The sequence below is a fragment of the Acipenser ruthenus genome, chromosome 45 (genome assembly GCF_902713425.1).
Source record: "Acipenser ruthenus chromosome 45, fAciRut3.2 maternal haplotype, whole genome shotgun sequence".
Classification (NCBI taxonomy): domain Eukaryota; kingdom Metazoa; phylum Chordata; class Actinopteri; order Acipenseriformes; family Acipenseridae; genus Acipenser; species Acipenser ruthenus.
Genome location: NC_081233.1, coordinates 8073158 through 8215240, shown reverse-complemented (window position 1 = coordinate 8215240; position 142083 = coordinate 8073158). Strand labels below are relative to the sequence as shown.

General features: G+C 42.9%; 8 protein-coding genes across 17 annotated transcripts in view; 6 read left to right on the top strand and 2 right to left on the bottom strand.

Annotated features, from left to right (window-relative positions):
- LOC131720911 (LIM domain and actin-binding protein 1-like) overlaps positions 1-5001 on the bottom strand; it is a 27044-nt gene extending 22043 nt beyond the window's left edge. For both annotated transcript variants that reach the window (XM_059013356.1, XM_059013355.1), the window contains exon 1: positions 4724-5001. The gene's annotated coding sequence lies outside the window, so the exon portion shown is untranslated. The remainder of the gene's footprint in view (positions 1-4723) is intronic.
- A 3108-nt stretch (positions 5002-8109) lies between these two features.
- On the bottom strand, positions 8110-14605 carry LOC117966908 (tumor necrosis factor receptor superfamily member 14-like). Its single transcript, XM_034913796.2, has 9 exons — positions 14399-14605; positions 13020-13113; positions 12665-12790; positions 11825-11980; positions 11568-11625; positions 10152-10252; positions 9849-9947; positions 9532-9574; positions 8110-9436 (listed from the first exon to the last, which is right to left on the bottom strand). The coding sequence occupies exons 1-8, from the start codon at positions 14453-14455 to the stop codon at positions 9546-9548; spliced, it is 720 nt and encodes a 239-aa protein (XP_034769687.1). The 5' UTR covers positions 14456-14605; the 3' UTR covers positions 8110-9436; positions 9532-9545.
- A 10597-nt stretch (positions 14606-25202) lies between these two features.
- On the top strand, positions 25203-30671 carry LOC117400936 (uncharacterized). 4 transcript variants are annotated; one of them, XM_059013054.1, is made up of 5 exons: positions 25203-25457; positions 27119-27464; positions 27737-27805; positions 28462-28545; positions 29402-30671. In XM_059013054.1, exons 2-5 carry the CDS (start codon positions 27173-27175, stop codon positions 29683-29685), a joined length of 729 nt encoding a protein of 242 aa, XP_058869037.1. In that variant the 5' UTR covers positions 25203-25457; positions 27119-27172; the 3' UTR covers positions 29686-30671. The 4 variants fall into 4 exon arrangements, with proteins under 4 accessions (XP_058869037.1, XP_058869036.1, XP_058869034.1 ...); XM_059013053.1 differs by having other exon boundaries at positions 27097-27464; XM_059013051.1 differs by having other exon boundaries at positions 25204-25457; positions 27154-27464; positions 29402-30666.
- Positions 30672-31790: 1119 nt separating this feature from the next.
- Positions 31791-42053, top strand: LOC117967093 (cysteine sulfinic acid decarboxylase-like). 2 transcript variants are annotated; one of them, XM_059013050.1, is made up of 14 exons: positions 31791-32019; positions 34077-34231; positions 34483-34609; positions 35660-35750; positions 35857-36079; positions 36192-36271; positions 36550-36604; positions 37192-37308; positions 37728-37792; positions 38158-38239; positions 38513-38712; positions 39003-39054; positions 39450-39539; positions 40011-42053. In XM_059013050.1, exons 1-14 carry the CDS (start codon positions 31977-31979, stop codon positions 40182-40184), a joined length of 1554 nt encoding a protein of 517 aa, XP_058869033.1. In that variant the 5' UTR covers positions 31791-31976; the 3' UTR covers positions 40185-42053. The 2 variants fall into 2 exon arrangements, with proteins under 2 accessions (XP_058869033.1, XP_058869032.1); XM_059013049.1 differs by having other exon boundaries at positions 31791-32037.
- An 896-nt stretch (positions 42054-42949) lies between these two features.
- Positions 42950-48987, top strand: LOC117966896 (zinc finger protein 740-like). Of its 2 annotated transcripts, none has more exons than XM_034913769.2 (7): positions 42950-43077; positions 44791-44935; positions 45776-46003; positions 46306-46422; positions 46802-46925; positions 47682-47800; positions 48134-48987. In XM_034913769.2, exons 2-7 carry the CDS (start codon positions 44912-44914, stop codon positions 48305-48307), a joined length of 786 nt encoding a protein of 261 aa, XP_034769660.2. In that variant the 5' UTR covers positions 42950-43077; positions 44791-44911; the 3' UTR covers positions 48308-48987. The 2 variants fall into 2 exon arrangements, with proteins under 2 accessions (XP_034769660.2, XP_034769659.2); XM_034913768.2 differs by having other exon boundaries at positions 42951-43077; positions 44791-44956.
- Positions 48988-51094: 2107 nt separating this feature from the next.
- Positions 51095-55505, top strand: LOC117962543 (gametocyte-specific factor 1-like). Of its 3 annotated transcripts, none has more exons than XM_034913771.2 (8): positions 51095-51391; positions 51897-51983; positions 52690-52796; positions 53239-53365; positions 53998-54081; positions 54241-54307; positions 54841-54911; positions 55342-55505. In XM_034913771.2, coding segments are annotated over exons 2-8 (528 nt in total). In that variant the 5' UTR covers positions 51095-51391; positions 51897-51913; the 3' UTR covers positions 55344-55505. The 3 variants fall into 3 exon arrangements, with proteins under 3 accessions (XP_034769662.2, XP_034769661.2, XP_058869171.1); XM_034913770.2 differs by having other exon boundaries at positions 51095-51399; XM_059013188.1 differs by lacking the exon at positions 51095-51391 and adding an exon at positions 51441-51569.
- Positions 55506-55997: 492 nt separating this feature from the next.
- Positions 55998-62080, top strand: LOC117966936 (TRAF family member-associated NF-kappa-B activator-like). Of its 2 annotated transcripts, none has more exons than XM_059013180.1 (4): positions 55998-56488; positions 58123-58244; positions 59153-59658; positions 59876-62080. In XM_059013180.1, exons 2-4 carry the CDS (start codon positions 58133-58135, stop codon positions 60047-60049), a joined length of 792 nt encoding a protein of 263 aa, XP_058869163.1. In that variant the 5' UTR covers positions 55998-56488; positions 58123-58132; the 3' UTR covers positions 60050-62080. The 2 variants fall into 2 exon arrangements, with proteins under 2 accessions (XP_058869163.1, XP_058869162.1); XM_059013179.1 differs by having other exon boundaries at positions 57959-58244.
- A 320-nt stretch (positions 62081-62400) lies between these two features.
- Positions 62401-99251, top strand: LOC117400872 (electroneutral sodium bicarbonate exchanger 1). The gene is made up of 25 exons (XM_059013168.1): positions 62401-62840; positions 73768-73849; positions 76843-76977; positions 77410-77548; positions 78689-78849; positions 79450-79638; positions 81656-81744; positions 82648-82805; positions 83206-83293; positions 83601-83747; positions 84379-84479; positions 84737-84911; positions 85678-85811; positions 86374-86619; positions 87163-87268; positions 87603-87764; positions 88321-88434; positions 89311-89472; positions 89842-90093; positions 90524-90592; positions 91310-91483; positions 92136-92273; positions 93676-93779; positions 94605-94721; positions 96075-99251. The coding sequence occupies exons 1-25, from the start codon at positions 62796-62798 to the stop codon at positions 96082-96084; spliced, it is 3297 nt and encodes a 1098-aa protein (XP_058869151.1). The 5' UTR covers positions 62401-62795; the 3' UTR covers positions 96085-99251.
- Positions 99252-142083: the final 42832 nt, after the last annotated feature.

The window sequence follows — 142083 nt, the reverse complement described above, 5'->3', positions numbered from 1 at the left end:
TATTTTAAAAAAGAGTGGTTGGGAACAGATTGCCAACTACGATACATGTGGTAAAAGTTTTAAAACCAAATTAATCTTTACTGCAATTAATGTTCCATCTCTTAGCCATTTTATATATAGTGTGTGTTTTATTTTAGTCATAAAGACAGGCACATCAAAAACTGGCACAGGTTGTAAAATCTTGCCTCTGGTGAGAACAGTGTATTCATTCGTTCCCAATGATCCAGACCTCCCTGTTAATTTTTAACCAGCATTCACATGCCACAGTTGTGGTATTTTAACTGCATCCCTAGGAAACTCACACTAGTCCTAGATTTCAGAATTCCCCCAGGACTGGATGCAGGACTAGCAAGAGTTTCTAAAACCAACAAGTTTCAAGACACTGGAAGCACAAATCAAAGCACAGGACAGCAGCTACCCGACTGGGTAATGCGACATCAGTTTACAATCTACATCACAATGGAGCACGCAGAGCTCTGCATAGCACAGCAAGCTCCCTCCACCTCTCCCAGAGGAAACTCGTACACCGTTTATAGGGCTGAAGGAAACAAGCTCAAAGCAATCCTTGTGCAAATGTTACACAATACATTTTGAGGGAGGGAGAGTTTATTGTGATGCATATGTGGACTTGGGACCGGATTTAAAAGGGAAACGCTGCCTGTATCCCCTCACAGTTACACATTAAGGAACACCCTTTAGTCTCAAATCGAATACCAATTAAGGAAGGAAAATACACAAAAAGGCAAGTTGATACCAAATGAAGTCTACTTCTTCATTGCTAAAGAAGATGGTAGTTTCAATGGTAAACTGTTTACACAGCCGTTTCAAATGTTTAGTCTATTCAATTTCCAGCCTTATTTGTGTGGAGTTTGCAGGTTCGACTGCACATGCAAAGCTGTTGCATACAGATCCTTTGGTAAAATACACCCTAGCTTAAAGTCCTGACTAATCACAAGTAATAGAGGTTAATGTTTTACTCCAGAGCTTTGTAAGGGAGGCAAGCAGGGAAAAAAATATGACACAGAACCATTTCAGACTCAACCAAAAACCAATAGGAACAACCCAGCATGCCGAATTTTAAACCAAGAAATGAATGCTCCACATTCAACTCCAGGGCAGGATTGAGGCTCCTGTTTTTGTTGTTTACTGTAGGAGGAAGTATTTAGAAGACAGAGGCTTGTTTAAAGCTCAGGGGGAAGTTCAGGTCAGTGCTTGCCCAACTGCACCAGCCTGATTCATGCAGAGCACGCTGTACGCCATGCGTCACTGCGGAGGTACAGTCCCGCCTCCAGTTCTGTGCCATTGTGAGACAGGTGTCCCGACAGCGAGTCACAGTCCTGACAACAGAGACAGGCAGGCGAATCAGAGAGGGTGACATCACAATCGACAAGTGCAATCCGATTGGTCAATCTGCACAGCTGCTCCAGGGTCTTCATTAGTCACTGAGCAAACGCTTTTATCCAGAGGCTAGGGGGTGAACTATGCATCAACTTCTTCATTGACCTAATGTTCCTTACACAGATAAAGATCCCTACCCTTCTGACTGCTGGGTGAACTTGTGTCAGGTCTTGTGTTATGAAACCAGGCTTCCTGTAAATGCACCCTCCGATATAGCCAGGGGCTTATTATGATTTTATTTTGCAAAATTCCACAAAGATGACACCACTTCCTCCTTTAAAGCCAGAGAGATCTGTCCAAGCACGCAGGGAATGTTTTAAATAAATAACAGGGCTGTACCGATGTGTACCTGCACCGTGTGTGTTTATATCAGTCACTAGGACAAAGGCATCCCATCCTTCAAGACAGATTGCTAACAGAACAGAAAATGCACAGGAACTATACATTGTTCCCAAACCTGCTAGTCCACAATGACAAAATATTCAACTGAAAACATGTACGTGCTATAGACAATCACAGAGAAAAGGCAAAAATAATGTAGACTTTACTAAAGCCTTCAAATACAACAACATCGTTTTAATAAATTATCTATATCTATATCTGGCACCAACCAAGGCACCAAGTCAAATGATGAATGAATGGATTAACTCACAAAACTGCCATGCTGATCAACAGTCTTATCACTTTGTTGCATCTCTAGTAGGTAGATATTAGACCATTTCTCTGAAAGAAATGATGTCCTTTAAAGGATACGGATTCCCCTCCCTAGTGGGGAATATTAAGAAGTTATTCCAGGGAAGAATGGAGTTTCCCCCCACCACTGTTAAACAGAAAACTCACTTTCTGTTTCTGAAACAGGCTATAAACAAGGACGCCCGGTTTCTTGTAAGTCAGAGATTTCTCGTCAGCCAGAGTCAGTTTTATTTTCTCTCGTGTCAAAGGGGAGCAGGCAGGAGCAAAAACTAATATTTAACTGGGGGGGGGGGGGGGGGGGGGTCATTGTGAAGTGGTTTATTAAAAAGCATTGCCTTCATATTAGTACAAACAATTTCTGTACCATTCTGAAATGAAAACGGTCAGCTTTGAAAACACATGCATTCAAGTTTTTAAATCTGAATATTTACATGACTTGGAACAGTTATCCAAAAAAACAATATCTCCCCCAACATGCAACATGTTTTGAAATTGGATATCCATTCTGAAAAGTCCCCCCCCCCCCCCCCCCCCAGAGCTTTTCCAAATCAAGTTCCATCGTTATCTCCAAACAAGAAGACACACAGATCACAAACAGCAGCATTCCTCAATGTCTGAAGCATGCTGTTCTCAGAGAAACACCAACCCTTCTGTACGCAAACCACAACACAGGAGAGATGCTGATCATCCATTTAGGATAAGCATGCTACTTAACTAAAAAGGACAGCCCCCACCCAAAATAAAAATCCATTAAATTCAGGTTCCGTTTCCCCCCCAAGCCTAAACACTGACAGCTCACTGCATGTGCCGTTTCAAACAGTCTACTGAATTAAAACAAGAAGCGATCAGTTCAACCCTAAGCTACAGTCTAGACCAGGAACAGCTCCCATGAGAAAACAAATTGCACGTCTTGCATCTAAAAAGATACCCAAAGCTTTAAAACATAACCCAGCCCAATACACAACTATTAAACCATTTGGAAATACTAAATGTGACTTCAAATCAAAGTAACAAACGCTGACAGTATGCTTCTCCAGTGTGTTATACTGAAGTATTAGACTTTGGGAGATGGGTTTGATTCGTTTACTGGTCTGCAGTTTGGAATTATTTCCATATTTTTTTGCATGAGTGGGAGAGATTACTGGATGCCAAAGATGACAGACTGGATTAGTTTCATCAGGGATTTTTAGGGGAATTTCAGAATGAATCTGCCAAGACAGCACGCTAGCGTACACTGCCTGCCACCAGAATGATTGAGCCTGTGTATTCAAATCAGGAGTCGTTGCCATCTACTGACCGGTCAGGGGTGCCAATATTAAAAGAAATACAAGATCAAAAAGAGGAGGAAGTCACTTCTCTTGCTCCGAGTCCTGGATTAGGTTAATTATTGAGATGTTAAATCTACTCTAAATTTATCGCACTTCACACAGCATGAGTAAGTCTCACTCGAGTCGGTAGGTTTGTTATTAGGAGCGGTTCATACAGCTATAGGGGGAGGAAGAAATTATTCTACAGGAGTCCGATTGCAAAACGTCCTGGCTCCTGGTCATTGAATTAATATGCCTAATTGAGGGTCTGAAACTCAGGACTTGGGTGCAGCCCGTCTAGGGCAAGTTTCTAGTCACACTGCACCACTAGGAAGTGGAACAAATCAAATAGATTTCAAATAGATGGGCAGAGAGTCCATAGACTTGTGTGGTTCAATTTAACAATCAATGACATAGGGTTGGAAGAAAGACCAGGAATGGAACTACTGTACCAAGATTGCCACTGCACCTGTGTTAGCTTGTAGTGTATACACTATACTGTGTAATGTAATATTTATGGCCAAGGCTAGGACCATTCCAGCTAATGCCACTGCAGGTTTTTCTTCCAACCAGGTAGTCATTCAACCCAGTAGATCAACAAACTTCTGTTCAAGTCCATAAGCATTTAAACATTAGCTTCTTCATTTTAAACCTGAAGCAGACTAGTGAATGCCTTATGGCTGACTTCTTAAAGACTGGAGCCAACTGCATAAATTAGTCCAATTGTCAAATATAATAATTCACACGTACAATATGGTTCATATGTCACTTTAATTTATTGAAAGACTTGATTACATTTTTTAAATCTTTAAGTGCATGAGGTCACTTCAATTTCAAGCTAAGAAGTTGACCAGATAGAAACGAAGACATATAAATGTCGGAATGAATCGTCCCACTGTACCGTCGCTCAATCATGAGCCCACCCCACCTGCTCCTAAATTCTGGGCTCTTACTTTATAGCAAAAAAGACACAAAACTGCATCGGTCTATAATAATAATTCATCACACTGCCGAATTCAACATACGCCACTGGCTATTCAAAATGCTGAACAGATAAAATAATCAAGTCGTTTTGCACACCTGTTGCGATGAAGACTTCCACTCTGCATCAAATCGAATTTCTGCAGCAGCAAACAGAACCCACCTAGATCGTTTTCAAGTTTAAACAAGTCTAGGGAAAATGATTGGGAACCGCAGCAAGCAATTGTAGTTCTCCTAAGAATGCCAGCAATACTGGGTTTAATAAAAACGCACTACTAGCAGATGATATGTATTCAAATTAAAACGCGTGCACGCTTTTTTTAATGAATGCTATTTAAACTTACCTGCACAGCGATCGTTGCTAGTTCCAAACCAGCAAGAAGTGTAAACGTTGCAGTGTGTGTCTGATTCCCAATTTTTTTTTTAAAAAAAAACCCCGCTTAACAGCTTACAGCGTTGCTTCTCATGGTTAAAACGTCCCAGTTTTATCGGTCAGCCCGATGCTTCAATTTGGCCAAGGGGCGGGGCGTTCCAATGCCAGCGTGACGCAGCTGAGCGCAGCTTTAGTGACAGCGCCACCGGCGAATCAACTCGTCGGGATCCCCGGGGGGTATGGTTTACGAGACTGATCATTTATTAATACCCGAAATTAATTCTGCACACCGGGCGGTATAGGCTTCTGCCAGTACTGCTCGGGGTCCTCGGACAAAACAGCGCCTGCCATGGAAACAGCGTCTAAAGATGGAAGCATTCTACCTACCCTGCTTTCGATTTGAAATATACGTATATATAGTTTATTGTGTCTGTAGCACAATTTAATATGATATTATCTATGCAAATATTATCATTACTCACATTATTGTTATCATTGTTACTATAGCAAATACTGTCAACAGCATTTTTCCATTTCTTGTACAATTATTACGTCTGTAGCTATACATACAGTATAGCTAATTATTGTCTGGTCGCTGACCATGTCCGCATAGCATTTCAAATACTTTTCTTTTGGGGGGTGGGGGTCAACTAAGTAGCCCTGCAATGGAGCTTCCTGATTGGTGGATGATACTGTACCTCAATTTCACAAATACGTTGCGTGCATTCACGATGTGCTCTTGTCTTCAACTTGATCTTTTGGCTCCCTCTTGTGGCCGGAACTAACAGCTGCAGCTCTTTAGTAACGCGATGACTTTTTGTCTGCACTCAGCCCCATGTCAAATGTGCATGGTGATTTTGCAATCATTTTAACAAGGTTATACTATGAATTTAATGTACGCGTTACAGCTTTTAGCTCCCTGTAAATAGTCGGTAGTATTAGTACAGCCAGTCAACGTGTTCTATGCATGACGCATGTACAGCAAAACGTGTTATATCCGAACCTGTAAGATACCGATACCCTCTGTTAACCGATAGACCTCTGGGCACGTGTCATTTACACACGCTGCTATCAGCTGATCAATGCACATTTTATTATGGGTCTAAAACAGTCGATTCACTTCTGAGCAGGACAGAATGGATTTAGTTGCAGATTTTAGAAAGAAAAGACGGTGGGTATGGAGATTCGGTTTCACTTTTTACACGCTGTCACTTAAAATAAGTGCAACGTTTAACCGTCTTAAATAAAAGAAAACAAAAGAGCAAAGAGGTTAATATAATCACTCGACTGTTAGAAGCTCAAACAAGATTTGTGTCGACCTCCAAAGTCGGTTTGTGTTTGAATGCTATTTGCAAATTGCTAAATGCTGGATTTCAGTTCATTGCTTTGCAATCATTTGGACTGATTTTCTATCGTAAGTGCAGTAGGTAATTTGGTGTTTTCATTTAAAATGCCCCGGCGTTAATACAGCAGCGACAATGCAGTATAAAGACTCCCTCAGATATTTGTATAACTCGTTGGACGCCTGGAACCAATTCAATCGGATATGACAGGAATGTGGATTGTCAATGCTTTTCAATAAGCCTTGTGTGTTTCTTTTGAGTTTTAAGAGGTTCTGAGCACTAAAAGGCGAAATCCCTTGTACTTAAATTGGTTGTTACTATAGAAAACATGCGAAATACAAAAAGCATGTTCTCTGCATTGCAGTACTCTGAACTGCCCCAGCATTTCTAAGTGTTTTTTTTTTTAATTGTTTTATCACCTGTTAAATGCTCTGAAAACAAAATTGTATTAGTTTATGCGACTGGCTCCAAGCGGGAGCTCCACGTGACCTGTAGCGTGGACCAATCAGAGTGTAAAATGACAGTACAGGGACGAGGAGGATGGTGACTCGTGTTAGTGTTCGGGTGTGTTCGGATGTGTTCGGGTGTGTTCGGGTGTGTTCGCGGAGGTTCGGCGTTCGCCGGTGGTGCGAATCGCTGAGGATTTTAGCGGGAAGAAGCTGTGTTTAGTTTCGTGAAAGCTGACGTTTAAATGTGGAAAAAAATTCACGAAATGGTAACGAGTGCTCAAGGCAGTGACTTAAGGATTTTTTCCCTTAACGGAAAGTGAAGGTTATTTCGTTCTATATTGAGGTGTCGTTAGCGGGTTGCATAGTTAAACTTCGACGAGGTGAGTTTCACCCGCGCTAGTCTGTGGGCCCGATAGTCTCTATCCTGGATCCTACACAGCCCACAGGGTGTATATCATTTGCGAGTGGATATTTCTTCAGTTTCGAGAGGATTGGGTTTGGTGGTTGTCGGTTGGAGTGGGCTGCACTGGATATGAAAGGTCGGTAAGGCTACAACCGTTTCTGTTTACCGAATGCAAAACTCAACCGCGAAAACTAGGGGTGTTCGTGTTTACGGTGAGATTGAACACAGTGAAATGCATGATTTGGGCACAGGCCTGAATAAAAACATTATTTGGGCTACACTTTGTAGATAGACACGCTACATATTTCAACGTCTGAAACAGAAACACCTTTCTACAGCCAGGCTACCCTATTGATATATAAGAACATAAGAAAGTTTACAAACGAGAGGAGGCCCCATTTGGCCCATCTTGCTCCTTTGGTTGTTAGTAGCGTATTATTATTATTATTATTATTATTATTATTATTATTATTTCTTAGCAGACGCCCTTATCCAGGGCGACTTACAATCGTAAGCAAATACATTTCAAGTATCACAGTACAAGTAATAATACAATAAAGAGCAAGATAAATACAATGACTTTGGTTCAAGCAAGTACAAGTGTGACAAAATACAATTCAATAATACAGCAGATAACAGTGTCAGTGATAGTTACATCAGGATATGATTAAATACAAAATACTACAGGTTAAACACTTGGCATATTACAGTACTCTGAAGTACAGGATTAAATGCAGTAAAATAGTGGGGGTATTGATCCCAGAATCTCATCAAGCAGCTTCTTGAAGGATCCCAGGGTGTCAGCTTCAACAACATTACTGGGGAGTTGGTTCCAGACCCTCTCTGTGTAAAAAAAGTGCCTCCTATTTTCTGTCCCTGTCCCTTTATCTAATCCCCATTTGTGCCCCCTGGTCCTTGTTTCTTTCATATAAAACATCTCGTTGTTGTTACACTACCTTGCCAGGGTTGACCGTGGTCTTTTCTCTGGTTTCCACGCATGTGTGTGATTTACTCTGCTTACCTGGGCTGTAACTACACTTTCCTATGCTTTTACCACAGGGTCCCGCCGCGCTGCTTTTAGATACGAGGGTGTGCGGTAAAATAGTGCAGCCAAAAAAAAAAGAAAAGAAAAAAAAATACACAAAACACGTCCACGCCAAGATGTACTGAATAATGTTTTATTACAGTAAAACTACATTTATTAAACTGATTAACACACGTGCATTTTTAACAGTATTGATTGGTAAATTGGTATTACACAATCCATTTCAAGAGCCTAATAAACTTACAGAAACTATGCAGTGTTACAAAGAATGGGCACCCCTACTGTATCAAAGTGACTTACAGCTTGTGTTCTGAAACTCAGCAAGCTCCGTGTTTTAATGATCTAAAAGAGGAACGCAGTCTTTTTTGTTCTCTCCCTACAGATTTCAACAGAATTAACACAATAAATAAGAACATTCGATCTTTTAAAATTGAATATATACACAGTACCCATAGAAAGAGATCTGGACCATGCAAACAAAAAAGTCCTGTCTAATTCCTGAGCAGTGTTCTACAAAAAGTTTTTTTTTTTTTCTTTAACTTTTCAATGCAACACCTGACATTCTTTCTTTACACCCCCGTATTATTATTGCATATCATTACAGTACAGTACAGATAGTTAAATAATACACAAGACCTCTCCCTCCTTAACCCAGTTCCCAACACAAAACTTACATTAGCACAATCGCAGCTAGCCAGAAACTGGAGCTACTGCTGTAGTTCAAGATAGAAAGATCACATGAAAATTTTTTTTTTTTAATCAGGAATGCGTAGAAGTTTCATCACAGTCTAAAGAATATGAAAGTTTCCCTGGGTTAAAGATATGCATCATTCAATTCAAACACACTCTAAATAGCTCCCATCTCAGTTTCAATCAGTCCCCAACAGTGCTCGTGACACAGGGATTCCAGTACTATAAAAAATATATATACCACGGTCTCAATTTCTTCAAAACTTTAGGGAATTCATCAACACAAACTGCTTATTAACAGCATGCCCTGGCTGTCTCAGGTCAGCTTCAAACTCTCGTGAAGTCTTTACCGTCTTCACCCAGTTGTACATTATAAGACTAAGACAACTTACCCCCACTAAATGGGGCAAGTTTTTTTTTTTTTAGGTCCCAGATTTTACACCTCCAAGAAAAGCTCCCCACCACCCCCACTAACAGCTTTGCAATCCTGGGAGTGATGTAATTGACTTGCGGATTGTACGGAATCGCTGGGAACACCCTAGCCTAGCCCCAGGTGCTTTAAAACATTGTAAAACGTGCGACCGCCTCTCTCGCTTCTCCTTGTCTTTCCTGGGACGGTGAGCTTTGCTCCTCTGCCCGGATTTCTGCAGGTTTTCCCCCCTTCTTAAAGTGGGAAGTACACAGGGCCGCAGCAGCGTCAATAGCGATCCCTGCTGGGAGTTGAATCATTCAGCCACACACTCACACAGCGCAGCTGCAAGACAGAACCGGGACTTTAACAATGCCTGCACCCATTCCAGTTATCATGTTACAGGTGTGCAATAAATTCAGAAACATTTCGTTACTCACCAATAACATTCTCCTTATTGGCCCATTTGCCTTGTTGGAGTATCTGAAGAACATTAATAGACATGTTACTAATACATACATGATCAGGTCCCATAAAAGTATGTACTGATGGGTGGGGGTGCTGCATATTTAAAAACACACATGCAGTAGATACATACAGTTCTCTAAAATAGTGTACTGTATGTTTTCTAGGCTTGAGCTGAAAAGGTGCTCAACCACTGGGCCCTATATAGAAGTAATTCAAGAATAAAATCTGAAGACAGCAAACGGCTCTACGTCCAAGGAGAATCAGGATCCTCGATCACTCAAGTGCTTACCATTATAGGTGACGACGGTTACAAGGCTGTCTTGTTTCACGGTGCTCGCAGACAGTTGTTCATTGTGCTGCAAAGCTTTCTTGGACTTCTTAGCCTGGCCTGTAACAGAACAAATCAAAGCTCCTTATCAGAGAAGTCCCAGGAGATCAGCGTGGGGAAATGAGGAAGGTGGCGGCTGCAGAGGACTACCGAGGAAACCGTCAACCAACGCGGCGTGCAATATCTGCGTCTTTATTTCTCAAATATTTAAAAAGACCAAATGAAATTGAAAAAAATAAAAATAGTCCTTCTGCGACTAATTACCTTTGAGGCACAGAATCACACCGGCAGCGATGGCGATAGCAAAGCAAATCAAGGACCCCATGATAATCCACGGCATAGAATGCACGTTGCAGCCACACACCCTACCAAACAGAGAAGAGAGAATTCAATGACTTAGCTATGCTTCAGACACCACCACAACCTATCTGCTTTATACAACATAGAGCACACTGTACTGAATTAGAGAGAGTTGACAACTCAAGAGCTTCAGATACTGTTTTCTTCTTATTTTTTTTCGTTCTCTGACCTTTTTATGACCCCCCCCCCATCACCTAAATGGTTCATATTGTCTTTACTCAAATAGTGATTATTTTTTTTAACCCTTTCAGTCCTGGCGGGATCTCAAGGTCCTGCCTTATCTTCGCGCCGTATGTTAACACGTCGTCGGAAATCACGTTGGAACCTCACGGGACTCCTAGGTCCCAGTCTGAGGAGTGAAAGGGTTAAGGGGCTTCGCTTGACTGCAAGTTCAGGAGCTGCTCTGCCATAGACACATGGAATGTAGACTAGATCAGCCATTGTGTCTTTGCATTAGTGCCAGCACCATCTTGTGCACAGCTCATGTATTGCCAGCAAAACAGAAGCAACTAGAACTGAAGAGCAGCGCCTGAACTCACAGTCAAAGTGTAACGAACCAGCACCTCAGCCCATTGAATTGATTGCAAAGTCAAGGGCTGGACGGAAACCGCAAACCATGCGTTTCAAAGACGAACGCCTTACCATTCAGCAGAAGAGCAAGCTCTGTAATGGAGAGTCGAGCGTGTGTCGTATGCTGATCGGACGTTAGGGAGGAGCTTGATTACAAAAGCACAGTAACACAGCCAGAACCACTCGGAGTGATTAAGGACATCCTGGGACATTTTTTTGAAGACACTGATTTATAACAGTTCCCAGAATAAAAAAAAATGAAGGATTAAAATGTGCCACCACTAGATGGCGCCAAAGTCTATCCTTTTGGTGTAACTTTAAACGGTCTACCCAATGAACAGTAGCGATCCACTGTTTAACCCTTTCACGCATGAAATGCTGAAAATAGCTGAAAAAAGTAGTTGACACACTATAAGTATATTTTTAATTGATAATGTTTTTATTTTTTTTTCACCCATTGCTTTATATGGGGGAAAAAATGGCATCCAGCTCACATGAGGCTGTCATGCATTTGCATCTTCCATCCGTCCCCATATAAAGACTTTTTTTTTTTTTTTTTAATCCGTCCCCATATGGTATGAGCTTGCCATGCACAAAAGGTTTTAAAAAAAAAAAATCAAGATCAAACATGTTCTGAACAAGAGGCGTACACGGCCTCTAAAACGTTACTGATTAGTCGGGGGACTTTAACTAAAATTCTTTTTTTTTTTTTTAAAGTGTTAATAGCAGTTTATCAAAAAAAAGACTTACTCTGGTGGACACTGATTGTTAGGGCACTCCTCACACCACGTGTCTTTGCGGTATGTTCCTAAGAAACACAGGGAAAAAAAATAATAATCTCTTTACAGCTCGTGGAAGGTTGGGGGGGGTGGGTGGAAGGAAATGTTTTCCTGCACTGGGAAAACCCTTTTTATAAGGGAGAGTTCGTTCGTGGAGTATTCATCTGATATAACAACGTTTGGAAAACAAGTTGAAAAAGAACAGGAAACCCCTTTCTGTTCTTTTACCCGGCCGCTTGATGAAATACCCAGGTTGGCAAGCAGTGTGCTTCTCACAGCGGCTGCAGCCCTTCTCCGTCATGTTGAGGCAGTGGTACCCCTCCAAGCAGTCGCACACAGTGTCCGAGGTGGACATGCAGTCCTGCACGGTGTACAGACCCATCTCTGAAACAGGCAAAGGAGGTGTGAGCCGAGGCCCACCCAGCCAGAGGTGAGGCTTTCTGCCTGCTCTGTTCTACAGTGCATTGTTAAATATGAACACTCTTAACAGTATAGCCGATTTCAACGCTTTACCATACAAATCAAACCGATACAAACCATCTGCTACTCAGTATTTAAGATGTCTGTATCACATCAACATCAGGGTTTAATATATGCACCGTATATATGATGTGTGTTTTTGAATTCTCTGCATATACAGAGAGTGTTGTGGTGCTGTTTTTTTTTTTTTGTACGTACAATATTCACTGCTGTCACGAGGTAACACACTATAACTGCATGTGTAAACAGCCTAGCTTTGTCCTTGGTCTACACTCTAGTGCACGTAACAGCTACCTGCTCAAACTCCTTCCCTTTTGTAACATGCAAGTCCCTAGACACTTAGCAGCTTTAGATCTGTATATGGTGTATGTGTTACTACTTCCTGGAGTGTTGTTATTTGAGACTGAATGAAACCATGCCACAGGGTTGTTAAACTTGTGCAGGATTCAGCACGTTCATTAAGGGGCCGTCCATAATTATCGACAATTTATGAAAGTGTGTAAAGCAAAAACGAGAAAGGAAGACAACCCCTCATACGATTAAATGAAAATACATGGAAGCCTTGCAACGAAACGAAACAGAACTCACCCCTTAGGCATTGGGAGCAGTTCTGGCACTTGGTGTCCGAATTTCTTTGGCTGAAAAATGTCCCGCTGTCGCAGGGTTCACAGGTAGACCCGCGGTTCGGTCCACAGTGAGCTTTAACCTTAGTACCTGAAAAAGAACGCCACAGTTTCAGAAAGGGAGCCCGTCCGACAAGCTGTACCAAACGAGGGCCCATATTCCCAAAGCGTTTACTTGCATCTTTAGTTTGTTGAAAGATGAAAACTAAACCGTAAATGGACCAAACCGAGACTGGAGTAAGCATCACATAGCATTAAAAGGTAGGGGGGAAAAAACCCTTTGTTTTCAAGTATATTGACTGTAAGAGCATTTCACTCACCCGGGTCACAGCGTGTGCAGCACATCCCGTTATGTTTATACTGCATTACAGAGGTCTTGCAGGAGCTTGCACAGCCCAGGCAGGACAGAGTCATCTGAGAACGACAAGAAATACATTTATTAAAGGGGCCTATTCGCAAAACTTTAGGAAAGTTTAAAAAGATTTTTTTTTCTCTCTCTCTCTCTCTCTTGAATTAAACAGCGCTTTTGAAAACTGAGAATAACCCACTTTGTAGCACCGCTTACAAAATCGCTACATTACATTTCAAAAAGGTAAAAAAAAAAAAAAAAAAGTTACAAATAGAACAGCTTACTTACTTAAACCTCCTTCAAATGAATACCTGCCGTTTTTATTTTTAGGTTTGTAATTTGAACGTGTGTTATTTCAGCTTTGCTTGCTTGGCAACGTCAGCAATAACATTTAACAAACAGCCTTTCAAGAAGATCTACCGTAAGGGTATTATGCAAGCAGAGGCTTGAACTTTAGAAATCGTGACAAACAAAAAAAACATTTAAATCTGGATAACAGCCCAGAATTGAAGATTGCTCAGAGGCAGCCAAATGTACATTTGCATACGAACTGTTGTTCTGTCTTAAGCAACTCTGGTGTACAGAGACACTTTTTGCAAATACATTTCGCACCGCATTTTGGGTTGGCAACCTTATTAACAAATAGCAGATCTTCTCTCAGTTCTTCCTGTTGATCTGAATACGAGCCCAAATGACCATGGGGATGGTTTTAATAAAATGCTACTCCTTGGTGTATGTTTATCGGACTACACCCCCCCCCCGCCCCCTCCCAAAGTGTTCTGTGCATCAGAAAGAATGCAGGCTTTTATGACAGTGGGGTCTATATAAGGCTACTAAAACTCAACTGAAGCTGCTGAACTCAGAATGCACTCAAAGTGCCTTAACAAGGTTTCTTAACCCTGTGAAGTCCATTACCATATGATGCAATGCTTAGCTCTCTCTCTCTCTGGAGAGAGAATTACTCAAAACAGCCAAAAATCATTAAGCTAGGTGCTGGTTAACATTATAAACATCATATACCATGACGAATTCTATCTTTCTGTATTCACTTTTGAACTTGGAAAAAAACAAAAATAATTCTCACACATCCTCCAGGTATTGGGCATCTTGCATCGCTCCGTTTTAGAAGCGACTCTTTTGGCATGCTTCCCGAAAACAGATCATTGTTAAAATTTTAACCCAACATTAAGTTTACTATCCGGAGAGTTGATATTCTTACCAGACGAGCTGAAGCAGCAACTTGGAAAAGGAAAAAGGAACAAAAAAAAAAAGCCATAGCTGCCTGGCTGCACTTTCCACAGTTTTTGATCCTCTAAACGGTAGAAAGAGACAAAGGTATTAAAGACTTACCAGTAAGAGGATGATGGTTCTTGACATTGTTGGTCTGGTGCTCTTACAGTAGCTCATCGACGACTGCCTTTCCTTCCTTGCAGTAGTCTGCAGTGTGCGTGCTCTATGCCGGGGCACCAATGGATTTATAAGGCTGTCCCAGGCTGTGTTTCTCCTCCTTCTTTAGGTGGGGCATTCTCAGCTTGCCAAGTCTGTCACTCTTACTATCGGATAAAAAATGTGTAGCACCTTGTACAAATTGATCCCTCTGTCCCCTTCTTTAGTGACCATGTGTTAGGTTGCCACTCTATCCCGTTTTATAAAAGCATACCGTATATGTTTGTTTGTTTTTTTTCTTTTTTCAAGTTATGGCAGGGTCACTTCTCTGACTCCATAGAGTTCACACAAACTGTTTTAAGATATTGTAAAACATAAATAAAATTGTTACCTAAGGGGATACATAAAATAATTACTCAATTTATAAAATATATACATACATACACTATATATTATTATTATTATTATTTTTTATTTATTAGCAGACACCCTTATCCAGGGCGACTTACAATTGTTACAAGATATCACATTATTTTTACATACAATTACCCATTTATACAGTTGGGTTTTTACTGGAGCAATCTAGGTAAAGTACCTTGCTCAAGGGTACAGCAGCAGTGTCCCCCACCTGGGATTGAACCCACAACCCTCTGGTCAAGAGTCTGGAGCCCTGACCACTACACCACACTGCTGCCCTATGTATAGGCCACTGCAGTCCATCTATATATAGTAAATATGGACTGGAGCGAAGGGCTATAGAAAATTATTGACACGAGGGAAGACTACTGTTACCGACAGAGGGCTAGGGCAGCAGTGTGGAGTAGTGGTTAGGGCTCTGGACTGTTGACCAGAGGGTCATGGGTTCAAATCCCGGTGGGGACACTGCTGCTGTACCCTTGAGCAAGGTACTTTACCTAGATTGCTCCAGTAAAAACCCAACTGTATAAATGGGTAATTGTATGTATAAATAATGTGATATCTTGTAACAATTGTAAGTCGCCCTGGATAAGGGCATCAGCTAAGAAATAAATAATAATAATAATAAATAATAATAAAGGTTTTAACCAATCACAGGCCAGCATTTCCACCCAGCCATAAGTGGTTTAACTGCTTATAAAACGGCTTGGGGGAAGAAAAAAACAAGAATGAAACCTGTTTTTAATTTTTTTTTTTTTTTTACTCTGCCTACACAAGCGAGAGGTGTAGGCAGAGTTTCAAATGAAACTGAGATAGGTGAAGCAACTCCTCGTTATATGCGATATTCAAGTCCGTTTACATTCTTTTGCATCACAAAATCATTATTATCAGTCAGCAGAACACACTCGCACCCACGCCGTGCCAACTGGTTAAGCTGAAGTGCCAACCAGACCTTGCGTACCAATCCGACCGCGGTGTCCAGTGAAAGTGCTTCAGATTCTGGCAGGCGCTTCGAATCCAGGTCGGTAATGCGAGGGAGGCGTTTGGCCTAGTCTTAGCGGCTATTTTGTCAGAACTGACAGGAAGACATTATTAAGGTCATGGAAATACTTGAAAATGATAAAAAGAATGCATTATTGGCATGATTATATTATAGTACAGTATTGCCAAAGAAATTCATAACACAACACACTGTTTCCTCTGAGCTTTTCCGGCTCTCACTAAAAGCCAGGTGTTTCAAGTCTGAATTAAATATTTTAGGCGTGGTTTTGAAAAAAAAACAAAAAAAACAAAACAAGGAAGATCATCGGTTATGCGCACTGAAGGGATTTGACAAGCGAGCCACATTCACAACTAACACAGGTTAGGTTTGCCATTTGCGTTGTGTACATTTGTTTGTTTAAATATGAACTACTGCACCACTCGCTCGTTTGTATTATTGTGTTTACTTACTCATTAATACTATATGTAATAATAATAACGAGTCTTAACAAATCTTGTGTGGTATGTTATAGTGTTAGTTTGCATTACGTTTGCCTTTACAATATTATTTCGCTATATAGTAGGCAATCGCTATGTTATACAATTTCACTAGAAAAGTATTAGGAGCAGCTGCATTCATCCCATCCCTAATTATATATTATATATATACACAGACACACCTGTGTATTTATTATTTATATTTAAAAAAGCACGATATTTGACTACTAGGGTCATACCATCCGAATTCTGTTGTGATGCGTGTTTCACATCCACCTGCGAGAATGTATTCAAGTCTTGGAAGTAAACGGTAGTCATTTCCTACCTGTTAACGTGTTTCCCCCTTTCTTTACCTCTTTACCTCTTCTCCAAGACTGGTTCTATTATTATTATTATTATCGATTTGTTAAATACAACAGAACGCATTAAAAGCTGCTGTAGCGTCTTGGTACCTAATCACTTCCTGTGCTGTAGGTCATATTCAGTCCAGTGTTGTAGCTGCAGTCCCGTGACTGATGAGCTGAAAGCAGACACCTGCAGGGCTGGCCTTTGTCTTGCAGAGGTCAGTAGCTTGGGTGTGAAAAGGTAATTGGCTTGGTTGTGTGATCGGAGGACGCCTGCTCACCCAGTGGTGTAGACAAACCGCAAACTATATTCCAGTACTTTTTTCAATAGGCAGAACCTTGATTTAAGAGTTAAGAATAATTTCTATGCATGCGCACCAATGAAGCGATCTCTTTTCAGCGTGGAAATCTAAATAGTCTTTCTGTACCGTGCCATTGAATAGGCATTAGGAACCAGATTCCCTGCATGCCAGTACTGATGGTACACGAATTGGAGTCTCCGTCTCCGATAACCGGCACGTATTTTAAATGTGTGCAGTCACGTCACACACGTCTTCTGAATCCTGCACAATTGTACGATTCAGTCAGTCGTCCTTGTGATGCAATGAAGAGAACATTAGGAACTTCTATTACAAACTACAGTACTAAAACATTTTTTAGTAAAAATGCTGATGAAGAGGAAGTAGCCAATTTGTGTTTTTTAAAGCAGCCAGAAAACGTACTTACACTTAAGATTTAATATATATTACAATATATAATATATATTACAAAAGCATAAATAAGCGCTACACATTTATTTGAAGGGGCGGCACGGTGGCGTAGCGGTTACAGCTGCTGCCACACAGCACCAAGGTCCTGGGTTCAAATCCGGCCTAGGGTACTGTCTGTGTGGAGTTTGCATGTTCTCCCCATGTTCGCGTGGGTTTTCACCAGGTACTCCGGTTTCCTCCCACAGTCCAAAGACATGCTGTTTAGGTTGATTGGTCACTCTAAACTGCCCTCTGTGTGAGTGTGGTAATAAGTACAAAAAGCTAATCAAACTGGCGAGCGTTGCACCCCGTATAATACTGCAGGAATCTTTTCCTGGACCCTATTTCCTGTTCTCTTTTTGTTAAACTCAAGATCATTGTAAATTGTTTGCATTCTGTCTTGCAGACGTTATCCCCAAGGGTGCGTCAGCAACTCCCCTTTCAGGTTTCAACTTACAATGGAATACAAACTACACATTTATGATTTACACATGTATTTATTTGAAACAGGATAGAACCCTTGAGATAAACACAGTCCTGGCAACGAATAACATTATAAAAACAAACAAATGATTCAAACAGGACAAACGCCCGTGAAACAAGCATAACCACCATAATGCTAAATAAAAACGCAGGTCTTAGTCAGTATTTACAGGATTTGCAACCCTGGTCAGATTTAAAATGAATATTTGAGCAATTTAAAAAAAAGGCATTGTGAAGAGGCTGTTTTTTATGTTTTGAAGGCAATTCATTCCAAAGATGAGGTGCTTGATACACAAAAGCAAAGGGTTTTGAAAGCATCCACATCATTTGATCTCAGTGCCGAGGTAGAGTGTGTGACGAGATGGCTTTGTGGTGACGTCAGACCCGGAAGAAGTAACACACACAGACAGCACCGGTGTATGAATGAATGCGCTGGGTGCGCAGATTTATTGAAAAATAAAAAAAAAGGTTTAAACAAGACCGAAACAAACACTGGACTCAAAACAAAACGGCACGGTGGCCAAAACAAAACAGGCATGAAAGGAAACAAAACAAGTATTGTATAATTGTATCCAGGGAGCTTTTTATCATAATGGGTGTGAATATAACTTTGTATTGCTGTTTATATTGTGCTGTTATTGCATCATTGTGTTTTTATTTTACTACGTTTTATTTTTATCATGTAAAAATGTATATATGTATGTCTATGTTGGCACTAGAGAGTGACACAGGAATGAAACTTCAGTTCTGTCCCATCCTGTCCTATCAAAAATGTTCCTGTCCAATCCCATCCCATGAAAAAATCATCATTTCCAATCCTGTCCCACCCTGTCCAAATTTTTATTGTCCCGTCCTGTCCTGTAACCTTTTTTTTTTTTTAATTCCTGTCACATCCTGTCCTGGCAGATAAAAATCCTGTCCCATCCCATCCTATGACATACAGAGATCAACTATTATTTTGGAGGTACAGATATTTTTGTATTCATGTATATAAGATACTTGAAATGTAGTTGCTTACGATTGTAAGTCGCCCTGGATAAGGGCATCTGCTAAGAAATAAATAATAATAATAATAATAATAAAATTAGGGTTTATAGGGTTTTGTATTAAACACTACCGGTATACTACAAGTAATTTGTTTTTAGTTTTTTTTTTTTTTTCAGAAAATACAGTGGAAGCACAGGGTCTTTATAATATAATGATGTAATATATATAATTTCGGTAATATAAAAACAACTGTTTAGAGTTTTGTGGGGCAGTTTCAGTTTCTAAACCGGTTACTAAGCAACCCGGCTCAGAGATTTTAGTATGTCAATGCCACAATAAACTGTCAGTGAAATACAGTATTACGAGCCATTAATTCATTAATAAATAAATAAATAAATAAAATAAAAAAACACGTGATGTTGATATTTCATCAACGTTCAGGGAGTAGCCACCATGTATTTTTTTTTATTAAAAATCATAGTATTATACATACCCGTTCAACGTAGTGCTGTTGCAGAACCTCCAAAATAGTACGGCCAAAATCGTAGCCTTCGACATCTCTGCATTATGATTAGGGGTGATAATCATAAAAACCGAAAAAGTGCACATCCTTAATATACTGTACATATGTATATAGAGAGAGATATGTTAAATACATGCCAGTAGCAATCCACCGAGTTTGGTTATTCTGCTACAGTTACAGAATTTCTAGTAAAATGTATGAAGAAATTGTATAGCTTTCAACAGTCCCGCTATAAAAAAAAATGGGATGAAGTCATACTAGCTTTGTGAAGTGAAGACAGTCATAAAATGACAAGTAAAGTGTGTTTGTGCCCTGGGTATAAAGCAAAGGCAAGCATGGTAAAGCCACATTGTCTATCGGCAAAAAAATAAGTAAAGCATTGTAAATGCATAGTATAAATGATGGGAAAGGGACGATAAACTGTATAAATACTGTGCAAATTTATGTAACTAATAAATAGCAACCACACCTAAAATGTCAGCTGTGCAAACATTACTAACGTTGCTGGAATGTAGGTTGCCATGCCCCCTCCGGATGGTACATGGAAATACAAATCTGTGGAGACATAAAATGACTAACAACTCACAAAACTAACTCTCTGTTTACACTGCTACAGTAACTACAAATTTACCCGGGCCTCGCAATGGGACAGGGCCCGAAATACTCGGGCTCGGCCCTGAGGTCATTGTTCTGGGGCCCAAAATATTCGGGCTCGGCCTTCAAAGGGTTAATTATTATTATTTATTTATTAGCAGACGGCCTTATCCAGGGCAACTTACAATAATGACTTTAAAGAGCAAAAAACCCTCCTCCTGTCTGCTGATGTTAGAGTTGTCTCCTGCCTTCCTATTCCTGGAAGCTTAATGTTCTTGCCAGTTCGGAGAACTTTATTTCATTTCCCAGTCCCGCCCCTTCCTGTGAGCTTCACTCCTGTACTGTCCCATCCCGCAAAATTTAACACCATTTTTTTCCCCTATTCCGTGGGTCCGGTAGGAGTCCCATCTTCAAGTCACTGTCTAATTGCCACCTATAGTGATATGTATTTATTTATTTTATGCTGTTTCAGTGTTAGTCCATCTTATCTGACAGTGGTAGATGTGTATGTGTTATGTTATATTAATGTACCATTCTCTTTGCTGTGTTTCGTACAGTGCTTTGAGATACTCCTGTGTAAAAGCACCGTAAAAATTTAAGTAAATAAATACATTGTTGAGTTAAAGCTTTTCGTTTGTTTCACTCACATCTCGTTCCGCCTCTGAACACACTTAAGCTTCAGCCAAAGGAGGCTGTGTGGTCCAGTAGTTAAAGAAAAGGGCTTGGAACCAGGAAGTCATCGGTTCAAATCCCACCTCAGCCACTGACTCATTGTGTGACCCTGAGCAAGTCACTTAACCTCCTTGTGCTCCGTCTTTCGGGTGAGACGTAGTTGTAAGTGACACTGCAGTTGATGCATAGTTCACACACCCTAGTCTCTGTAAGTCGCCTTGGATAAAAGTGTCTGCTAAATAAACAAATAATAATGTTGTGGGGTTTTATATTGTGGCAGAGGGATTAACTGGCTATTAATTTTCTAGTTTATCCCTCTGCCACATTTGGCACATTCGGCTTTGAAGCTCAACACATAGAAAATTGAGCTTTATAGGAAAACACCAAGAAATGTATCACTGCTCAGTCTCTTATTTTATATCGCAGCATCATGAAATCAATCAATCTTTATTTTATATAGCGCCTTTCATAGTGGACCACCATCACAAAGCGCTTCACAAGATGCAATAACAACAGCATCGGAAGGTCTATAAACAGTTAGATTTAGACTTAACTAAATGACAGTACCTTAAGTTATCAAAACTGGCCGTGTTTTTGTTAAGATTTTTTGTCATGAGATCCTGAAAGTTCATACTATTGGTTGGAGTTGTATACAAACTCACTGAAGACACACATGCAGGAGTTTCAATTCCCTTACACTTAAATGGACAGGGCTGGCCAAAGCGGGCTCGTCCACTCCGGGTCTTTGTTCCAACCCTGTTCTAAACTGTTTAATTGAACCAGTTAACCCTCCATCCAGACCCTGAAGTCGTTCATGATCTCGTTTTATCTGTTAAACCCGGAGTGGAATACCCTCCAGGACTGTGATTGGACACCCCAAGAACTGGCATCTCAGCCCATTGAATTGAATGGAAAGGCGAGGGGCTGGACTCGAACCGCAAACCATACGGTCCAAAGAGCTTAGTGGAGAGGTAAGGGTTTTATGCTGAGGTCAGCATTATTGACTCATCAGTCCCTAAGAGGAGATCCATTACATTTTGTGAATGTTTTGTTTTTTTTTTATCTGCATGACAAGCCCATTTTAAAGCGTGCTTTTAAGAGAGGTGTGTTCCTCATCTCTATGGCAACAGAAATGCAAAACAATGTGCCTTAGTCGGCCGGAGCACTCTGTCACAAAACTATTCCAGTCTCTTTGAAAAGGAGTGAAGGGGTCTGTAGAAAAATGAGCTTGATGAACAATAGCCAGTTACGTAATATGTGACTCGGAGGATTCCAAATCCCATCCTATGTGACAGGAAACCTGCATGGTTGTGCCAATGTGTGTGCAGGTTCACTGTCCTGAATAACCCCTGATGAAAGATTCCCCGAGTAAAACCGAGGCACAGTAAGAAAGGCATATCCAAAGCATGCAGGAAGTAGGCATTGTAAAGTCCAGAAGGGAAAGCATATTTAAAAAAGATAACATTGCAAATCGTGGTAAGTGCACAGTATAACCACTAGGGGCATTCGTGGGACAAACTTCCCATGGCAAAACTTTTATAAGGTAAATTACACTGTACAGTATTTGGAAACACACATATAAATCTCATGCATACCAGCAGTTCTCAAACTTGGGTCCCTCTCCGCCACTCCCCTAATACCCCCTCAGTAACCCAGTATTTTAATGATTAGCTATTTTTTTTTATTATTAATTTTTGTTTTAGTTAATCAGTACCGTTGGATTGGTAGAAGATATTTTTGAGCTGATTTCAGATTTGAATAGCAGAGAAGTAGAGGAAGATTCCATATGCTCTAACTTTTTGTCTTACTTGTTGGGAAAGTGGTCAAAGTAGCTGATTTGTGTCAAAAGTCACATCGTTTACAGTAAATAGAATGTTGGAAGTCTGGGAGTTTTTAAACAATGGGGAGCTTTAGAATGTTGCAAGAAGTCCCATTAAAGTGAATGAAGATGGACAAAAAAGGACAAAAAGCTTAATAGTTTAACGGCGTTTCTATCTTAAACGGAGTAAGAGGAGTAGCGTGCCAAAGAAGAAGAAGAAGAAGAAGGAGTATGTTGAAGATTTAAAGTGGGGACTCTTACTTCGCAAGCCAAAGAGGCACTCCGTGGAGAATGTGTAAAATCAAGCCGTAGGTCGTTGTAGCAGACGCGATTAAACAATGGGTTAGCATGTTGGCAGGATTCGAGTGATTCTTGTGGCTGAGCAAAAGACAGACAAAGAAATGTGACATAGACAGTATCTGTCAGAGGCTAAAACGCGTTTGTTGCGTGCTGAGTTTCTGTCTTATCTAGATCCAGCTTGTTGTATTTTGGTAACATAATCATGACAGTTACTAGCTTTACGCTGACATGCTTAAAATATTTGAATGCATGCGGGTATTGCAGAAGCGATCGCCGCTTTTTGCAGCGTACGTGACGGTATACACATCCTCCTGCTACCACACACGGTGGAGATGCTACCAGGGCGGTTAAGACGTGGGCGCTTACATTATATATATATATATATATATATATATATATATATATATATATATATATATATATATATATATATCGAGGGCCGCAATATAGCGAGAGACCCATAGAGAAACAAAAAGGCTAATAACAAATACTGTACTACCACTCCCTCGTTTTATCGGGGGCGTCAGGGTCGCCCCCTTTTTTCGTATAAGAAAGTAGCACACTTTTTTTAATTCGTACAGCGGATGGGTAATTGCTTCTCATCAATTCCAGTCTTCGTCTCCTTTCTCAAATGCACAAACCGGCTGCACTGAAAGAATCTGTAAACTACCTTTGTAAGCTACACGTTCCTATGCTTTCAATCTGCAGTCGCAATTGCTTCGCTTTTATTATTTGTTTATTTAGCAGACGCCTTTATCCAAGGCGACTTACAGAGACTAGGGTGTGTGAACTATGCATCAGCTGCAGAGTCACTTACAACTACGTCACACCTGAAACACGGAGCACAAGGAGGTGAAGTGACTTGCTCAGGGTCACACAATGAGTCAGTGGCTGAGGTGGGATTTGAACCGGGAACCTCTTGATTACAAGCCCTTTTCTTTAACCACTGGACCACACAGCCTCCCTTGTTGGGACTTGAGCGTCATTGGTTATATTCATGCAAATAACCAAGGGGCTTTATTCATGCAATTTTATCACTGTTGCCACCCTAAAAGATCTACGTGTTGGTACATACTGTTTAAAAGTGTATCTGTTTTGTTTTTCTTCAATTTAATAAAGCTACATATTTGACTTTACATTATGCCTTGACTTTATTTCCTGGGGAGGGGGAGGGGGTGGGGAATAAATAAACCAAACATAGCAAAGATGTAGATTGTCTGTTAATACACTGTGTCCGTCCGTCCGCCCGCCCCCTTGGTGGTCGAGTGGTTAAAAATACAGGCTTGTTACCAGGAGATTCCCGGTGCAATCCCAGCACAGCCACTGACTCACTGTGTGTGACCCTAAGGAAGTCATTTAACCTCCTGGTGCTCCGATGATGCGTGTGGTACATGACTCATGAATACAAAAGTTTACACAGTGATTTGGCAGAGCATTGCATGATTCAGAGGCGCATCTAGTCCCAGGTGCTGTACTGAGATTCACAAATCTACAAAGCCATTGTGGTTTGGTTTAAAATGAGGGGTGTAGTGCTATATTTACAAGTGAGGGGTCGCCCTACAAACAGCACAAACGATGAGTCATATATCATTGGTTTGTGCCGTTGAAACAAACGTTTTTGCTATTATTGTTTCCGAGATATTAAACAATATTATTTTAGGTCAGTGACGTCACTCAGCCCCCCCCCCCCCCACCACAATGTCGGAATTGAACCAAAGCTGTATCATTCGTCTGTGCCTGTTTGTGCCTTTGAAACAAACGTTTTTGCTATTATTGTTTCCGAGATATTAACAATATTATTTTAGGTCAGTGACGTCACTCAGCCCCCCCCCCCCCCCCCCCCCACACACAATGTCGGAATTGACCCAAACTTGTCTCATTCGTTTGTGCTCCCGACCTGTGTTGAAAAACAATTACTTTGAACAGCAAGGTGAGTCATCGTTGTATTGCAAATTATTTCTAAGTAGGTTGCGCAGATGTAGCAGTGTTGTGTTTTTATTTGTATTTATTTTTTAACCCTATGAGTTTCGGCAAAGTCCCCCCTCTATTGCAATACATACAGTTAACTGTTAAGTTGAAAATTACCACAAAAAAATGCCAAAAAAAGAACGCGCCTTTAACGTTGTACTGTGCTGGCGCCGTCAATGCCTCGTGCTGTGATACTATAGCCACTGAGGTTAAGTTGTAGTAGTGCTAATGTTTGTGTTATTCGATGTTTTATTTTACTACACGTTTTTTTTTTAATTAGACTGAAGTATTGCTTTGAATTTAGTGGATCCCATTACATCAACGTCATGTATTATACCGAGATAACTATAGCATTGGTTTATCCAATTGTCATATAAACTCTATTCCGATTCCGTGGAATCCGGTTACTTCATGTCATGTAAACGTAACTCACTTTCAGCGAATCCGACTCCGGTCCTGCTAATGACGAAACGCGTGGGCGCGGTTTCGTTGCGAAACAGAAAGTGGCTGTGTGTCGTTGTTCCTGTGAGGTCGGAAATAACAGTACAACGCAATTACACTACAGTGTTTTGACTCCCCGTCGCTTCTAAAATCCTGGTTTAAATATTCCTTGCTTTGTTTGTGTGTGCGTGTGTTTTTTGTTTGCAAATTTGGAAACTCCCCAGGATTTTTTCTTTTCTTTATCCAGGTAGGATACTGTGTACTGCTGTTCCCGCGGCTTTATCAGTTCATGAAGGTGACAGATCAGTTATTTATGGTTGCAAAAACCAATCATTTAATTGCTTTTTGTTCAGCGCTGATTCACGTGCTGTGTGTTATTATATATATATATATATATATATATATATATATATATATATATATATATATATCTATCTATCTATCTATATATATATATATATATATATATATATATCTATATATATCTATATATATATATATATATATATATATATTACACATAGGGATGAAACTACAGTGCAGCACCTTCGTTTTCTCGTATATCTGGGATAACTTGTTTTTATCGCTTGCTATAAGCGTTACTTAGCATGCTGTTTTGTGTGTGTCAGGTTGTGGGGAGGTATGGAGGTGTCTGTCTGTTGAGACATGAAATTGAAACTCTCACTTAAGTGTGAGCAAGAGGTGTCTGTCCAGGGCTGACTCGTAATGAAACCGCGAAGCAGTGTTCATTTCATCAAAGTGGCGCAACCCATTCATGTAGGCATGTTGGCACTAAAAACACACACGTTTTTAGAAGTGTTTATTACATGTGTTTATTTATTTTATCATAGCTCCATGGCTAAAGGGAGTGGTTCCAATCTGAAAATAGAGACTACATCGTGCAGAAAAAAAAATTAATTCAGTTACCAATGGTGCACTTTCACAGTGGCATTAATCCAACAAATCTGACAATTCTTTTTGTATGCAAAGGCTGAACGATAATGCCTGATGTTTTAAATGTCCACTCACATCTGAACTAGAGACTTTTGAGGTGTTGGGGGTCAGTGTTTGTCTGTCACAGTTACTTCAGCTGTCAGAATAATCCTGTACATAATAATCCTGTAATTCTTCATAATTCCGGACGTTTGCCACCTCACTTGTTCAATGTTGACAGTTAACGCTGAAATTTAAGATTTATCAGATTCTTTTACCATTAACACACTGTCTCGGTCTCAGATGTGTAGTTTTAGCTAACAGCTGCTACTACTCCAGGTTAAAGAAATCTCTGTTTGTAAACTTTGCTTTCCCTCTGGGTCCTCACTTGAGTAATTTGAGATTAAAAATCTCTTTTACAAGCGAGACCCGGCCAAGAGAACTGCAAGTATAACCATCACGTCACCCAGATAAAATATTAAATATTTGCTGTGCTTTTACTATGGGTTAGTTTACTATTGTTTATTTTTACTGTGCTTTACCAGACCTCTCTGTGCTTTACGATGCTTCCCTATGCTTTACCAAACCTCTCTGTGCTTTACAATGCTTCCCTATGCTTTACCAGACCTCTCTGTGCTTTACAATGCTTCCCTGTGCTTTACCAGACCTCTGTGCTTTACAATGCTTCCCTATGCTTTACCAGACCTCTCTGTGCTTTACAATGCTTCCCTGTGCTTTACCAGACCTCTGTGCTTTACAATGCTTCCCTATGCTTTACCAGACCTCTCTGTGCTTTACAATGCTTCCCTATGCTTTACCAGACCTCTCTGTGCTTTACAATGCTTCCCTATGCTTTACCAGACCTCTCTGTGCTTTACAATGCTCCCCTATGCTTTACCATGCTTTCACTGTGCTTTGCTACACTTTGCTGTGCTTTCACTAACTTCACACAGAGGTGCCTTTCCTGAGCCGCAGGGTACACCCAAGGTCGCTGTGTGCCTTTCCTTCAGGGTGTCCTGAGGGAGTGAGATGGCGAGCCACGACAGGGAAGCCGCATTGCTGAGGAGCTGGAAGCCTCGTCTCATTGAGGTGCTGGGCGCTGATCCCGATCTCATCCTGCAGCACGTGGACTCTCGCTGCCTCCTGACCCTGCCGGAGTACCGGAGCCTCAAATCCACCCGCGACCCCTCAGAGAAGACCCGGGACCTGCTGGACCGCATGATTGACAAGGGGGGTCCAGCGACCAGCAGCTTCCTGGAGATCCTCCAACTCCCAGACGTGCTGGAGTCCTTCCCAAAGCTGGAGGAGCTTGGGAGAGAAGGTAGCAATCGCCCCCCCCAAATATTATCCAGTTACTAGCCATGCAGAATGACTGGCGGGGGGGGACTGGGTTTCTGCACCAGTCATGTCACATCAGACTTGGCCGTTAGCGTTGCAGTTCTGCGGTAGAAACCCGGTACAATTCGGGGCTTGCTTTTTGAAATCGTTTGCCTTAGTGTTGAGGAGACGACTTCGGAGACAGCAAGGTGTTTAGCCATTCAGCGTCACTCAGTGCCATTTTAACAGCACTCGTTCTGTGTGTGTTTCTTGTAGCTAAAAGGAGAACGGCAAAGAAAAGAAAAGTTGAAGCAGTGGATACTAGCAAGGACCCCTCTGTGCAAGGTGAGTTTAACATCAGCGTCTATTGAGAAACGGCTCTTATACTGCGCTGTTAATAGAGGAGCAGAAATCTGCTGTGTTTTAAACAGTAAACTCCTTGGGACCTGTACACAGTTAAGTACAGCTATGGCCAAACGTTTTGCATCACCCTCTAGAATTTACTACTATAATTGTGCTTCATAGAGTCGAATGAAACCTACTGAATCATATTACATTAACATACTGAATTACACACCGCTTTGTATATATATATATATTCAAAAGTTCTAGGTGATGCAAAACTTTTAGCCATAGCTGTATATTACAGATAATTATTGTGCAACTACTGCCAAAAAAAAACATAAACTATTTGATAATGTCTTCTAATATATTCTGAACTACTTTCACATATCTGCAATGACATTGTTTTGTCAGACTCTACCATCAGGGATTCTCCTTGCTTCCCTTGCAATCTAATCTTTATTTGGAGACAGCATGCACAGGTTTTACCTCCCTCTGGTGGCAGAAACGGTGCATTGCATCCAGTTGCAATACATTGGAAAGCATGCTTTCCCCGTGACTTTCCTTCTTTATATTTTCCACAGGTTGAATTTCTGAGTTTGTATTCATGTTCTTTATTGGTGCAGTCCTGTCAGGTAATGTTACTGTTTGCGTTTCAGATAAAAGAAATGGACGCTCTTCCGCTGACCGTGTCCAGCAACAGAACTCTGTGAGCAGCTCTGATCCCTGCAGCAAACACAAAGGTCAGCTTTGGTTCCTTTGCATTTAGCTGTTTCTTTTTATAGCTGTTGAGCGCTTTGACAGGTGCTTGCACGAAACAGTCCGGGAGCAAATCTCCAAATTCATCACTTGTATGGCTGTGATTTTACTTTCTAAATGCAAGACACATGCTGAAATACTGCTCCCCCTACAGTTACTCCATGCATTTCAAAGAAATATTCGCCAATATCATATAACTAGGGCTTCTGATTTCTGGTGCTTTAACCCGACTTTTCTACTGTCCTTTAAGAATTCAATTGATACCTGTTAAGCCATTCGTGTATCTCAAACACAACTGAGAAACGTGTTGATAGTAAAATTGATTTCAAGCAGAACGAGATCGCAGCATGTTAAGAAGCAACTAACCTTTATTAAAGCTATAATCAAAAATAAAGTCTTTTATGCCGGACACACTTTATTACAGTCGTTCTGCGTGACTGTATTTGCATTAATAAAGAGGAGTTACTTTATTACAGTCGTTCTGCGTGACTGTATTTGCGTTAATAAAGAGGAGTGACTTTATTACAGTCGTTCTGCGTGACTGTATTTGCATTAATAAAGAGGAGTTACTTTATTACAGTCGTTCTATACAGTCATGCAGAACGACTGTAATAAAGCAACTCCTCTTTATTAATGCAAATACAGTCACGCAGAACGACTGTAATAAAGTAACTCCTCTTTATTAATGCAAATACAGTCACGCAGAACGACTGTAATAAAGTAACTCCTCTTTATTAATGCAAATACAGTCACGCAGAACGACACGCATTTCCCTTGTAACTTAAAGGGATAGTGGATCAGTGGCTGCTCTTCACCTAGCTGTGCTGTTCCCCCTTGCAGGGTGCCAGCTCGTCACTGAGCAGCAGCTGATGCGCCTGTCCGGGATGGTGGGTCGAGAGTGGAAGCAGGTGGGCAGGCAGCTCCTGGGGATCCCGACCCACAAGCTGGAGCACTTTGAGGAGGAGAACCCCCGGAGCCGCACGGAGAGGGTGTTCACCATGCTGCTGTACTGGAGGACCAGGGAAGGGGAGGGAGCGACGGCTTCCAAGCTGCACCAGAGACTGACCGCGGAGGGCTCCCCGATCCACCCCCAGCCCCTCACCTTCCTCCTGGAGCCTTCATAGCCGTGCGGGTCACCCCTTCTACAATTTGCTACAGTTTCCCTGTGGTTGTTTTTGCTCACCTAAGCTTTTACCGTGGTTAACTATTATAAGGGATCTTTTAACCCACAATTACTATTTCAAAGAAATAGTCACTAGTCACCAATATAATATATAGTACTATATAATACATAGCAGGGAGAAGCACCTGGAAATGTGCTCATCTAGAAGAGTCTATATGGTGTAAGAACATGTGCTAGATACCTCTTTTCCACTGTACAGTCTTGAACCCACACCTGGCACTGCTCAGCTCTGAGTCACATTCACATGCATTGTAAGCCCAGTTTTTCATGGTTTTGGTTCTCGTTCGGCTCAATAAATCGCCAGCGAGAAACCACCCGTACCCAGGCTCTCCCCGTCTGGCTGTGCCAGTGGAAAGGGGGTAAGAGATACCGCTGAGAGCAGTGTGGTCTGTATTTGTTCCTAATATAACAGGGTTTGTAAACGACTGGGTTGGAAAGATGCTGTGCAGAAGAATCCAGTGCACCAGCAAGCTCTGAGATATCACAGAAGCAAATAAAGAGGTTCACTTTACTAAACTCGCACATGATTTCCTCCCTGTTTTTGTACTAGGTTTTCATAAACTTAAAAAAAAAAAAAAAGTAAATATTTTTTTGTTTGTTTGCTTTTTACAATTCAAAAAAGTTACGCAACAGTTTAAAACTAAACATAAGAACATAAGGAAAGTTTGGGAAGGTCATTTGGCCCATCAAGGCTCATCCCTTATTAGCGCACCATTCTCCCCTACAGGGGGGAACTAACTTAAAAGCACAAAATCTAGTCTTTGTTTTAGATTAGGCTATTCCATGCAGTTATAACTCTGTGTAAAAAAAAAAAAAAAACTTACTTTTACTCAGCTTCCATTTCTACCCCCTTGTTCTCTCTGTGCTAAACTTGAAGTCGTGTCTTGGGTTAACTGTCTAGACCATTATATTTGATAGACTTTATCTAGTCCCCTCTTTCTTTTTTTCCTAGGCTGAAGAGATTTCATTGTTTTAACCTCGTAGGTCATGCCATTGAGTTCTGGGAGTTCTGGGATCCGCCCAGTTGCCCTTCTCTGTACCAGTAGAACAGCTGCAGATCTTTATAAAGCCTGGCCGGCCTCTTCTCTCTGTATGTTTGCAGTTAAACAGCTGTCCACTGGGTCAATCTTCTTTTTGTATTGCTGGTAATAGAGACTCAAAAGATGCTGACGATCAGACGCCTATGACATGCAACTTGAACTGAAGAGACGCAGTCTTATCAAAAACTAATAAGAAAAAAAAAACTAGATTTGAGTAATTGCAATAGGAACCAGTCATAAAAAGGTAGAAAAAAAACAAACATACAACCAATGGTAAGGTCTGGTAAATAGACCATGTTGTCTGTAGTTTGTTTCAAATTGCAGCGTTTATAGTTGAGGCAGAGCAGTATCTTAGGTAAGCATTGTAAAGAATAGCAAAGTATGGTAAAGCACATTTTAAAAAAACTAACCCTAATAAAAGTTTCCCCTTAAAAAGCACTTAAAATGATTCACTTCAAATGATTCTGATCAAGCCTTCAAACAGCCTGCTCCTGCACATTCAAACCAGTGAGACCCTGGGCAGCAGTGTGGAGTAGTGGTTAGGGCTCTGGGGCTCTGGACTCTTGACCGGAGGGTCGTGGGTTCAATCCCAGGTGGGGGACACTGCTGCTGTACCCTTGAGCAAGGTACTTTACCTAGATTGCTCCAGTAAAAACCCAACTGTATAAATGGGTAATTGTATGTAAAAATAATGTTATATCTTGTAACAATTGTAAGTCGCCCTGGATAAGGGCGTCTGCTAAGAAATAAATAATAATTATAATAATCTGAGGCACGGTTTATCAGAACTGTGCACCTGAACCCAGCAAGGATGCCATCATAATAATCTTTAAAAATGTAATGGTTTTAATAGCGTACACTAGGGAGCGTCTTTTCTAAAATGGAACCATTACTTCCAGTAGCCCTCTGCCCCAAACCAGCAGCCTGCCTGCACCAGCATTCTAACGTCCCAGCAGCATCAGCAGTCATTAAAACCAATCCCGAAATCTGAATCCGCGTCATTTGTGATGGAATGTAGCGTACCCCTCCCCTAAACCTGCTCTTGAACTGGCGTCTCGTGTGATTGGCTGTGGAGTCTCAATCGGGTCGGCTTCATCTTGTGAAACGTGACGAAATCTCGACAGTCTTCTGAAGAACAGCGCATAAAACCCAGCCAGCATCCCGACCAATATTAACCAATAAACGGGCAAAGATGAGTAACTCTACTGCATCAAGGGCTTTCGCGAACCTGAACGGTAATTACGAGCTTAAAGGTATGGAATACATACAGAAACACACACACATGTATATACACATTTCCATTAAAAAAAAAACAGTAATAATACAGAAATAAATAAGTGTGATTTGATATATATTTATTATACAGGACTGACATCATGCAATATATAATATATATGTTATCTTTTTGTAAAACCTTTCGTATGCAAAGACGTTATTTATTTATTTATTTATTTATTTATTTAAATAATTCCGTTATCAGAAAATTATGATTAAATGTGTTTTGTTTTTTTAAAACGATTATCTTTGGATGTTTGGAGTATAAGAAACAACATACCGCTATCGTGGAAGCACTGGATATATTTTAATTTAGTTGGAACTAACTCCGGTCCAAAAGTCCATGCGAAGTAACTTCCTCAGCCCCCGTACAAAAAGCACCCAGCATTTTCAATAGAGAAACTACTTCTGCGAGAAACCGCGGAGAATGCATCGCTTTCTACAGTAAAATCGATTCAAGTTCACTTTTGTAACACCCGGCAAGGTCCAGGAAGTCTTGAATAGGGTAAAAAAAAAAAAAAGTCTTTACTTTTGTTTAGATTTAAGATATATTTAATCTGCGTCTTCTTTGATTGAGAGGTGGTGCGCAAGAGAATAGCAGAATGTCTCCCCCTAGCGACACGATAAAGTATAAAGAATAGCAGAATGTCTCCCCCTAGCGACACGATAAAGTATAAAGTAAATACTATTAACTAAATTATATCAGATTTTATTTTATTCATAATAACTGATTTTGAAAGACAAAAAAAAACATTTTTTTAAACTTCTCCTGGGTAAAAGCTTTGTGAACAGACCGAGTATGGGTCATTTGAAGGAAGGTGGCACCTGTAAAATATAACTTTTGTTTGCTATATATATATATATATATATATATATATATATATATATATATATATATATATATATATATATATATAATGTTTTCTGCTGGTATCGTATTGCTGGACAGCGATTCACACGGTCCTTGTGGAATTCAACCCCTGCTGAAGGGTATCTGCAGTGTCGTGCGGTTTTGTCGACTGGTTGAAGTTAGATAGAGAGTACAGAGGAGCGAGGCTCTGAGCTCGTCACAGTGTGTGTGTGTTACACAGTATCCGTGCCGTTGTGTAGGGCGCTCGTTTCCAATTGGACGAGACGAGGTGGTGGCAAGGACGTTTAACTTATTAGTGAAACTTTAAAACAAAGAACGTGTTGTCTTCAGAACGTTTTCAAAAAGAAACAAAAAAACCACGACCTTAAAAATAAGACTCGAAGTTAGGGAGAAACGTGAATGCGACAGGTCTTAAAGACAGTGCATATGGAATAACTCGCAACTGCATTTTGCAGAAGCAGACGCATTTTTATTATCGAGGCTGTAGAAATGCACGTGTTTTTTTTTTACTGGTTTTCAGCATTCGCTTTAATGATTGAACAATATTGCACTGCTGGGCAAGGTCCGTATTTACAAATGCACATGTTCTTACACAAACTCTGACCGAGTGAGGGCGGGGGCGGCGGGGTTGGTGTGGGGGAGTGTTCTGATAGCTAGACATCACAATCACGAGTTTCAAGAACTGGATAAGAGGTCCGAAAGAAGAGAAAAAGGAGATTGCTTTTTTTTTTAAATGAAAGAATGTTATTTTTCATTTTTATAATTTTGATGTCGTCATACCTTCATCTTACTGTATTTTCTGAAAATGGCCCCTTCTGATCGATTAGCCTCATTCCAATAGGTCAACATGCGTCAAATTACACGGGCAAATCTGAAGAACCGTCATCCTACTGAAACAGAAGTCCCCTTCCTATCTCCTGTTGCAAGCTTAGAGTTAAACTCCTATCGCACGATCTCAACTTGTATTTATTTATTTATTTTACTGGACATTTTGCTATGAATGTAAATGACACATATGCTAATGTAATGCAGTAGTCGAGATATACTGATAAAACCACTGAAATGTCAACAGCAAGCCGATGCCTCCGTGCTTCTCAATCAATAAAGCAATGCTGGAGAAATAAGTATACCCCCCCCTCCCCCCAGGGTCGGCCGGCCGGCAGCAGAAGGCCGTGACGGTGGACGGAGTGACCCTGAACGGGCCGCTGAGTGATAACCGCGATGGGGAGCGCTTCCTGGAGGACGCGTTTCAGATTATCATGAACGAGGCGGTCAAGAAAGGGACAGACGTGACAGAGAAGGTTCGACCCTGTCTGCCTTCTTTCATTCTTTCTTTCTTTCTTTCTTTCTTTCTTTCTTTCTTTCTTTCTGATTCTGAATTCATTTTCATACCCTGTTTAATGTAGTCGTGAAAAAGTAAAACATAATGTATTTACTTGAAACCTTCATACCAACCCTTCGTTTGGAAAACCAGCGCTGTAGAATCCAAATTAACGCTGGTCTTTAAAAACTGCAGTTTCTTGACTGAGCTCTCCTCTCGCGCCCTCTCTAGGTGTGTGACTGGAAGGAGCCCGGGAAGCTGAGGGAGATTATGGACCTGGAGCTGAGAGAGACCGGGGAGAACCACGAGAGACTGCTGCAACGCTGCCACGACGTGGCCAAATACAGCGTCAAAACCAGTAAGAACTTCCAAACCAGTTTAGAACTTCCCAACCAGTTAGAACTTCTCAACCAGTTTAGAACTTCCCAACCAGTAAGAACTTCCAAACCAGTTTAGAACTTCTCAACCAGTTAGAACTTCCCAACCAGTTAGAACTTCCCAACCAGTTAGAACTTCCCAACCAGTTTAGAACTTCCCAACCAGTTAGAACTTCTCAACCAGTTAGAACTTCCCAACCAGTAAGAACTTCCAAACCAGTTTAGAACTTCTCAACCAGTTAGAACTTCCCAACCAGTTTAGAACTTCCCAACCAGTTAGAACTTCCAAACCAGTTTAGAACTTCCCAACCAGTTAGAACTTCTCAACCAGTTTAGAACTTCCCAACCAGTTTAGAACTTCCCAACCAGTCAGCACTTCCAAACCCTTCCCTAATTTCAAAACAGAATCCCAAGAAACAAAGTCGTACTCGGGTCCCAGCGACCCACGCTTTGACCCGGGTTGAGCGAGACAAAATGCTTGACAGCCATTCGTGAGCCCATGCAATAACAAACAGCCATGCCTGCGTGAAGGTTTCACTTCCGCAAGGAACGTTTCTGTTTAGCCATATTTTTGTTGATTGAGACACGCCATGAGCCAGATTGCAGCAGGGATGAAGAAACGTTGGCTCTAATCAACATTTGGGCCGACAGTTCAACCCAGAGAAGCTGGGATGGAAGCGTCTCTAACAAGCTGCTTCTGGGGCATTGATACATGCATTGTGTACTTGCGTCTGTCACCCAGGTCAACCCTGCTTTATCAAAGGCAGTTTGAAATCGGGTACCCGACCCGCATGATACCAGGTCCTGGTAGATCATGCCAGTGTGAAAGGGGCTTTAGAGGTCTTCAGTCACGTTAATGGCGGGTGATCAGGAGCAGGGTAGAGGCGTGAGGTTTGGACGCTAGCCGAAGCGCTTGTCTACCTGCCCTTGTTTCTTGTAGTTTAATCTCAAAGTTCACCTCTTCTCTGTATATTATGACTCTGCTGTGTCAGAGCCTGTGGAGTCTGTTGACTCTCGCTTTTCCTTTTTAGGTCACCCCCGTTTTTTCAACCAGCTCTTTGCCGGGCTGGACCATCACTCCCTCGCAGGAAGATTCCTCACAGAAGCCCTGAACTCAAGCCAGTGAGTTCAGGATTTTCCACAATGTCAAAAAAAAGCCCTTCTGGTTTTACAGTAAGCGTGCCGCTGGCGTGTGCGGGAGCTCTCTGACGGCGTGTCCGTGTTGCAGGTACACGTATGAGGTGGCGCCGGTCTTCGTTCTCATGGAGGAGGTGGTGCTTTCCACGCTCCGCTCCCTGATTGGCTGGGACTCCGGTGACGGGATCTTCTGCCCTGGCGGCTCCATCTCTAACCTGTACGCCATGAACCTGGCGCGGTACCGAGCGTTCCCCGAGGTCAAGCAGAGGGGGCTGTGGGCCGTCCCGCGACTGGCTGTCTTCACATCGAAGGAGGTGGGTACACTGCGCCGCGGCAGGACGGTCTGTGTGATTGTTGTGTGTACCAGCAGCTTGCATCGCCAGCCCAGCGTCGCTGCTGTAATAAACTCTGTCCTCTGTCCTGCAGTGCCACTATTCTGTGGGCAAGTCTGCTTCTGTTCTGGGAGTCGGGCTGCAGAACGTGCATCCAGTCAAAGTGGACGAGAGGTAAAACCTATTCACACAATTAGACTCCTATTGCATAGCAGCTTCACTCATTCCAATTCAAGCTACAAGCTTTAGCCCCAGTGTATCGGTAACAAGCTCAGGTCTTATTAAACATAGTATAACTAGTAATGGATCAAACTGCTATGCAACGGGAGTCTTATTTACATCCCTGTTGTGCTTTGCAGAGTGTTACCCTGCAGGGTGCTAGAGCATACGTTGAAGACCACTATGCAGACCATGTGTCTTAATCCTAATTTTGTCTCTTTTATTTCCAACAGGGGTGTGATGATCCCAGAAGATCTCGATGAGCAAATCGAAAAAGCCAAATCCCAGGTCAGGATATATTTTATATTTGATCGCCTTTTCCAGAATATTTTCCGTTGCGGCAAAATTGACAGCAGGATCCAGGAACGAAAAGTTAAAGATCCTTATACTGTAGGGACTACCCTTATAAAAGCTGACCACACTGTCTAGGGTTGTCATATGACTCCATGTACACCAGGGCGGTTCAGGCTTTTCAACTCGCATCCGCAGTGCATTCTGGGAAGTGTAGTCCTGCTGTGACAGGTACTTGAGCCAGGTAAGAATGCATTGCGAGGTGAGTTGTAAAGCCTGAACCGTGCTTGTGTACATGAGAGTCATATGGGAACCCTAACCCCAGTAAAAGCATGGAACAGCGTAATATAGCACAGAGCAAGCATGGTAAAACACAGGCAAGCATTGAAAACATGGCAAACCATGATCAACTAGTTTTGTGCAAATTTACAGGATAAACCTGTATCCGGGTATAGTGTGTGTTCATTGATGAGGACGGCATGTAGGGTATGTGTGGATCCCTTCATTCTCTGTAAACCCGGGTGCTGCTGCCTGCTCAAGCTCCTCGCGTCTTGATGTTGTTGCGTTTGTATTTCTCCCCGTAGGGTTCGGTTCCGTTTCTGGTCAGCGCCACGTCCGGTACCACGATCCTGGGGGCCTTTGACCCGCTGGACAAGATCGCTGATGTGTGTGAAAAGCACAAGCTGTGGTTCCACGTGGATGTGAGTACAGCAACAGGGCCTGAGGCTGGAGGGAGGCACTCCCTTAGAAAGGCTTCCCACAGCAAAGAGAAGTACAGCTCAGAGAAAGCATGGCGAAGCATAGGGAAGCTCAGAGGAGTGTGGTAAAGCATAAAAGATATACCACGGTAAACGAACCCTCATAAAAGTTTCCTCATAGTAACAGCAAAACGCAGTGTAATAAAGCACAGTGAAAGCTTGGCAGAGCATAGGTAAGCACTTGTAAAGTACAGAGAGGTATGCCAAAGAACACTAGGGCAAATTTATCAAGGTTTTGCATGCGACTCTGGTTTTATAAAAGCAGAACTAGATCATGAAGTTCCGTTTCAGTAGCACACTGTGTATGGTGTGCCAGTCTGTGTTATTTTTAACATAGTCCAACCCTGTCTCGTTTATTGCAGGCTGCCTGGGGTGGAAGTGCCCTGCTGTCGAAAAAACACAAACATCTTCTGAAGGGGATTGACAGGTAACCGCTCTATATGTGTGTAGATAATATATAATAGATAGAGAATTCAAAAACAGCAAACAGCTATATATATAATATATGTGTGCACAATCCTTCAGAACCACTCTGACCTAACATGCATGCAGTGTTCATAAGATTCTTCTCAAGTGACCTTGCCCTTGCAAAGTGTGCAATCAAACATTGACAGACGGCCGGTCTTCAGAGACGAGGAACCTTAGTAACCTGCCTTTTATGGCGCCTCGCTGATTTTCTTGATAAGGAAGACGGGAGGGAGCTAATAAGATGCACGAGAATGGATTTGAAAGTCTTGGTGTTATCCAGTGGGGAGTCCTGCCTGAATCGTTTTGATTGTGTGCTGTTTTCAGGGCTGATTCGGTGGCCTGGAACCCCCACAAGATGCTGATGGCCGGTCTGCAGAGCTCCGCCTTCCTTATGAAAGACAGCAGCGTGAGTTGCACACCCCGCGGGTTCATGAAGCAGGGGCACCAGCAGGGTTAATGCCGAGAGAAAGGGTGGCAGCATCAACCAGCAACTCAAATATCTGGACCCTTTCATGCATATAGGGACGGATAAAAACCTAATTCTATATATGGGGACATACGGAAGACGCAAATCCGTGGTGGCCTCGTACGAGGATGCTATTTTTCCCTATAGACGTGACATAGGTCTGAAATGAACATTTAAACACAGATGTTGTCTTGTTTGTTTCCCCCTGGGCAGGGTTTGCTGAAGCAGTGTCACTCGGCCAACGCCACATACCTGTTCCAGCAAGACAAGTTCTACGACATGAGCTACGACACAGGGGATAAGTCCATCCAGTGCGGCCGCAAGGTGGATTGCCTCAAACTGTGGCTCATGTGGAAGGCCACGGGGACGCTGGGCTTGGAGCAGCGCGTGGACCGGGCCTTCGCATACACCAGGTACCGTGGAACGGTCTTTATGCGTGGGTCAGGGTGCGTCGTAGACGAGATCAGTGGACCCCCCGTGCTTTTTTCCTGATTAGTTTACGCTAGTCTACCCTGGTTTGCCATGTTTATTAATATGCTTTACCATACCTGGTCTTTGCAATGCTTTACCATGCTTTCACTGTGCTTTATTACACTTTGCTGTGATTTTACTAAGGTCAGGTTTGATCAGGGTATTCAGCTGTAGGGCTCAGTGCATGGGCTTCTGTATGAAACCTGCAGAGTTCATTGTGTGTGTCTGTCAGGTACCTTGTGGAGGAGATGAAGAAAAGAGGTGGCTTCCAGCTGGTTGTGGAGGTAAGGGCTGCTCAGTTAACAGACCTGTGATTAGATTTACATTTCAGAGGGGGAAAAGGGATGAAAGAGTTCTTCATACAGTTATAACTCTATAATCGGCAGCCGTAGTTTTGAGACTGTTCTGCCTTCTAACAAGAATAAAAGCACTAGTGGGGTGGTAATAATGGGGCGAATGAGAGCCACGATCATGCCAGCTTATAACTGGTTCTGCTGTGTGAAGCCTTATGATGTTTTGCATCCCCCTATAGAATTAACTAGCCTTGCTTCATAAAGTGGAATGAAACCTGCTGAATAATGTTACGCTACCATATTGAATATATATAGAGTATAATGTTTTCAGTATCGCTGCATAGTCTACCATCTCTCTTTTCTGACGGCTTCTTTCCTCCCTGCAGCCCCAGTTTGTGAACCTGTGCTTCTGGTATGTCCCCCCCAGTCTGAGAGGGGAGGAGGGCAGTGAGGGTTACCAGGAGAAGCTGTCCAAGGTGAGGCCGGCTCTGAAGCAGACATGCCTGCCTCCCCATGCTTTACGGGGGCTTCTTCACAAGGCTGTGGCTGCTCTCCTGACCCAGCCCGGAAATATTCTATAAATAGAGCTGCTATGGAGAGATCCTATTCATACCCTGAGCACTGATTGACAGTGACACCTAGAGCACACAAAGTTAGAACTCCATAGCATGTGGGGGCTTTCATATATAGATCACGTGCTTTAATCACTTGAAACAAAACCTCAAGATGTAAAAAAGCTGGGTTGATGACACACAGAGTTTTATGCATGTATTTCAAAAACAGTTAAACACCTTAAAGAACATATTTTTCAGTGTTGCTACATAGTCTACCGTTGAGATATTCAACCGTCATTTTGCATGCATTAACTTCGGGAATATCGCAAAATTCCTGCAAGCTCACTGCCTGCCTGCCTGCCGCCCCTCTCCCCTCTCCCCTCTCCCCTCCAGGTGGCTCCGACAATCAAAGAGCGGATGGTGAAGAAGGGCAGCATGATGGTGGGCTACCAGCCACACCAAGACAAGGTCAACTTCTTCCGCTTGGTGGTGATCAGCCCTCAGATCACTAGAGCCGACCTCGACTTCTTCCTGGATGAGATTGAGAGCCTGGGGCGAGACTTGTAGCCGACTACACCGACCCTGAAAACGAGATCATGCTAGTACTTTGCCCTCTCCCTTAGATTCTGCCGGGAAGGGTTTTGTTTCGCTTTATTTTTTTCATGCAGGGTTTTAACACAGGACAGCTTTCGTAGGTTTTTTTTTTTTTTTCATCTGGTACATTTTAAAAACCGCTATAAGGACGCTGTAATTCAGTTTTAATCCCAGAGTTTGCACGGCTGCTTGTGCTGATGCTGTGGACCAAACGTTCCCTGCAGATCGGAAAAGCTTTTATCAAGATTGCAAGACCGCTGCCCGGGATCATAAAGACCCTGCAGCTTGTTCTGCGTCTGAAATCTAAAGCACTTTGTTGAGTCGCACTGGGAAGCACTTGCCTAGGCAAGCCAAGCGGTCTGTAGTATTAAGAGTCTATCAAGTGTTTGAATGAATGTTTCACAGCTTTATCTTAGTGCTGTGTTCAGTGGCCAGTTAGGATTGTATTGAAATACTCTAAAATAAATTACTGATTTCTGGCTTCTGACAAAAATAGACCCGTTACATGTTATTGATTTCAGAAGTAATAGACCGGGCTATAATCATGATCTAAAAATAGATATTTCACGCTTTTAACCCTATGTATTAAAGCAGAAATAAAACAGCGTTGACACATTCAAACTTGATCATTTTTCTCTATAGTTATTATACAACACATTTCACAGAAATGGTGACATCCGTGCTCACTGGGAAATAAAAACAAAAATACAGCCTTAGTAATCACCTTTTACTGGCAGCTTGAGAATAATGAAAAAAAAGATTCTTAAAATATGTAAATCCGAAGCAGAATTTTAACAAGTTGATTGGAATTCCAGAACGTGAAGTGAACTTCCAAGTACTTTTTTTTTTTTAACTTTATTGAAACAAATCTGTCTTCAGGTTTGAATGTGAAGTGCCAAGGAACATTGTAAAAACACAATGTCGGGAAACAGAGCCGACCTTTTGTAATGACACGGTTGGCAAATCGACAGGGTAATGGTAGACTTTGTAAGACGATCACAGAAACTTCTTTTAGGAATAGACACTGTGTCGAGGGGATAAAGCCTGTATTGTCGTCTTTGTCACAAGTTCTGAATAGATGGTTTTGTCTGCACTGTGACGTGAGGGTGGAGGAGATTGATCTGCATTGCTACTGGGGCAGAGTTGTACCAATATTACAGTTACAGCGACACAGTCAATTTCATCCCCTAGGGGACGCTGTGGAAGTGCTCTGAGAAATTACCCCAGCGCTCTCCTCACGCACACTGTGCAAAGACCTGATCGCAAGGATTATTTGTTTATTTAGCAGACGCCTTTATCCAAGGCGACTTACAGAGACTAGGGTGTGTGAACTGTGCATCAGCTGCAGAGTCACTTACAATTACGTCTCACCCGAAAGACGGAGCACAAGGAGGTTAAGTGACTTGATCAGGGTCACACAGTGAGTCAGTGGCTGAGGTGGGATTTGAACCGGGGACCTCCTGGTTACAAGCCCTTTTCTTTAACCACTGGACCACACAGCCTTCTCAAGTGGTGTGTATTTAAATGGAAAAAAGACTCCCCATTCCTTAGCGCTTTGATCCATTCCTGGATTTACTATGACTCGAATCAGACACACCTGAGCTTGTTACCTGTACACTGTGGCTAATCAAGCTCACAGTAAAACCTGGAATGGATGGCAGTGCTATGCAACAGGAGTCTTGTTTCCAGCTCTGTGTTTTAGTGTTGTGTGGCTTGTGTCTTGAAATTGCACAGGGTGTTTTTTTGTTTTAACTGCTTCTTAATGAATGTCCTAATGTATTTTTTTGTATTAAATGCAGTTCATTTTTGAGTAAATCTAATAAATAAAATAAAATAAGAAAATATCCTGGCGTAATGGTTTCTGTTCTTAATTTTCTTATAGAAAACGTCAGGTACTGCATTTTACTGTGAAAAAAATGTAATTGCTGTTTATTTAACGCGTGTTTTTTACGCATATTATTAAGTGGTTTAAAAGGGAGAAGATCGTGCACGTCGGTAATTAGTCACACTTGCGTTTTAACCTGTATCTTCAGACTCGCTCAAATGGCCCTTATAATTAAATCCTATATCAATCTAGATATTTATATAAATCTAAATCCAATTAAAGGCATGCATCACCCGTTTTACGGATCTGTAATGATAGATAGATAGATAGATAGATAGATATAGATAGATCGATCGATCAGCAGTGTGGAGTAGTGATTAGGGCTCTGAACTCTTCACCGGAGGGTCGTGGGTTCAATCCCAGGTGGGGGACACAGCTGCTGTACCCTTGAGCAAGGTATGTTACCTAGATTGCTCCAGTAAAAACCCAACTGTATAAATGGGTAATTGTATGTAAAAATAATGTGATATCTGTATAATGTGAAATAATGTATAATGTGATATCTTGTAACAATTGTAAGTCGCCCTGGATAAGGGCGTCTGCTCAGAAATAAATAATAATAGATCGATAGAGAAACGCGTGTCTTACAGATACAAATGTCAGTTTTTTTCACCATCCAAATGCAAAGCATGATCGTCTACAACACGTGTTTGCTTAAAGAAAAAAAAAAAAAAGTTTTGTAATATATTCATTGATAATGGGAGCATCTAGTGGCTGTTTATAGGTAATACACAAAGCCTACGCAAACAGACCTTTCTCCTTCACTAAAAAGGCCGCTCTAAACTTCATCGGGAATGCCTGGTACTTTACCAAGATGGCCGCCTGAAGCATCCCTAGTTGTTTTCCTGCAGATCTCGCCACCGTCACGTGTGCTCCGCTCTCCCCGGGGAGCACTTCCGGTGGCGTTTCCTGTGTTTGTAAACTGAAATCGAAGTCGGCTAAGACCGAGAGAAAACAAACGCTTCGTTAAAACAAAACCAGGTAAATCGTTATTATCTAATACAGCGATATCGACTAGCAAGGGGGTAAATATAGACGATGCTCTGGTAAATAAATACATCAATAACACGAAGCTATAGGGATAGTTAAGAGCTCCTAGACCCCGCTGTGTTAACCCGCCGTGGGGTCAGAGTGAGAATAATGCATTTTAATAATAATAATATACTCTGAAACTTCAACTTTCTTCGTGCACTATTACAAGTCGCTTGCATGGGCTTTAAATTGCTCAGGAGCATCGATGCAGACGGGTTATTTGTGCATATTTTGTTTTTGGGGTCGCTTCAGCCGTGCTCAGGAACAAAGTGGTCGTAGCCTCCTGGGTGCTGCTTCAAGTGAAGCGCTAAAGTGCACGGTTAAGGGTTAAACCTTTTTGTAAATACACCTTAAACCGTCTGTAAAACTAAACAAAGAAACCTCTTCTGTGGGAAAGCAGTACTAGCAGTAGTTTGTGTGTTTTATAATTTAAGTAAGGTTGCCTCTTGCACAATGATTTGGGCAGTGGTTAGTGAAATGTCAGTTTATTTTTTTGTTATCTTCTAGTGTTTGTATTGTTGCAATTGTAAGTGAGTTAGCCAGACTGAACTACATAGCGTCCCAAAAAAACAAACTTAATTTCAGGGTTTTTTGTAAATGGATTGCATCATTTATCAGCGCTGTATAGAACCCGGTATTATTATTATTATTATTATTATTTATTTCTTAGCAATCGCTCTTATCCAGGGCGACTTACAGTGGTAAACAAATACATTTAAACAAAAAAAGTGCTCTAAACTGCCCCAGTATATTCAGTATACAGTAAACTAGATGTTGTAAAACAGCCTTTGTTTAAATTTTTACCTAGACTTAAACCTGTATCCCAGCCATATTTGTGTGTGTGTGTGTGTGTGTGTGTGTATAATTATTGAATTATTTCGAGGTGAGCTAGTTGGGTATTGTAGGGTAATGTGTAGCTAATCAAACCAGGGCTGAATTTCATTACTTTTATAATTGGGTTTTGTGAATCCTGACCTAAAATTCTTTCTTTCCCTGTTCTGCGTGTTTGGTTTTGATTAAAATCTCTCTCTTCTGCTAAACAGTTGTTGCTCCCAGACATAGTGTAAATAGACATTCTGCTGTCATCAAAACATTCCCTTGCTTTATAAAATTAGAATTAGAAAATAAGTTAATAAACACCTACAGCACTGAATCCAGGTGATGTATTCTACAAAACATCCTGGACTTCGATAATAAACCACTTCCTGTACATTTGAACTGTACTAACATTTTATTTTTCTTCAACTTTCTATACACAGCAGTTAAACTATCTTTTTGTAACCTTATAAAACACCTAGAAAGAGCTTCCAAGCTTTCAAACATAAACGACAACACCAGTCTACCTGGCTATTTCTGCCTTGCGATCTGAAGAGGGCAGCAGTCCAAACGTTGTAGCTACTTATTAAAATAGTGAGTTTTCGGTATATCAAGTACTTCTCCATTATTTATACAGTATATAGATATATTTGTCTGTAAATTACAGAATAGGTGCAGAAAGACTGGCCAGAATTTTCACTGACGGGCCAGCTGAGAGAATTTGAATACTGATCTTAAGATTTAAATCAGTTTTTAATTCGGGTTGGGGCAGCAGCTCAAAGAGAACGTTTCAAAATGAATTTGTGTGAATCCGGTGTGTTTTTTTTTCCCTTGTTCTTATGGCAGTTGTGGTCGCTGGGTTCCTGCCAGATGACCGGGGTGGATGAAGTGTTAATCCAAGCTGAGCAGCCTGATCGAGGGGCCCCAGTGGCACAGCGCACACCCTAACGCACACCGGCCAGCTCCGATGGCGCATTTACCAGGCAGCGCGGTGAGGGATCACATGAAATGGGTTACTTTCACTTTTTCATTTTTATTTCGTTATATTCAGAGTTTGCATGCTGACGCTGTTCACCTCTGTAGCTGCGGTACAGAAGGCCCTTGAATCATAAATGACGTTCTTGAATTACAAAGTTGGCGTTTTGGCACGTTTTGACCGCTGTGCTGCAGAATTGAATAAAGCTTCATTGTGTTTCCTTTCTTGTGTAAAAGTGTAATAATTCGAATAATGCATGAATGGGGGAAAAAAGCATAGTTTTACATGTGTTAAAATGTAAATTAAGCACGCATGTTCAAAATATCAGTAAACATTCATGCCTGCACATGCGTGTCTTTGAAGGCTTGCATGAAGTCAGTCTTACTTTTTTGTGGCTTCCTGCTTTTAAATACAGCAGCATATATTACATTACCCTGTGTAACAATATGCGTCTTTTCATTTGTATTTGAAGCAGCGCTGGGGTCAGTTCCTGCTTTTCAGTTCCATTTTTAAAATGTCCTTCGAAGGAATTGATATTTTAGAGATAATTGTTGCGATTGTTCGACTGCTTTCATCTGAAGCCAGTTTAATTGGCTGACAAACAGAGACTTCGATTGAAGCAGTGTGTGTTGCCACAGTGAGGATTTGAACAGGATCCTGCCGATGGCCACGTTGATCAATGCTGTGTTGGAATTGATTAAAAAGAGGAATTGAAAAGCAGGAACTGATCAGCAGCCCTGATTTGAAGCCTGATGTCTAAGCTTTAACACACCTGAGCCCAGCTGAGTGTTCCTGAAATGTGTTAACCACGCTTCTCCCCCACGCTTCTCTCTCTCTCCCATATGTGCATTCCAGGCGGGGTTGCTGGGGTGCGAGGCCGTCCTCTCCAGCATGGCTCTCATGCAGGCCAGCACCATGGTGGGACAGAAGAAGATGATGTCTCAGATGTCCCAAATGTCCCAGATGTCCCACAGCAGCGGGGGAGGAGGGGCGTCTCACAGGGACAGCGGGGACAGAGGACACAGCCACTCTCACAGTCACAATCACATGGTCATGCCTGCAACACTCAGCTGCCCCCCACTGGTGAGAGTCTGCGAGGGCGTGCAGTGTCAGATTTGTGTACAAACGCGTTAGGAAGGCTGCAATGGAATTAGGTGCATGTAATATTAACAATAGCAACATTAATAATATCTCTATAGCGCCTTTCACGTTCCAAAGCGCTTTCAAATGGTCAGGGTTAAAAGGAGATTTTAAAAATGCTAGCAAAGACCGAAAGAGGTCTATTCCTAAAGGGCAGAGTCGGTTCCAAATCAAAGCTGGTGCAGATAGGTCCTGCGAGTTCCTGAACAGGATTTATCAGGAGAGTTTTTAAAATCTTGCGGCAGGTGATCCGGAAGGAAGGAGATTTCCACGCTGCCCGAATTCTGGAAGACAAAATCCCGCAGGAGTCGGACGAGCAGCAGCTGAAAAAGAAAAACAGGAAGTCCGGGACGCCCTGCAAAGTAAGGCTAATTGATATTTGATCTGTATACTTCATCGTAATCTGTTTGCACTGCTGCGGACGAACCCCCATTCAGAGTTTGCATTATTTCATGAATTCCAGTTTTGTTTCATTGCAATGTGAAAGCATGATCGGTTCAGACACAAATGTGCAAGAGAACCAGCCGGTCAGACTGAGTTCTCTTCCAAGTGAGGTATTTTGCACTGACCTGTGGTTTTAAACATGAACTCCTTTTTTTCCAGTTTTCAATCTAAAGTATAATTTCATTTGGAAACCAAATCGTATATGAGATTACCCCTTATGTATATATTTTTTGGGGGAATAGATAAACATGTAGTAGCAAGCTAAACTGGACAAAAGCCCTTGTTTTTGTCCTCTAGGTGGTGGCGGTGGATGAGAATGGGGACTGTCCGTTGAAAGTTCAGAAAAACTTCATCTGTGATCATTGCTATGGAGCCTTCCGCAGCAGTTATCACCTGAAGAGACACATTCTAACACACACAGGTAGCGGCTTGTTCTCTTTCCTATACTACTAGAGCGCTCTGCAGTGTTGAGAGTGGAGTTCTCTTTCCTATACTGCTAGAGCGCTCTGCAGTGTTGAGAGTGGAGTTCTCTTTCCTATACTGCTAGAGTGCTCTGCAGTGTTGAGAGTGGAGTTCTCTTTCCTATACTGCTAGAGCGCTCTGCAGTGTTGAGAGTGGAGTTCTCTTTCCTATACTGCTAGAGCGCTCTGCAGTGCTGAGAGTGGAGTTCTCTTTCCTATACTGCTAGAGCGCTCTGCAGTGTTGAGTGGAGTTCTCTTTCCTATACTGCTAGAGCGCTCTGCAGTGTTGAGAGTGGAGTTCTCTTTCCTATACTGCTAGAGCGCTCTGCAGTGTTGAGAGTGGAGTTCTCTTTCCTATACTGCTAGAGCGCTCTGCAGTGTTGAGAGTGGAGTTCTCTTTCCTATACTGCTAGAGCGCTCTGCAGTGTTGAGAGTGGAGTTCTCTTTCCTATACTACTAGAGCGCTCTGCAGTGTTGAGAGTGGAGTTCTCTTTCCTAGACCTGTGTACAGCTGTGCAATATTTTAAGATTCACTTTCCCAAAGAAGCCCTTATTGATTGTCCCAGGCCAGGTTGCCTTTACTTTGTTTAAATGTATTTTGCGACCCTGAATTATACTTTTTAAAGCAAGATTTATTTGTTATTCTTTTTTTTAATGTCCTGAGAGTGTAACCCGGTAATAATTCTATATATATATTTTTTATCCCTGCCGTGCAGGAGAGAAACCGTTTGCGTGCGACGTCTGCGATATGCGGTTCATCCAGCGCTATCACCTGGATCGACACAAACGTGTTCACAGCGGAGAGAAACCGTACCAGTGCGACCGGTGCCAGCAGGTGAGTCACGAGGCGGTCCGCAGGACAGGATTTTAAACACGGTGCCACCCTCACGGATATGGGCGCTGCATACCGGAGCTCGGCACGCATGCCCATTGCAGAGCAGGCGGAGAGGGGTGAAATGATATCTATGCTGCTCACTCTTTGTTTAAGCGTGTTTGCATGTCAATACCAGGGAGGCAGAGAGACAGAGGCACACACAGACAGAGAGGCATCCTGTAAAAACAATCACCCTGTAGGGATGCCCAGCTCACCCTCCCCCAGCTGGCTCTCCTGCTACAGTAAGGGCCACGGAACAAGATGTATTAACGGACGCGGTCTTTATAATTTCAGAACTTCTCCCGGACGGACAGGCTGTTGAGGCATCGGCGGCTGTGCCAGGGCAGCGTGGTGAAGACGGAAGCCCACGCTTGCTGTGACAGCAGAGCCTACTCTCAGGACCAGACCTCCCCCAGCTCGGGGTGGAGCCCCATGACGCAGGCAGCCTCCGGCAGGCTCGCGGTCTGAGCAGGGAGGCACGGGTGGGATCGCAGCGTTCCCTTGCCTTGGAGCGCTGGGAGTCACCCGGTCAAAGCTGCATTGTGGCTTGACTCTAGTAAAAGTGACATGGACATTATTTTATTTTTTTTAACCCCTCCAAGCTAGTTAATGCTATTTAAAAAAAACAAAAAAATGTTTTTATCGTGGTACCGTTCTCCAATGTGTTAAATGTTTTATTTTGTATTGAAGGGGAGGGAGGGGTCTAGAATAGTGATGGGGTTGTTTTTATTTTATTATTTTACATTTTTTAAACAAAGGGTATTCAGAAAATTCAGGTGGCTGCACGGTAGTGCATTGCTCCATTGTGTCAAGCTCCTGGGTTTCATTTTTTTTTTATATAAATAGAAACTTTTGTTAAACTTCACACTTTCTTTTCTAATAGAACAATGTAGTTTGTGGTCCTGAGTGTTTTTATAAGTAGTTTATATATATATATATATATAATTGTACATTTGTTGTCTCACAAGCCCAAGTTCAAAAGCTCGAAAAAGGTGTTTCTTGTAAAATGTTGAAGCAAAAAGAGGCAATAAATCTGCCCCTTCATGGGCTTGTGTCTGAACAGCAGAAACCACTTTTGGAGAATGTAAACCAAATGGGTTGTCAACAAGGCCTTCCTCCTTTCTGTGGAAGTAGACCTCTTGAGAATGTAGTTACACCAAGAAATTATATTTTTAATTACAAAACTAACCATGCTTTCTGAAGCGAGCGTTTAAACACACACACACACACACACACATATATATATATATAGCTACGTGCACAACTTTCCCAAAATGATTTCAGCCGTTCTGCCTTTTTTGGTTTTGAAATATGAATATGAACTTCTTTGATTAGTTTTGATAAAATTAATCAAAACTAACTTGAAAGCTTTTTGCCCTTTTTAAAAAAAAAAAAAAGTCACGTTCTTTATTTTAAAGTTGCTATTTCCTCAAGTCTATGAACTTTTCTACAGGCTAGTTATCATTTGTACAAAACTGGAAACTTTAACAACACTGGAGATAAAAAAAAAAGCTATTCCTGGTGGATGTGAGTTTTCTTTTGTACCTGAAAATGACACAGTATTGAGATCACAGGTTATTGTCCTGTTGCTGGTTCTTCTGCGTTTGTTTTTTTTTAATTTCTTTTACTGTGTGTATCTCTAAGTGCAGAACACCTGGTTGCTCTCACATAATCAGCATTGTCCTTTTTTCTTTAGGGTTCAGAGTACCTCAAAAACAGCAAACTGTTATAGCATCTCTCTTTTGAAGTAGCCTACATAGGGAAACTTCAGTTTGTGCCTGCCTGTCTAGTTTAGCAATCACAGATATTTTATTACATGTACTTTTTTAGCTATTTAAGTCTTGCATGTCAAGCCGTGAACCTTACGATTTAGTTTGCAGGACCCAGTGTTCATTTCTTATGTGTAGTTTTTAAAAAAGAAAAAAAACATTGTATTAAAAAAAGGATCCTCACCCTCTTTATATTTGTTTAGTTTGTACGTAGTGCAGGGCTGCCAGTAAGCTAAATAAAAGATTTTATGATTTTTCTGCTGTACAGATTCATTTAACAAAGAAAGTGTCTGTCTGTTGTTTTTGGGTAGGGGTTTAAAGCAATTTTCAATGTGTCAGATCTGATTGGTGTGTGTGTGTGTGCTCCTGTATGCTACAGGTAGCTGTCATGCATGGTCCAGTGGTTAAAGAAAGGGGCTTATAACCAGGAGGTCCCCGGTTCAAATCCCACCTCAGCCACTGACTCATTGTGTGACCCTGAGCAAGTCACTTCACCTCCTTGTGCTCCGTCTTTCGAGTGAGACGTAGTTGTAAGTGACTCTGCAGCTGATGCATAGTTCACATACTCTAGTCTCTGTAAGTCGCCTTGGATAAAGGCGTCTGCTAAATAAACAAATAATAATAATAATAATAATGAAATGAATGCGCACACACTAGGCTTTCGTTAAAAAGTGAAATAGTTTGAGACTCGCCCTGTTTAGTACAGAGTAAAAAAAAACCACATACAAAGAACGACGCTTTTTAGAACACCCCATTATTGTTTATAAAATGTATTTTTGCACGGCCAGCTCAAATCTGACAATAGTAAACTGGTATTTTAAAAAAGCACGCTCTTTTCAAGGGGCATAATTATTATTTATTTTATATATTTTTTTCTTTAAAAATAGGTTTGTGATTAAAGGCTGTGGGAAAAGGAGCCGCCGACAAAGCCAGTAACATCAAACAAACAAAACGAAGACGCAAATTCTAATGCTATTTAATTAACAGAATTGTTTTGTTTTTTATTTGGAACACGTGTGCCAGTTTTTTTTTTTTTTAATACACGCTAAAGAACTTCAGTATGTTGTTTATCATTATGGGATGCGGTAAACAGATCATATTAAAGGTGGCGCTGGTTTTGAATATGAATTGATACACGTGGGAAAAATAAGTTCAATGTATCCTATGTTGTCACTTCCACTACAGGTGAAAAACATTTATTGCGAATATTTTATTTATTTGGCCATCGTTTGTAAGCTCGTAAGAATAAAATAATGTTCGGTTGACTGTTCTAAGTCTCTCTTTTTTATTTTAAAATACCGTAGAAGTAAATATTCTGGTTTGGAATGGGGTTAAACCAACACAGAAGGGAATCAATGCCAGAACCAGCACAGATAATTCAAAAACAGCAAACGGCTCTATATAATCAAGAGAATCCGGATCCAACTGGATAGTCATCAATCACTGAAAATACTTCATAAAGAAGAAACGTGATTGAAAAAACTGAAAACCAACTAATTCAACATTTAACTACGAGGTTTCGGCCTCCGCCTTCAGCAGCAACATCAGTCTACCTCGCTATTTCTATCACGCTAAAATAAAATAGCGGGTTTTCTGTCGATTTAATATTTTGTCTTCTTCACTAACAGTCGTATAAAAAAATTAAAAATAAATTGAGCAGAATTTAGCCCCGTGGTTGTGGCGCGGTGACGCAGTACGCTCTTACGCAGCGTAGTAATTTGCGGCGAGGACGTGGTTCACGCCTGGCAATCCGCGTAGGCCTGTTTCTGTTAAACTTGTCTTCGTGTCTTCGTAAGTACACCATTTAAAAATCTTATTTTCTTACCACCTAAATAAACCTGTTAGCACGATTCGTTTAAAAATGTAAAAAATAAATAAATATAAAAGCCTACTGCAGAATTTTAAATCCTGCATTTAATACAAAATGGTCGTTTTGCCGTCGTCGATGCTGTTAAATCGAGGTTAGGACTGAATTAAAAAAGCAAAACGCTTTATTTATGTTGCGTGGAATCAAATCTACTGCAGTGTAACATTTATTATTTATATATTTAACAATGTAGTATGTTGAATTTGTTTGTTTTTTTACATTCGGGCATGTCTTTATTAACCTAAAATTAAATGTTTATCTTTTATAAAACCGTAACTTCCTCAAAACACTTTTTTTTTTTTTTAATGAAACAAGATCATTTAACGGGAAGCCGGTAACCGAACAATTATGTGAAATGTTGGTTTTGGGAAGCGAACACAATCCTGTTGAGCAGTTGAAGTTTGACGTACTGTTTTTACAGATTCCAGTTTGAGGAAGATGTCTGCACCCCAAGAAGGAGCCTTCGGGGTGGAAGGACGCGACCCGCTCGGGTGTCATTCTGAGAAGGGTAAGTCGAACCGGAGCTGGCTTTTAATACGATTCAGGATGGGGAAATCTTACCGGGATCATACCAACAAACACCCCTGTAAATGTAGTGGTTGGGAAAACGCGAACAGGTTTGTATTTTTTTTTTACTAGACTAGAGATATCCCCCAAGATAACCCAATGCAGAAATGGGATGTCGCATTGCAAATATATACGGTATATATATTTCAGTTGTTGGTGCTTTCCAATCTACACGCGTTTGAAGTTGGCACCATTAGCCAGTTAACTACCAAGTAAACGTAGTGTGTAGTGTTAGCAAGTCTCAATCAGATGAGACAGCTTTCCAACCCTGGTCCTGGGGACCCCCTGTGTCTTGCTGATTCATTCCAGCTGAGCACTCAATTTACTTAACCCTAAATTGAACTAATAATTAGCTTAATTAGACCTTTTTAATTGGTCTTAAACAGTTGTAGATTTCAAGTTGGCACATTTTAGAAGTAATTTGAAACCTGCAACTTTTTTTTTTTTTTGAGTAGAGAACAATTAAAGGTCTTAAGCCAATTATCAGTTCAATTAAGGGGCTCGGTAAGTAATTGAGAGCTCTGAATGAAAACCAGCAGCCACAGGGGGTCCCCAGGGCTGGGGTTGGGAAGCGCTGCTCTAACCAGTCTCCCCTGCTGGTTTGCAAGATGAAAGTTTGAACCGGATGTCGTATCTATTCTCCCCAGAGGGAACTGACATGTGGGACCCTGATAAACTTCTGCAGTGTCCTTACGATAAGAACCACCAGGTCCGCGGGCTGCGGTTCCCCTATCATCTCATCAAGTGCAGCAAGGTATGGAGGATCTGCTCTCTTCGCAGACCGCACAGTGGCATATTAATTCTGGCAGTCTGACTTCAGCCTGCCCGACCCTTAAACATGACCTAGCTGTTGAGTTGGACTCCACTGGCAGGTAACTCTTACTAAGTGCTGTTAAGTTTTATATTCGTCACACTTTATCAGCCTTTTGTAAAAGGATATTCTCAGCCAGTGATAAGCGCAATATTTCTGTGCAAACGGAAGAGACTTGTGCTATAAACCTTTATAGTTAAAGGCAGATCTCTACTTGATTTACAGATTTTTATACTGGTAAATAGTTTAAGGAAAAACATCTAGCAAATCCGTTTTACTTTTAAATGCACAAATGATTCCTTAATCCTGCCTTTTTAAAGAATGGATTTACTTTATATATAAATAATTCTCTCAACCGAACACTATTCTCCCCCTCTTGTTTCAGAACCACCCAAAGCTGGCCCAGGAACTCAAGACTTGCCCTTTCAATGCCCGTCACCTGCTCCCCAGAAACGAGCTGAGTCACCACATCGCCAACTGCGTGGACCGGCGCATCATCAGCGACGACAGCTGTGAGATGTGGAGTCACTTACTAAAGCCATGTATTAAATGGACAGCCCAGTGGTGTAACTTTGGTTTCAAAAGTGGTGGGGCATGTAGTAATAAATAAATTAGTTTTTCAGTCAGATTGGCGCATTTTGAATGGGGGTGCTTCACAGCCACTCTACCACAACTGGATGCCGATGTTCAAATAGAAAATGTTTTTATAGCGTTGAGATCGTAGACCTCAGAAATGGTGTCACGATTGAAAAATGTCACAATGGAAAAACAACTCGTAGAACCAGTTTTTTTTTTTTTTTTACAACCGGGTTCAGCTTTCTCCTGTGCTTGAGATTACCCATAATGCACTGTGCTCCACCGCTGCCTCCATTGATTGGCATTTCTGCTGGGTCCCAGTGAAGACTTCCATACTGACTAGCGATTTATACAAAAACTGAAGTTTTAGTACTGCTGCAATGTGAAGGGTACATTTCCCCGTCAATCGGGTTACATTAATCCTGCTGTACAGGTGTTCCAAATGCTCGGACAGCAAGTCAAACGCTACTGTCTGTCTCTCTGATTTGGGCCAGGCGCCAATAGTTTTGCTTTGACATGAAGTCACGATTCACGCACTTTAGTGTCGCTGACGGGTTTTCTTTTCCAGTGGTCGGGAACGCTCATGCTAAGAAGTGGCAAGTGCCCTTAAGCACATGGAAAAACCCAAACTGTGAAGAGGACTGGGATGAAGGTAGGGGGGGTCATGCGGAGTTCGGTTTTCTGGAAGCCCCCTGTTTCACATCTGTTGGGGGTGGGGGGGAGCATTTTGGACCACTTATTTAAGAAAACATTTGTTCAATGCAATTGCTTTGCTGTCTTTTTTAAGAATCGTTTTTTCTTCCCTCTGCAGAAGTGGATAACTCCTCCTGCAAGCCGTTTGTTTGGGGTATTGATACAGTTTCAATCCTAGAAAGCAAGTACGTGTCTCCCGATGTTACACTGGGGGTGGGTGGGGTTAAACTAGATGCTGTGCACTGTAGAGACTGCAATGCAAGGGTGGTGATCCGTTAATACATCCCCTCAAAGGGACTGTGATAAGCAGAGCTAACTTTAACAGGAGGTGAGTTTTAGTTTTTATTCACTTTGTCTGCAGGGCCAGGTACTTCTGAGTAGTGGGAGAACAAACACAGAGACTTAAATAGTCCAGACTCAAAATTGAATACAACAGTAAAATTCTGAACATTTACTGTATAGCTGAAAGTGTGTGTAATATCAAGTGTATGTCTAATTTATCTGCAAACGCTAGTCTGCCGTACTGCATTTAATTGTGTTGCTTTGGTGTGTCGGAACGTTTCGCTGCTGTACAGAATTGCTTATATAGGAGCTCCCATTTCCATGCCTGTCGGACTTCTGTAGTCCTTTTTCATTTTGAGTTTGGAAATCTGTTTGGTAAGCTGGCTGATTTTTATGATTTAAGCAGAGTTTTAATAACCCAAAGTGTCTTTCACAGGCCTGAGGCTAACGCAAGCAGCAGCTTGCCAGCAGGACTGCGGGTGCCTCGAACCCTACCCTGGAAGAACTGTAAGTGTCTGTTTAACACCATACACGGTTCAGTCTTCTCTGGGTATTCCTGAGGGAGCGTTGCATTGGCTCTGGCTCTCCTGCAGAGGAGGGAGGCTAAACCACTGGTGTTACTGACCCCTACTGGCCCAGTGAGCTCATAGCAGCCTTCAGTTACCAGTAGCTTGCTGACATCTGCTGTAGAGCTCCTGTGTGTGAAGAGATTGATTATGGTGCTCATTGACATGTCGATTTGTCCTGAGCTGTTGTGGGGGATTTGCTGCTTCGAGAGCACGTAATTGGATATTCTACATTTGGGGAGAAAAAGGGGGTCAAATAACCGGGCACTCGGACAAGAATTCATATTGCCTCTTTTCAATGCAGTGCAGCTCATAGAAAATGTACTATTCTAAACATTCTATATGCTTTCTTTTTGTATTTTCTTTTATAGGAGAGTTTTCTCTGGAAACAGCTGTTGGCCGTTCCCATCTAGTGTGTTTTATTGTGTTTTTTTATTATTAGAAATTGTCTTGGATTTATGGTAGGTTAAGTAGCTGAACTAAACAACTCTACTCTGAGAATTATCATTTTAAATAAATCACTGGTTTGAACATATTGGTGTGTGTGTGGTGTGCCTTTCTTTATTATATGACAGGCTTCCAAATCCACATTCGTGTCTCTTCGCTTCATCAAACAGTACCCGCAGACCTTACCCCCTTTTTTTGTGAGCAGAGGACACCCTGGCCGACCTAAGCCCTCCCCACCCGGGCGACGCTCTGCCAATTGGGCGCCGCCCCCTGGGAGCTCCCGTCCACGGTCAGCAGTGGAATAGACTGGACTCGAACCGGCGACCTCCAGGCTATAGGGTGCATCCTGCACTCCACGCGGAGCGCCTTTACTGGATACGCCACTCGGGGAGCCCCCTAAGAGTAGTCATTTAAAAAAAAATATCTGCATATTCCAGATTTGAAGTATACACCTGAACCAAAAACCTTTTACATAAAGGGAGGGACCAGTGATCATGTTGGTGCTCTGAAGAGGGAATGCATTAACAGCACTGTGTGGTATTGTAACATAGTCAGTAGTTTATTACTATCCAGGGCAGACAGTGCTAAACGTTGAAGCGTTAGTTGACAAAATGCATGTGGATCGGATGCAGAGTAATCAATCAGAGTTCTGCTGGGAGATTCACTGGTGCCTCATTCCTTTAACCTCTGCAAGTCTGGGTAGCAAGAAGTGTTTTTTTTATTAAAATACAGATTATTTTTCACATGGCTAGCTGCTTTATTAATGGAGGAGCTGCTGTTGGATTGGGTGAGGCAGGAAAACCCTGTTCTACCAGTTTGGTTTTGACAAGAACAAAACTCCCTTTTGCAAAAGCTCATTTGATCATACAGCTACTGGGTAGTTAACACTGCTTTAGTGAGATCACTGAACTCTAGTTCCTGTTCTTAACATAGTTCTAGTTTCACTGGAACTGCAGACATTCCCCCACCCCCACCCCTAGGGATTGGCTATTCCGGTCATGTGACCTAGACACAAAACGGGAGCTGTCAATACAGTGGAGCAGCAGAAGGGAAGATGACTCTGGGCTGAAAGTAAGTAAAGTGATCTTACTCTTTGTGTGTGTGGTTTGTATAAATGGTGCAGCGCTTCAGATTTTTGCTGAGTTGAGTGCGCAGCAATGAGGGATAGTCTGGTACTGGGCTTGTGGTGAGGGTATGTGGGATTTGTGTGTAGGAAGTAACTTACACAATGCAGGCATTTTGAAAAGTCCTTCGGCAACTTTTGCTTTCATGGCAGTTGGCAGTGATCTAAGATGAGCAAATAAAAGCATTTGAAGGGCTGTATAAACAACAACGTTTAGACTTAACAAAATTGGAGCAAGTTACCATAACAATATAGTTAGAGAGAATTAACATAGCAGGTAGATGCCGGTCCAAAAAAAAAAGTAGCCTGTCCTCAAATAAAGACTTCTGGCGCTTAAATGTTTGCATAGATAAATGAAATATAAAAATTGAGAAACTGAAACTGTCTCCCTAGACAGGAAGAAGGTATTGCCAAGTCGGTGGTTTCCTTTTTTGAGCCACTTCTCGGTGTTTATGAATCACACAGCCGCCGAGGATGGAGTTTCATTTTCCAGTTAGAACGAGTCTTCTTCACCCTGCAGTGGACTGTTCTGTGTTTTGCAGATTGCAAACCTGACGGAGTATTCTGTAATGTATAAAAGACTTGCTTTCGGGTTACTGCTATCGTATTAGCAACAGATGTTTTGTGTCTCTTGTGCTGCAGTAGGCTTGTCTCTGAAAAAGGGAAGGTTGTCTCAGTAGAGAGTTCAGAGTGAGACTGTGTGATGTGACACCTGCTTCCTTTTCTCATTTAACCCCTCCATGCCCAGTGTTCATTCATCAAAAACCATTTGCAAGACCCCTTTAATACACACTAAAAGCATCCCAGCTTGAGAGCCCTCTCAATATGCTGGGATTGTAATAAAATATAAATGATTAAATAGTTTGGAAGTCAGTATGTGATGCATGTTTTGTCACCTTGTCTCATGTTCTATGCGCGTGATTACATCTATACAAAGCATAAGATATTCTAGGACTCTGACAGATCCTTAATGTAGAATGAACATTCAGCTGAAGAGCCAGCTCTGTAGTGGAGAGGTCTTATACTGGTGTCTGTATTATTAACTCATCAGCCGCTAGGAGGAGATTCCTTACAAAATGAATAAATTATATCATTTTTTTTTTTTTTTTTTTTTTAGTAGTTTTCAGTTTCTCAGGAGTAAAAGTTTGTCGGTCCCTCTCTATCAATACTAACAGAAACCTCAAATTTTGCAACCAGGGCTTTGAAAAATACCTACTCATAACACTTCTCGTTGAATGTACAGTAGTGTGCAAATTTATTAAAACCACTTTGCTTTAATTGGGCATCTTAAACAACTTCTAAAAAAAGTCTCCTGCATTTTACTATTTGTGGCTCTCTTAGTTTTTCTCTTACATGTGTGATCTATTAAAGTCCTCGATTTTAAAATTACTAATTTGCCTGTTTTTACATTTTCCAAGGTTCAGTTCCGGTGGTTTTGATTTCATAGGCACAACAAATGAACACCACAGAAGCGATGCGGTGTTGTATTACCTGCACGCTGCTGTAGGTGTCATTTCCAGTGTTAGTGCATTCTGCACTGTCGAGTGTTTAACAGCTCCGGACGGTGTCTCCTCCTCTCCAGCGCTGAGAAGATGGAGCAGGCCTTCGTGCAGCTGCAGGAGCAGTTCTTCAGACTGCGGGCGCTGTGCATCAGACAAGCAGAGATGCTGGACAGACTGACAGCCAGGCAGGGCTTCCCAAACGGTAAGAATTCACCTCGCTGTGCCTGGGACAGACTCCCAACACTGCCGAGCTGCTCTTCCAGCGATGGCCTCCCCTCCCTCTGCAAGCAGGGCTCAATGTGGAGAATGGGTAGTAAAGCACTGTGCTGTTCCAGTGATACCCTCCCCTCCCTCTGCAAGCAGGTCTCAGTGTGGAGAATGGGTAGTAAAGCACTGTGCTGTTCCAGCGATGGATCTCCCCTCCCTCTGCAAGCAGGTCTCAGTGTGGAGAATGGGTAGTAGAGCACTGTGCTGTTCCAGCGATGGCCTCCCCTCCCTCTGCAAGCAGGACTCGGTGTGGAGAATGGGTAGTAAAGCACTGTGCTGTTCCAGTGATACCCTCCCCTCCCTCTGCAAGCAGGACTCAGTGTGGAGAATGGGTAGTAAAGCACTGTGCTGTTCCAGCGACGGCCTCCCCTCCCTCTGCATGCAGGTTCATGCAGGTCTTGTTCTGGTGCTTTGTGATGGTCCGCTATGAAAGGCGCTATATAAAATAGATTATAAAAGTTTACAGTGGTGTTTTTGCAGTTCCTCCCCCCCCATGCTTTTTCCATGGTTGAATGATTTGTTTACCAGGCTATTAATATGCTTTTCCATACCCCACTTTTCTTTACTATGCTTTCACTGTGCTTGATAACACTGCTATGCTTTTACTGTGGGGAAACTTAAAGGTTAAGGGTTAGTTTACCATGGTTTGTGTTTCAATATGCTTTACCATACCTCCCTGTGCTTTACAATGCTTTGCTACGCTTCACCGTGCTTTCGCTGTGCTTCATTACACTGTGCTGTGATTTTACTGTGGTAATGTTTTATAAGGGAAATAGTGGAGGGCGCTGTCAAATCAGAGTGCAGGTTGATCAAATGAACCTGACGCTTTCTCGTCTGTGGCAGACGCTGGCATGCCGGTCTCGATGCCCATTCAGTGCACCGAAGGAGACCGGAACCGCTCCGAAGGGCCCTTCAGGAATCGGGAGCCGCTGCCGACGCCGGGCCAGGTGGAGAAGCCCCCCAACCCCGCTGGAGACCACCGCCGGGGCAACTACAACGTCAAATACCCCCCCGGCACGGACGATTACGACGTCCTAGCCAACGGGCTGGAAGGGATGCAGATCCACTGCCTGGCCAGGAAAACGGGAAACAAAAAAGATTTTCCGGCTCATCCTCTTCATCATCATCGTCATCATCATCTGTTAGGTGGTGCTGATTCTGACCGGAAAACCGCTTCACCGCCCCCTGCTGGCGCCAATGGGGTACTGCAGGCTGGTCGGCAGACGGGTGTGAATCATGTGGCGTGTCCTGGAGGCCTTTATAGACCAGAGGAGGCAGCTTGTGGTTCAGAAACGGTCTGTAAAAAAGACTGGCTGGAGCCAGAACTGGAGCAGAGAGGCCATTTCGAGGTATGTATTTTAAATGTGATGTAACAATAGAAACCAGAGGCTCTGGGGTCTGGGAACAGTTTCAAGATTTATCAATTCAATTTCAATTTCTCTCCGCACGAGTGCAGAATATGGAAGCCAGACAAAGCTGCCTGGTGTTTACAAGAGCCTTTGACTGTGGTGCTGGTTCTGTGTTGGGATGTTCAGATGACTGGAGCCCCTTTCTGTTTTCCTGTAGATGCCGTGGACGCCGGGGTGTCAGCTGGACAGCGAGGCGCTGCAGCTCGGGGGGATCCTCCTCTCCAACGTCACCCTGAACTCTCAGGTCTGCGAGTTCTGCCAAGCAGTGTTCCCCAGCGAGACCACCACGAGGGGGGAGTACCTGCGGCACATCACCGCACACATCACATAGAGACCTGAGACCTCTACTGCACACATCACCTAGAGACTAGTACTGCATGTATTACCATGTAGCTGTGTAGAGTGTCTGGATCTGTCCTGACATTAAAAGGTGTTTTTTTTTTTTTTTTTTTTTAATCCCTTTTAAGCAGCTTTCATTGCAGAATATCCTGTCATCTAACATGTACTGTCTCGGCACTGATACCCTGTAGCTGTGCGTGGAGCAGCATCATGTCCTCGCTGTCATTTAAGGAAGCTAATAAACTAACCCATTCACTAAATCTTGCCTGGAATGCAGTGGTGTTTTTGAAGACCTCGAGAAAGACTTCTAATCAAAATGTTTGCATAGAATTGTATCCCTTTTTACTTTTAGAATGGGCAGATTACTGCCAGTAGGATTTCTGCTGGCCCTGCTTGCAGCCAGCAGTATCATTCTTTCTAGAACGACATGTTTCTATAATCTTAAAGCCAATAACACATAAATATATCTCTTTCTTAAGCCCTGATGTTAATCAGCTTCCAGCCCAATTACTGGCAACAAGAAACCCCAATAGGCTCCTGCCAATAAACAACTAACTGTCCCTATAGACCCTCCATTTAGCATTACTAGTACCACATGTACTACCATTATTTTATGGTACTGTGATGCAAACACGTGGATGACGTGAACAGCAGCGTGTCTGAACATGCATTATTTAAGCAGTACTGTATCGGATTTCATGCTCTCGGTTTGTGTCGCTGTCTGCAGATCTTGTATGATGTTCGCTGGCATACCGAGCGGTGGTTCTTGCTGTTGGTTGAAGGTTGTGTTTTTTGGCAAGTCTGTGTTAATGCGAGGGTGAGTTAAGGAGCTGCTCTTCGGTCCTAGTTGCCCGTCATGGACATATGCAATGCAGGCTAACCAAAACGACTTTATTGGTAAGCACCAGCCTGCAAAACTCAAACTGCATCCCAAGGGGCAGATCAAAGGATGGCTCTGGCTCTTCTCTGTACCTTTTTAAGGTACAAGGGGATACGTGTCCCACAGATTGAAACGACGCTGGCTTTATTTCTGCAATGAGGTGCGCCAAACAACAGGGGTTTGAAATGTACCGTCAGGTGCGTCCAAATGGTCAGTTTCCTCCTCGCGATGCTTGAGTCTCTCTCCGATGTATTTTAAGAAGAAACAGTTTGAACAAGCGCTCAATTCCTTGGCTACCTCAAGGGGTTAAGACACTTTGACAGACACAGTATTTATCTCTCTATGGCAGGCTTTCAGAATGGAAGAACAGCTCCTGAATTCAGACCAAAACATCTTCACACAACCCTATCAAAACTAAATACAGTATATGAGTAACTGCAAACATCATTAAGATAAAGGGACACTTTATATAACCTGCTGCTCTCTGTTAAGGTCAATCAGGATGCACAAGGAATTGTTTTATAAACCAGACTGCTTGGATTGATTCTCCCTGGCTGCCGATCGGAGCCTAGCAGTGCTTCAGCCTTCTCAGTTTTAATGGCTTTGTTAGCAGATGGGAAGCATCCTGATTTTTGTATTCCAAAAATATTGTATTCCAGTATGTGTGGTGCTGTAACTGCTTTGGCAATGCTGCTGATGTTAGTCATGCCAATAAAGCACCTTTGAGTTTGAATACTGTCTATAGTTGATGTGATGCAGCCATGTGGCTTGCATCTGCTTGGATCAGAGGGAAGTGGAGTCAGATTACAATTGGCTATGCTGTTTAGATATTCTTACGTAACTATATATATATATATATATATATATATATATATGTTATTATAGAGATAAAGATTAGGTGCAATCTAATTTTCACCGACCCAGGGTCGTGGAGTGGAGATCTGTATGTATTTATTGCTCCCTATACAATATTCTACAGGGATTTGTGAACAAGATTTCTCTTTTGGAAGTATAGGGATCTGGTCATCTTCAAGGTGATTGCTCACAACACATGAATTCCATGAATCTGGCCTGTCATTTCAATTCCATTTCTATAGGTCTGTGTAGGTGTGCAGCTTTGAATGTAATAGTGGTATGAAAAAGCATGTGTTTTCATTTTGCAATACCTGATCCCCAGTCCCAAACTTCCACACGTTCCCTCCTGTGAGGTACTACTGTCCTGTATGCTGCATGCGCCTCCCAGCTGTGTCATTTAAAAAAAAAAATGCATTCTATTTAATATGTGTACATACACCATGCATTTATTGTCTTTTGAAATTTAATTTAAAAAAATAAATCACAAAAAAAAGCCCAGCGCAGACTATGTTTAATGGTTTTAAGTTAAACTAAATAAAAACAATAACAGAGTTAGTAAAAAAAAAACAAAAAAAAAACACCACCACCACACTGAATACTAAATACATGGAAACTTTTTTATTTTGTTTAAACAAATTGAGTTCACCTGCCCATCGGAACACTGGGTGCATCGTTCAATACCTGACTCAATTTTAATAACCGGCAGTGGCGTGGCTCCTGACGGCCCCCTGTCCTCCTATTGGGCGGCGGGCTAGTGATGCTCCGACACCCCCCCGAATACACGGTCAGAGCCGCACACGCAGCGCTGTGTTACCGCCTCAGCTGCGCTGGACCGCCGGAGTCTGTTGCCAGCCAAACACACTGTAGCACAGCGGCAGTGGCGATACTGTTGTGGCGGATGCTGAATACTGTACTTGGGGGAAAAAAAAGGCTGACCAGAACGGATTGACCCTCGACTCCGGTTCGGAAGAAGGCTAGAAACAACAGCACGTACAATTCAGCAATGCCTGCCGGAAGCAACGACCCCGAATGCATTTTGAGCTACCAGGTACCAATTATATATATTTTTACTATGCGTGTTTATTATTTACAGCAAATATTAACGTGCCTGTATGCTGTCCAGACGTTTCAAACACCCATACCGCCTGCCTGCCTGCCTGCCTGCCTGTTGGTTGAGACGCTAAGCAAATTTTTTGAATTTAATTCAGCCTTGAATCATTATTTGACGGTGTAATAACGGCCTTCTAACGTTATTCAAGATTATCCGTATTATTACAGTGCAATGCGAGGGCTAGTAGTTGTATTGTGGGCTTCTCTCTTTCCATACTGCTGCTAGACTCGAGTGTTTAGGTCTGCGGTAGTCATTTGCAACGCATCTTGTCACTGACAGGTGAAACCAAGGACAGTAATTAATTTGCATAGTGCCACACGTGTGCGTGTGCGTGTGCGTGTGCGTGTGCGAGTGCATTGTTCTGACACGTGCATGCTTCTGGTACCGTTGCGCTTGCGTGTATTTTATTTCGTCTCTCCAATATTAGTAACTCTGTCTCAAATGATAGCCTAGGATACATGTTGGTAACAATTGTGGTTTATATGCGTTTATTTATTTATATAGACATTTACCTCGAGTTCCCAAACAAACTGGACCCCCTTCTGTTCTTCTGAAGGATTGAAAGAGCTTTGCCATGTGTTTATTCCTTAAGGAGAACTGCATGTTTCTTTATTTTTGGTTACTGTCTGTGACCTTGAGAAATGTTTTCATGCAGAGCTCGATGCAACGTTGCAGCGAAAAGAATACCGTTTTAGGGTTTTTTTTTTTATATAAATATGAAAGGAATAATTTACCCTGGCCTCTATATACCCGTACACTTTTACACGTCATTTAGTGTTTTAAAATGATTATAGTCTATCGCTCTGTCCATGCTTGGTTGTAACACAGACTCTGATATTAAGAGCCACGTCGGACAGTGCATACCGGCTGTAGTTTATTCTGCACACGTTTTAATTAATCAGATGTCTGTCATCAGTGCGGTGCTGGTTTGTTTTGATATCGATCTAAAGATCATCAATGCCGCACTGACATCAATGCGCGCTGTGTACCTGCTTTGAGTTGCGATTGCCTGTAGCGTTCGTTACCGTAGTTACCATGGAACCTCAGTCACTTACTAGTGGGGGGGTCTCAATAATAATAATAATAATAATAATAATAATAATACAGTGTTTGGTAAGTTTACAATAAATGTACAATTACTGTCCGTAGGTAATTAATTGGTAGAGGTGCAGAAAGACGCTTTTCAGCGAAGGGCCTGCTGAGAGAATTCAAACACTGAGCTGAAGATTTTAATCAACTCTCTTAATTACGGTTAGGGTGAAGGTAACGGCTCAGAGAGAGCGTTTCATGTGCTCCAAAGAATGTATCGCAGTTTTACACTGGCCCGTCTTTCTGCACCTATGCCGGATGTTTTAAACAAAGAAACTGGAGAATGTTTTTCATGAGCTGTTACTGAACTTGCTAAGAATGCTGGCTGTTCGGAAGCAAATATCACCTCCTGCTGCTGCAAGTAGTTTGGCTGTGCTGGCAGACTTGGGACCCCAGCTTGATCCTGGAGCTTCTCTTTTTTGGGGGGGAATGTACACAAACTGCACTGTCAACAAGTTCTGCTTTGTGCTGCAGTGGAATGCACAGAAGGGTGAACAGAGAGACAGAGAGAGAGAGAGAGAGAGAGAGAGAGCTGTAAAAGCCGATTCTTTTTTAGCTGTGGTTTTTTAGTTGAGGAACCAAGCCCAGAAGTTTAGCAAAGCAGTGTGTCTTATTTATCACATGTGGTGGAACAGACTCCTGCTTTCAGTTTGCATTGTGTGTGTGTGTGTGTGTGGGAGGGGCATTCCTACTGTTTAACTTGAGTAACAATGACTGATGCATATGTTAATAGACCTGACATTAATAGAGTTAGCATCTAATCTGCTTTATTGTTTAACTCAGTAGCAGCAATTCAAGATGTAAGTGCGCTTTCTCTGTCTCTCTCTCTCTCTCCTCTCTCTTTATCTCTGTTGACAAAAGCATCTGTTTTATGACAAACAAATACCAGTCTTGGACGGCTGTACGTGGGCAGCTGCTATGAAAGCAAAGCACATGCATATTCAGCTTAGCTGTTGTTACCTCTGACCTGAGCATAGAATGGTTTAATCAGGGGCAGTGGATTAATGACAGTGCTGTAGAATTGAAGGTGGGAGGGCAGGGTGCATTTTAAATAGTAGACAGATACCTTTTGCATCCCTGTATAAAAGCCAACATGTTGGTAGCATGCATTCCTTGCCATACGAACCCTCGGAACTGAAAAACCAGAAAGGATACAGTTTTCTTAAGCCTGTGCTAGGCGATGCTTGCTGCAAGGTTTTTTAAATTGCCTGTCAGATCTGCTGTCTTGCCCATCATGACTGAAACGGGCTCCGAGTTACACAATCCAGACTCTCCCAGGACTCGCATCATTTGCATGGCAAATCAGTGGATAATGTGCTGCTATACACACCCTACTCAAAGTCAGTGGAAAAAATCATTTTGCTCCACAATGCTCTTCCTCAAGATAGGGTTAGAAACGAGTCCAACTTAACTCCCCTTCTTTTAGGTAGAGTGAAACCACCAGGGGAGGTACCAGGAATGAAAGCTGTTGGACCCCCTGCTAAATCAAAATGATCGCACTCCCCACAGCTTGAATAGGTCTCTGAGTCTGTAGGGTTTAATATTAGGAGCTGTTCCTGCAGCTATAGGGCAGGAACAGCTTATTAAACAAGGCATGTACTTTATTGAGTTGTGAAACCCAGGGCTGGCTTGCTGACCCCTTTCTGTTCACATCGGTAACCCTTTTCTCAGCTTCATCGGAGCCAGGAGAGGAGCTAGACAGACAGGCAGGCAGGGAGACAGGCAGGCAGACAGGCAGGCAGGCAGGCAGGCAGACAGGCAGGCAGGCAGGCAGACAGGCAGGCAGGCAGGCAGGCAGGCAGGCAGACAGGCAGGCAGGCAGGCAGGCAGGCAGGCAGGCAGGCAGACAGGCAGACAGGCAGGCAGGCTCCATTGTTCAGTCCCCTGTGACTGTCTGTAACACAAGCCGCTCCGTGCATTTTATAATTCTAAGTTAAAACAAAAAGCTTGCATCACAGCTGAGTATGTGGGTCACTGTGGATGGGGGAGCTGCCAGTGCTGTGTCCTGCAGGTCAGTGCATGGTCTTCGTTGTGCAGAATTTTCTGTGTGTAATGCACTCATTTTGAAGTTATATTTTGTAACGGGAGGGAGGCTGGCTGTGAACCGGCGACTTGGCACACCGAAAGCAAGAGTCTTAACCGCTGTGCAAAAGAGCCGGGCTCATCTGCATTCTGGGTTTTAGAGCTTTTTAACATCGTCTGTTACGCTTTTCCCATGATTATACCACACATTTAACATAGTGTGCCTGGACGATCTCCCGTCTCGTTCTTGGTTAATCGGAGCAGAAGTTTAATGTGATGATGCTGATAAGATATCCATGGCAAATATTTGACCAGCTGCCCTTTTTTAAGTCCGTTGCCTGCGATGGCTCTGTTTATCCATGCATGTCGAAGTGTACCTTTTAAAAAAAGGTACGAAAAAGGAGCCCCCAATTAGTCACGGCTCCCGACTTGAAGGCCAGCGGGTGTAAATTACATTTCCATTTAACATTTAATGGGATCTAATCTGAAGCACAGAAGGTCACTGAAACAGCGTTGAAAGAGAGCAACGCAGTGAGCTCCACAGTCACGGTTCTCTTACCATTAAGCTAAAATGTTCCACTTAGTCTAAACAACACGCATCCTGCCCTCACACTGTGAAATCCCTGGCAGCCGCGATCCTGCAGTCTGTGAGATCACAGAGATTGCTTCTGCTTTCTCACTGTTGTTGCTGAATAGTTGCACAACTTTCTTACACTCTCCAGGATTATAGGAATTGGCCGGGTTTCCAGTCTCATTCCCAATGCCTTTTTAAAATCAATTCCAATAGTGTGGAAGAGACTCTGCTATGTGTGGTTTTTATTTTATTCTCATGTTTTGAAAAGATTATGAACTGTCGCAACACTGCCGGCTTGCGTTGCAATTGAAAGGTATGTTTCTACTGCTCAGCCAGGGCGAGCTGAGAGTATAAGATGGACTCCCTTGGGAGGTAGATATCATTGGAGGAGATGGAGGTTGACTGTCGTCAAACCATTTTACTCCACGCTGTACATTCCTGTAAAGCTCAGGGAACACGAAGCTACTTTGTTGCTTGCAACTTGGTTTCAGTCCACTGCACGGCACACCAGGGGAGACTTGGGAGTCAGATACAGCAAAGCCTCAAACTAGGTCTCCTGGAACCAGGTTTCAAGCCGCTGTTCCTGCAAACGTGGCTTCGTGTTCCCTCAGCTTTAGAAACGCAATAATTAATCCAGGTTCAAACAGTGATGCCCATAAAGACAGCATTGTGCATTGATGATGGCAGTTCTTACTCTATAGCATTCCTTTCTTATGCATACATGTGTTCCAGTAACAGGGAGGAGATTAAATAATGCAGCCCAAAATACAATGCCCCCCTTTCATGTGGAGGCATTGGGATGCCTCCCACAGCGTTCCACGCCTATCTCCTCTGAACACGCAAATCCCAAATCCTCCCTGCATTTGAATAAGAGGAGCCCCGCCCCTGAACGTATGGATTTAAATATGCTAATGTTCTGTTTCAGGGATAGTTTCCATTGCCTCATCCAGCAGCAGGGAGCAGCTGCTGTGCTGGGGCTGGGTTTTCAAGGGCACTTCAGAGAGGAGAGAGAAAGGGAGAGGAGAAAGGGGGTGGGAAAGGAAGATAGGGGAGGGTGGAGTGGAAATGTTCTACGGCAGTAGAAGTTGCAATGGCGGTTGATTTGGTTCTCGGTTGTAAAGGCGAGGGAAGGACAGCTTTTCTTGTTTTGAATTCCAACACATTGATGAATGGATTTACTTAGTACCTGCCGTTTTTATTTTTAAAATTGCGAGTCAGAGTATCGGACACACCCCTACTGATTCGATCCTTATTTGCAATGCTGACTAACTATTCCTGCAAACATTGCTTCTGCAAAAAAAGTCCTTGAGGGGTGTCCAATCACAGTCCTGGAGGGCCGTTCCACTCCAGGTTTAGCAGGACAGATGAGATAATGAGCGACTTCAGGGTCTGGATGGAGGTTTTAACTGGTTCAGTTAAACCATCTAGAGCAGGGTTTGGATCAAAGCCCTGGAACCCATTTTAGCCCATCCTTGATGCAAAGCATTGCATAGAAAGGATCATAATTGCTTCCTTATTTCTTATGATTTAGAGGTTTTCTTTTGCTGTTTTTTAAGCTGTCAAGGTACAACTGTTCTCTGTTCTCTTGGCAGGAAACAGGGGCACCAACACAAGTGTGGCCTGAAGGCCCTGTTATTATTCACACAGCGAGAGTGAGTCACTCTGTCGTTTTAAAGCTGCAAACAACCCTCCCACACTTTTCTCCTGTGAACGGGCAATAAAATGCAGATTGGAAACTACAGTAGCTACTCAACCTGACAGCTAAACCACTAATCATTATATAACCTAAAATAGCATGGGTACCATTTCAGAAGATGGGATGGGCATGTCATCAAACAGACGATTCTAATGCTAGTGTCTTCATCTGAGTCATTCAGAGGAAAACTAGCAGACCAGTGTTTGGGATAATGCCTTTGTCATTGTAATAGAAATAAAATGCATTTTTTTATTGAGTATATGAGGTCCTACACATGTACCAGACGTCCCAGGAAAAATTGGGATTGTCTCCATTTTAAACAGCACATTGCTGTTTTGTGTTCACGTGTGTGCATACAGCACACGTGTGCACACATGGTAGTTAATTTAGTATTTTGTTATTTTTTTCTTTCATGGTTTTTGTTTTGTTATTGAGCGAGACTCTGAGACTTGCTCCTTGCTGTGTTTGATTGATCTGGGAGCAGCTGGGGATTGGACAGCTGCATTTGTATTGATTTTAATAGACAGGTAGGAACCACTGTTAAAAAAAAAAAAACGATCGCATTTTTGTTCCTGCATCTGGCGTTGACAGAGCGGACGTGTGTGTGTGTCTGACAGCCCTGTCGTGAACACCTGTCTCTGCAGCGGTGAAGGGGTCTGATCTGTATTGTTTGCTGCACGTGTTTTGAACAGGCATCATTAGAAACAGCCAATGTAAAGAAGGGGTGGTCAGTCGTGGTCCTGGGGGGCTGTCTTTGTTCCCACCCTGCTCTAAATTATTTAATCGAACCAATTAAATCTCCATCCAGACCCTGAACTTGTTTGTTATATTTCAGGAGAGTGGTTACCCACCCCTGGGTAAAGTCTCCCTTGGCAGCCACTGATTCAGCACGCCTGGGAAGAAAGCCAACACTTCCAGCTGAGACGTTTGCCATTACATTTTAGTTTCTGAAATGACGTGTAGTCTGCAATGTGTTTGAATAGCCTCTTTCTGCACCAGCCTGTTAGTTACACATAGTAAAGGCTTGTACTGGAGTCTGGAGATGGTTGCGCAATGTGGCCAGCTGGAGCTGGGAAAAAATTCAACTCTGGCAACCAGTCTCCCTTCAATCGCAGTCGAGAGACCAGAAATCACCCCCAGCGACTGCCGTGCGATTTAAAATGTGAACCTGCCTGTAAGCGTCCGTTTTTTAATTTGATACCGTTCGTTATGACACCAGTCATCTGTGCAGCCTTTCGGTACTCTTGTTGGATTTTAACTTCCTTTTTGAATGATTGCTTGCAGTCAGGTTCAGTGAGCGCCGTTTGAAGGCTTCGTTGGCAAACCGTCTACTGCACAGTACGCTGCTCCAAAAGTGTGGTCTCCTGCCGAGCTTTGAAAACTCAAACTTAAACACTATCTCTTCCCTGCAGCGTCTGCTTGTTAATTTGGTGGCAAATATTCTGCAGCAAACTGTCATCTGTGTTGATGTTTTCTTATCAGAAATTTGACAATTTGTTTGGGCATAGCAATGACAATGTCTCTCGCTCTCTCGCTCTCTCGCTCTCTAACAGCCTGCTTAGGCCTCTACTCAACAGTCAAAGCCACTTTGTACTGTAATGGTACACAAGGTCAGATTTGACTGACCAAGAGCAGTAAACAAGACCAGATAGTCTTTCTCCAACCCTAGACAAAAACATCAACTGTTGGAGCCTCAAATATTTCTTTTTCTACCACAGACACTTGGAGCAGCTGTTTTGATGTCCGTTTAGTAATTCGCTGCTAGATTCCTGCGCCTGGGTTAAATTGCTTTCTTGTCGGTTATATTTCTGACATCCTTAACTCTCGTTCTGTCTGGCTTCATGGCCTTTAGCTGCATCAGCCACGCCTCAGAGGGCAAATGTTCCATCGGCATTGAAATTTTATAATTAAGTAGTAAAAAGGCATGCAGACAATGTTGGCTCCAGTTATTTAGCATCTTTATCATTTAAAATAATTAGCTAATGGCTGGAAAGTGCCCTGAATGTTCTCGTTCTTACTGGTCTATGATCTGCTGTTCACTTCTCTGCAACGGGAAAAGCAATCTGCTTCTCCTTAAAGAGTAAGTAGTGGGGTTCTGAAAAATCTAGCGTTATACGTCCCCACGTGTTGCTACAACTGTTTAAATAACGTACCTGACATTTTTCTTTTCATTGGTAACATCCTGCCATCTTTTTACATTTATAACTTTAAAGTCTGTTTCAAAGCTCTTTTCACAATGGCCGCTCTAGTGCACTGATAGTGTCAGGATTATTACCCACATTGCCAAACGGGTAACACAGCAGTAATGATCCATGATGTGTTACAGAATAGAAAAGCCAGAGCACTTGTTATGTTTTTTAATAAAAAAAAATATCGCTCTTCCTGCAGTGATTTAGAGGACAGATCTCAACCCCAATGCACTAGAGCAGCCATTTTGAAAAAGAGCTTTGAAACAGACTTTGCCACATTGGCACACGCTCATCGTAGCTGGCGGCTGCTTCAAGTCTGCTCAGATCTCCGCCTCTTAGAGGGTGGTGGAGAGCAGTTCTGAAGGGTGGGATCTAAACAGTAAAGGGGTCCTTCTCTCCAGCATCGTGCCCTAAAGCCACCAAGCGAGGTGCTAGTCTGCTTCCAAGCACTTCCCCCCTCACGCAGTGTAACTTCGGTACCTGGCAACAGAGCTATCGTCAGGGGAAACTTGGCACAGCATGTTGTTTTTTTTAATGCTGTAGTTGGCTTGGGGAGGCAGGGCATGTTTGCTGGAGCAGAGCGGTGATGTAGGTGCTATGTGGAGAACGCAGATACAGTAGAGGTCAGAGAGATGGAATCCCAGATAGTTCCTGGGAAACGGGAAATAAACTGGGAAGCATTTACCCTCAGTAAATGACTTGTCCCTGTTTACCTCATGCATGCGTGCTGTTTTAATACAGTTCCTAATGCCCAATTTATGCATGATTTAAGACTGATTTAATGAAGGCTATTTTTAGTTGGGGGAGGCAGGGGGGGGACACTCTCTCCCGACAGGAATTAAAAAGATTTCCTGGAATGCTGTGTTTTTATAGTTGCTCGAAAGTGCAGATTTAGCAGCCTGAATGCTTAAACCTACAGACAAATACAGTGCATTTATCATTTAAACAATATACCTAACTGATCCGAGACCTGATGCAGTGCTAGTGCTAGTATCTAACCCTGCTTTGGTGTAAAAACATAACGCAAATGAGAGGAGTTGATTTGATCTATCAGTCAGTGCTTGCCCGGTTTATGTTAGCTTATTGATCCCAGAAATTTGTGTAGAGCGGTCTTAAGGGATTCTAATGACTCCTGTCCTCAGTTCCACTCAAATTCCGTTTCTGTGCGGTGTTTGAAATAGTGATTAGGGTGACTTGATGTAAAATACTTATTCTGAGCTTGCTCGGTTTCTCTGTTAGTTTCTATCTTCATAACTCTTTGCTGGACTCTTGCCAAAGCCGCAGTTTCCTTTTTCTGGCGCAGGGACCAGACTTAACCAAAATAATAACCTTTGCAAACTGCTCAACGGTTTGTGATGAGGTCTGACGACAGCAGGGTAAAGAAAAGAGAAGTAAAGACCCACTCTCCGCCGAAGCTGTGTGCTGACCAGAAAGAAAAAATGGAACTGAAGCTAATAATTACGTGCTAGTTATCATGCTTCAGCGATGTGGTTTTAACACGCTTGTACATGTTCATTTCTAACTAGGCTTTAATGCACATTGCTGTGCTTTCACCTTGCTAGACTGCGTGCAGAGGGAAGGAGAACTAATGGGAAAGTGTTAACATTGTGTGTTTAAAACGCAAATCTGTATACAAGTCTAAGAAACATAACTACACTTAAAATAGCCAACTACTGCAGTAATATAGCAAAGGTAACTCCACTGAGCAGAACAGAAAGAAATGTATCTGCTAGTTATCTTAAGCTAAAGATGGACAAGCTATTTTTCTGCTAGAATTGGCAGTGTGTCACTCGAGCTGTCAACTCGAGCTGTGGATCAAGAAGATTCTTTGATCAAGAAGATTCTTTGATCAAGAAGATTCTTTGTGGAACCGCTTCAAATCTGAAGCGTGCTTTTAAGGTTTCTTTCAGTCTCTGCTCAATTAAAATGCAGCCACACTGTAGGGACCGCACGCCTGTACCTGAATCAGGCAGCTGCCCTGTTAGGAAATGGAAAAAGACTAATGAAATCCTGTGGGTGCTTACCTGTAAACTTTGTGAAATGAGAATCGTTGATCTTCACGATTGGGTTGCTAGGGGCGTGCTGAGCTGTAAAAGCCTCTTGTTGATCTTTCTCTGTCTTATAACGCACACAGTGAGACGGTAAGAGAAGGGTCTGTTTTCTTAATACAGCTGTGGGTGTTTAACATTGGGATGGGGGGGGTCTTACACAGGTCAACCTGCTTATAACAACCTCAATGAGACGGTGGAGACAGAGTGTAAAAGGGGACTATACTGTATATTGCCTTTTAAGAAATATTTATCGGCATGTATTAAATAAATCCATTTAATGTGTTGATTTCAAAACAAGAAAAGCTGTCCTTCCCTCATGTTTACAATTCCAGTCGGTGGGTTTTAGAACCCGATCGGAAGCACATTTTCCTCTCACCCGGGGCGCTGGCATTTTTACTGCCGCACCGAAAATATCCGCGCCCGGATGAGAGGAAAATATATTTTCGAATTGGATTTTTAAAATGTATTTTTCATCTGAAGTGCCATAACACAGCAGCTTCTAAGTGTACAAACTCAATAATGTTCATTCCAGGAATAAAGATTTTAAATAATTAAGCTAACAAATAATGAATGGTGCTGCCATCCATTCCTGATTTAATTGATATGGTTTTCGAAGACTCCTCAAGAACGGTCTGGTTTGGTGTGCTGTATAATCAAAAGGCTGTTAGTGTCTGAAAACTCCGGCGCTGTGCAGAGAAAGGTCGAACCAATCTCCCTGTTCTCGTTTGCAGAGCTGTGCTTGTCTGGGTCAGAAATTGCAGGGCTAATTGGGTGTGTCTCTGTGCCTCAGTGACTGGACTCCTGATAACCCTGCCACACTCCTCTTAGTTATCTCTGCAAGGAGGGAGCACAGCAAGGCTAAGAACATAAGGAGGCAGTGTGGTCCAGTGGTTAAAGTCCAGCGCTTGGAACCAGGAGGTCCCCGGTTCAAATCCCACCTCAGCCACTGACTCATTGTGTGACCCTGAGCAAGTCACTTAACCTCCTTGTGCTCCGTCCTGCGGATGAGATGTTAAATAAATGTCCTATTGTAAGTGACTCTGCATATAATGCACAGTTCACAACCTACCTCTGTAAAGCGCTTTGTGATGGTGGTCCACTAATGAAAGGCGCTATATAAAAACAAAGATAAAGTCGATGCACATTCCTGAACAAAGATATCCGGTTGGAGCAGCTTGCCTCCCAGGAGTGAATTGCAGATGGGATGGTCCTCTATTGAGTGCTGTTGCTTTTGTCCCTGCAGAGGCCCGATGAAGAGGCAGTGGTTGATCAAGGAGGGACGAGCTCTGTTCTGAACATACACTACGAGAAGGAGGAGCTAGAAGGTAGGTGGCCGGGGTTTTTTTTTTCTTCCTATCGCACAGATGAAACCATCAGACACACAGTGTACTAAAAATACAGAAGCAGCACGCCTCTGCAGTACCCTTCTACAAGTATACCGAAACGAAAGCAGAGCAGAGTGTGGTAAAACAAAGCAAAAGCATGATAAAGCACAGGGAAGCATTGTAGAGAGGTATGGTAAAGCATATTAAAAAAACAAACCAGGGCAAACTAACATTTATAAAAGTTTCCCCATAATAAAAGCATGGTGAAGCATTGCAAAGCATGGAGGGGTGTGGGCAAGCGTATTTAAAAAATGCATGGTATAACCATGGGAAAAGCTGTGCCAATTACCGTGCCAATTTCCCCTGGTGAACTTTTAGAAGGGCAGTGCTGGAGATGATCTGCTAATTGCCAGAGGATGTTCCATATTGATATTGATGTGATCCGATTATAAAAACAGGGGACTAGCTATGATAGATCCTGCATGATTTTTTTAAGAGCCTTGGTGCTACTCTCTGTATGCTTGCATGTAAGAAGCTTAGCAACAATCCCGTACGATCTGGGTGAAGAGAGAACAGCGGATTGGAGTTGTGATTCTGTCAGTTGCAGCTGTTTCCCACGGTGTCCCTATAAACTGCCCATTCACGTGGCTTTAAGGCTCCCGTGTGTTGTAAGCCGACGGAGAGCTAGCTAATTCAGCGAGCAGCTGATGCATGGCATATTGATTATCTTCTTTTAAAAAAAGCTGGACAGTATTGAAGATGGAAATTACAGCTGAGCTGAACTTCCGGAACCACTGGGGCTCTGGGCGAGAGCAAGACTTTTATTTCACCAAATTATTTTTAACCAAAAAATTACAATATACTGCAGTGTGCAAATGCATTAGAACAAACCATGTGCTTCCTGCGCTTACGAAATCAAAACACTGGAACTGAAAATCCATGTCAGAATAGGCAAATTAATGATGGTCTAATTTCATTGACGACTTTAATAGGCCACAAATGCAGTTAATTAAAACATAGTAAGAGAAAAGGAACACAGAGCCACACATGGTAAAATGCACAAAGTGGTCTAACATTTTCACACACGAGTGTCTATTGTTGCTATATCGTGGATTACTGACAGAAAATTGAATTTTTTTTTTTCATGCAGGTCAGTATATCAGAATTCTTTTTTAATCTAGGAGGGTCATGCGATACCAGCAGATATGAAGAGGGTCAAGTTCAGCATGCATCGGATTTAAAAAGGATGAATTATTTATCCACGCAGCATCCGCTAGCAGCTTGTTCCATAGTAACAAAAAGCAATGCCTTCATTTGCATGGAGAGAGGGAGAGGAGAGAGAGATCAAAGTTGCTTCAGCCCTCACTGGGTCTCTGTCTAGTAACTGCCTGGAATTATTGTATTATTGTACTGTTGTATTTGATTCAATATGGACTATTTAGATCTCTCTTTATTCGAGTGAATAAACTAACTGAAAATAATATGGTCTTTCTCTTTCTTTCTTTCTTTCTCTTTTTTCTTTCTTTCTCTCTCTCTCTCTCTCTCTCTTTCTCTCTCTCTCTCACGCCTCTCCCTCTCCCTCTCTCTGGGTTAAAAACCCTTTATTTATGAGCTCCGACTCTTTGGCTCAATACACTGAGTTCCTCCGAGCTGTCAGAACACAGAAAATAAAGACTTTGGGGACCTGCGCGGAGAGCGATCCGGCAGTAAATCTGTTAAGTGTGACGTATCCCAGGGGCTTAGCTGCTTACTGTCAGTGTGACACAGTCACCTGATACCAGCCCTCTGCCAAACATACAGATACATTAAAGAATCTGCTTAACACCGGGACTGAATAATAGGGTGATGTGCAGCCCCTTGTCTATCCATGTGCTCCAGTATTGGTTAGCATGCCAGTGCTGCAGCCACCCTCTGGGTTCTAGGCACTAAAGCATCAGTAACCGCTTGAAGTGCAAGGCTTAAAAAATAATTTTGAGAAAAGCTACTTTTATTTATGAAACTAGATGCTGTTTTTTTCGTACAAGACCAGTTTTATTTTCCCGGTCCGGCAACACATAATTTACTGCATATGAGAAACTCTGGCTTGTGGGGCTGGATTTAAAAAAATAACCCTATAGAAGGGTGGCTAAAGCATGGTATGGGATGTGATACAGAAAATGGGCATTACAGGGTTAAGATAAACTTTTGACTACTTATGCAATAAGGATGAGACCAGAGCATGCTTCACCTTAACAATGTTAACATTTAACTTTATTGTTTAGGTACAATACATGCCACCAGTGTTAAGAGATAGGCAATTGATTTAGATTACCTCCTGGAGAGAGCCCTCAGACTTATAATATGATCTGGAGGTACTGGGAGCTTCTCTGTCTGTGTCGCGTCTATGCCTGGTATTTACTCTAGTTGGCTCAGAGCCTACGTGACTACATTTTGCTTCTGTTCTTTTACAAATTACAATACCAATGAGTTATTCACTCAGGTGCAACCAACCACTAACTACTCTCCTTTACAAGGTTACTGGGTTCAGCTACAGCATCCATATGCAAGCCTACAGTACCTTAGTATTTGCCATAAACAAATGCAATGCGTGTCTATTGAGGCATTGCTTTGGTCCTCATTAGCTCCTGTATGAAAAGCAGTTTTTTTTCCTTTGCTTTTCTTGCGGTTACAGACAAATGCAACACAGATGTAATAACTGGTAACATGCACTTTAGTTTAATGATCTACAGCAACTGCATTTACAAACTCGCTGCAACGGTTCAATAGCCTGAAATCAAAGTGCTTTTAAAAAGGAACAACGTTTTTATTTTTGCTGTTGTCAATACAAATAATTACCCAGGCTGGTGGTGGTTTAGCATCACTTAGAATTGATTGAGACATAATACCAAATATATTTGAACATCATTTTAGATATTTATTATTTAGCCCAGGTCAGTGCACCTGACCTGGGCTCTGGGCCATGTGGATTCTGAGCGGCTGCTTGTTTTTTTCAGGTCACAGGACGCTGTATGTGGGCGTTCGGATGCCGATGGAGAGACAGAGCCACCGGCATCATCGCCCCCATGGGCCGAAACACAGGAAGAGGGACCGGATAAAGGGGACGATCCAGGAAGAGGGGCCCTCGCACGGTAACAAAGACCCATCACGTTGACCTCCCAATCCATCGTGTTGATCTCCCTACCCAGTCTATTAGCCTCCCTACCCATCGCGTTGACCTCCCTGCCCATCGCGTTGACCTCCCTGCCCATCGCGTTGACCTCCCTGCCCATCGCGTTGACCTTCCTACCCATCGCGTTGACCTCCCTACCCATTGCGTTGACTTCCCTATCCATAATTTTTCCATTGAATAATTTAAGGACGGTGTTGAAATAGGTGTCTTATTTCCATCTCTGCACAGCTCTTTAACATCTCCTGAGGGTGTAACACAGCAGAACAGAGGAGGTTGTAATTTGAAAGAGGGATTTTTAGACCGTGGGGAACATCTGTTGCACTGTGCAACAGAAGTCTCATTTCCATCCTTGATTTGTGTGATTGGTGATCTGTGCCCCCTACCCCTGTAGATACCCCGTCCCAGCGTGTCCAGTTCATCCTGGGGACGGAGGACGACGACGAGGAGCACGTCCCCCATGACCTGTTCACGGAGCTGGACGAGATCTGTGTGAAGCAGGGCCAGAACACGGAGTGGAAGGAGACGGCCAGGTAGGGGCGCTGCACTGCAGGCTGGGACCAGCAGGCCTGGGCTAGGACTGGAAGAAACCAAGTCCAGCAGAAAAAAAAGTGTTTTTTTTTACTACATTGTGGGATGCACTCTGGCTAGGGATTCTGTCCCCTGACGTTAAAAGCTATAAAGCCATGAATGCAGACAAGACCTGCTCTTTTGCATAGCGGTTAAGGCACTCTTTTGCAGTGGGTGGGGTCACTGGTTCACTCCCAGCCTCCACCCTGTTATGAAAAATAACAAAAAAGATGCAGTGTTGTCAGACCTCAAATAATGCAAAGAAAATAAGTTCATATTCATTTTTAAACAACACAATATTAATGTTTTAACTTAGGAAGAGTTCAGAAATCAATATTTGGTGGAATAACCCTGATTTTCAAGCACAGCTTTCAGGCATCTTGGCATGCTCTCCACCAGTCTTTCACATTGATGTTGGGTGACTTTATGCCACTCCTGGTGCAAAAATTCAAGCAGCTCGGCTTTGTTTGATGGCTTGTGACCATCCATCTTCCTCTTGATCACATTCCAGAGGTTTTCAATGGGGTTCAGGTCTGGAGATTGGGCTGGCCATGACAGGGTCTTGATCTGGTGGTCCTCCATCCACACCTTGATTGACCTGGCTGTGTGGCATGGAGCATTGTCCTGCTGGTAAAACCGATCCTCAGAGTTGGGGAACATTGTCAGAGCAGAAGGAAGCAAGTTTTCTTCCAGGACAACCTTGTACTTGGCTTGATTCATGCCAAAGCTGCCCGATTCCAGCCTTGCTGAAGCATCTTTTTTTGTTATTTTGACCAGTTGTCATTTTCTGCAAATAAATGCTCTAAATGACAATATTTTTATTTGGAATTTGGGAGAAATGTTGTCAGTAGTTTATAGAATAAAACAAAAATGTTCATTTTACCCAAACACATACCTATAAATAGTAAAACCAGAGAAACTGATAATTTTGCAGTGGTCTCTTAATTTTTTCCAGAGCTGTGTGTGTGTATATATATATATATATATATATATATATATATATATATATATATATATATATATATAAAGGTATGGGTGGTTTGTGTAATACTCCCTTGCAGTTTGTAACCCTGCCCCGCGTGTGTCTGTTCCCGGCTCTGCAGGTGGCTGAAGTTCGAGGAGGATGTGGAGGACGGAGGAGACCGCTGGAGCAAGCCCTACGTGGCCACGCTGTCCCTGCACAGCCTGTTCGAGCTGCGCAGCTGCCTCATCAATGGAACCGTGCTGCTGGACATGCGAGCAAGCACCATCGAGGAGATCGCAGGTACGAGCAGCGCAGGGGAAGAGCTGCAGGCGTCCGCTGAACTTATCCAAGTCTTGTAGGGTCTTCATGCACGGGCTGTTGTTTTGGCTTCAAATTGCAACGTCCTATTTTGAGGACAGTCAAGTGAGACGTGCCCGTAATCAGAGCAGTGAAATTTCACGCCAGCTATGAAGCAGAATTAACAAGCCGAGGATATTGCTTCTGTTTTGTACTCATGGTTCCAAGTCTGAAATCGAATTACCGTGCGTGTTTGAGAGGCGGCTCCAGGCCTTGCTGGCTTGCTTGCTAATTGAGTTTCAGAGCTTTGCTGGTGCTTATTACCGATCAGATTATATCCATTATCCACAGAGCCTTCAAAAGCCCATTTCTCAGCACAATACTCTAAATCTGATTTGGATAACAATGCTGTTCTAGATCAGCTTCTGGATATCATTGGATCCTCAGGATTACGACACTGAGCTCCACTGCTGGGCGAGGGGGGTGAAAGGGTTAACAGAATACTTTTGCAGTTTTGCTCAGCGACGTGTTAAAAGGGAATGGGAATTGGAACTGGAATTGAAAAGCCGGAATTGACCCCTGACCCCTGGTTGTGTTTCTCAGACATGGTCCTGGACCAGCAGGAGGCCTCCATGGAGCTGGACGAGAGCGTCAGGGTGAAGGTGCGGGAGGCCCTGCTCAAGAAGCACCACCACCAGATCGAGAAGAAGAGGAACAACCTGCTCCCCATGGTGCGGTCCTTCACAGAGGCCGGCAAGAAGCAGTCTGAGCCCCACTCCATGGACAAGAACGGTGAGGCAAAACACAACCGAAGAATTATCATTATTATTATTATTATTATTATTATTATTATTATTATTATTATCATTATCATTATTATTATTATTATTATTGGTCATTTGGCAGACGCTTTTATCCAAAGCGACTTACAAGGCGCTGTACTATAGCACAGGAGCAATTTAAAATGCTCCCTCATAAAAGTTTCCCACAGTAAAATCATAGTTTAATAAAGCACAGAGAGGTATGGTAAAGCATAGGCAAGCATTGTAAATCACAGAGGTCTGCTAAAGCATAGGGAAGCATTGTAAAGCACAGAGAGGTCTGGTAAAGCATAGGGAAGCATTGTAAAGCACACAGAGGTCTGGTAAAGCATAGGGAAGCATTGTAAAGCACAGAGAGGTCTGGTAAAGCATAGGGAAGCATTGTAAAGCACAGAGAGGTCTGGTAAAGCATAGGGAAGCATTGTAAAGCACAGAGAGGTCTGGTAAAGCATAGGGGAGCATTGTAAAGCACAGAGAGGTCTGGTAAAGCTAATTAAAAAAAAAACAAACCATGGTAAACTAACCCTTATAAAACTTTCCTATAGTAAAAGCATTGCAAAGTGTAATAAAGCACAGTGAAAGCATAGGCAAGCATATGCCAGTGACATTTGGTAAAGCATATAAATAAAACATGGCAAACCATGGTAAACTTTTATAAGGGTTAGTTTATCATGGTTTGTTTTTTAACATGCTTTACCAGACCTCTCTGTGCTTTACAATGCTTCCCTATGCTTTACCAGACCTCTCTGTGTTTTACAATGCTTCCCTATGCTTTACCAGACCTCTCTGTGCTTTACAATGCTTCCCTATGCTTTACCAGACCTCTCTGTGTTTTACAATGCTTCCCTATGCTTTACCAGACCTCTCTGTGCTTTACAATGCTCCCCTATGCTTTACCAGACCTCTCTGTGCTTTACAATGCTCCCCTATGCTTTACCAGACCTTTCTGTGCTTTACAATGCTTCCCTATGCTTTACCAGACCTCTCTGTGCTTTACAATGCTTCCCTATACTTTACCATGCTTTCACTGTGCTTTACAATGCCTCCCTATGCTTTACCAGACCTCGCTATTCTTTACAATGCTTGCCTATGCTTTACCAGACCTCGCTATTCTTTACAATGCTTGCCTATGCTTTACCATGCTTTCACTGCGCTTTATTACACTTTGCTGTGGTTTTCCTGTGGGAAACTTGTTATTGCCCCCTTACTAATATCACTAAATACAACAATACAATAAGAACTGTGAGGGAGAAGAGACTATGGATAGAACAGAGCTGTGAGATGTTTAGATAAACAGACCCTGATGTGTCTGCAGTCCTCATCCCTGTCAGGCCAGCGGGGTTATTTATTAGACACAACGAAACTCAAGCTTCGTAAATAACGCTGGAGAGAGCAAGGAGACTGGAGAGCAGGTGTGAGGAGGAGGAGGGGGGGCTGATTGGATTTACCTTCTCTTTGAGAGACTAATACATTCATACATGACAAAGAAGAAAATGTCAGCTCCCCAGGGCCGCGGCGGGGAGGAAGGAGGAGGGAGGCAGGGAATTAACCTCCAGGAGTCCTTGGGCTGAGAATCGCCTGGCTTCACTAACACAGCCTCATTAACTCCCTCATCCCCAGGAGAGACAGAATAATCAATGGGAAACGCTTTTAAAATACGCCCGCAGTAAAGTTATTTTGCAGTGTTCCCAAGCTTTTCCCATGCATTGCATTTACCATAGTTTACCTTGTTCAAGGATAGCAGTTTGATAAGACACACCTCACTGTGGCTGATCAAGCTCGTAGTAAAACCTGGAATGGGTGAAACTGCTATGCAATTGGAGTCTTATTTCCATCCCTGTGAAATGCAAGCTTTGGGAGGTAAAACAAAACAAAAACTAAGTCCTCCTTCAAAAATGTATTGGTCTTTGCGCCCTTACCTGCTTTCTACTTGGCTGAAAGGCTGTGTGTGATTTTGAGTGTTTCCTTGTTGACCTCCGTCCCTTCAGGTCAAACTGTGCCCCCCCAGGCGGTCCCAACGAACCAAGAGATGAAGAACGGGGTGCATCACGAAAACAGCACCGCGGACCTGAGCAAGGTGAGGAGGGTCCCCTCCTGCAGAACCTCGGGAGCCCTGCCACAGCCTGTGAACAGAACTGAACGTGTTTCTGTGACGTATACATTCAGTGAGATCATGTGTCTGATCGGGTCCCCAGTGGCTCCTCTGGTAACAGCCCTGCCGTTTGGAGTCAAGCAGGCATGGTTTGAATCCCAGCCATGCCAAGTCGCATAGGATAAGCACCCACAAAGGCACCGCTGCATCTACCTTTCTGAGTTTTGTTTCGTTTCACTTGATTATCAAAAAATGATGTTAAAAGCTTACATGCTTTTTAGTATTTAAATTTTTTTTTTTTGGTAAAAACTAGGGTTACAATATGACTCCATGTACACTAGGGCAGTTTGGGCTTTTCAACTCGCACCCAATGCATTCTGGGAAGTGTAGTCCTGCTGTGAAAGGTACATGAAACATACCAGAAGGAATTGCAATGTGAGTTGAAAAGCCTGAACTGTCCTGGTGTACATGGAGTCGTATGGTAACCCGAGTACCTTCTGTTACATAGAATCAAAACGGATGTTTTTTGGGTTGAGGTCATTTTTGTCTCTCAAAAAGGACTCTTGAGTGAGCTCCTCACCTCGCTAGACGCCAGCAATCCCTCCCTTTTTAAAGCACAGTGCTGCAAAACCATTGTTTTGCTCTATTTCAACTTCCAAGGCAGGGTTATACAGCAACAAAATCCAATTACATAGAAGCGGTCAAGCCTTTACCAAGAAAACACAAACCCATTTTTAACCACTTACCAGAATGCATTGCGATAAATCTGAGCTGTTCCGATCTGCCCTGGTGAGCATGCATAGAGCCACGTGGTCTCCTCTAATAACCGTGCTTGTTGAGGTTCTTGCATAGGAATCGGTTCTGAATCTCGCCTCTCTGCTGTGGCAGGTGGACCTTCACTTCATGAAGAAGATCCCAGTGGGAGCAGAGGCCTCCAACGTGCTGGTGGGAGAGCTGGACTTCCTGGAGAGCCCCATCGTGGCCTTTGTGCGCCTCTCCCCGGCCGTGCTGCTGACCGGACTCACCGAGGTGCCCATTCCTACACGGTCAGTCCCTCGTTGCAGCGTCCCCCTGGGTCATGTGACTCCCATAACTTCTGAACTCCCTGTTGGATCGATCTGGAATTTCATCCAAGGCTTTGTAAGGGCAGGGGAAGGAAACGTGCCCAGTGGTGTGCTGTTAAAACAAAAGGGGTTCTCCTAAACGATCCGGAGCTCTATGGTTTGAGATTTCAGAGCGCACGTCGTGTGACTTGCCTTGGCAGGATGACATGCCGTTGCACTTTTACGTGCCACCTGCTCTTCGTTCAGTTTCATGGAGTGTGTGTGTGTGTGAAGAACATCTGTTCCTGGAGAGTGAACCGGGTCATCGGGAAGCGTTTGGGGGTCGAAGGCACAGTAAGGAGGTGTGTTTTGTGACATGCTGTTTTTGTTTGTGTTCCGGCAGATTCCTGTTCATCTTGCTGGGGCCCAACGGGAAGGCGCAGCAGTACCATGAGATTGGCAGATCCATGGCGACCATCATGACCGACGAGGTGATCTTGTAGAACGAGGAGCTTGTCAATGAATATTAAAATGCTGAAGAGTAAAAACCTTGGGAATGGGGCTCAACAGTGCATTCCGATCTCTGAAGTACATTTAACACAAGTACCCTTGGTTAAAGATAACTAATATAAGGGGGCTCCCGAGTGGCGCATCCGGTAAAGGCGCTCCGTGTGGAGTGCAGGATGCGCCCTATAGAGTCCAGGCTATTCCACTGCCGACCGTAGACGGGAGCTCCCAGGAGGCTCTCTGCTGTTACAGGCCTGTGTGTGTGTATTTAGCCCCTGCTCTGTCCCACAGATCTTCCACGACGTGGCGTACAAGGCGAAGGACCGCAGGGACCTGCTGGCCGGGGTGGATGAGTTCCTGGACCAGGTGACCGTGCTGCCCCCCGGGGAGTGGGACCCCTCCATACGCATCGAGCCCCCCAAGAACGTCCCGTCACAGGTACCTGCTGCACCGTGCCGGGACGAACACTCAAACAAACGCTGCGTGAATTGAATGTATTACTTTCTAGTTCGTTTCATAAGGGCAAGAACGCACTTGAACTGAGACGAGCGTTGATGCCATCACACAAACAGATGAATAGGGCTTTCTGAGCTGTATTATTATTATTATTATTATTATTATTATTATTTTTTTTTTTTTTTTTTCTTAGCAGACACCCTTATCCAGGGCGACTTACAAGATATCACATTATTTTTACATACAATTACCCATTTATACAGTTGGGTTTTTACTGGAGCAATCTAGGTAAAGTACCTTGCTGAAGGGTACAGCAGCAGTGTCCCCCACCTGGGATTGAACCCACGACCCTCCGGTCAAGAGTCCAGAGCCCTGACCACTACTCCACACTGCTGCCCTATATATATAGTAATATAGTAGACTCAATAGCAGGTGTTCTTGGGGATAGAAAATACTCAATATGTGAGATTCAGAACCATTCAATCATGGTACAAAACAAATGAAATAAAAAAAAGCTATTTAATGTTTGCTTCAGTTACTCTGGGTGTGTGTGGGTTGTTTTCCGAACGTTCCCGCTGTGTTAAACTGTCCCGTGGTTTTCCTGATTTCCCAGGAGAAGAGGAAGATGCCGGGCGTTCCCAACGGGACGATCAGCCTCGCCGACCCGGAGCCCCACGGAGAACACAGCGGACCTGAACTGCAGCGCACCGGCAGGTGTGTGTGTGTCCGGGGGAGAGAGAGAGGGGTGAGGGAGGGGTGCTAGGAGTTTCACAAGACACACCTGAGCTGGTTACCTATACACTGGGGCTAATCAAGCTCCTAGTAAAACATGGAATGGGTGATCCTGTTAATAATAATAATAATAATAATAATAATAATAATAATAATAATATTTGGGGTTGGATTTCATGAAGCTTGCGCTGTGTCTGTGTGTGAAGAGTGACGAGCCCTCCCTCTGTCCCTCTGCTCAGGCTGTTCGGAGGGCTGTTCCTGGACGTGAAGCGCAAAGCCCCGTTCTACTGGAGCGATTACCGTGACTCGCTGAACCTGCAGTGCGTGGCCTCCTTCCTGTTCCTGTACTGCGCATGCATGTCCCCCGTCATCACCTTCGGAGGGCTGCTGGGAGAGGCCACGGAGGGACGCATTGTAAGGGCCACGGCGTTTTAACACTCCTTTGGTTAACCGCGCATTCGTTTTTATATTGTCTTCTTACCCTGGAAATAGAAAGCTTAATAGAAATATCCCCTTCAGTCACTGCATGTGTAATTGTACCACGTTAAATTTCCTATCTGTGTATCTATTTTATAATGCATAGATGTTTTTGCAGGGCAACTTCTTGAACTCTATAGAGCAGTTTTGCTGTGAGTTTAATAAGACACACCTGAGGTTGTTACCTACACACTCTGGCTAATCAAGCTTGTAGCAAAACCTGCAATAGGTGAAATTGCTATGCAATAAGAATCTTATTTCCATCCTTTATGTGTAGGCAAAGCACATGCAAAAAAAAAGATTCCTGGTAATATCTGACGTCGATAGAGCTTCAGTGTGAGAAACCGCTGTGATTTAAAACTGATTTTAGAAACACAGCAAATATGAAATAGGGGGTGGGTCGAATATGTTATTATCGCACAGTAACATGTGTCTCTCGTTCAGATTATTATAGTGTTATTTCTGGAGGCGGTATAACAAAAAAATGCATACAAAAGTACAGATCCATCTCAGCCCCACGCCACTGCTTCATTGCACATGTAACAGGGTGGAGTGCCTCCACGCTCTGCAAGAGAGGGTCTTAACCACAGTGCATTTAGAGTTTTTAACCTGCCCTCATCTCACCAACAGGGGGCAGAGTCAACAACGGCGGGGTATCACCCAGCACTGCCCGGTACACTCACCAGTGTGTTTGTCTCCCCAGAGCGCCATCGAGTCTCTGTTCGGAGCCTCCATGACGGGCATCGCGTACTCCTTGTTTGCTGGGCAGCCCCTCACCATACTGGGGAGCACGGGCCCCGTGCTGGTGTTTGAGAAGATTCTCTTCAAGTTCTGCAAGTGAGTCGCTCCCCACCGCAGAACTAACTGCTAGAAATACAGACGCAAATGAAACTGCTGAAGGGCTCAACAAATAAACGGAGGAGAGAGAAGAGAGTTACTGGAGAGTATCATGGCCCTGCAGGATAGAAACCCTAGTCAAGACACGGGAAATCACACCGGCCCTGCACCTGGCCCTGGGTTTAGGTGTGGTATTGAAATGAACAGACGCCAGGAGTTTAACAACCAGGCCCCTGGTGAGTCGGCTCTGAATGAACTGATCACACTTAACTGATCGTCTATTTAACACCAAACTCCTGGCGCCTGCTTATTTCAATAATATAATTAATAGGAGGTTTAATAGCAGCTGTTCCTATACAGCTATGGGGTGCGAAACCGTTTTATTTAAAATCAAACACCTGGCTCTTGATCATTTCAATAACATAATTAATTTTTACTAGCAGCTGTCCAGGGAGGAAGCATTTATTTAACACCAAACTCCTGGCTCCTGGTGGTTGCAATCGTACGGTTAATGTTTTTCGGGTCCCTGTGTGACCGGGTCCTGCTCTTCCCTCCCCTCCAGAGACTTCCAGCTGTCCTACCTGTCTCTGCGCACCTGCATCGGGCTCTGGACGGCCATCCTGTGCCTGCTGCTGGTGGCCACGGACGCCAGCTCCCTGGTGTGCTACATCACACGCTTCACCGAGGAAGCCTTCGCCTCGCTCATCTGCCTCATCTTCATCTACGAGGCCATCGAGAAGCTCCTCCACCTGGGGGAGCTGTACCCCATAAACATGAACTCTGAGCTTGACAAGCTCACACTGTACTAGTGAGTACCGCTGCCCGGGGCTAGCTGGTAATTACATTACCAGACGATATTGGATATATGCTTGGAAATCTGCATGCTGAAGCGCCCGCTGTTCTTTTTTGGTATGGAAATAAGACTCCCATTGTATAGAGGTCCATTCCTGGTTTTACTGTGGGTTTAATCAGACACTGAGCTTGTTACCCATACACACTGTGGCTGATCAAGCTGGTAGCAAAACCTGGAATGGGTGAAACTGCTATGCAATAGGAGTCTTATTTACCATCCCTGCTTCAAAGAATAAATACAAACAAATAAATCATGTTCTGCTCATCAGGAGGGTTCCTGTAAGTTTTTTCCAGTAAATAATTTATACAATATGGAGTCAAGTATCCCAAAGTGATTCAGCCGGATTGTGCATTAACTGGGCCAGACTGCTGTCAGAGTGCCAGACTGCTCTCTCTCTCTCTCTCTCTCCTCTCTCTCTCTCTGTCTCTCTCTCTCTCTGTCTCTCTCTCTCTCTCTCTCTCTCTCTCTCTCTGAGTCCTCCTTTTATCCCGTCTGCAGCTGCAGGTGTTCGGAGCCGGACAACCCCAGTAATGAGACACTGAAACACTGGGAGCAGAACAACATCACAGCATCTTCAGCCAACTGGGCAAACCTGACTGTGGAGGTAAGCTGTAGCATCTACCAGAGAGAGACCTATACACTGTGGCTGGTATTAAAACCTGGAATGGGTGAAACTGCTATGCAATAGGAGTCTTATTTCCATTCATGAATAAGACTCCCATTGCATAGCAGTTTGATCCATTCCTGAGTTTAATAAAACACACCTGAGCATGTTATACACACTGTGGCTAATCAAGCTGGTAGTAAAACCTGGAATGGGTGAAACTGCTTTGCAGTGGGAGTCTTATTTCCATCCCTGAATAACCCTGCATTTTCTCAAACATTGTAAAGGATTTTGTTCTCAGTCCTCTCGCCCCTCTCTCGTGTCTGTCCTGCAGAAGTGCCGCAGCTTGCACGGTGAGTTCGTGGGCCCCTCCTGCGGTCATCACGGGCCCTACACCCCCGACGTGCTCTTCTGGTCGGCCATCCTTTTCTTCGCCACCTTTGCCATGTCCAGCTTCCTCAAGCAGTTCAAGACCAGCCGCTATTTCCCCACCAGGGTGAGTCTTTTATACCATGTATTGTACCGTCATAGAGGCATGGGTCATTTGCATCCTGTTACAAAACAACCATGTTGCTCGTTTGCAGTTCACCAGGTGGTCCCTGATCGAAGAACTAGTGCGTTTTATAGAGAGCATGCATACACACTTTCCCCGTCTCATTTAATTGTGTTTTTTCTTTTAACAAAATAGCACATCCCATAAATATTTGATCTTATTACGCATCACACAAGTAGCCAATCTGGTCCATTGCATGCATTGTATTGCAACCTGCAATTTGCGAAGGGTATCGCATTGTGATATTAGTATACTGACAAACCCCTAAGGGTGACTAGCTTGTGACTAATTATATATTCAATTATATATGGACGAACGCCTTGGAGCCGTAGTTAAGAGACTGTGCTATTGGTATTCTCCCTAGTAGCAAGAAGGTCATGATAAGGTACTGGGAGCAGTAGTCATGCTGCCTGGTTCAGCGGTATTGAAGGGCTGCCTTTATAAAGGAGGAGGTGTGTCCGGTACAGCCCAGTGTTCACGTGTTGCTTTGTGTGTTCAGGTGCGGTCCATGGTGAGCGACTTTGCTGTGTTCCTGACCATTGTCACGATGGTGCTCATCGACTACGCCTTAGGAATCCCCTCACAGAAGCTCAGAGTGCCCAGAGACTTCAAGGTAGGATCTGGGCACAAGACTCCTTTTTTATTGCTTCAGTTACTGCATTCAGATTAAACAACATCTACCGGAGCAACAAATCCACACACGCGGATCAAAGCAGGGGTCCCAGGCCCTGTAAACTGGTATGGAGAGACTGCGCTAGGGCAGACACCCCCGTGGTTATTGATCAGCTTGCTGTAAGGGATCAGAGAATCGATCGATCTTGTCTCCCTGGCAGTCTCTAATGCATGGAAGGCGGCTTTGACCCTGGAATCGGTAATGACTGCCAGTTGGGTGATGAATGGTAACTTCTTGCCACTTCTCATCACTGCAGATAGTCCGTCCATAAAGCTTCGGCTGGGTTTTCTCATTATAAAGCCGTAAACGCTAAAGCTGTTGGGGAGCATTGTGACAGCAAACCCAAAGGCCAGTACATCCCATTGGAAAGGTGGTGAGGCGTTCTGCTGATGCCTCAACATTGATCGACTTTACTTGGCTTCTGAAAGTGCTAACGGAGAATCCTGGGCTGTTTTGAAGCTACAGATAAAAGCACGAGGCAGTACTTCAGATCCGTAGCATTTTGTGCACAAGACAGCCTGCAAACTTATCAAGGAAAATTGTCACAAGTAACCCGATGTTTAACTCTGTTCAAAATTGCTTACAAGCTTCACCTACGGTTATACTAGGCCTGTTACTATAGTTCACTCTGGTTTGCCGTGCTTTTTGTTGTTTTTTTAATATGCTTTAACACACCTCTCTGTGTTTTTACAATGCTTACCTATGCCTTACCGTGCTTTCGCTGTGCTTTCTCACACTTTGCTGTGCTTTTACTAGGGGAAACCTTTTTAAAGGGTGGTCCGGTATTTCTGTGGCTGACCCTGTCTGTGTTTGCAGCCCACCCGAGATGACCGAGGCTGGCTCATTAGCCCGATCGGTCCAAACCCCTGGTGGACGGTTGTAGCAGCGATCATCCCGGCTCTCCTCTGCACCATCCTCATCTTCATGGACCAGCAGATCACGGCGGTCATCATCAACAGGAAGGAGCACAAACTCGTGGTAGGAAAGCAGGCTTCATGAAACAGTCTTTGTTTGTTTGCATGAAGAAACCAACACGCAACAAACTAGATTTGTTTAATGTAAAAAAAATAAATAATCATTCACCCATTGAAAACAATTTAACTTCCATATTTACAATATTTTCTTATTCAATACAGTCGTGAGAGAGTTACGTAATGCAATGTTTTTTATATGAAACTAAAAATAAAAACTGCAAGAAACTAAGGGAAGCAGCTAAAGATATTTTAAGGAAAAACTGTACAAAAAAAAACTGTTAAACATCTTGGCAGTTTTACCTGAGCACTACTCTCTCTGTCTCGTTCCTTTCCGGTTGTAAAGCTGCTGTTGTGTTTCTGTCTCCCTGCGCAGAAGGGGTGTGGATACCACCTGGATCTGCTCGTGGTGGGTGTCATGCTGGGCGTGTGCTCCATCATGGGGCTGCCGTGGTTCGTGGCTGCCACGGTCCTCTCCATCAGCCACGTGAACAGCCTGAAGCTGGAGTCGGAGTGCTCGGCTCCGGGGGAGCAGCCCAAATTCCTGGGGATCCGTGAGCAGCGTCTCACCGGGCTCATGATCTTCGTTCTCATGGGCTGCTCCGTCTTCATGACCGGAGTCCTGCAGGTGAGGCCAAAGCATGCAAAACATACGACAGGAATGCACTTGCTTGCATGTTTTAAAAGACAGTGGGAATAGCTGACGTTATCTGATGCTTCAGTGGGGTGGGGAGAGTGAAGGAACAGTTTCTATACTGAATGAATGAATTAACTTACAAAGTAAGGTCATTTTTTTATCTCATTTTGCAACTAATACTGAATGAATGAATGAACTTACAAAGTTACTCCAAGTAACATAATTTTTTATCTCATTTTGCAACTAATGGGACCAGCCTGCCTTGAAACCCCTTTTGAACCCGTTTCCACACAGTCCCCGAACACAGCGTCTGAATAGTAATAGGAAAGCCGTTTCTAACACGACGTAGCCTGTCACAGGAGCCCTTTTGTAGTGGGGACTCGGACCTGAAGCTCCGCACTTGTTCCCTTTTCTTTTCCAGTTCATCCCCATGCCTGTGCTGTACGGTGTGTTCCTCTACATGGGGGTCTCCTCGCTGAAGGGAATTCAGGTAAGACAGCTGGAAAATACAAACACAAAGTGTTTCGTGGTGGAGGTCAGTCGCCATGCCTCAAGCCTGCTCTGAACTGGAGGGAACACCCTTTCACTTAGGGGGTGAGGGAGCAGTTCAGTCTCCATGCCTCAAGCCTGCCCTGGACTGGAGGGAGCACCCTTTCTCTTAGGGGGTGAGGGAGCAGTTCAGTCTCCATGCCTCAAGCCTGCTCTGGACTGGAGGGAGCACCCTTTCTCTTAGGGGGTGAGGGAGCAGTTCAGTCTCCATGCCTCAAGCCTGCTCTGGACTGGAGGGAGCACCCTTTCTCTTAGGGGGGTGAGGGAGCAGTTCAGTCTCCATGCCTCAAGCCTGCCCTGGACTGGAAGGAGCACCCTTTCTCTTAGGGGGGTGAGGGAGCAGTTCAGTCTCCATGCCTCAAGCCTGCTCTGGACTGGAGGGAGCACCCTTTCTCTTAGGGGGTGAGGCAGCAGTTCAGCCTCCATGCCTCAAGCCTGCCCTGGGCTTGGTTAGATCACTGCCTAACAGAAAGTGTGGTATCACCAGTCCAGGGCAGGCTTGAAATGCAATGCAATCCTCTCTTTTTGTCTGCTTGGAAAGGTGTGTGCCAATTTCATTAACCCAAGTCCATAGACACACACACATGGCTTTACCTGTTGATTAAATCCTGTATTGAATCATCACTCATTATCTCTCTGTCTCTGGCTGGCTTGACAGTTCTTTGACCGGTTGAAGCTGTTCGCGATGCCCCCGAAGCACCAGCCGGACTTCATCTACCTGAGGCACGTGCCCCTGCGCAAGGTGCACCTCTTCACCATCATCCAGCTCACCTGCCTCGTGCTGCTCTGGGTCATCAAAGCCTCACCCGCCGCCATCGTCTTCCCCATGATGGTGAGAAAAGAATTTCAGTACCAACTAACTTTGCAAAAAAAAGGGGAAAACCCTGATTTTTAAACCGTTCCCATGCCTGGTTTCCCAGACCCCCATATGGGCAAAAATTTGGGATAAATACTTGAGAGATATCTCACTGTGGATACCCACTGATCTCTATAGAAACACTGAAATGTTGATAGCGGTGCTATGAAGAAAATCTGTATTTTATCTCTAGACGTAGACGAGGTTAGAATTTGCCAAAAGCGTCACCAGAGTGGCAGTTTCTGGGAGTGTACAAGGGCTGGGTTTCAGTGACTTCCCTTCTCGAACCCAGATTCGCACTATACTTTGGTTACCAAAGGGTACCTTAGGGAAGGTATGTCCCAAGATCAGTGCTGATCTGGGTCTGTGAAGCCAGTCGTTCAGTGTCTTGCTGTAAGAGCATGGAATTACCCAGCATGGTGTCTGGTAGCTGTTTCTCCTAGACCTCTGTGGTGACTGTTGTATGCTTCAAATGCATTTCTTTCTGCACAGCTGGGTTCATTCATTTTGCTCCAGCATGTGGGTATGGCATGCATGTGGCATGCTGAATGTTCTGCAATGTGAAGCTGCTTCCTGGTGGCCCTGGTGATGTGGTTGGAGACACAGAGCTTTGTTTCCTCTGCTTCAGGTGCTGGCGCTGGTGTTTATCCGCAAGCTGATGGACCTGGGCTTCTCCAAGCGAGAGCTGAGCTGGCTGGACGACCTCATGCCAGAGAGCAAGAAGAAGAAGCTGGATGACGCCTCGCAGAGGGCTAAAGAGCAGGAGGTACGGGGCGTGGAGAGCTGGGGGCTCCCTGAACCTGCTAAAGATCTAAATATGTTGTTTGTTTTTTTTTAAAAAAAGCCCAGAATTAAGCTCATGGTAGAATCATGTGCATATTCTTCATTGCAATTATTTGTAATTTTAATAGTAGTTCTAAAATGCAAGCCATCAAATTATTAAGCTGTTTGATATTTTATATATTGATCTGGCTGGAAATGGAGCAATGCTTCTAAGTTTGCATTATTTTTAATTTTCTGCCCTAGTCTGCTGCGATTGGCTGGCATAGCTGTCAATCATATGTGATGTTCCTTCATTGGTTAATAGGACTGTCAATCATTCATTGAACACTGCTCTCTGATTGGTTAAAATAAACACTGAACCCACCCACAATTCTCTTATTGGTTAAATTGCCTGTCAATCATGCCACCACTGTCAACTGATTGGTCCATGAAGAACCATGAAAACTAAATCAACAGCCCATCCGAGCTATCAAATTGGTTAAAGAAACTGTCAAGCACTCCACAACTGTAATCTGATTCGTCATAAAGATACCTAAATTAGGAAGGTCACAGGACTGTCCTTTTACTATCTTCTGCCTGATTGGCCAAAAATAGAAGCTAAACCCCTCCCTCAAATTTTCTTATTGGTCAGAGACCTGTCATTCACAAGATACACAGACATACAAACAACAAAGTTTAAGAGAGATTTATTAAGCATACAAACATCGGTTTAAAAACAGAAGTTTACAAACAAGTTTGAAAATAAATCTGAGACGAGCAGCAGTCCAAGCAGTCCTGACGAAATTATTTTGGAAAGAGGATCGTTTCCTCCAGCAGTCGTGTAGATGTAAGTGGCGTTGGCCCTGCGCTCAAGCTTCACCCTGAGAAACGGAGGAATGGAGAGGCTGAATCCTTCCGATAGAGTTTGAGACCCGACTAGACCTGCAAGATAAGAAATAGCAGAAATTACAACACATTCAGTATGACAGCCCATGCTTAAATAATATCAGCTTTCAAGCACATAGAACACTAAAACCACACAAACACTACTCCCTTATAAAAGACAAACCATTGCAGCCAAATGCAGAGGGTCCTCAATTGCCTAATAATCACACAGTAACTGAAAAGGTTAAAAATATTTGTATAAAACCGAATGTTTATCGGATTACAGCCAGATGCAATTTGAAATGTCTACAGGAGGCTTGGAATGAAGCTTGGTGCAAAAGCAAGGTACTTATCGCGCTTGCGTGTAGTGTGCGCCAGATGGACGGACATGACCAGCGCATAAGGGTCCCCTATTTTGTTTTGGAATGAGTCCCCTAACTCAACGAAAGCACTCCCCCTTATCCTTTTATCTTTAATGTACCTAGTTGAAGTGTGCCAGTTGCTTGACGTTTGTTTCTCAGGAATCTGCAAAGATGTTGGAGGCGGCACCAGAGGACAAGCCAGTCGAGATCCCGATGGAGAGCAGCACCCTGCTCCACAGCCCCGGGAAGAACAACAACTCCAAGTAAGCCACTCTCAAGCCAGGGCAGTGGCAGCACTCAGATTGCACAGCCCTGCTCTCTGGCACTTAAGACTAAAACAGCAAGCTAAGGGGATGCATGGGGACTGTGATCACCGGCGCTATCCTGAGCCCTCGCGTGATTTACATTTCTTTCCTGTGACGTTTGATTGATCGCAGTCCCGGGGTGTGATGGAGTGTGATTTTTAAGCTCGCCTTCTCCCTGTTTAATCAATGTAATAGTTTTCAATCACTTCCTGTCTGTGTGTGTTCTGTAAAACCGCCAGCGCTGAATGTATTGCTGCTGTTAGACCCGGCGACCCTTTACTCCAGGACAGCAATGCACCAGTGGATCTGTGATAAATGAAAAGAATGAAGCAATGCATTACTGCAATTCCAAAGAAATCTATTGCATGAGACACAACCCTATTAGTGCCCCGTCGTGTACTTTATTTCCTTTTGGTATTAATCCTGTTGGCACATTTTCAGTTTCTCTTACAGTATTACCTTTCTACTGTACTTCATGATGTCCGATCCCATTGCTTAAGCTAGGAGGATATATTGCACAGCAACAACGTTTGAGGCTCAGTCAATCAGAATAACTGTGTGTGTGTGCGCATGCTCAAATCGATTTGAGTTACAAAAGATTTTAAAAAATGACAGATCTATGAAACCATCCTTTTGTTCCAGTGCAAGTTATGTCATTTCTTAAAAAAAATATATGCACAGAAAGTGCAGCTGCTGGTCCACTGACTGTACCATTAGATTTAAGAAACTGCAGCCCTGTTCAACCTGCTTTGCCCCGTGTTAAAATGTGACATTCTATTGTAGGTGTGACCCATCTGACATTAATATCTCTGATGAAATGTCTAGAACTGCGGTGTGGAAAGCTCTTGGTAAGAACACTGACGGCTCTAATCTCAAGGACGTCCCAGTTTCTACTACAAGGCAAGGGCACTCCTCTATCATTGACTAAGTGCAATAGTGATACAAAATGACACATTTCCCTTCTTTAATCCACAATGCTTTCTCGCTTTTCTATTACACCAGTTCCTAGCAAGATAACAAAGAACAGGGGTGAAGCCAGTCCTTTTAAAATACACAGAGAAAGAGTGTGAACAGTCTGCAGTAGGGGGGAATGCACATCAGTAATTGAAACTGAACCAGGGATGGGAAAAAGAGACTCCCATTGCATAGCAGTTTGACCCGTTCCTGGTTTTACTACAAGTTTAAGAACACACACCTGAGCTTGTTACCTATACACACTGGGGCTGATCAAACTGCTGTGCAATAGGAGTCTTCATTTCCATCCCTGTGAACCACTGCCCTTGTATAAATGTGGCTTCCGTACTTCACAGTGCTTCTATACAGAGGCTGACAGGGTTCCCGGTCTACATCGCAGCAAGTCTGTTACTGCAGTCACGCAGAAAGCTTTGCGCTAAATTGCTATGTGATTGTGCGCAACAGGAAGCTGAAACACAGCCACGCAGGGACAGGGAACATGCAAGCCGGTTGCAAATACACTGCAACATCCATCCAGTCACTATCCCACGAGAATAAATGGTGTTGCTCATGTTGCAATGCAGAGAGCTCAATGTTGCTTGCAAAAGGCACACGGCTTGCAAAAATGTACACACACAGTATCGAGTGGCTACACCCCTGGCTACCCTGAATTATTTACTGAAATACTGTAATGTGCAATTGGTTATGAGGAAGGTTCCAAATTGACGTCTGGGGGTGAACTGAATGCCCTGCTTTTGATGTAGTGCTCTAGCAATGGTAGTGCTGTTATTCACGCTGAACTGTTAAGCACAGCATGCTGCAGTAGCCAGCAGGTTGAGAGGAGAGGGGAGGAGTTGGAGTCTGCTGGGAATGTAACAGTGAAGCAGCTCTGCCTGTGACACAGTGCACAGAAAGCTAATGGGCAAAAACACAAATGACATGCAAGTGCTCCAACTATGTCCGCTTTAAAAGGCAATTTTAACAAAGCTTCAAGAGGTGAGAACTGATCTCAACTAGCAGATGGCAGCAAACTACTTCTATTACTGGATGTAGTGAAGCTTTCTTCCACTCTTGGTGAAGAAGTTATGTAGGCAAAGGACACCAAGGCTTAGCATTTCTGCAGACACAGAAGCTTATAATTTAGGTTTACCGTCTGTGAGCCTGTTCATGTATTCACACATCTGAACTGAGGTTTAGGATTATTGCAAAGCGTCCACTGGGAGTCCAACAGCTTTGCCCCCCTTTATGAGTGTTGGTTAAGGAATTCATTTCTTGTGTCCTCCTCGTTCTCTCTTGCAGGAATGTTTGAAACTGAGTACTTGGCTGTGAAGATGTTCATGAACACAGCATGGTGACTCAGGGAAGACCTTCAGCACTCTGTGCCAGCAGACTCTGCAAAGACACGGCAAAGCAGGGCGACCTCTCAACTGTATCACTGGGCAGTCAAGAGACCCCCCTCCCCCCTCCCCCACTGTAGCAGGGAGCAGGGTTCCCCTCCGACACATAGACCAGATTTAAAACCATTCTTATGATAACAGCAGAGTTGTGTTAATTACACCGCAGTCCGTTATAATGCGTTACAAAATATTCATTCTTTAAGAAATTTTGAATGTAAGAAAAACAATGTTGTTTGGAAATTTAATAGTTAATTAGCAGGGTTTTTTTATAATTTATTACGTTTCTTAATATTTTAAATGTGTTTTAATTGTTTATGTATTTATTAATTTATTTATTTAGGCACTGAATAATAAAAGTTATTTTTTATTTTTATTCTAATCTAGTTTGTGAAATGTGATATTACTATAGCTGGTCTATTTTATCTCATTTCTCGCAAAATTATCTTGAGAGCAATTCATCTCCTACACCTCAGTCTGCACCCTCCTTAACTTTGCTGGAGAGAGAGAGAGAGATCGTTTCCAGTTCTGCTTCTCACACGTCCGTCGGCATCCTGTCTGTTACTGAAGCTGTCAGACTGGGAGGGGAAGGACACGGCCGAGGGAGCACTTACACACTTTTTATTTAATGCGTACGTTGTCTTGTTTATGCACTTTATTGAACAGGGACTGGTCTTGAAAACTCAAAGCAAGGTGTCGTATAGCCATATATCAGCATCGACTAGAGCCATTCACCCAAACTGAAACCTTTATTAAAAATAATTAATAAAAAGCCAACAATAATACTTTAAAAGTCACTTTGCAAACCCCATTGTCAATTACATGAAGGGGTTGTGCACAAATCATTTATTAAACGCCTTTAAAAACACACACCAGCTGAACCAAAGCAATGCTGGTAATACAGCAGACTCTCTCGTCCACATAGGGAAAGCTGCAGTCGGTAGATTTGCAGTGTTTAGTAATAGTGTCAATCTGCAACGTGTTTTTAAGCCTCGTGTGGATGGAGAACATGGTTCAGGGCTTCGTTTAAAAGGGATTCAGGACTAATCAGAATTACAACTTGCGTCCCCCCATTGGAACCTGTTAGTAGCAGCTACACCAGAGGAGGGTAGATCACGCACTCAGAACGTCAACCACAAAGCATCCGGAACATTTAAACCACAACAGGTTCTATAGAAACAGATTACCTACGTTAATATCAGGGTTTGTCTTTTTTTTTTTTTTTTTTTAATTTAGATTTAGTGACTTGTATGTTTGCAAGTGTTCAGTGGCTGCCTTGAATCAAGTTGAGAGTGCTCTTTCTCTTACGCCGTTTCTATGACGGACTAAGCACAGAATGTACGAGAGACGCACTCTCAACTGGATTAGAAGCAACTACCTAACACCTGGAAACATGCTAGCAATGAAAACCAGGTCGCACTACACCAGAACACGATTCAAACTGCCACGATCGCAAGCACAGGTTTGACCACCACATTTTCTTCACTTCTAAAAGACGTGCACTGTATGGTAAACGCAACGAAAGGAGGCTTGGTGGTCCAGTGGTTAGAGAAAGGGGCTTGTTACCAGGAGGTTCCAGGTTCAATCCCAGCCACTGACTCACTGTGTGTGACCCTGAGCAAGTCGCTTAACCTCCTTGTGCTCCGTCCTTCGGATGAGACATAAAACAAACAAGCTCCTATTGGAAGCGACTCTGCAGCAGATGCATAGTTCACCCCCTAGTCTCTGTACGTCGTTTCGGAAAAAAAGACCAATTAATAAAAAAATAATACAAAAGCTATCAAAGCACACACTACGACAGCGCAGTATCGAGAAAAGGCACCAAGAGCGAACGCATGCATTAGTCTAGCTGGGGTAAGAAAATCCATTCTGTTTCATCAGTGACTACTGCAATAATCTCAATCCAACACTATGAATATTATTGATAGGAACAAAACCTTTAAAATGCATTAGTCTGGGTTCTTAAGAATCAGTTTCCATTTTAACACCTCAGTGCTGAATTTATGTAATTTATGTAATACATATTTTAAAAAAAGAGCTTTGGGAAAGAATGGGTGAGTGGAAAGTGAAGGCACTTTTTCTAGTGTATAATTTCTTAGTAATCTGCGCAATGTAAGTAATGTGTAGAAATAGAGATTATATATAATTTGTTTTAAGAAAACAAAAAAAGTTATATGTATTATATCAATAATGTATTTTATTGTAAAAAGAAAAGTCTTTAAAAAGCTCTGTTAGTCGTGTAACCAGAAGTGCACATGTTCTGTAAACCATGTAAGACTTTGAAATTTGGATTTGCAGAGAGAAGCAGGTGTTGTACTGTACCAATGTATTTTTTAGTGCAAGTCTCTCTCAAACCGCTCCGAAGCCATGTCCTAAATCTAGATTTTACAAGTCTGGCCTAAATATATATTACTGGGGAAAATGTACAAGTGAAGTAATGTGCTTGAAGAATATTTCAGACGCGGTTACTCTGTGAATTGTTCTGTACTGTCATGTTGATGCTGTCGTGTGGCGCCTCATAACTAGCTGCTCAGGCAGTGCAGTGGATACTAGATACCTGTTTGTTAAAGTGAATGTGTTTACCTGTCAACTGCAATACCATCCTATTGTACCACTGTGTGTGTAAATTAAAGAGACACGTTCACTCTCTCGACGAGAGAAGCAATTCCAATCGATTCTTACATGTGCTCGAATAAACCAATCCAAAAGGTGCATTGAAGTGCTGATTATTTGTGCATGTAAGCTCTGCGAACAAATTGTAGAGTTGAGAGTGGGGGTCCAATCTCGGTCCTGGAGGGTCGCTCCACTCCATATTTAACAGGTAAAATGAACCTAAATTTACCCCAACGAAGTCCAAACCCCTGTTATTTCCTGTTGCACCTGCCTCGCCTCTCACTCGCGTCCAGCACCTAGGTAACAACCTCAGGTGTGTGTTATTAAACTCCTAGTAAACAATTGATCAAACTGCAATGTAGAGAGACTTATTCCCATCCCTGCAGTTAGAAAAGGGTTGAGAGCCATTGCAACAGAGGACTAAATGCTCTGTCCTAAAGGTAATCTGCAAATCAACTGCAATCCTGCCATCTGCACAGAGAACGTTAATAATCAAAATGAATCCAGTTTATTTTGTTATTATAGGACGGGGGGGCGGGGGGGTGGGGGGTGGGGGGGGGGGGGTGTACATAGAGAGAAATTCTGTAGAACAGCGAATCATTTCAGAAGAAAACATCAAAAAAGAAAACATTTTAATAAAGAGTTAAGACTTTGTCTCTAACGAACAAGGAAGTCGGAAATGTATTTCTAGATATGCTGGCATTTTTTAACATCGTAAATAAATATTTAACAGATAACCTTCGCTTCTTATGTATTTAATACAAATTAATTTTGTTGTTTTAATTTAATATGACTCACTAGAAGGTAACAAGTGATATTAAGCCGATGAAATTGTGACAAAGCAGTCCATTGCATAGGATGTTAACTGCTGTTGTAATGCATTATATCCACTAGATGGCAGCACAGTATCAGGTAAAGGACCTTGACTTGAGGCCAGTATCCATATAAGGACTTGGTTTAAACGCAGCTACCAAATGTTCTTGAATGGCAATGCAGCGGTACTGCACTAAGGGGACCGCAGGGGCTCCTATTAGGAATAATCATACCACACAAACATTTCCATTTCATGTGACATGCTGGAAAGGTAGGACAGTGATCTTAGCCAATGCTCACTGTATCAGAACACAAGTGTGCTATCATAGGAGCAAGCCCTGCAGACAGCAGGCTCTATAATGAATGAAGCCAGATTACTAGAGCGCTCTGCAGTGTTGAGAGTGGAGTTCTCTTTCCTATACTACTAGAGCGCTCTGCAGTGTTGAGAGTGGAGTTCTCTTTCCTATACTGCTAGAGCGCTCTGCAGTGCTGAGAGTGGAGTTCTCTTTCCTATACTACTAGAGCGCTCTGCAGTGTTGAGAGTGGAGTTCTCTTTCCTATACTACTAGAGCGCTCTGCAGTGTTGAGAGTGTAGTTCTCTTTCCTATACTACTAGAGCACTCTGCAGTGTGGAGTGGAGTTCTCTTTCCTATACTACTAGAGCGCTCTGCAGTGTTGAGAGTGGAGTTCTCTTTCCTATACTACTAGAGCGCTCTGCAGTGTTGAGAGTGGAGTTCTCTTTCCTATACCACTAGAGCGCTCTGCAGTGCTGAAAGAGGTAATGAGCATAACAGTGTTTAAAATACCATCTGCAGTAGCGACTCTTGGTACAGTACTCTGTGTGGGTATGTGGTCCCATGCTGGAAAACCTGAAGCAGTTACATTAAAGGTATTTAAAAAAAACAATGCAAACAATGGTATAGTGCTCTGTATAGTTTGTGAATGGAATGTGTGTGTGCGTGCATTACGAAAGCACTGAGCACCCTTCCATCAGCCATTTAAAAGGAAAAAGGGTTCTGTTATGAAGTCATGCAATGAAATGGCATCACAGGCGTGTCGACAGGCAGCAGCGAGGAGGCTGGGAGCTGGGAGAGCAGGCAGGTAAATTGGCCTGACGTGGGAATCTTGGACAGAGCAGTGAAAGGTCCCGAGCCTTGGAGCCAGCACAGCAGAGGAACAATGGGGCCCGCGATGACGGGCATTGTGATGGAACTCCACTCTAATCACCTCAGCCAGCGTGACTGACAGCGGGACACTCTGGAGAACACACAGCGCCTCCTGATTGACAGGTCGGGTTCGTATTCTCCACTCGCGGCTCACAGCACGGTATGTGAACTGCACCGCACAGCCCAGCCACACAAACATCACACTGCATTTCATACTGCATTGCATTAGAGAGCGGATTTACTCGCTTTTAATAATCAAAAGCATTTTAAAAAGCTGCTTCCCTTCTGTCATTCACCTGAAGAGAATGTTGGTTTTGCCCGGTTGTTTTAAGTAATTACACACAGGAGGTGTGATTCCCCTTTTTTCAGCTCCAGAACTTTATTAAAACAGAGATTAAGATCAGTTGCTAAGCTTTGAAAATAAGGCAGTTTTAGCAGCTTCTGACGGATCGTTTGAATTTTCCAAGGGTCTTGTTTGCACAACAGTAATGCTGCTGCACCAGCATTGCATGTAACGGGAAATCTGTGCAGGATAAAAATCACACCAGTGTTGTTCTTATGAAGATTGCTTTTCATGCTTAAACATTATGGAGCTGTCCCTTGCAGCAAGGGTAGTAAAATGTGACAAGCAAACTCATACAGTTTGGTGCTTTTTTAAAAAATCCGATACCTTAAATGTGTCAAACTAATTTAGCTAAAAGGCAGTTTATGAAGCCCCCAGTTGCTATAGAGAAGCACGCAAGATTGAAATCATAAAAAAGCAGGCAATGAGAGCATGAAACAATCAAACCGGTTGAGGGATTATATACTGAGCAGCACTACCTGGGAACTGGAGGGGCACAGTGTGTTTATGCACTAGCTGCTCACTGTTGATCACAAAAGTGAAACAAGTTTGGTGAAACAGTTTAACCCTCATAAAAACACACTTTACGATTTCAGCACGTTTGCACAAAAGAAAATGTACAAAACGAGTCCACTTGAGCCATCAGTGCTCACCCAGTATCCGATCCAAATGTAGTGTTATACAGCCCTCTGCATGCCGAGGCAACCTCATTCAAATGTCATTCTTGATCTCAAAACTTTGGGCGAGTCTTAAAGACTCAGCCGCACAGGCTAGGTAACCCATTCCATACCCTCACCACTTTCTCTCTGTGAAAAGAAGCATTTCCAACTCTCTGTCCTAAGCCCATTTCACTTCCAACCCTACCCCTCTGCTCCTGGTTTCTGTGCAGCGTTTTAAAAGTATTGGCTCGTGGGCTAATCCCTTTCTGTTTGGGGTGTGGAATTTTAAAACACGTTTTGGAGTATACGGTACATCCTGGCAATTACAGAAGCAATTTAACGTAAAACAATCCACACAAAATAATAAAAAAAAGAACATTGAGTTTCACTGTGATCCCTGTGCCTGCAGCTAGCTCGGACCGGACCCCCACTGTTTGCCTGGAGGGTGCAACCAGCATCTGCACAGCTAATGAATGGAACCATTCTATAAGTCTTTAAACAATAGGAGAGGCAGGCTCCAGCGACTCAGAACCTGGGGCGTGAATCAAACCCCACAGACTCGGAGAAAGAGGGGAGGCAGGAGAGATCAGAGGGGTCTGTCAGTCCCAAGAGAAGCAGCAGATTTATGTGGGGGGTGGGAAAATCGGAGGAGGTGGTCCTGGGTGAGGTATAATAAGAGTAAAATGTTGCTGCTGTCCAAAAAGCAGATCATAAAGTTTAAACAAAGCTCGGAGAGACAAAAGGCACTTTTTCTGTGGGTGCTGCGTGGGGAGGAGAGCATTGTGCTTGGGAACAGAAGGGTCCGTGTTCAGTACAATATCCGGATGCAATAATGCAGCCGCTGATCAGTTACTAGACAGGGGCTTATCAGATCAGTTCTTTGAAAACAGTCAGCGCAGTCTTTTTGCAAACCCTGGACCAGGCTAGCAGAGTTTAATATTTAATATGCCATTACTTCTCTTTACAAGAGTATCATTCGTACAGCATTAGCAATAGGAAACAAGCTAGCTGTGTACGAGAAAGGCAAAAGCAGGTTTAGGAATTACAGCTTTCTTAAATAGATTATTATTGCCAGGGAGAAAAAAAGCTACATATGCAATTGATCCTGTACTGATTACTGCTCACCCTATTGTGAAGATGCAGTTTTTTCAAAGCATTTTCTTTTTTTTACAGCTTTAGGCAGTTCACAGGCTTAAAAAAACCTCAAGTAGGGTAAGTGACACTCTGTTACCTTGGGCTGTCCACTTGACCCCCCTGTGCCTTCGGTTCCACCCATCTGTTATAAACTGTGCAGGAGCGGGACCACCCCCTCCGAAAATGAGCTGTCTGGGCAGTCCCGGGGAAATGATTCCTGATCCCAGGAATAAAGAAGAGGAGAAAGAACTGTCACCTGCCGCAGCCGTGCACATGTAAATCACGTTGCCCCTTGACCTTGCACTTGACCCTGAGAACCGAGAGGGCGCAATCCTTCAGATAGAGCTTCCCATGCAGGGAGGCAGGCGGGGAGGAACTGGACTATGGGACCTTGCAGACACTTGTTCTGTAAAGCACTTTTCAATCTGTTTGCAAAGTTTGCCTCCAGAAAGCCAATGTAAAATGCCAGACTCTGGGAACGTTATTTTAATTGCTACCTAAACCTGGTTTTGCAACATTGCTAAGATTGCATCTTGTTTTGTTGAGTGTAAGGAGGTAAGCTTTGCACTCACGCTAACAGGTCCGCAGAGCTTGGATTAACACCCGATCACATGCCACATATGGCCACCAAAAGGGGTTTTGAGATGAGGGTTGCATGCCACTTTGGGAGGAACTACCCCAGGCATGGAGATAAGACTCCCATGCAGAGCAGTTTGATCCATTCCTCGTTTTACTTTGGATTTTAAAAAGACACACTGTGGCTAATCAAGCACATAGTAAAACCTGGACTGGGTGAAACTGCTATGCAACAGGAGTCTTCGCTCATCCCTGGTACTGCAAGTGTGTCGCAGGTGAACCCCACCAGAGTTCTACATTCATCTTCCATGTTAAACATCAGAAAACGAAGTGCGTTCATATCACCTGCAGCAGAGGAATTGTTCTTCCATCAGTCGCAGATACTGTTTCAACCCGAGAGGAGCGCAGGTCAGTTTTGCTTTCCAAATCCACGCCGCCCCACTCAGAACAATGTGTTTGCCGTCAGCTGGTAGCAACGCCAGCGGCGTCCCCGCAGGGCGCACTCCTACGCGCGCCCACAAGTGCAGCGCGCCGTGTGGAACAGCTGCTAACTGTACGCTTGGGGGCTGGTGCTGCATATTTGTGAGGACCCTGGTGCTACAGTGGGCGATGAAGCCTGTGATTAAACACATAAAAAATAAATAAATAAACCTCCAGCCACCCACGACACAGCACCTCAAGCGTTTTCTGCCCACTGCCTACCCAAAAAATCCTTTACAAATAACTTATTTTTATAGAATAAAAAGTCTACACAGGCTTGTCAAGTTCCCTGTATACTGAGCATTTCAGTTGTATAGAACAAGGACTTCCACATTCTCCAAACCAGACACTACATCAGGCTCCTTGATTTCTGGTGCTTACAGACGCGTTACCCCCCTTTGATTTTCCACAGAAAGCCTCGATCTGCTCAACTGAATAACACTTCAGGGATATTAAATCACAGACATGTACATTAATGTGTACACAGGCTCCAGTTGGCTCAATATACAAACGTCTGAATATCCCCCTTGAGCGCTTGGAGCACAGTCCACAGACAACAGTTACACATCCAAGCATCTGCAAAGGACTCAAAAGAACTGGATATTGTATTCAGTGCCAAACTAACTATGCCCAGGCTGTAAAAGTTGCAACCCTTCTTCACTAGTGGTACCGCTAGTTCTTGTGTGTGGGGTTTCAAAATCTCTTCCACCTTCGAAAAGATTTCAATCCTTTGTATAGTATTAGTATGCAAATGTAAACCTGTGTCCCACGAGCGACCCACTCACAATAAAGTACAGTAGCATCTATCTACTGCATGGGCCAGTCAGGGCACAGCTACTGTATAAACTCCCTTGAAAAGGATTAGTCACACTGTAATTAATGTAATTACAGATTAACTGCATCTTCTTTGTCATTGATCCTATCTGCATTTCCACTCTGCACAGTGTGCATCCTCTCTACAGTACATCCCCGAATCACTGACAGACACCCTGCACCCTGCTCACTGGAGCTCTCACGCTGGATCAATTAGATTAAAGGACTGGTCTATCTGCTAGCCCAGCTGGAATGCATGTGCAGTTAATGGGATTGCGAATTGCAGGGAAAGAGCAGTAATATAATTAGAGTGCTAGCTGTCACAACGCAGGGAGATTGACTGACAGGTGGTACCCAAACCCAAAAGGGAATGGCTTTAAGAACAAACGAGCTATATAATTATAAGGCTCTCCTTTATTCACAAAAATGTAAGGAGTGTTTTAAAGAATGGTATGTTAAGGATTTTTTTTTTTTAACTCATTTTGATTAATTCAATCAAGTTTTGCAAAAACTCTTTCATTTCTTAGGTTTTTTGTGAATATGGTCCCCAGTTTGTGTAAATTACACCATTTCCTTTTAAAATGGCATTACTGTATTTTCATATTTCATTTACCTGCTGGAATATTTAACTGGGCAGTAATACAAAACGTCTATTGTGGAAGAACAAATCCCAGGTTAAATAAAACAACGGTAAATAACGAAAGGACAGCGATTTAAAAACAGCAGAATAGGTTTCAGAACAAAACCCGATGCAAAACGAACACATTCAGACATCCATGAGATTACGGCTCCTGTCTGATAAAGGCACAGGAATTCCCCGGGATAATGCTTCACACAGTCAGTAAGTGAAACGTCATTGAGTCACGTTCCACAGCTTCAAGACAGACTGGAGCGCTCCCAGCAGCTGCAGGTTTGCAAGAGCTAGTTCGACTTCTCTGACTGCCGTGAGCCGCTCAGTACATTTTGAATACTGTTCTATTAACATTTTTTTTTTCTAGGTTCTAAGAGACATGGGTTACAGTCTGGCACTATGAGATCTCGCACAACTTGATAACAGCCTTAATGCTTAAACCAGGAGGAGAAATATATCTATATTGGGACTCCCAGCTGTAATTGTTTGTCTTCCCATCTCTTGAATATTTCAAGATCGATTGTAAGTGTACCAATCTGGAGTGATTTCCGATGAGCACCTGATGTGAGGGTGTAATTGCACTGGCAGGCCCCCTTTGGGGTGACCTTGTAAAGAAGATGATCCTCCTTCGGGATATTTTTCCTAGGTCACAGATTAAATAAATAAACAGGCTACTGTATTGGGAGGTGCCTAGCCCAAAACACCCAAACCCACCCACCCACAAACACACAAACACACAAACGCAGAGCACAACTATTCATCTAGTGCATTGACTTATTGATCCGAAATCGAGCAAATCACTTTTTGAACTTCGCTCCCAGCTGCAGCCTCGCTCTCAGAGGAGTCCAGAGGTTTTGGCAGGAGGAGCGGGCTGATGCGCATCACAAACTGAAAGGATAAAAACAGGAGTGATCTGCGAGGCGACCCAGAGGAATCTGACAAGCCCTAGCTGTCAGCAACAATTACCACGGTTTAAGATTTTGAAGAATATCAGAATCTCTTTAAACCCTGTTCCTGCTCCCCACCCCCCAGAACACACTGAAGCACAAAGAAGCATTCTTAGGTTGGCTAGGCTGGTACAGTGTGCTAGCCTCGTATTATACTGTCTGCTTCGATCTGCATCTGTTTAAGAGTAACTGCGTGGCTCATCCAGCATCAGCAGGGTTTATTTTCTCTCTGGAATTTTAATACAATTAGACGCTTTAATACAAGGCCAGACGCTCCCTTCTCTAATTTCCTCTCGTTTGCAAATCCTGTAGAATTTTTGATGATTAAAATAAAAAAACACACACCCCAGTGACCTGGATCTTGCATGAAATCACTGGGAAAGAAAGCATGCTTAATAAGCAGCAGGAAGCAGGATGAGCTCAGACGAGAGAGGAAGGGTGTATGGAACGCATCTCTCTGCACTGCTCCCCTCACAGGTATCCACACGTACACATTCCACAGCATGCATCAGCTGCACACGCACACACGGGTCAGGAGTGCCACGGACTGCTCGCTCACTCGAGACTCTCCAAATCCACTGGATATCAAATGAACCGGCAGGCTGTGTCAGTCTCTCCACTCAGGGCACACACCAACGACCATCGCATTATTATTATTTATTTTAAACCTCAACTACAATCTGTTTGTAATCTAAATGATTTAATATCTGTGTGCCTGAAAAACACAACAAAGCAGTACATGCATCATATATATTATTATAAAACACAAATATATACCGTAGAAAGTGTTGCAAAATTTAAAAAAAACCCTTACAACACACAATATATATATATATATATATATATATATATATATATATATATATATATATATATATATATATATATACATACATATATATACACACACACACACACAATAGATAATTAAGTTACTGATAAACTGATAACTCTTAATATTTTGAATGAGCGGCTTATTAAAATAGTGAGTCAGTTTATCAATTACTTTTGTTCTATCTATCCCTACAGTATACTCCATGTTGGTATAGGATTGGGTAGTGGTTTTGCAGAAGGACTCACAGTAGAATTCTCTGCAAGTTGGTTTTCCTGCATACAAAAATGTTTGATTCGAATAAAATAATTATTTGAAAGACCCAAGAAAAATGGGTATTCTAATCTAAATTAAAAGACAGGGCATGGATCACAAATTTATAGAAATTCCAGTTCACCCAAAATATGTTTTTTAAATCACCTTTGGGTGTATATATTTATTCTAAAATAAATAAATCTCATACTCATTAAAAAACAATGTACCCATCAATCTATTATAATACAGTTCAACTGAAGATGGGCACAATTGAGAATTAAACTACTAAATATATAGGGATTTAAAATGTATGTAAATTATATTTTGGATATAAAGCGCTGTGTTCTGCTTGTTTAGATGTGGGAAGCCAAAGAGTAGAGGAGGGGAGGTCTTCAGTTTTAAGCCCGCAATTGAAAGCCTGCTGTGAGCCGAGTTTGACATTTAGCCCCGGCGCTGATCAGTTTGCGGGCTTCCCGTCTCCAAGCTGTGACGCGAGGGTAGGTTTCTATGTGGTGAAGGAAGGGGGCTCAGTGTTATAAAAAAAAAAAAAACACAATAGCGCTAGGACATCTGTCACACACTGACGATCACCTTTCCAAAACAACGAGGGGGAGAGGAGGAGAGAGGTGAAGCTACCCAGCCAAGTTGTGTCTTTCATTGAAGCCACTTACGTTGCCCTCTCCGTCTGACAATCATTTTGCTCAACCATGGCCTCACACAGCTACAGCTATCCCGTTCCAGCGCAGGTCGCTTGTGTTTAGAGTTGACATTAAGATCCCATTTCTATAGTCCTTGGGTTAGATATTAAGTAATGTGTGTCTTGATAGTTGCTGCTTTACATTCATTTCAAACGCACTGCTAAAAAGACAAGCGGCAGTTTCGTTGGAGTAATGTGGAAGGCGACTGATCCGTGACACAAATGCGTTTATAATTCATTACTGCCGGAGCTGGATTGGAAATATGACTTGAGGTCATCTCTACGTTTTAATTCTCTACAGTTATTGTAAAGTGTTAAAACAATGTAACCAGATAATACAATTCCTATATAAATGAAGCGTAATTGATAAACTGAAAAAAAAACCTCACTATAGCTAATTAAAGAGTTTTCTCAATTACTATTCATTCATCTCTGTTATTTCTAGTGATAGATGAGGATCCTGTTGGATCCTCACCCAGTAGAATTCTCTAGAACAGTTCATTAAATGATCAAAATGATTTAAAAATAAATTGTAAATAATTCATAAGTTAAAGATTTGTAAATATATATATGTGTGTGTGTGCGTGTTATGTGTGTATGTGCTTGTTATGTGTGTATGTGCGTCTTGGTTCTGACTCAGAAGTCACCCAAGCACGTCATGTAAAATCATTGAGCAGTTTTAATTCAGCCGGCCCAGTGGACAGATTTACAGAGCTGTAATATCGACTCCTATTGACTGCCGTGCTCAAAGCTCCTTGTAATGGGTGGACTCCCTGGGGAGCGTTACGCACAATGTTATACTTTTATTTAGTTGTTTTTTTTTTTTAATTAAAAGTTACAGGCGTAAATGGTATCACAGTGTAATGGAAACATGGACCACAGGGTCGGGCAAAAGTGTGGCTCCTCACGGGCACTCCCGGACCGGATCACAATCCCCCGTAGTGTGAAGCCACGCACCTGGGTTTCACAACTAACAAAACCAGCAAGGCTATTCAGACATCATTCAAGACCTTTTTAAGAACCCGATATTAAATCGTAATGCTAACATCCCTTAAGAAAACGTGTCGCATTAACCCATGTAATTCCCGATTCCAGCAATGGACAAAACGCAGGAGATGCCGACAACTGAAAAACAAACAAACAAAAAAAAGAAATGCAAGACATTTTAATTCCCAACATCTTTTTTTCAATTCAAAAGACATCGACTTCTAGTCGAAACGTCTGTCATTGAATTTATCTTTTCAGCATTTCAAAGCGCTATGGAGAGTGTAATCGGAATGGAAGTGAAGCACAGAACATAGCTGTTTTTTCCTCGGTCGTTAAAAAGAGGAATGCTTGTTTTCCTTATTCTCTAAGGGGAGTCATTGTTTAGCCCAAATAATTTACAACAAGCCTCCAACACACACAGAACCCACCCAGTATGCATGGCCAATCGGAACACATTGGCCCCATTTAGAAGGGCTTGTTTGCTGCGAATTGTCCCCAGGTGTTGAAAGCCTAGGACAAAGACACATTTGAAAAGGTGATCCCGCGATGTTACAGAGATTCGGGCTCCTTTAATAGGATCTGGATGACAGCGGAGGCTGGCGATGTGTACAGTACTGGCGAGCAAACCCCTGATTTTTTAAAACAGGAGCGTGCACAGTGGGCTGGTTTCATGCGTTCGAGAATGGAATGAAACCAAATTATCCACCTGACGTTTGTTCCAGTCAAGAACATTATTTTATTGAATTTGATTCTTCAGGAGAATGCAAGCTTGTGTCCCTACTGATAAAATAACACCTTTGGGGGAATGCAAACGACCTGGACTGTCAACAACTGCTACGTTCCTGCACTGTAGCCTTAACTATAGAAACACCCCACAGCAAACAGACAGCAAGGAAAATTGTTTGAGGTGTTCATGAACATTACTGGGGGAGTCAGACACACTGCAGGAATACAAGTCCCTGCTTTACTGCTTGGTGTTTTGCTGCACATGCAATGCAAGCGAGACTCAAGCACTCTAACAGTCCTTCTAGGTTAAGTAAAGGGCTGAAAGGATTCCCCCCCCCCCAATATTGACTACCATTGCGCCGATTCATCACTTCTCTTCTGTTTATCACGGCGGGAAGACTTTTTTTGCCTTCCGAGTTACAAATAAAGAATTGAAAGGGGTTCCTTAAATGGAGCTATTGAAATGCACATTGACTATTGTTCAGTTTCTTTCTCTCTTTGTGTGTGTGCTGACTTCAGCAAATCAGCTACATTGATTCAGCCCCCCCCAACCCCCCCCAACCCCCCCCAACCCCCTACCCCCCCCCAGGGTTGTGTATGATGCTGTTCACTCTAAATAAGTAAAACTGAGAATTTTAGGATTGAGACAATCAAAAATAAAAAAATGTATAAACACAATTTAGATCCTTCATCATTTAATCAAAAAAAAACTACTAAATGATACTGCAAAAAAAAAAAGTCTACTGGAAGATATAATAGTAGTACAGTATTTCATGTTAGATTTCAAAATGTCAAATTTTTAAATTTGTCAGTTTTTCTTTATGTATATGGCAAACTACAAAGAGGTATGCCATTCAATGTGTTAACGTAACATTATTCAGCAGGTTTCATTCGACTTTATGAAGCAAAACTAGTTCTATAGGGTTGATGCAAAACATTTGGCCACAGCTGTGCAAATCCTGGCATTGCAGAAGTCTGATATATTGTGAAACATTTAGAAGTAACTGGTAGAAAATCAGAATCAATTCAGACCCTACTATCCCTGCAACAGCATCCGTTACCGCCAAGCAGTAATTAATCCAGGTTGTTATTTTGCATTCTGTTCTATTTTATGTATATATTTATCCTGAATTCTAATGTCACAGTGATGGTTCCAGCTGCTTCCACCCGCTGTGGAAATGGAAGTCAACTGGAATACAGAAATCGGATATAATAAGGATGATCAGCGATGCAGAAATGGGTATAATGACTTGTAAACGTAGCACCTCTAATGGAATGGATGTGCAGGGCCACTGGGTTTATTAGGGACAAATAAATCACACAGACACACTGCTGGAAAAAACGACAACATTTTACCACCATTTGGGGAGGCGAGGGGGCTGGGAGAGGCAATTCAAGCAAGAAGATAGTAAATGAAAAAAAAAAAAACAGGTTTCTTCTTTTTGTCAATTTTGATAAAAAAAAACCCCATAAAATATTCATACATGCATTAATAATTTAAAACCGATCCACCGCCAGCTTCACGCATTTCAATATTCTGGAAACTAAACTGAAAAGGTAATGCACAGTCCCACATTAAAGATTAAAAAAAAAAAAAATGTAAAAAGGAATGTTTAAACACTATTGAACTCTAGCATTCTCTAACATTCTCTTAGGTTAAAAGTGCTTTGAAGACAGAGAATAAACTTCTAACGTAAATAAAAACAGTGGCGGGGAGATCCAAGTACCCCTGGCCATTATCTCCAGATGAATCCTGGATTTCAAGGGGACAGCTCCACGTTTCAGAAAGACCAGAGTGTGGGGGTGGACTCCCTAGTAAGTGAGCCACCGACGTCGCTTGCTCGGGTGGGACTGTTGAAATGTTTCTCCAAACAGTAGAAAATGTGTTTGAACCTTGACCCCCGACACGGTAAAGAGCTGGTGGTGACATCAAACACAGCACGTGCGGTACAGGGAGAGAGGGAGAGAGAGAGAGAGAGAGAGAGAGATAGATAGGGGGAGTGGAGGAGGAGGAGGGGGAGAGAGATAGATAGGGGGAGTGGAGGGAGAAGGAGGGTGGGAGTCTTCTTCCATCCCTGTATTATTGTTGGTATTGTTATTAAACAGTCATTAAAAGCAATCCCTTTTCTTTTAAGTTTGTGTAAATTATGAAATGACATTATGAAAATGTGCTTTGATTTGAAATATGCCAGTTCTCAATACTGCAACTCATCTCGCGTTTTTAAATGAAATTTATTTGTTTCTCCCATGTGGGTCTCAGTCACATAACGCATCAGCTGTTTTAGCCGTTGAGAAAAAACAGGGCTGAGGACAAGTAAGTAATCTGAGAGCGGAGTCTGTGTAACTCAAGAACACGGGTGTTCAGCTCATTACAAATTACACAACATGAACTGGACACACAACAGCTAAAAGCAGACTGTGAAGCAACGCTGCCGTGGACACACCGCAGAGTGTTTCAGAGTCCGGACCGCTGGATTTAATCAGACGCTAAGAGTTTCAAAACTAGAAAGCTGGTGCAGAAATGAAGCATCGCAGGAACGTTCTGAGCTTCTCCAGGTCGTGTTATTTCTGTGCTCCTCGTGTTCACCTCATCACTTCTGAACAGTGACAAACAGGGCCAGATGCAGCCGGGCGGAATACTGCTCACTGCGGAGCGTTTCCTTTTAGAATTGTGGAATGTCAGCATTCCGTGGATAGAATGTATGCAGCTGCCACTCACGACGATGGGAAGAGCATAGCTGTGCTGCAAGATTACACTGTATATAGCATTGACATTAATGTTGTTATTTTTGACCCTCAGTAAGTGCCTTCACTGTTTTGCGTTGCTGTTTGGGTTCAGCAACACTGGGGGAATGAGGTCTTCTCTATTTGAGTCGAGATCGCTCCCGCTGTGACAGTGCAAGGCTCCGTGTTCTGCATTGCGTGCCATTCTGTGATGTGGATTACACTGCTGTCCAGCTGTGAGACCACCAAGCACACACCTTGCACCTAAACCCGCAGCGGTTTATATACCTCTTAAATAAAAAGGTTGCTGTACAATGCAAAACACCAAAGCATTCAACAGATTACGTACTGAGCACAAATGGAAATCGCAAATGGTTGCATACCAAATCGAACAGGATTTATAATTAAAAACAAATCGCCCAATTGCTCCAGTCGTGTTACAAATGGTATTAAAACGACCGTGTGCAAAAGGACAGCTGAGCTTCAAATCACGTTGAGACAGCTACTGCGATTGAGCTGGTGACCCTGAAGGTGAAAGGATTCATGTCCAATTGCCAAAACCCTGGATTGATATTTTTAGAGTCAGGGCTGCTTGTGCGAGGTCGCACGAAGTCGGGTTTCAATAAGGAATGACTTTGCGACAGCGCTTGACCTGTTTAACTGGGTCGCTGGAATTGTTTCAGGTCAAATGATTCTTTGTGCAGCTTGCAGAAGCACAGTACAGGGCTCTCTCATTATAGAGCAACCTAGCAATGATGCAGTACAGGCACACAGCACCATTGCATTCTGATTATATCCGGTCTCTTCACTAGTGTTCTAACCAGGGAGCTTCATGCTTTCAATTATAACAGGGCTGCTGTGACAGGGATGGAAACGAGATTCCTATTGCATAGCAGTTTCACCCATTCCAGGTCTTCGTATGTGCTTGATTTTAGCCACAGTGTACAGGTAACAGGCTCAGGTGTGTCGTCTTAGACGCATTGTAAAACCAGGAATGGATCTAACTGCGATGCAATCAGAGTCTTATTTCTATCCCTGTATGAAATCATGAGTAGCGCAGGGGTATGGTAGTGGTGTAATGGAGCTGTGAAGTGCGCGAACAGGCAGAACACATTGTTAGACCCTTTAATGTCAAAAGCGTGTTCCTACGTGTGATGCTCTTTGAACACGTACGTGAGGGATAAATGTCAAGTTACATTTTTGTTTTTTAATGATCCGATTTAAAAGAAGTGCTAACCAATGCTTTCAAAACCATTGCTTTCATTTTATTATTAGCTTTAATATCACTTCTTCCCCCGCATGCTTTTTGCTGAGAATGTTGAGGATATGCAAATACATCAAATGCATTGATAAACTGCTGCCTCCTGCTACCTTTGCTGTAGGTCACAGTACTGCAGACAAAAGGCTTTTAACAGGAAAAAAGGGGGACTTCTAGCGATAATATTGCTGGCGCTAAAAAGAGCTAAGAAAATAGATTTCAAAACCTTGGTAAATGCTCCTTGAAGTATAATTTTCAGATTCTCAGTTCATCCAACACTATTACAAATTCACCTTTTAAGCAATACCCTCTCATCCCAGTCAGACTGTACGATTTCTCTCTCTCTGTTAGTAATTACCCATCGTTAAGACAATTAGTTTTAATGTGTTTACACATTAGAAGGGGGAAATTAAACAAACCAGCACCAGCATTAGAAACCTTCTGATCATCGTAATCAGAGCAAATGATCATAATTGCTGTCTGTCAAATGATTACCGCAGTCACTCACACAACCTGCACATGCCCGTCAGCTTTCGTCTGGGGATCAAGGCTACAATGACAGACACGTGATTTAACCCAAATTCATCAGTCTCTGCTCGGACTTGTGGGACCAGTAGGGGTCGCTGTCTGAAGTCCCAGAGCCATGAGGCCAATGTAGCAACTTGGCATGACCAGGATTCGAATTGGTGAACTCCGGATGGCATGATTCATCCTGCTCTACCCACAGTAGAGCCTCTACTGGGTGTCACAGGGGATCCATCACATGTGTTTTTTGTGCCCCTGTAGCTGAAACTACCTTTCTAAACTGTATCTCGTCACACTCAATTAGTTATAAAGGGCTTTGGAGATGCACCAATGCATGAAAAGAATGCATTAAAAACAATATTGTACCAAAAATCCTGCAGATAATCCTCCCACACAGAAAGCAGTGTTGGAAACTAAATGATCCTATGTGTTCAAGTCCTGTTATTGTCCGTCTCTTAATCCAGGCATACCATACTAATAGCTAATGAAAGCTCAACAATGATGGTCGTTTTTCTACCCCCCCCCCCCCCCCCAACAAAACCCATCAGTTATCGACCGAGCTGTCAGCTTAAAAAAAAAAAAAAGTTGTTGGTAATGATCAACTGTCAAAAAAAAAAATCAATCTGCTGTTCAATAATTCGTCGCCTCTTTATCAATGGGAATGTTATCAGAAAGCACAATGCTGAATACCTAGGAACATAAAAGCAGTATAATTAAAGACTCCAATTGTATTGCACTTTGAGCCATTCCAGGTTTTTCTGTGGGGCTTCCGATGAAGGCAGAGAGCCGGAGGAGACAGAAGCGGGGTTGTTTTTGTGGATATCTTTTAGGGATTGAAGTAGGCATCAGTTTTTCCCATTCTGAGCTCTCCTGCCGTGAACGAATGCAGAGCGGCGCGCCCGTTACATAGCAGCTTGCTCGCTGCTGGCACTGCGGAGCGACGTGCTGGGAGGTACAGAATGTGACACGCTGCTTGCTGAAATGATAAATGGGAAATTGCTCATGCCTTTTTCCAGCTGTGCTCAGTTATTGCAGCTGAAGGGGGGGGGGGGTGCAGCCGCGATTCTTCATCTTTCAGCTGACAGCTCCTTCACAGGCACGCTCCTTAACAAACCAGGGAGAGGAAGGAGGCAATGTAACACTCGCCCAGGCACTGCATCCTAACACAAGGGTGACAGGGTCAAATATACTTGTGAGGCTACACAACACTTTTAACTAGACTTCCTCGTCTGGTTTCTGGCTGTATTGTGCCTTGACCTCTGCAGTGTCCCTTCAGGTCTGTCCTCTATAGTGGATTGCTATTCAAAACAGACTTCATGTTGCAGGTGATTTTGCAGTTCAAATGTCATATGTTCAAATGTCCGTTCAAACATTATACATAAACACACACACATATATTACAGTGTTAAAGCTTTAAGGGTGACAGATTCCTTCACTTAAATGCTCTGTACCCGGTTGTGTTTTGATATTGCTCTGCTGCTGTGCGGTTGCTATAGAAACTGTTTTCAGTGACAGAGTTCAAGGTGGTGGTGGGTTCTCAACCTTCATAAAAAAAAAAATTAAAAAATAAAAGATTCATGCCACCCAGCCACCTTCCTCGAAAAAGGAGATTTTTAATGATCATGATTTTTATATGAATTTCTTTTAAGATAACAAGAGTGTTCGTAAATGGTCAAAAAGATGTTTAGAGAATATTTCAATGGCTCTATTCTATATAAATTCCTTTGATTTCTATTCATCATACTAAAGTACACCATACTAAACCATGCTATGCTGCATGCAGTATAAACAATGCATGTTTTTGTACTCTGCAACATGCATGTGTTTTAAGAGGTAACAGACATTTTAGCCTGACAATTAATGTCTGCTAATAAAAAATAAAAGTGCTGCAGTGTGTGTGCCTGCCTGTCCTGGGACTCCCCTATACTGAATGTGATTAGATTACTCTTAAAAACAAAATCCCCTCTAATAACCCGGATTACCACAGTACAGCTGCTTGCTTTACCCTGATCACTTTGCACACTTTCTTCCACGGATCACCATGTTTAGTTCTCTGTGCTTTTCCTCCACACAACTCCACACCATGCCCGCTCTGGATTCCCCTCTCTTACTGCAGATTGCTACAGTCAGCATTTACAAAGAAGACACCTCAACATTATGAACATCATACCTTTACAAAGTGTCACACAGATTACGGCAAACATCATTTTTTCAATTGAATTTGCACGACTCCCCCCCCCCCCCCCCCCAACTCCCCTCCCCTTCTCTACCCTAATAATTAGCCTTGCCCAGCAAGGCTTTCTATAACCGTCTCCTAAAACCTTGCCTGCTTTCTCAGCCTATTAAAGGCATGTGTCCCTGCAGAGTGACACCCAGTTCAATAGCACAGGTTCTGGGGGGGAGAAGATAGCTTAGTAACTGTAGAGAATTTTATTTGCATTTTTTATTTTTTTCTCTCTTCTACTCGTAGGGTCATTAAGCTATCAGTTGCATCGCGGACCCTAAAATAAAACACATTCCAGATACAATGAATTCCATTGAGCTGGGGGGAGGGGAGGGGGTCAGAGGAAGCTTGTACTGCCAGCTCCGGGTGAATCTGGACTGGATCTGCACGAAACAGCACAGGCAATGCAACATGGCCTTATTGAAAACACACGGCGTGCTCAGAGAGGAGTGGGCATCAAACACCACCGAGCAGAGCCTGCAAAGGAAGCGCGTTGAAGGAATGAATAGCAATAGATGTTACTCCGGCCACGGGTTGGTTTTCATTAGCCAGGTCATTAGGGGTGGGGGTCAGATCTATGGCAGAGATAACCTTTGGAAAAAGATATTTCGGTTTTAAAACAAATATTTAAAATTAGCCTTCAATCACTCCTGTCGATCAACTTGTTCATTCTTTTACTTGGCACCGTATGATCATTAATAAAAAACAATGCATAAATGAAGCTGATGCTTACAAAGCAAAGAACATGAATAATAACATGAAAAAATCCTACATTGTGACAGTAAGAGTGCAGATTATACTGCTTGTTAATTATTTCATAAAGTTAAACAAATCATAAGTATTTAATTGGGCTACAGTTACTGGTCACCTTACCAGCGAGAAGCAATGCGGATGGTCTATATTGCATGGAGATTACATTGAGGACGGTCTTAAACTGACAAACGTTTCCACGCACTGCACTGTAACACTTTTGGTCTGTACTTCTGAATAAATGTATTTCTGCATAAATCTGGCACTTCAGCGAATTCTTTTACTTAAGTGTTCAGCATGTTTATCTCACGTATGTTTATGATTTATGATGTATTGGTGATCCTCGCCTCACACCTGCACCATACTGTCTGTCGGACGCTATCTTGTAAATAACTGCTTGAGATTCGAAGATTAGATAGGTAACACCAAATACCCAACAAAACTATTCTTATTGGGAAGCAGGCCCTGCTTCGCTGAGATCACTGTGTTTTCTGCTGCAGTCTGGTACGGAAACCCAGATGCACATTCTTCTGTGAAGTTAATTAGTTACACCACCTTTGGATGTCGATATAATTCCTTGCATGTGTGTGTGTGAGGATTTGAAATGTTTTGTATTATGTCAACCGCATGTACATCTTGGGTCATTTAGTTTCTTTATCGTATTTTGTTGTTTTAATGATTGTGTTTTTATCATCTTACTATGGGAACTGTCAGAACCGGAGAATGCTGACCTGTTGATGCAATCATTAAAGAAAATCTCCTGCCCACTTTCAGCTAACAAGAGAGACCTACAGTATACAAAACAAGTCCAGTAAAAAAAAAAAAAGTAATCCACTTCTTTGAATCTCAGAAGTAGTTTTTTTTAGCATGCAAAAATGCTAATTAGGGTACAAATTATTGATTAATTACGGATGGTAGGTTAATGTGTATGCACAACTTTGACTACACATTCAGTCATGCTAAATAAAAGGACAGCGACTTAAATGTAATATATCATTTAGGAAGTAGTTTACAATGGGTCAGCTGTGAACTAACCAGTTAATGAGCGACCGGAGCAGAGCAGGGTGCCCGAGGCAGCGGTGCAATGAATGAATTCATCACTTATCACCCTCTGCTCCAAGCACAGCCAGATGGATGGACCTGCACCTTTTCAAAAGCTGGGATCTGTTCCTCCAAAATCAACTAAAAGAGGCATGGTCTCCCCCAAAACAGTAATGCATTCTGCAACTAACCCAAAGTGTTGATCATGACTGTTTCTGTGCAAAGCATCAGGTTTTCATAGTTGATGAATCGCGCTTTTCCAGCTTTGCTCAAAGGGAAACTCGGGTTGCCCGAGTCATTCATTGTAAAACAAATCAAGGTCTATTCAGGCGATCTAAACAGCGGCAGACGTATTTAGCACCAGCGCGTCGATATTAAGATCAAAGCTGTCATTTTACTATTAAAGCAAAAAATACACAAGACTCACACACAGTTTGAGAAGACAGTTTCCTCAAAGTCTTTTAATGCAGGGTGGTATAGAGATAACGTTGACTGTGCTGGAGTCTTTGGGTACCGACAGTCTGAGGTAACTTAAACACATCTAGAAGTCTTTTGTCTCTTTGGAACGCAAGTTCTGATTTTAAAAGTGCAAAATGCATTTGCGAAGCCTAATAAAAACTATTTCCTAGCTGCTGCTTCTAAGGAGTTTGAAATTTGCATGCCTGGACTTTCCTCCGTTTGACCCTATGAAGGCTGGATCTTAATCAAATGACTCTTGTATTAAGAGCCTCGCCACTCAAGAGCTCAGTTGGCTCCAATGCAAATTGTATTTGCACTGCGTGGATACCGACATATTCAGCTGTTTAACTTCGATTAGTTGCTAGGGTAACGAGGAGGCATAATGTGCAGGGGCTCTGGCAATGGAGGTCCCTTTTAGACCCGCTGAAGTGCCTTCATCCATCATCCTGGAATTGTTAGTTAATTCAAACGCACAGCTATTTCGGGCACAGGAACGAAAAAGCGGATTCGTTGAAGCAATCAAATTGCTGTTCAAAGCTCATAATGAGTCATAAAGCAAATGGTCAGTAATGTAGCTTGTCGCTTCCAGCCCTCACTTAAGCTGAGCCTTCGTAGGCGTGTGTGTGGGAGGCGAGGCATGGAAAGAATTTTCAATAACCTGTAGGGTTTTAAAAAAAAAAAAAACATATCTTAGAACACGCTTCTGCTGTAAATGAGAGCCAGTATTAGGTTGATATGTTTTTTTTTTGACGTAGTTGAAAAGTTGAGATTTTTAAACTAGAGACAAGCAAGCGACAACTACAAGCCTTGGCGTGTAACTCCCTGTGCATCGTTCTAGAAGTGAATTCTTTCAAAAGGGATGTGATCTGGTGCTCAAGCTGCGATCAATTATGTTTCTCATAATAAACGGCACCTCAGAAACAACAATGCGGATTGCATTTCAATCCGATAAACTTTTTATGAATAGCGCACTAGATTTAAAACCTTGATAATGACTTGCATTTGTTTTTATAGAACCACAAATAAATGTAGTTTGAGGTTTCCCACCACAGCAGTACTCTCGCTACACCACCCCCCTCCTGGACTGACTCCCTTGTAAATACACTTACTGTAATTGTTCTGTGCATAGGAAACGCTCTGTTGTGAGCATAATCATTAGTTTGCTGAGATTTTTTTTTTCGGGAAACATTCAATAAGTATTGATTGCGAGACAGCAGAGTTTTACTGGAGATCCCATTTAATCACAAAAGCCGATTCACTGTAGCTTCCACCAGAATCTCATTACATCGCTGTCTACCTCATCAGCTCCATTCTCTGCTCTGAAGGAATAATCTTTATGGGCTTCACATATCCGATGCCTCAGTAACAGGATTAGATGCAGCGCTCAGTGGCTCTGGAAGTGGAACAGAACGCCTCGGACCGCATTTATTAATGGATTGCCAAACTCCCAGCTGCTGTCAGAAATGGAAATCTCGTTAAGAAGCGGAATTCGCTGCTTTATTGTTTTTGCAGGATAAAAACACGGGCACGTTTTAGATTAATTTCTTGAAACGCCCAAATACATACCTTGATATGTCCCTGAAGGAAGAAGAACATACGTGGAAGTCAATTTCTGAGCGAGAGGAGACCTGTCGGCCCATCAGCGCTCATCCGGGTTCTGAGTAGCTCCTCATCTCAAAACTGTCGGAGATTCTTGGCTGGCGGAAAACTCTGTGCTGACGGGATTCGAACCACGCTTGCATGACTTGCCCTGGCTTTTCTCCACATTGGGGAGTCCATTGCCTTCCGCTTTTATCTAGTTACAGTGATGAGTCTCTTCCTTTTAACACACTGGCTATTTTAATACACCCTAATGATGATTGCAAGAACCTACCCAGTAATTATCTCACTAATAGAATTAGGCTCAAAGCATGATCCGTTAACATCCTTCACCACTTCAGCCAGGCAAGCACAGCCTACCACACAGATTGCTTCACAAAACTCATTTTTCTTTAATGCTGGCAATGACATCATACGCAAAAAAACACTCATCATATAATAGGAAGTATCCCCCCCAACTCAACACGACCATCATGACTGTAAAAATAGACACAATGAAGCGTTCTTACCGTTGTATAAGTTAGTGATCAGCAGATGTGTCAGCCGCACAGAGAGCACAGCGTGTGGTTTGCACTAACTCTACTGTGCAGAATAAATGAATTTTTTTCTATGGGTAAATATGGAGACTTTCTTCCTATGCATCGGGACGCGGGACATTTGCTAGGAAAATCGGGACTGTCCCGACCATATAGGGACTGTTGGCATGTATGCATCTGAGTTTTTGCTCTTGCTAACAGACTGCAGAACAGCACAGTGCGCTGGTATCTTTAAAAGTAACGTAACTAATGCGTACAGCCATTCATCTAAACACAGCGTGGGGCGGAAGACAGATGCTTCAGGCGTTTGCAGATTGATGTCGTTTTATTGCAGTAGCTCAGTTCTGGGCAGATGAAAAAAAAAACAGCTGGATTTTCTTTAAGGGCTAGGATAGCGATTTTTAAATCCCTCCCCTTCAGAAATCGTTTGAAAAAAAAAAAGAAAAGAAAAAGTAACAAGGTGATGAAAGAGGAATCGTTTCCAGATAATGAGATTCTGTCTTGAAAGACTGCAGGTAACCTGAGGCTCAAATCCCTTTAGGCTTTGTGGGACACATTTTCTGTGTTCTTTCCTTTAATTCACAATCACCGTGGATTTCCCTGTGCAATAAGGGTTTAACTTAACCCTGCCTTCTGAGTGTCTTACAAACCCACGGCCCTCCCCGAGGAACTTGTTGGGTTTAAACATCCTTTCTGTAGGTGCTATTTTAATGATCTAAACAGTGGCGGATCTTAATACCACCGCTCTTTGACTGTAGTAATCCGATGGAGGTTGTTTTGCCCCAGGTGCGATTTATTGATTCAGCTTATTAACATTACTGCAGTACATACACAAGCAGCAGGTATAGCCTTTTCAGGGTGGCTGTATTAAGTTGCACCGCTGTTAAGATCATTAAAATAGACCGCAAAGTGCTGGATCTGTGAAATAATCCACTGCTTTACTGTGCCTGCAGGCGTTCAATTATAACTCCTCGACATAGGGAGAGAGAACCTGGAAGAACACAGATGAAGGCATTAGCCAAGACACATGCCTGCTTGTTGTCTCCGACTCCCGTTGCCGAGCAGTCTGATCCCTGACGGGTTTTGACAGGAGCTGAATTAGCCGCAGTCTAAAGGAGAGAAGCTCAGGTGTGTCTGAAGCCCATTATAAAACCTGGCACGACTCCACTGTCCGAAACGCAGCTCGCTTCGTTCACTCTGTAAAGCTCCACACATTCCATTAAGGATGTCCGACTGATACGCCAGCGCGGTTTCTGATGTATCCAGCAAAGGACTCTATTGATCTCCTGTGCCAGTCACCCCTCGGATTACAGCAGGAGGGCTCAACAACCTGTTTGTTTCCTATTCCACTGGTCCCTCTTGCGCTGCTGAACTCATTAGACGCACGGAGGCTGATCAATACGTGCTTTTAGAAAAGCATTGATCTGGCATTCATTGGCATCAACAATCTTCAGAGGGACAACATGTTTCCTCGACAGCGTCGGTACCCAGGGACCCTGCCGCACTTTGGCTCTCCACTGATTTCTGTTCCTAAAACCTCAATAAACCAGCAAAGACTATTTTACTCAAGAATGGATTTTTTCTACCACCCCCTCCCTCTCTCTCTCTGCTCTAGACAGGTGCTTCAAACCTTGGTTGCAGATTTGCCCCTGGGCTGTCATTAAAGGCACAGCAGTTTCACCCATTCCATGTTTTACTACAAGCTTGATACACCACAGTGTACAGGTAACAAGCTCAGGTGTCTCTGAGGGGAAACCCATAGCAAAACCAGGATTGGATCAAACTGCTCTGCAATGGGAGACTTCTTTCCATTCCTGTACTTGAACTGGTGATATTAAATCACTGGTCTCACCGAGGAGTCTGCGAGTTTGTTATTTTAGTGCAGGTGTGCATGATTTAGAAGTTGCCACAGCTACATGTGCTGTAGGTCAGATTCACTCAAATGGTCCGACTGCAATCAGACAGAATATAGGACCAATAGTGTTGTACTTTAAAAACCTACACAGGCTAGACCTTTCATATTGCCCCCCCCCCATTCCCTTTCAGTTTGGAATAATCCACCCCCAAGCTGTCTCGTTTGATATGGTCACCTCCAGGGGCTCTTCCACACCTCACATTGATCAATCAGACAAGCCTGGATGACTTCTTCTCATTACTGGCTTCTGGGTCGGCTTGTGATGACTTTGAAGTGTTTACTCGGTGGACGTCGGAGCATATTGACAGGCCTCGTCTACTGGCCAGCCAGAAAATGAAACTTGACAAAAGACGTCACCCTTCACAAGACCGGAGGGGAGACGGTGAGATCCTGCCCCCGATGGGGGCACAGTATGTGCAGCCACATTACGGAAACACTAGGGCTACACTCAAGGACTACCAAATCCTGATTTTGAATGAACTGAGAAATACTTAAAAGCAGCGGAATAAATTCAAAACGGCAAACATTTCAACTAAAAGTGTTTCTCCTTGTCTTCAGTGTTAAGGTTTTGATTTACATACTGATAAAATCACTGGGTGATGTAGACTCAAAAATTGATAGTGTGAAAGATCTCTTTATGGTTCCACTAAAGCTGAGGGAACATGAAGCCTCTCTGTGGCTTGGAACGTGGTTTCAGGAGAAGGTAGGTTTCAGGCCACTGCACGGCACACCAGGGGACACTTTGATTTGATACAGCAAAGTTGCCTCAAACTAGGTCTCCTGGAACCAGGTTTCAAGCTGCTGTTCCTGAGAAAGTGGCTTTGTGTTCCCAGGGCTTGAGATGAAGGTACGAGTGTGGATTTTACACATATTAGACATAAGCCCTGCAGAGGCGTTTTTTCGATTTTGTTTTTTTGAAGATTTTCCCACCTGAAAGAGACTTTACTACACTGAGATTGCAACGCAGTGAACTTCGGGAGCCCGGCTCATTTAAGAAAGTTTGTAGAGACCCTGCCTTGTTGGTGCAGTATGTTTTTTAAATAATAAAAAGCAGGATCAGTAAGTGCGTGCGGTCAGGGAGTTCCTGGGGACACGTGTTATTCCTGCCTTGCGGGTTCAACTTGGGTTTAAACTGCAGTAATTGCAGCTTATACTTCACCTCCCTACTGTCCATACCCTGAGGAACTCATGGGCTGAGAAGGCAGCTTACCTGCATTGTTGGAGCATGACCACACTTTGGGAGGCTCCCTTTTAACACACCTGCGGGTGTGAACAGTTCAGTGAAGTTTGTTGGGTTCGTTCACCTTTAACTCACTGTTGTGCTGTTGCAGATATGTGCGGGAGTGACACACTGACGTACAGGCGGGCGCAGTTTGGAGTCGTTGGACAGCTATGCCGGAGGTCCTCAACGCTGTGCCCACAGCCTAAAAAAACATTAGAGGACCACCATGCTATGCAATTAGTATAAAGCAAGTTAAGTTTGGGTTTTCTTAAGACTGGTTTGTCCAAAGTGCAGAGCACCGTGGGCCACTTTGTTAAAATACAGGTTTTTCAGGACTATGTTTTTTGTTTTGAATTACTCCTGGCATCACTTGTTCCCTAAACGACACGTAGTTTTGTTGATCATATTTGACACGGACCTGGCTAAGGCTGTTTAGGGACACTGCTTCACCAGAATGGTTTGCAACATACTGCAATACAAGTTGAAATGGACTAAGGCTGTTCTCAGAGTATGGACTCACACATTGATGGAAGCCCTCTTTGTACTTCTATTGAAATGCATAAAATTAACTGGGATGGCAATAAGGCTCCTATTGCACAGCAGGTTGATCCATGCCTGGTTTTACTAGGAGTTTAATAAGGACACGCCTGAGCTTGATACCTACACACTGGGGCTAAATCAAGCTTGTAGTAAAACCCGGAATGGCTGAAACTGCTATGCAATGCGATCCTTGAAATAATATCAATTCAAAATGACCTTCACCTATTACAAAAGTGTTACCAAAAGCAGTGCTCCCCCTGTAGTTGCTACTTGGCTCGTGGCTCTGTTGAACTGGGCTTCTTCAGTGTAAAGCACCCTGGGTCCTGGAGAGCTGCAGGGTTTTCTGTTTTTTGTTTCAACAGAGCTCTCAGTTACTTAATTGCATCAATTATTGGCTTAATTAGTCCAGATGAACGGGTGTTCCAGATCTTTATCCACTGATGATGTAAAGACACCTAGAAACCCTGCAGGATTGGGGTTCTCCAGGACCAGGGCTGGAGACCCCTGCTGTACAGTAATCAGAAGCCCCGTTTTCAGTTACAAGTGGAGTGTATGGGGTTCACTGCTCAGGGCACAGCAGTCAACTGGGGCTTGTAACAGAGGTGATGCTATATTTCATCACTCCACCAGTTAAAGTGTGAGAATATGCAATCTGATGTACAGAGATCGAGACAGATTATATATATATATATATATATATATATATATATATATATATATATATATATATATATATATATATAGACAGAGATAGATAGATATGTACAGTATACATTTAAATCTTTGTCAATATATAGCTGATATATATATATATATATATATATATATATATATATATATATTTTTTTTTTTAATTAAGGTATACAAGCTTAAAATAACTTAAAGCTTATTAGGGTATCCTACAGTAAGTCCATTTTCCTGCAATCCTAACATCATAATTCGATTTGCAAAGGCACTTTTTGTCTCAGACATCAAGAGCATATGTACATCACTATATATATATATATATATATATATCTGGCATGCTTCAAGTCACGCGCATTTACTCTCTTGATATTCATTACTGTCAATTAGTCTTCAATAAACCCGCGCTTCAGATTGGATGTACATGCAAGTCAATGGGAGCAGACCTGCTGATTTCCCCAGCTGGTTTCATTGTTGATCAAACTGGAAAAAAACAACAACTATTGATCCTCCAGCAATGAGGCACACATTAAAAAGCGCGTGCAAAACCAGCCAAGCCAGCTGGAGAGGCTGAAGGGATTAGAGTCCGATCTGAACTGGAAGGCGTGGAGCTGCGACACGGCCCCGCGATACACTTCGACACCACAGCTACGGCCAAACGTTTTGCATCAACCTGTAGAATGAACTCATTTTGCTTCATGATTTGAATTTTTTTTTTTTTTTAAACCTTGTGTGGTGCTGCCCTCATTTCCCTTTGTCCTAAACTCTAACAGAATGTCATTATTTCTCTTTTTACTCAGCCCTTGTGTTAAACTACTGGCAAAAGTATTTTTGGACTGGCAGCTGCAGGAAGATTTCTCTTCACTCTCCTTCCTCCTGTGCTCGCTCCTTCTCTTCACTCTCCTTCCTCCTGTGCTCGCTCCTTCTCTTCACTCTCCTTCCTCCCGTCCTTCCACCTGTGCTCGCTCCTTCTCTTCACTCTCCTTCCTCCTGTGCTCGCTCCTTCTCTTCACTCTCCTTCCTCCCGTCCTTCCTCCTGTGCTCGCTCCTTCTCTTCACTCTCCTTCCTCCCGTCCTTCCTCCTGTGCTCGCTCCTTCTCTTCACTCTCCTTCCTCCCGTCCTTCCTCCTGTGCTCGCTCCTTCTCTTCACTCTCCTTCCTCCCGTCCTTCCTCCTGTGCTCGCTCCTTCTCTTCACTCTCCTTCCTCCCGTCCTTCCTCCTGTGCTCGCTCCTTCTCTTCTCTCCTTCCTCCCGTCCTTCCTCCTGTGCTCGCTCCTTCTCTTCTCTCCTTCCTCCCGTCCTTCCTCCTGTGCTCGCTCCTTCTCTTCACTCTCCTTCCTCCTGTGCTCGCTCCTTCTCTTCACTCTCCTTCCTCCTGTGCTCGCTCCTTCTCTTCACTCTCCTTCCTCCTGTGCTCGCTCCTTCTCTTCACTCTCCTTCCTCCCGTCCTTCCTCCTGTGCTCGCTCCTTCTCTTCACTCTCCTTCCTCCTGTGCTCGCTCCTTCTCTTCACTCTCCTTCCTCCCGTCCTTCCTCCTGTGCTCGCTCCTTCTCTTCACTCTCCTTCCTCCCGTCCTTCCTCCTGTGCTCGCTCCTTCTCTTCACTCTCCTTCCTCCCGTCCTTCCTCCTGTGCTCGCTCCTTCTCTTCACTCTCCTTCCTCCCGTCCTTCCTCCTGTGCTCGCTCCTTCTCTTCACTCTCCTTCCTCCCGTCCTTCCTCCTGTGCTCGCTCCTTCTCTTCTCTCCTTCCTCCCGTCCTTCCTCCTGTGCTCGCTCCTTCTCTTCACTCTCCTTCCTCCTGTGCTCGCTCCTTCTCTTCACTCTCCTTCCTCCCGTCCTTCCTCCTGTGCTCGCTCCTTCTCTTCACTCTCCTTCCTCCTGTGCTCGCTCCTTCTCTTCTCTCCTTCCTCCCGTCCTTCCTCCTGTGCTCGCTCCTTCTCTTCACTCTCCTTCCTCCTGTGCTCGCTCCTTCTCTTCTCTCCTTCCTCCTGTGCTCGCTCCTCTTCACTCTCCTTCCTCCTGTGCTCGCTCCTTCTCTTCCCTCGTCCCCCTGTGGTGGTAGCAGCACCTGGTTCTGCTCTGGTTAACCCACTGATTCAACCTTTATTTGTAAACTCCTATTCATATATCTTTTGTGTTTTCCTTTATTTATATCTATTCTGTATATGTTGTATATATGTGTGTGTTTTGCATTTTTTATTGGCTGTAACTTATACACTTGTATATTTTGTTTAATTTCTGTAAGTCGCTTTGTCAGTCAGCGGTCAGCTTTTTCTCTGCAGAAAAAATCATTTAAAGGAGAGGACCGGTCGCAAACAAAACCTCTCCTTTATCATCCTTCATCTGTTTGCATTGATCCCGTCACGACGGGCTTCAAGAAACTGGTTCCCAAGAAAGAAGTGCCTCATTTAACCAGATCGTCCCCATTACTGTAAACAGCAGCATCTCCATTAGGAGGCATCAACTGAACAAGCAATGGTGCAGAAATTGGTGCATCGTTCTGGCTTTTAAATGCCTGCTGGCAACAATTACTCTCTCACAGGCTGTGCAAGGAGGGACACTCACAGGAGACCTCACAGGGGGAAAGGCATGCGTCTTTTTTGAACGAGATTCATTTAAAACGGTACCACCGGGTGCCAATTTATTAAATTAATATTGATCCTTAAATTAGGCATGCTTTCCAGTTTGAGCGCTTTAAAAATTTACCAATTTGTTGTTCTGCCAACTAAAGTATAAGAAATATACATTTAACCCCGATATATATTGAAGACTCGAGTATGGTACAAACACACACATGTATTCTGCAATGTATAGCTTTTGAAGTGGGTGGTACAAAATATGCGTATATTTTAAATGCATTGCAATCTATATTTAAATAGATATGACAATACATTACAGTATATTTTGCCTGCAGGAAACCAGGGTACCTTACTGTAAAAAGTCGACTTTTTTTTTTGACAACCCTGAGGACAATTAGATTTTTAAAAGCACTTTTTGAGTCGCCTCGTGCATATTTAACAAGAACCTCAAGACATTAAGTGATTTTTTTTGTTCTGGTAAAACTCACAAAACACAGGGAGAAACAGATGCACAAGTCAAGGGAAAGAAAAATATAACCTTTCTTAATACAATTCTGTTCCACACACACACACACACACAGCTAAACAGTTTAAAATGCCAAGCCATAAAGGGGACTACATCACAGGTTATAATTCCTGCGTTTTTTTTTTTTTTTTGAGGATCTTGTTAGTTAGGATGTCAATATTCCTTGTACGTCATCCTGGGAAGCATGTCTATTGCTTCCTCTCAAAAGCTTGTCAATCACAGAGTGGTCAATGCCCCTGTATTGTCAGAAAGGCTCTGTCAATGGCTATACAGGCTGGGGCACATGTTTGTCATTATTTGTATTGATAACTGCAGGGTTATCCGGGGCTGGGGGTGACGGGTGACAAAGTTAATCTTCAATCACAAGTTGAACATCCTCGTCTGATCAATAAGAAGGGAAGCCCAGGAAACACCGACAAAGGAGAGCAAGAGTTTTTTTTTAAAAAGGTTAAAAAAAAAAAAGTATTTGAAAGTATTTTATCCAACCATAAAACCCTTCTCTGTTCTATTCCAATGAAGAAATGTAAATGTTCTTGTAGACGAGGACAATGGCACTCAACGGGTTCAAGGCAAATTCAGCTTCTCCTTGCCCTAAACTTATTTTATATATATATATATACGCACAAACTGATTTCATCATGCTTAACATATCTGATTGCAATTGCTTTTAGCCAGTGCAGAGAAAATTACAAAACAAACAGATCACTGCCATACCACAAGCAAATTAATGATCACTCAATTGAAACACAATACTATTTTTGTTTGTTTGATTCTGTTCTTCAGTGATTTATGACTCTGACCGGGGGCTGGTTAGGCTTCAGGGTTAATAATCGAGCAGCTGGCGTCTCACTTCAGGGGCAGTACCTGGTAGCGGGCTTACAGATATCTGAGGAGCTGTATGGAAGTTTACCTGGCTTGCAGGGTTCAGCTGAGCCAGGGAGCCAGGCAGGGGGCAAACTTTGCACTCGTGAATCAGTGGGTTTAAATATTAGCAGAAGCTGATTAGATAGCCCTTTGTTAGGAACGGAGCTCTGTGAGATTGGGGTTATTTACAAAGAGAGATTCCGGCTTTGTGCAGAATTTAAAAAAAAAACCAAAACATTTTATAGTAATACTAGAAATACCAAGGTCAGAACATCCAAATGAGTGAGAACTGACTATATATATAGGATTGCTAAGATTGACGCCTGCTCCTCTCTCTACACAGACATGGACCTAGAGCTGGCTTGAAGACAGAGTGCATATTGCCTGCAGTCTGGCACAAGGTAGCACTGTGCACTTGTGCCTCTGATAATACATTATGCATTTCACTCTGGCTGACGAGAATTGATGTTAAACGTGAAACAGGGCAGCAATCTCTCCTTTGTGCTCTGCACCTTACAGATCTTGCATTAACACAGAGCTGCCCAGCCCTCTTCGCTGAAAAAGCCACACTTATTATTAAATCGAAGAATGGTGATGCTTTCATTACAGGGTGTATCGTATCTTGAGAGGTATGTATCGTACAAGAACAAACACACCACAAAGCTCATTGTAGTTCACCAAGTGGTTTGTGAACTAAATCGCACATCCTTAAATGATCACTGGACCTTATTACGCATCATAGAAGTAGCCAATCTGGACCATCACGTGTATTGTGATCCATATTGTATGAATTAGTCATTTAGCAGACAATTCACACATCTTGGTATCAAGCCCCTTTATAGGAGGCTGTGTGGTCCAGTGGTTGACCCTGAGCAAGTCGCTTCACCTCCTTGTGCTCCGTCCTTCGGGCGAGACGTTGCTGTCAGTGACTCTGCAGCTGATGCATAGTTCACACACCCTAGTCTCGTATCTTGTAAAGCGCTTTGTGATGGTGGTATGAAAGCGCTATATAAAAATTAAGATTATTATTATTATTTATTATATTACAATATCATTACAGTCCTGATTATTAGCGAATTGTTATAAAACTAAACATGCATATATATATTTTTTTTAAGTGCATTGCACCAGATACACTTTTTTTGCTCTTATGTTGCATTAAAAAAAAAAAAAACGTGCTGCATTGTTACTGTCCTTGCCTCTAACACTACAGACCCACAGAACCCTTTAAAAACCTTAAATGGGTTACTTGAAACGAGCCATATTGCTAACGAGCCATCCTAATCTAAATCAAGCACATTGCATTTTAAATTGAGTGGGTTTTGAAATGGATTGTGTGTTAAGATGGGTCTTGCCCGACACAGCGTCAAACGCGTGAGTGCGTGGGTGAGTCTGTGCGCGAGTGTTGAAATTCTGTCTGCGGTGAATGATTGACGGGACTGTGTACGTGTGTTTGAGACCGCTTGCCTTTCCCCCGTGTATCCCCTTTCAGCATGGCACCCAGCCAAGAAAAATCCTAAATAAATAAATCCATCAGCGCCATAAAACTTTCTAGGAAAAAAAAATAATACACCTCTGTCATCTGAACAAGTGATAAAGAACCGGCAAACAGACCCCTGACCCGACCTCCACGCAAGTCCCTTTAAATAAAAAAAAGGTAATGTTTTGATTTTTGTTTAAGTTTTGATCCTGTGTGGCGGAAAATGCGTAATGTGTGTTTGATTCGACTTTCTTAAACTAATGCAATGCTGTTATCGATTCGACAGGAAAAGAGAAAAAAATGTTTTTTTTAGTTTTTGTCTTGAATACGCTGTTTCTATTTCAATAAGCTTTAGTTCTGTGCAAGATCTCGACTGCTGGACTCGATTCATTTTTGTTTTTTTTTAAATCTGATTAGTACATAGTTATTTATTTTTAAAGGAATTGCAAGCAATAAGTACTTTTGAAATGTACTTTCTTTATGCGGGTGTTGTAAAATTATAAAAACACAAGGCGTTCTTCCCACTCAAAAACAAAATAAACATGATCATGTTAGATCCGTGTACTGCAGCTTCTGTGTTTTTATAATGAAATCACAGTACTGTATCGCGCACTTAAAAATCTAATTACATTCTAACATGATATAAACAGATGTTTGAATCACAGTGTGAATTTTAGTACAGCTGTATAATACGATTTGGAAGAAAAAAAAATTCAATAATGTGTCCGTTGCGCCGTAAAAACCTGGTTCATGGCCAACATTGAGCAACATGCGTTTCCTTGCACAGGCTGAACACGTACTACTGTAGAGAGCTTTGGTGTTGTGTTGTTTGTCGGTAGAAGAGGCTGTTTTTGTTTTGTGTGTCTATCAAGGCAATCTGATAGAGCACATTCCTGCACCGTACACTGGATATCAGTCTCTAGTACTGAGCGAGCGAGTCCCCTTTAATCTGAACCCGGGGGGTTTGAACACTCAATGGAATGAATGGGTGACGAGTGAAATAACAGCCTATCGATTCGTTAAATGTTGAGAAAACGTGTGTTTCTGTTCTCTCTCGTTCACGTTCCTCTGGAATTGAATACACTGTATACAAAGCGTGATTGCTGCTGTTTTTTTTTTTTGAACAGGGGACAAAATTGCTAGTAGTTTTTGTCCTTTGTTTAACTTCAACCTCTATTATTTTCTTTATCAAAGTACAATTCTACACCCCATCAACAGCAGTGCCTTTTCATATAGTTTTGGCCTTTGATTGAACTATTTAATACATCGTTTTACAAGGGGGACCCCCCCCCTTAATACATCGTTTTACAAGGGGGACCCCCCCCCCCCCCCCCCGCCCGCCCTGAGTCCTGTATTTGATTCATACCAGATAACCCCACAAAACCAGTATGTGTGAGATTTCTGACTTGCTAGCCTAGTCTACACAAAAGTGATCCTGCAAGTGTTCTATTTAGAACCTTACTTCCTTACTCTGGAACCCTTATTTTGTTGGGGTTCTAGAAAAGCGTGGATCTTAAGCTGAGGGACCACGAAGCCACTTGAATTTGGTTTCAGGTCAGGTCACTGCAGGGCACACCAGGGGAGACGTGGGGTTTGATGCAGCAAAGTTGCCTCAAACTAGGTCTCCTGGAACCAGGTTTCAAGGTTCCTGGAAAAGTAGGTTTGCATTCCCTCGCAGCAAAACCTGACAGCAGCTTTACTGTGGACTTCCACTGTCGCTAATCTGCACACATCTTGCCCAGGAGACAGATACTGAAAGCCCTGCTGGACTTGTTTTTGAACACGTAGAAACCTATATTTATGAACTTATATGAGGTGCAGCACTGTGTTTGTTTAAAAGGGCTGTTTATAAAAGAAAATATTAATCTTTGGGCGAGGACAGGGGGACGGACAGTGGTTTGAAAAAAATGACAATAAACTAACCCTCTACAAACATTTAAAGTTTTTGTGAACTGCAAACTTGAGATTCAAATAATAATAATAATAATAATAATAATAAATTCTTAACAAACCATTCCTTTAAAAGCCCTTAACGCTTTGTGAATATGTAGCCCAGTGTGTGCGGACACGGTTTTCAATTGCTGGAAACCTACAAACACTGAAAGAGACAACTCAAGACTGTTACTGCAGCTCCTATGATGTATGAGTGATGGATGAACAAACTCGACGTTGGTGAAAAGGGGTTTGCCTGCCTGAACTTCTTTTCAGTATTATTCCAGATCTGCTGGATTGAGTTTTTAAAGTTACAGAAGCCTGTAATCTCCCCCCCCCCCACCCCCACACAGTGTCAAGTGGGGGATAAGTTCAGAAGAACTTTTTTTTTTTTTTTTTTTTTTTTTTTTTGCCTTGTTCGCTTGTCAAGCGGCGGCCTGGATGGGAGCCAAATGAATTTTTGAACAGGGGCACGGTTATTATCTCAAACATGTGGAGCAGCTTGACCCCCCCCTTACACCCAACTCCAAAGTACGTGAGGACACAATCTTTAAAATAAAATAATTTAAATAAAAGACACACTGCAGACCCTTCAGTGTGATTATCAGAGGGGCCGTAGCGTATCTCCACATCCACGTGAAGCCTTGCATTGCTGGAGCACTGGCTGCAAGAGTTTGTGCACTGAGGGGCAGAACAGCTTCAAACACACACTGTAGGGACAGAAACACAGAGCGAAACCAAGCAATTAACACCAGCCAAGAGCTTTGTAAGAATCATACCAAGATGTTTTTATTTGCAAATGTCCTGATGTATTGTTTGAGTTTCTGATACAGGGATAGCAATGAGATTCCCATTGCACTGCAGTTTGATCCGTTCCTGGTCTTTCTAGGAGTTCAATAAGACACCTGAGCTTGTTACCTATATGCTGTGGCTAATGAAGCTGGTCGTACCTTAGGTCAAGGGAGTGTGTGTTTAAAAACAAACAGTGGAGGTTAAACAGGCTTTTGATGCCATGGTAACCACACTCACTTATTTCCTTTTTAATCTATGAATGTGTTTGTGATGTCATTTACTACATGGTTAATGATGTCACGATCTGCTACTCCTGTCTATTTAAACCTTCAGGCATCTTGGTATTGAGTCGATCCATTTATTGTCCTTTGGAAACATGTTCTACTGTGTTGATTAACTGTTTAGTTATCTGTTTTTCAACCACGAGGATATATTTAAATAGGCAGTTTGTAATTTATTCCGGAGCAAGGCCAGTGAATTGCAATGACAGCTCGTTGCTACGATATTAAATATCACAGTAATTGGAGTCTGTTTACAGCAGGGAGAGGCGCGGGTTGCTGGCGAGCTCCAGTGAGTGACTGGCGTGTTCTGTTGCCTGACTTGTCAGCCCTGGTAATAATCAGGTTTAGCGGTTATTAATTCAATAGCTTAAAGGGCATTTGAAAAACAAATGCCAGGTCCAGTCATTGAGTCACGGGGACTCGAAACGCAATACTGGAGGGAGAAGAAAGGGGGGGGGGGGGGGCGACGGGAGGGGGGGTATGTGTGAGCGAGATGAAAAATACTGAATTACATCATCAATCAATCACATAATCCACTCCACTGTGTTCTGATGGTAACGATTTACACCGTCGCAAATCAATGAAACATGACAAACTTTTTTTTATTTGTTATTTCAAATGCCTTTTCTTTGTAAGCTTCTCAATAAAAACACATCAGATTATGAAAAATCATTAATTTTAGGAATGGAAATAAGACTCCTGCTGCATAGCAGTTTGATCCATTCCTGGTTTTACACGACAGGGAGGGGGGCCAAACTTCCTGACCCTACAAGCAAACATTTTCATATGGCCGAGAGCCGCAAGACACACACTGCAAAACGTGAAATATTTACGAGCAAGACATTTTGAATACTCCCATTGTTTTAAATATTTTTTTAATTCTCTTGAACATTGTAACGGAATCCTGCACTTGCAGTAGTTCTCTTTTGATGGCAGCAAAATACACAAGAACAAGGGCTAGAACACTGCAGAGCCTTGCACAGTTTCACTGTCATTTTTATTGTACTGTAGATCTACACACATTAAATGTAACACACTGGTGTTTCCCCCCCATTATTTCTAAATGTATGCATTAAATAAAACGTATTCCGTTATTCTGAAGCAAAATACGATAACTGCCCTGATTTCACCACACACCTCGTAAAAAGTCACATTTTTGTAAGGATTCTTTTTAGAAAAGCTCTTCCCTTGAAGATCTGAATGCTGGGTTTAAAAGTATTTTATCTGCTGCATGTGTTAAATACTTCTGAGAGCTTTGTGGATGACAAACGCACGATTTATTTTGAGAGGGGTTACAGTACATGCTCATGATGAGACAGAAAGTGTGTGAATATAATATTCATTTTAGACCTGCAATATAACATTTAACATGGATTCTCTTTAGTCTTGGGCCAACACTCCAGTTATATCAAATATTCATTCATCTGAATTAGGACATTAGGCATGATGCATAGTGGAACGCGTAAGAGACATGGACAAAAACCCGAGTGGCGCATCCAGTAAAGGCGCTCCACGTGAGTGCAGGATGCGCTCTATAGCCTGCAAGTCGCGAGTTTGAATCCAGGCTATTCCTTTGCCAATCGAGGACGGGAGCTCCCAAGGGGCGGCGCACAATTGTCCGAGCGTCGCCCGGGGGGAGGGAGGGTTAGGTCGGTCAGGGTGTCCTCGGCTCACCGCGCACCAGCGACCCCTGTAGTCTGGCCGGGCGCCTGCGGGCTTTCCTGTAGCTGCCGAGAGCTGCGTTGTCCTCCGACGCTGTAGCTCTTGGGTGGCTGCATGGTGAGTCCGCAGTGTGAAAAAAAGCGGTCGGCTTGACGGCACACGCTTCGGAGGACAGCGTGTGTTCATCTTCGCCCCCCCGAGTCAGCGCAGGGGTGGTAGCGGTGAGCCGACCGTAATAAATAATTGGACATTCCAAATTGGGAGAAAATAATAAAAATAATTGGCAACGACTAAATTTAAAAAGAAAAAAAAAAAAGAAACATGGACAAAAGACATCAGAAATGATTGTCTAATTTTACAGCTAATGATTCAGCTTTTAAAGTTGTAGAATGGATGCAGTGCGTGCGTGTGTGTGCGCGTGCATGCATGTGTGTGCGTGCATATATGCTAGCTTGCCTTACTACAAAACGGCTTTGTAGATAAACAGGACAACTCTTCAGTCAACAGTGGCATAAAAAACAGATACGTTTCCCTTAACAGCAAGTCCCCGGGGGAAAGCTGGATGCTCTGTTTGTTGGTAAAAGCCTGCGAAATCCATCGTGGAGGGCAGGGTTGAGGGGTTTACAGTAATTGGAGCACAAAGAAAAAAAAAAAAGTCAGTTTGGAGATACCCACCACCCCCACCTCCCAATCGCCTCCAAGCAAGCTATCGCCTCAATTAATCACTGTCACACAGCCTTCAAAAGGAGAAAGAAAATTGCTGAATATATATTTGTCAGCAATTAATCTAACTCACATTAATAGAATGGGAGTTTCTGCGCGGGGAGGCGCGGAACATTGGAATAATGAGGGGATCAAGATGCCGGGCCTAAGGGATTGGTTTCCCTTCTTTAAGAAAAAAACAATACAAACCTTGGAAAAAAAACAAAACACACACACACCACCACCCCTAGGTTATTGTGATCGTCCCCCGAGCAGCCTGTCTGGAAAAGTCAGTGATAGAAGGCAAAGAGAGAGAAGAGAGAAAAGAAAAGGAGAAATGGTGTGATGCATCTTCACCCAACAGAATTATATTAAACAAAAAAACACAATATATTTTAGATGTTCTTAAACAAAAATATAAATAAATAAAATCACTGATTGCACAGTCAAACATCTACATCATTTTCGTATTATTTAAAAAAAAACCAGTTCTGAACATGTTTTGCTTGTGCTGTAGATATAATACAAATATCCCTTCTTAAAAATCCCTTCTAAAACAGTGCTGTTACTTGTGTATAAATCCCATTGCACGATCTAGTTTTTTTAAAAATATAAACCACACTTTTGAACATTTTATACAATCATATAAATACTATTTGAAATATATATATATCGCTAAACTATAACATGCAACACTTATTGCCATGGCTCCTGCCTTATATAACAAATATATCAATAAATAAATTACTACAAGGGCATGTCCAGAAGGGGTGGCTGGCTCTCTTAAATCACAAAGCCAAGTCCCAAATAAGAGAAGCCTGCAGGGTCTACAGCAATACTCTATACCTCACGCACAGCGTTTCGTACGCCCCCTATTCTAATTGTTACTGTGTGCCTGCCTGCTGACAGGGACTCATCAATACAGCACCCGTCAATGAAAATCAATAGTATAGATGCATTGACAACATCAGAATCCTGGAACTGTCTTAAAATGTGATGCGTCACCTCTAAATTAAGAGAGCGCTATTCTGAAACTCAGTGATGCAGATTCTGTAAATTGCATACAGGTTTTATAAAGTAGTTAAAAAGATAAGGATTATGGACAATGGCAAAGACTTGTCAATTATTTTCCCCAAGTGTGTGTGACCTATAATTTGTAGTTTTTAGAAGAAACACAATTAGGTTGTGTATAATATAGAATAAAGGAAAATAGACAGACTTGATACCATGATGCCTGAAGGTTTAAATAGACAGGAACAGTAGATTGTTACATCACCTATGCAGTAAATGACATCAAACGCATTAAGATTTAAACAGGAATAAGCGAGGTTCTTTACCATGGCAAACCGCTCTGTATCCTAGAAGAATCTCGATCCAACAGGACACTCAATCACTAGAAATACTTAAGAAAAGTAATTGATAACTCACTATTTTAATAATTCGCTATTAGCTACAACGTTTCGGCTTCCGCCCTCTTCAGATAGCATGCTAGAAATAGCCGGGTAGGCTGGTGCTGTTTAGGGTTGAAAGCTGCACAGTGACTGACAGGTGAAATGTTCTAAGAACACTGAGACACCGACAGTTCTGAGGTTCCAATCCTAATTTTCTTCTTCACAAAGTATTTCTAGCGATCGACCAGGATCCTGATTCTCCTTGCTTATCATACGCATGCGATATTGTGTAGCACACATGCAGATAGACTCAAACAAATCAGATTAGTCCACAAGCTTGTTCAAGTGATTTATCATTTTCAGGACAGGGTTAGAGTTATATATGAGTGTGCAACATGCGTGCAGAAAATTTACTTTGATGCAAGAATCCCAAATTGGTAAGGCAGTTCTGAAACATTATTAGCAGGAAATGGCTGGAGGAGATGAGAAGAGGGAAGGGGGGGGGGGCTCGTACTCACAGTGATGTATGGCGTGTTTAATTTTAGCCCGGATATTTGCCTATAGCATTTCAAGAAAAATTCATCAACGTGAAGGCTAATCAGTAACTCACCACAGTCTCAGCTGTGTGTGTGGGAAGCCTGGTCTCACTGAGAGGCCAGTCGCTGTCAAACCACCTTCCCTTTGCATAGCTCATCCTAATCGTTGGCTGAACTGTGAACGTGCACGTGTGTTACGCGAGGGGTTGTTCTGAAACACATTGGGCTGAAGGGATGGGTTCTGTTTCACAGAATGCTAAGAAATATTCATTTATATGGACTGGTTTCACAGACTGCAATCAGTTATCTCCCAGATGGCATGCTAAATCTGGATCTGTGAAACCAGCCATTATCGTATGCAGAGCAGTACTGAAAGGCAAACATTGTTACAGCATTAGACAAGCATTTCAACCAGTATTTACTGTGTTTGGAACCCGGAAAAACTGGCTTTGACCTTTCAACTCTGACTACTCCAACTATGAAAAGTTAGTGTCACATGATTTTTTTTTTTTTATCTGGAATCAGGAAGCAAAGACATAAAAAGGCCAACGACCAAGGATTCTACCAGCAAGCAGGCTAAAATCCAGATTTAGAAAGAAACCTCAGATGCCAGAATTACTGAGAACGATTGCAGTAGCCATATTAAATAACAATGTCATTTGCACATTTGCGTTACTCTGCATGATCAGTAACCGTTTTTGAAAGTCTCCAATATGATCCCGCAATACAATCCTTTTAAAAGCGTAAACGTATACTTTTATTAGTGCTTTCATTTTCTCTCCCAAAACGAGAGGCGGTTTTGAATGTTTAAGTGCCCCGGGGGGGTCTTTTAGGGGAACCCCATGCCATAAATGTAAAGTACAGTTCCCGGCGAACAGAGGGGCCATACAATTATACAACCGAAGTGGTCGATGCTATAAATTATCTGCTCTGGCCGGAGCTGTCGTAGCGAGCTTTCTGTGTATAATTGAAAATCACTCCGACATCTGTACAGTTTAACCTTGGTAGGCTATGGAGCGGTGCGGGTGGGGAGGGTTGGGGGGGGGGGCTAATTGATGACTGGTGCACCAGCAAATAGTGGAGGTCACGGAGGGGGGGGGGGGAACGCTGCTAAATCATGCCCCTATTTTCTCTTGTTTTTTTAATAAAGATCATCCAAAGTTCAGTATGCCAATTCATTTTTTTCAGCTGCTCCAAAACAATGTGGAAATGGCAGTGAACCTTAAAAAGCAACACTTTGCTGGTAATGCACTGAACTTACCCTCTCCAAAGCTGTATTCGTACACTAATACTCTGGACTCCTCTTACCTGCATAATGCAAAGAACAGGCATGCACAGCATGTGTAGAACGCCCACAGCACTGATTCCAACATTCTCCAATCTTTATACTGGTTTTTTTCTTCTGAAATCTGCTTCTATACCGGTGTCACTCGCACATCATTACTTATCGTTCTATAACAAGTCACGTCCACACCAGCTCCTCTGTATGCTTTCGCATATACTCAGTTATACTGTAGTGCATGAGAGCAAAAACATTCCCTGCGGTCTCTGTTATTAATGTTGCTCTGTCCTTTCTGAGCACATTCGCTTGCGGTTACTTTTTTTGTTTGAACCCAGTCTGATTCATTCCCCATGCATGCTTGCTACCAACAACAGTAGTATCTTCAAGATCCCGAGAAGCAACGCATCCATTTTTCAGACCTCGTTTTTTTGATGTACTGACAAAACCGTAACAAAAAAAAAAAAAAAGGACGGGAGCATACAAGTTGTAAAAAGAACCCGCCAATAAAACTATTTTGTAAATTTGTTTTAAAATCACCTACTTGACAGCTGCCACACCAGCATGCTCATGTATATATATATATATACATATATATTTTTTTCTGAGTACAGAAGCAAGCGATCGTTTCACATTAGCTCTCTTCCATCTGCGTTGGCACCCCTTATCTCCCCCCCCCCCCCCCCCCCAATGACCCCTCTTTCAGCGGCGCTTGCAAAGCAGATGGGACAGAACATCCTGCAATAACAGCGTCTGGGTCGACCCGCTGCCAATAACTATAAAGACATTGAAACCTGTGCTGAAACCCCAATGCATGCTTCATCACTCTGTGAACTTGAGCAGTCACCTCCGATTGCACTGAACAGCGTTAGGCGCTGGTCTGCAGTACGCAGGGTCACTCTGCAGAGGCACTGTCCGGAGACCATCCTCCGATTGGATTAATTATTCATGGATTTCCGAGCATGGAAAACCCAATTACAGGCGGATTATAGGAGAAGGGGCGGCAGGGCTTTGAAATCTGTCCAAGCAATTGAATTAGAAACAGCGTGTCCTTCAGAAAGATGCTTCGGCAAAAATGATTAAACAGCGAAGGCAGGCCAACCAGAGAAGAGATTTTAGGGTATGTTGTCTTACATAGCTGCCTGTTAGGCGATTATTTATTATGTATTTGTTTGACCCCCGTCTCTGTGCACAAGAGTGTCTACTTAGGAGTAGCTCTGGGACCCAAAGTGTGGCAAGGTGAATGGTACCTATTAACTTATTTTAAAAACAAACATGTTTTAATTTAAATAAATAAATAAAAGCAGAATACAGATTTGTGTCAGTTGGTAGTCTTATCGGGTGCAAGGTATGGTATTATTTTGATTATTATTTATTTGGCAAATTAAGATTTCTGAAATCTGGTGTTCTGACTGGCTCAGCGTGGCATCGCGTTTTAGAATTTAAATGGTATTGCTTTTAATGGAGGATCAAGCCTCTGCAGTCTTCCCTATATTTGTCATACCAGTCGTTCCTGGCTGACAGGGTTAAAACAGCCTGGGATCTTCTGCTGGTTGCGAGCGAGCAGATGAATGCAAGATGAAAAAAAAAAAAACCTGTACATTTTTAATGTGAAATAAAGGCTGAATGCTTCCAAAAATACGGTTATTATGGAATCTCATTCATATAACATGGGCCAGTAATATTTAATTCATGGCCAGTACGCGCTCAGACTGCATAATAAAACTAACGCGGTTATCATGCCAGTCTCTGTGTGTGAGCTCAATGAGCAGCCCCATTCAACGTGATACATCTCCACTTGTTTTCAGTTTATCAGTGCTTACCAGCAGTCAGATTCATCTCATTTCTCCTATAAATATTATGTTACATGCTAGAATTTTTATAAATTATGTTAACCAACTGTTTGTTTGTTTGCAGCTGGCTGGTAAGCAGCGTAGCCTAGTGGTTAGAGGGACTGGTTGCATTAGGGTCCAGTGCATAATTGGTTAGAGTGGAGTGACTAGTCTGCCTTGTGGCTTAGGGGTTAGAGCTGAAGGACTAGTCTGCCGTGTGGCTTAGGGGTTAGAGCTGAAGGACTAGGAGGTTGTGTGGCTTAGGGGTTAGAACTGAAGGACTAGGAGGTTGTGTGGCTTAGGGGTTAGAGCTGAAGGACTAGGAGGTTGTGTGGTTTAGGGGTTAGAGCTGAAGGACTAGGAGGTTGTGTGGCTTAAGGGTTAGAGCTGAAGGACTAGGAGGTTGTGTGGCTTAGGGGTTAGAGCTGAAGGACTAGGAGGTTGTGTGGCTTAGGGATTAGAGCTGAAGGACTAGGAGGTTGTGTGGCTTAGGGGTTAGAGCTGAAGGACTAGGAGGTTGTGTGGCTTAGGGGTTAGAGCTGAAGGACTAGGAGGTTGTGTGGCTTAGGGGTTAGAACTGAAGGACTAGGAGGTTGTGTGGCTTAGGGGTTAGAGCTGAAGGACTAGGAGGTTGTGTGGTTTAGGGGTTAGAGCTGAAGGACTAGGAGGTTGTGTGGCTTAGGGGTTAGAGATGAAGGACTAGGAGGTTGTGTGGCTTAGGGGTTAGAGCTGAAGGACTAGGAGGTTGTGTGGCTTAGGGGTTAGAGCTGAAGGACTAGGAGGTTGTGTGGCTTAGGGGTTAGAGCTGAAGGACTAGGAGGTTGTGTGGCTTAGTGGTTAGAGCTGAAAGACTATGCGATCTCTTGGCTCTGTAGTTTGAGCTGAAGGATTCCGTGGTTTCGTCGTTAG

Excerpts from the sequence above, each read along its gene's own strand:
- LOC117966908 (XM_034913796.2), bottom strand. The coding sequence starts at position 14,455 with ATGAGCTACTGTAAGAGCACCAGACCAACAATGTCAAGAACCATCATC. Across the intron at positions 13,114-14,398 it reads GAACCATCATCCTCTTACTG|ATGACTCTGTCCTGCCTGGG; the intron begins GTAAGTCTTTAA and ends TGTCGTTCTCAG. Across the intron at positions 11,981-12,664 it reads CTGCTCCCAATGCCTAAGGG|AGATGGGTCTGTACACCGTG; the intron begins GTGAGTTCTGTT and ends TGCCTGTTTCAG.
- LOC117400936 (XM_059013054.1), top strand. The coding sequence starts at position 27,173 with ATGGCGAGCCACGACAGGGAAGCCGCATTGCTGAGGAGCTGGAAGCCT. Across the intron at positions 27,806-28,461 it reads CAAGGACCCCTCTGTGCAAG|ATAAAAGAAATGGACGCTCT; the intron begins GTGAGTTTAACA and ends TTTGCGTTTCAG. Across the intron at positions 28,546-29,401 it reads TCCCTGCAGCAAACACAAAG|GGTGCCAGCTCGTCACTGAG; the intron begins GTCAGCTTTGGT and ends TCCCCCTTGCAG.
- LOC117967093 (XM_059013049.1), top strand. The coding sequence starts at position 31,977 with ATGAGTAACTCTACTGCATCAAGGGCTTTCGCGAACCTGAACGGTAAT. Across the intron at positions 36,080-36,191 it reads CTGTCTTCACATCGAAGGAG|TGCCACTATTCTGTGGGCAA; the intron begins GTGGGTACACTG and ends TCTGTCCTGCAG. Across the intron at positions 39,055-39,449 it reads GCTTCCAGCTGGTTGTGGAG|CCCCAGTTTGTGAACCTGTG; the intron begins GTAAGGGCTGCT and ends TCCTCCCTGCAG.
- LOC117966896 (XM_034913768.2), top strand. The coding sequence starts at position 44,912 with ATGGCGCATTTACCAGGCAGCGCGGTGAGGGATCACATGAAATGG. Across the intron at positions 46,004-46,305 it reads CACTCAGCTGCCCCCCACTG|GTGATCCGGAAGGAAGGAGA; the intron begins GTGAGAGTCTGC and ends ATCTTGCGGCAG. Across the intron at positions 46,926-47,681 it reads ACACATTCTAACACACACAG|GAGAGAAACCGTTTGCGTGC; the intron begins GTAGCGGCTTGT and ends CCTGCCGTGCAG.
- LOC117962543 (XM_059013188.1), top strand. The coding sequence starts at position 51,533 with ATGGTCGTTTTGCCGTCGTCGATGCTGTTAAATCGAG. Across the intron at positions 51,984-52,689 it reads CGGGTGTCATTCTGAGAAGG|AGGGAACTGACATGTGGGAC; the intron begins GTAAGTCGAACC and ends TATTCTCCCCAG. Across the intron at positions 52,797-53,238 it reads ATCTCATCAAGTGCAGCAAG|AACCACCCAAAGCTGGCCCA; the intron begins GTATGGAGGATC and ends CTCTTGTTTCAG.
- LOC117966936 (XM_059013180.1), top strand. The coding sequence starts at position 58,133 with ATGGAGCAGGCCTTCGTGCAGCTGCAGGAGCAGTTCTTCAGACTGCGG. Across the intron at positions 58,245-59,152 it reads CAGGCAGGGCTTCCCAAACG|ACGCTGGCATGCCGGTCTCG; the intron begins GTAAGAATTCAC and ends CGTCTGTGGCAG. Across the intron at positions 59,659-59,875 it reads AGCAGAGAGGCCATTTCGAG|ATGCCGTGGACGCCGGGGTG; the intron begins GTATGTATTTTA and ends GTTTTCCTGTAG.
- LOC117400872 (XM_059013168.1), top strand. The coding sequence starts at position 62,796 with ATGCCTGCCGGAAGCAACGACCCCGAATGCATTTTGAGCTACCAG. Across the intron at positions 79,639-81,655 it reads CCACTCCATGGACAAGAACG|GTCAAACTGTGCCCCCCCAG; the intron begins GTGAGGCAAAAC and ends CCGTCCCTTCAG. Across the intron at positions 91,484-92,135 it reads CCATCGTCTTCCCCATGATG|GTGCTGGCGCTGGTGTTTAT; the intron begins GTGAGAAAAGAA and ends CCTCTGCTTCAG.